Source organism: Palaemon carinicauda, chromosome 2, assembly GCF_036898095.1.
Source record: "Palaemon carinicauda isolate YSFRI2023 chromosome 2, ASM3689809v2, whole genome shotgun sequence".
Taxonomy (NCBI): domain Eukaryota; kingdom Metazoa; phylum Arthropoda; class Malacostraca; order Decapoda; family Palaemonidae; genus Palaemon; species Palaemon carinicauda.
The window spans coordinates 192,532,608-192,676,786 of NC_090726.1; the positions used below are offsets into that span (position 1 = coordinate 192,532,608).

The 144,179-nt window shown below is 41.2% G+C and overlaps 1 protein-coding gene and 2 long non-coding RNA genes across 11 annotated transcripts in view; 1 reads left to right on the forward strand and 2 right to left on the reverse strand.

Moving 5' to 3' along the window:
• The window catches only part of LOC137622676 (uncharacterized), a 60,313-nt gene extending 48,645 nt beyond the window's left edge, over positions 1 to 11,668 (forward strand). For all 3 annotated transcript variants that reach the window (XR_011040458.1, XR_011040457.1, XR_011040459.1), the window contains 2 exons: positions 10,211 to 10,379; positions 11,576 to 11,668. This is a non-coding gene — a long non-coding RNA (uncharacterized lncRNA). The remainder of the gene's footprint in view (positions 1 to 10,210; positions 10,380 to 11,575) is intronic.
• A 24,667-nt stretch (positions 11,669 to 36,335) lies between these two features.
• LOC137622691 (uncharacterized) lies at positions 36,336 to 86,295 on the reverse strand. Of its 3 annotated transcripts, none has more exons than XR_011040462.1 (4): positions 86,130 to 86,295; positions 43,901 to 43,966; positions 38,152 to 38,301; positions 36,336 to 36,536 (listed from the first exon to the last, which is right to left on the reverse strand). It is a non-coding gene; the product is annotated as an uncharacterized lncRNA (long non-coding RNA). The 3 variants fall into 3 exon arrangements; XR_011040461.1 differs by lacking the exon at positions 36,336 to 36,536 and adding an exon at positions 46,900 to 47,109 and having other exon boundaries at positions 37,936 to 38,301; positions 86,130 to 86,293; XR_011040460.1 differs by lacking the exon at positions 36,336 to 36,536 and having other exon boundaries at positions 37,936 to 38,301; positions 86,130 to 86,289.
• Positions 86,296 to 100,748: 14,453 nt separating this feature from the next.
• LOC137629002 (uncharacterized) overlaps positions 100,749 to 144,179 on the reverse strand; it is a 96,473-nt gene continuing 53,042 nt past the window's right edge. For 3 of the 5 annotated variants that reach the window (XM_068360282.1, XM_068360258.1, XM_068360290.1), the window contains 7 exons: positions 136,829 to 136,891; positions 135,311 to 135,387; positions 128,065 to 128,220; positions 124,444 to 124,577; positions 111,659 to 111,842; positions 103,069 to 103,280; positions 100,749 to 101,961 (listed from right to left, as the gene is read on the reverse strand). In XM_068360282.1, coding sequence (XP_068216383.1) covers positions 101,781 to 101,961; positions 103,069 to 103,280; positions 111,659 to 111,842; positions 124,444 to 124,577; positions 128,065 to 128,220; positions 135,311 to 135,387; positions 136,829 to 136,891 — 1,007 coding nt within the window. In that variant the 3' untranslated portion in view covers positions 100,749 to 101,780. The remainder of the gene's footprint in view (positions 101,962 to 103,068; positions 103,281 to 111,658; positions 111,843 to 124,443; positions 124,578 to 128,064; positions 128,221 to 135,310; positions 135,388 to 136,828; positions 136,892 to 144,179) is intronic. The other 2 variants (XM_068360266.1, XM_068360274.1) reach the window with 2 other exon arrangements.

Below are 144,179 nucleotides of genomic sequence, written 5' to 3' on the forward strand. Positions count from 1 at the left end.
TGGTTTCGGGTGTAACCAACTCACGTAGCCGACGTGATCACCCCACCCACACAAAGACGAGAGAGCCCTTTTATTCCTCGTCTGCGGAAGAGGTTTCTCGCAGAAACCATGGACCAAATCTTGCAGCTTTTAAGTGCAAGTCGGTCCCTTCCGCGCAAGTCCAACTCCTAGGTGGTGCCATTAGCACTGGGTCAGTTCGGACTTGCTGCAGTACGACAACTGCACACCTCCCAGAGAGGCAAGGTGGTATCGCAACAGGCAGTAACTCCGTCTGTTGCCGCACCAGCTGTTTTAGACCCTCAGTCTCAACGGACAGTAGCTCCGTTTGTTGTTGTCTTTCTTAAACTCTAGTGGTCTATGCTGCAGACAATGCAGTCTCAGCTTGCGGTGTTGATGCAGGAGTTTCAGGCAGAGAAGGTTAGCACACCACCTCCTGCGAGCGCTCCTCCACCTCTGCGCAGTCCACCCTGCCAGACGTATGATGTTGAGGCTCCTCCTGCCTCCATGCGTGAGCTGCCGCATTGGGAGTTGCCAGGTACCAGCGCTATGCAGCAACCTCCACTTTCCTTGAGGCAGGAGCCTCATGCTATGCGGCAACCGCCTCAACTCTTGAGGCAAGAGCCTCAACTCTTGAGGCAAGAACCTCAACTCTTGAGGCAAGAGCCTCAACTCTTGAGGCAAGAACCTCAACTCTTGAGGCAAGAGCCTCAACTCTTGAGGCAAGAGCCTCAACTCTTGAGGCAAGAACCTCAACTCTTGAGGCAAGAGCCTCAACTCTTGAGGCAAGAACCTCAACTCTTGAGGCAAGAACCTCAACTCTTGAGGCAAGAACCTCAACTCTTGAGGCAAGAACCTCAACTCTTGAGGCAAGAACCTCAACTCTTGAGGCAAGAACCTCAACTCTTGAGGCAAGAACCTCAACTCTTGAGGCAAGAGCCTCAATTCTTGAGGCAAGAACCTCAACTCTTGAGGCAAGAACCTCAACTCTTGAGGCAAGAGCCTCAACTCTTGAGGCAAGAACCTCAACTCTTGAGGCAAGAACCTCAACTCTTGAGGCAAGAGCCTCAACTCTTGAGGCAAGAGCCTCTCTCTGCGCAGCCACCTCCTCAACCCTTGAGGCAGACGCAACTCTTGAGGCAGACGCAACTCTTGAGGCAGGAACCTCATGCTATGAGGCAGCCGCCTCAACGCATGCAGCAACCGCATTCTTCACAGCATGAGCCTCTCTCTGCGCAGCTACCTCCTCAACCCTTGAGGCAGACGCAACTCTTGAGGCAGGAACCTCACAGGAGCCTCATGCTATGCGGCATCCTCCTCAAACCATGAGGCTGGAGCCTCATGCTATGCGGCATCCTCCTCAACCCATGAGGCATGAGCCTCATGCTATGCGGCAACCTCCTCTACCCATGAGGCAGCCTCATGCTATGCGGCATCCTCTTCAACCCATGAGGCAGGAGCCTCATGCTATGCGGCATCCTCCTCAACCCATGAGGCAGGAGTCTCATGCTATGAGGAGCCTCATGCTATGCGGCATCCTCCTCAAACCATGAGGCAGGAGCCTCATGCTATGCGGCAACCGACTCAACCCATGAGGCAGGAGCCTCATACTATGCGGCATCCTCCTCAACGCATGCGGCATGAGCCTCATACCATGCAGCATGAGCCTCATCCCATGCAGCATAAGCCGCACGCCATGCAACATGCTCTGCTTACCTTACAGCATGCTCTGCATACCTTACCGCATGCTCCTCAGTCACACATCTTTGGTTGTTGCCAACTCACTAGACTGTCAAGCAGTTTCATAACGTTGCCTTCTAGTCTGCTGCTTTTGCACCAGTGAAACCCTCACTGAGAGAACTTAGCTTTTCTCGGATATGGTTCCTGTAGATGAGAAAGTGCTATTCTCCCTCCTTCTGATATTCCCTTGAGGACTCTGTCATTTGGAGAGGAGCCTTTAGCTGCTTAGCCTCCTATGGACTTTTATTTAAGCATAACATGCTTCCAGGGAGGGTAATGGTTCCACTTCAGTCGCTAACCCCGTCTGTTACCACACCTGCTCCCATAGACCTTGAGCTTTGTTGCAAGACATGCAGTCCAAGCTTAGTCCTTGTTAGAGGATTTTTTGTTTACGGAGTCAGTGTGTCACTGGGAAGACGTTCAACAACCAGCAGAAGTGACTTGTTGTGACGCAGTGCGGCAACCTCAGCAACCCGATAAGGAGTTGTCTGTACGACCCAGACAGTCTAGACAGCTTCGGGTTGTCGCTGTACTTCCTCGCTTCCCCATGGTTGACAGTTCACAGACTGTGCAGCAGTACCATGATCTTGTGTCCGGCTCCGTCAGACGACTAGCTTTTAAGAGCTCCCACAAGTCGTCGCTGTCTGGAGATTCTCAGATGGACTATGGATCTGACCAAGGAACTGGGCCTCCTGGTCAATTTTGAGGAGTCCCAGCTCGTCCCATCCCAGACCATTGTCTACCTGGGTATGGATCTTCAGAGTCGAGCTTTTCGGGCTTTTCCGTCGGCCCCAAGGATCTACTAAGCCCTAGATTGCATCCAGAGCATGCTGAGAAGGAACCGATGCTCAGTCAGGTAGTGGATGAGTCTAACAGGGACACTTTCATCGCTGGCCCTGTTCATCGAGTTAGGGAGACGCCACCTCCGCCCCCTTCAGTATCATCTAGCGGCTCACTGGACATGACGCTAGAGACGATCTCAGTTCCTGTTTCCGAAGAGAGGAGGTCTACTCTCACGTGGTGAAAGAACAGCTTTCTTCTCAAGGAAGTCTACCTTTGGCTGTTCAGAAACCCGACCACCGTCTCTTCTCTGACGCATCAGGCACGGGCTGGGGTGCGACTTTGGACGGACAGGAATGCTCGGGAACATGGAATCAGGAGCTAAGGACACTTCACATCTATTGCAAGGAGCTGTTGGCGGTTCATCTGGCCTTGATAAACTTCAAGTCCCTCCAGCTTAACAAGGTGGTGGAGGTGGACTCTGACAACACCACAGCCTTGGCTTACATCTCCAAGCAGGGAGGGACTCATTCGTGGAAGTTGTTCTAGATCGCAAGGGACCTCCTCATCTGGTTAAAAGATCGAAAACTCACGCTGGTAACGAGGTTCATTCAGGGCGATATGAATGTCATGGCAGATCGCCTTAGCCGGAAGGGTCAGGTCATCCCCACAGAGTGGACCCTTCACAAGAATGTTTGCAGCAGACTTTGGGCCCTGTGGGGTCAGCCAACCATAGATCTGTTCGCTACCTCGATAACCTAGAGGCTCCCGTTGTATTGTTCTCCGATTCCAGACCCAGCAGCAGTTCACGTGGATGCTTTTCTGCTGGATTGGTCCCATCTCGACCTGTATGCATTCCCGCCGTTCAAGATTGTCAACAGGGTACTTCAGAAGTTCGCCTCTCGCAAAGGGACACGGCTGACGTTGGTTGGCTCCGCTCTGGCCCGCGAGAGAATGGTTCATAGAGGTACTGCAATGGCTGGTCGACATTCCCAGGACTCTTCCTCTAGGAGTGGACCTTCTACGTCTATCTCACGTAAAGAAGGTACATCCAAACCTCCACGCTCTTCGTCTGACTGCCTTCAGACTTTCGAAAGACTCTCAAGAGCTAGGGGCTTTTCGAAGGAGGCAGCCAGAGCGATTGCCAGAGCAAGGAGGACATCCACTCTCAGAGTCTATCAGTCTAAAGGGAAAGTCTTCCGAAGCTGGTACAAGGCCAATGCAGTTTCCTCATCCAGTACCACTGTAACCCAGATTGCTGACTTCCTGTTACATCTAAGGAACGTAAGATCCCTTTCAGCTCCTACGATTAAGGGTTACAGAAGTATGTTGGCAGCGGTTTTCCGCCACAGAGGCTTGGATCTTTCCACCAACAAAGATCTACAGGACCTCCTTAGGTCTTTTGAGACCTCAAAGGAACGTCGGTTGTCCACTCCAGGCTGGAATCTAGACGTGGTCCTAAGGTTCCTTATGTCATCAAGATTTGAACCTCTCCAATCAGCCTCTTTTAAGGACCTCACATTAAAAACTCTTTTCCTCGTGTGCTTGACAACAGCTAAAAGAGTAAGTGAGATCCACGCCTTCAGCAGGAACATAGTTTTCACATCTGAAACGGCTACATGTTCCTTGCAGCTCGGTTTTTTGCTAAAACGAGCTTCCTTCACGTCCTTGGCCTAAGTCGTTCGAGATCCCAAGCCTATCCAACTTGGTGGGGGACGAACTGGAGAGAGTACTTTGCCCAGTTAGAGCTCTTAGGTACTATCTAAAAAGGTCATAACCTTTACGAGGACAATCAGAAGCCTTATGGTGTGCTATCAAGAAGCCTTCTCTTCCAAGGTCTAAGAACTCAGTTTCTTACCTATTCAGGCTCCTGATTAGGGAAGCACATTCTCATCTGAAGGAAGAAGACCTTGCTTTGCTGAAGGTAAGGACACATGAAGTGAGACCTGTGGCTACTTCAGTGGCCCTCAAACAGAACCGTTCTCTGCAGAGTGTTATGGATGCAACCTATTGGAGAAGCAAGTCAGTGTTCGCATCATTCTATCTCAAAGATGTCCAGTCTCTTTACGAGAACTGCTACACCCTGGGACCATTCGTAGCAACGAATGCAGTAGTAGGCGGGGGTTCAGCCACTACATTCCCATAATCCCATAACCTTTTTAACCTTTCTCTTGAATACTTTTTATGGGTTGTACGGTCGGCTAAGAAGCCTTCCACATCCTTGTTGATTTGGCGGGTGGTCAATTCTTTCTTGAGAAGCGCCGAGGTTAAAGGTTGTGATGAGGTCCTTTAGTATGGGTTGCAGCCCTTTATACTTCAGCACCTAAGAGTCGTTCAGCATCCTAAGAGGACCGCTACGCTCAGTAAGGAAGACGTACTTAATAAAGGCAGAGTAATGGTTCAAGTCGTCTTCCTTACCAGGTACTTATTTATTTTATGTTATTTTTGAATAACTAATAAAATAAAATACGGGATACTTAGCTTCTTTGTTAACATGTATGCTGGTCTCCACCCACCACCCTGGGTGTGAATCAGCTACATGATTATCGGGTAAGATTAATATTGAAAAATGTTATTTTCATTAGTAAAATAAATTTTTGAATATACTTACCCGATAATCATGATTTAATTGACCCACCCTTCCTCCCCATAGAGAACCAGTGGACCGAGGAAAAAATTGAGGTGGTGTTGACAAGAAGTACTGGAGTACCTGACCACAGATGGCGCTGTGGTGTTCACCCCCACCTGTATAGCGATCGCTGGCGTATCCCGACCGTAGATTTCTGTCGGCAACAGAGTTGACAGCTACATGATTATCGGGTAAGTATATTCAAAAATTTATTTTACTAATGAAAATAACATTTTTCGCAACAAGTTGCGATTAGGATGTCTGGACATATGCAAAAATCATCCGCATCTGTTTACCAGGAAAAGTGGAAAGTCTTCTGTGGTTGGTGTCGTGGAAGGGGTATCTCTCCACTCGATGCCACTATTCCGGCAATAGCGGAGTTCCTCGTGTATTTGCGGGAAGAAAATGTGCCTTTCAGTCTCGGCGGTGAAAGGCTATCGCTTAGCCTTAAGTCTAGCCTTCAGGCTCGAAGGAATGATCTTTTCTTCCTCGCTGGAACTTTCCCTACTCATACGAGGTTATGAACTTACCTGCCCTCAGTCGGATGTGAGACCTCCTCCATGGAACGTGGTTCGAGTTCTCAGGTCTCTTTAAGAGACCTCACTATGAACCATTACGCAGGCTTCAGTTCTCCACCTAACTTGGAAGACGGTGTTCTTACTAGCTTTGGCTTCGGCCAAGCGAGTCAATGAACTTCATGGTCTCTCATATGACATCGCCCATGCAAGGGTAATGGGGAGGAGGTAACGTTCAAGTTCATCCCTGAGTTTGGTGCTAAGACTCAAAATCAGGGGGTGCCGGACGCTCGGTTCGACTCCTTCCGGATTCGAGTCTCCGTTCTGTAACAGATGTCCCAGACCTTCTCCTACTGTGCCCAGTAAGGAGTCTGAGGCTATATCTCAGAAGAACGGCTTCAGTCCGTCCCCTGGTGCAAGCATTGTTAGCACTGGGAGGATTAAGAGAAGGGTCACCAAGAACACCATCTCGGCATGGATTCGTAGGGTGATCCATCTGTCCCTGAATCCAGACCCTCCTCTGTCACGTCGCCCTAGAGCACATGATGTCAGGGGCATAGCTACGTCCCTGGCCTTCAAGAGAAATTTCTGTGAAGCAGGTCCTTCAAGCTGGGGTGTGGAAACGTCAGATTACCGGCACGACGTGACCCACAGGAGGCTCGATACGTTTTCTATCGGCCCTGTGATGGCTGCACAACAGCTGGTTTAAAACCTCAGGCTCCTTAGTGGACAAGTAGCAGAAGGTTGAGGGCATTGTTACTCAGTCTTAGTCTGCATGAATGCAAAGGTTTGTCTGGCCCTTACTCTTTTCTTCACCCTCCCCTCTCTTGGGGAAAGCAGCATCCTGGGTTCTCTGCACAGCTGACCTCAAACCACTGCAGGTAAACCATGTTTCCTTGTGTTCAGAGTATTAAGATAATACTGTCACGTCCCCATACCCTGACGAGGTGGTATTGGGAGAGTCCTAGCCTAAAGTTTCCTTCTAAGGGACTACAGGTCAACTTCCTAGGACGAGTCACACTTTATTTTACCTTCACACACAGCTTGCGTAGGCCGCAGTCCTTGCGTAGCAAGGTTCTAGCAAGGTGCAGGGACTCCTTATTGCTGAGTGCGAACACACTCAAATATTGAGTCCCCGGGCAAAGCCAAAAGCCAATACTGGCAGGGACTTTCCACCGTTCCTAATGGGTGATTCACCCCTGTTAAATAGCGTGGTTTGTGTGTCAGTTACGGAACAAATGACAAAGTCGTAGGTAATTTGTATTTTCCTAACTATACAAACCTTAGCTATTTAATCAAACTTGCCCGCCAACCCTATCCCCCTTGAAGTCCTACCTCCAAGCAAAGTGAGCTCAAGCACAGCTGTGTGTGAGGGTGGTTAGCAGGCTACCCTCCCTACCCCCCCCCCCCCCCCCCCCGCTAACTAGCGGTGGGGTAGTAAACCCTCTTTAAAATTTTAATGGCTCGTCATTTCAGCTACGCCGAAAGTAATAACCCCTACTAAATAGCTAAGGTTTGTATAGTTAGGAAAAATACAAATTACCTACGAATTTGTCATGTTTAGCCCATGTTCAGCCGCTTACATGATACATATATTTTTCCAACTGGTTATCTTGTTCTTATTTTGCATTTCTGACCATTATTATTGCTGTAAATTACTCGTTTATGACATTTCCCCACCCAAAAAACTCCGGTTTCCCACTGGGTTCCCCCATAATTGTCTTGACATAAGTGGGTCCAAAAACTCATGAACGGGTGGTTTGCCCCAATAATCAAGGTCAGAAATGTCTAGAACACAAGATAACGAGTAGGAAAAATATATGGTTCATGTATTTGTCTAGAATTAGAGTATCATATATTTACCAAATGTGGTTCCACAGTGAGAAATTTAGTGTTTTGGGTGAGAAAATGCCAACAATGATTGGTTGGATGAATAATTATTTGATATATGAAACAACCCATGGATAAAATGTGTGTGACAACGCAATTGTATCTTGCCATCACAGTTTTATAGTTTGGTTTGTCATTAAAGTACAATACATAGTTGTAAGAGTTATGCAGTCATTGTAAAGTATCTTGTAGGATAGTAGTTGCGAGCTGTTTTCTGCATAATCTTGTAATGTGTAGAGATCTTGTCAACTTGTAGCTAAAAGCAGTTTTTATGCTATGAACAGCAAGTGAAACTTAAACTTTCTCAAAGTACATATACTTTACTGTAACGTGGTTTGTGTAAGGTCTTCTAAGGTTTCTTTGCTATCTAAATTAGGGTGGATCTGTCAAGACTGTGAGTTTAGGCCCTTAACTAAGCCTTCATTATCTCGCTAAAGATTTTGCTGTGCAAAATTGCTCATTTGTGGTAAATTAGATATTGTCATTGCTACACTGGGCTGACTTGAGCGTGTTAGTTATCATAATTCTTAATAGTAAAATCCACACTTAGTTTTACTACAGCTTTCAAAGCCATTCTAATGGTCCATAGTAGATTTGGTACTGTAATGCCTCGCATGAAATTCATTCATTCTGGAGTGGCTTTCGTTTCTTGAAGATTTTGTGGTAAGAGTTGCATTTTACATGTAATTGCCTCAGTCATTCCAAACCCTACAAAAACACCACATTAAATCTTGATAGTAAAGCTGCTTTATAACCACAATGAAGTACTGTACAGTCAAATACATTTGAACTGTTCAATATACCCAAATTAAATGTTAATACCTGTAAGTTAAGTATTTATGAGAACATAATGCAATAATAAATAGAAAATAATATAATACACACAGTAAAATACTGTACATATACAAAATATAGAGCATCTTGTGATATACTATTATAGTTACCCTTATTATAGAGAGATAGATTTTCTATTGTGCAAATAACCCATTTTCTTCACATTTTTATTGGGTGACTTTTATTCTCGGCCTGGCTGGAAAAAATCTTTTCATGAAACATTTTTCGCAATGCGAGTCAAAAATCTTCGCATCTCGTTTTGCAGCATGAAAATTTCATAGATTATTTCGTGAAGAGAGGTATGACTGTATAGTATTTGCATTTTAGGTTGAGAAAATTCATTGATTAAAAGTGATACAGGCCTGTAGTAAAAATAAAAAAGTAATATTTGCTGGAGTAATAAATGACAACATTTCATTACCAAAAGAAAATACTTTGAAAAGTCACCTAAAATCAAAACACAGAAATAAGACATTACAGTATGACAGCTGTGCAGGTACTTTGTTCCCATGTATGTATATTGTGTTAGATTTGTAGGTCGAAAGCTATGGGTCCTCTTGGGTGTAGTTAGGGATTTGGGGGCTGGGTGTCAAGATAGTAAAGAAGCCCACTTTCTGCCTTGCCGTGGTACATTGGTGGTAATTATAAAAGTTTACTTATATATTTTTATTTTTCTGACCCTGCTTCACTGTAGGTCCCCCTTTCTTGGAGGCCTGGGGACATTTTCAGAAAGTGTCCCCTCATTCCCTCCATAGCTATAAAACTGGGCCCCTTTTTGGGTTCTGTGCCTCATATCCTCGTATTAATATGTCAAACTTTCGGGTATTAAAAGCAAATTTATCATGTAGTGAGAACAGATAACTGAAGGACCTGTTTTGTAAATGTGCTGGTATGGGAGTTAACCAAATTATACATAATTATACGTAAGTACAGTATTGATTTTTGTTTCGGTTGACTGAATGTATCAGACAATATTGTGTGGGTGAGGTTATAATGTAAGAAGTCTGGTGACTTAAGGAACTAGGAAAGATTTTTCTTATTGGTTACTGTAGTTGTTACATCATGAAAATAAGCAAATTGAAGTATTGATACAAATTTAAACTTACAGTAAAGCCTATTTGTTGGATACTGTATAAGTTGTAACTCTGTTGGTATTGCTAGGATTGTAACATTTTGTTACAGCTTAGCATTATCTTTTTCTCACACGGGTATTGGGTAGATTGCCAGCATCTATGACTTGTAATAATGTCTACATCTTTATCTTGTATTGAATGTATGGTGTTGGAATATGCTGTTCAGTGGTCACGAGTTGGTACCTGTGGTATAATTTGTATGTAGGTTGATAGCATCTTGTCCTACGGTGGTTGGAGGTTGTCTTCAACTTGGTTATTAAGTGATTATGAGGTGATAACACCTTTGCGTTTGATCATTTGTGATGACACGTAGTGTTTTGTATTACATGATGATGATAATTGTCGTGTTCCATTTCTAAGGCTTCTAAGGTTTCTGGAAAGTTGATGACGAGTAAAGGAAACATTTTTTTTTTCTTGTTATCCACTTTGGGACGATTGGGCATCAATAGCATAAAAGTAAGCAAAGTTTTAATCTGGATAGTAATAAGAAATACTGTATAGAAAAAGGGAAAACCAATTATATGGAAAAAAAAGACACCTTTTTCAAAAGATAAAGATTGATATTAGTCTTCTTTTGCAAAGAAGCCATTCATATTAGTTTGCACGAGAGATTTCTATGGTGTGAGGTTTTATGATGAAATTTAAACAGAGGCAATTTATTGTTTAATTGTTCTAATTATCTATAATTTCAGAGGACTTTTCTGAGATGACATTGGGACCCAGAGATCTGCCTTTGACCCCAAAAGCTACAGATTTATGACATTGGGGGTTTTGTTCATTTGCTATGAACTACAGACCTTACTTGGATATATTTATTTTCCCAACTGGAACTAAAGATGTGATATAATGCAGTAAAATAATGTAAGTGTTAGTTTTTTTTTAAATTCAGGTTACAGTACATACAGTACTGTAATTGTTGTTTATACTACTGTACTTTTAAAAAAATTAGTACATGTTTTATTGATTTCAAGGTTTTTTTAATACCAGGAAATTTTTATTTATTCCTTTTGGAATGATTAAATCCAAATGTAAAATATCAAAAATAATCTATCCAAAGTAATGTAATTTTTTGAGACTTTTGTAAAGTTAAAGAAATATTTCGTTATAGTCAGGAATTACAGCACATTTGATAAGGCAAACATTTGTTATTTACTCTTGTATTGGAACAACTCTTAAGTTATAGTTGTGGAATTAAAATTCTAATCTTTTTCTGTGCCATCAGGTTAGGAAAGTGTAGTTTGGTTGAAATATGAAGCTTAAGAAATGAAGATTAGTATATCAAAATCTTGAATCAAAGATGGTGATATCAAAATCTTAAATCAAAGATGGGGATATCAAAATCTTACATGTACCTGTAATGTACCCTCATTTTATTGACATTCATTCTTGGTAATATTTGTATATCTTTGTTGAGTTTAAATATACAAAAATCCATAATTATTTGACTTTAAACTGCAGAATTTGAGAGTAGGATAAAACTACTATGGGGAAAGTGGAGGAAGGTAGGAGTGGGATGTGATAGGAAAAGACCAATCAAGGTAAAAGTCAGGATAATGGCAGGTGTAGTGAGGATTGGAGATGATAAGTGTCATGACTGAGATGGTGTGGGCACATGTTAAGGATGGATGGTGGGGAGGGAGTGTGGAAGTCTTGGGAGGAACCTGTAATGGGGAGAAGATCGAGGAGGAGGCAAAGAATTAGATGGCGAGATAAGGTGAAGGATGATATGGAGAGAAGAGGTTTGTTGGAAGAGAATGCCTTTGATCGAAGGCATTGTAGAGGGTGCATCAGGCAACTGATCCCTTAATGGAGGGATAATGGTGGGGAAGAAGAATATTCTTGATAATATTTGTATAACTTTAGTAGAGTTTAAATACACATAAAAATCCAAAATTATTTGAACTAAGCTGTTTGGTACCAAAACATAAGTAAAGTTAGTTTATGATATGTGTGATTTATAAGTACAGTATTTCAATTTCAATTCTTAACATATAAGAACAGGATATTTTAATTAGTATTTAATTAGATTTAAATAGCTACGTACATTTATATTACAGGATGAGCTGAATTAGCAAGTACAGCAGTGAATGTACCTAATCTCAGAAGAGAATCCTGCGGAGACTCAAGATATCAAGGAGACACAAACTTGATGTGGGGATTTCATGAATATGAACTTAATAATGTCCTGCTAAACTGGCTTTTTTTTTTTTTTTTTTTTTTTTTTTTTTTTTTTTTTTGTGGGGGGGAGATTTTATGTATTGACAAAGAGGTTTAGTATTAATAATATATATTTTTATTTACATTTTTACTGATTTGTACAAAAACATTTAACTTGTTGGTGATAATTTTTATATTTATAGCTTCCATAGCATGTTTAGAAACAGGAATTTTGGTAACCCGGTTTTAAATCATAGACTGTGGTTCAGGTACAGTGTTTTTCATACATTAATTATTTTTTAGCTATTGAAAGAAACTATTACTGATAACCCAAAGATATAGTTATGGTGTATTTAGTTGTAATAAGGTTAAAAGTTTTCTCTCTATATATACACTAGCATTTATTTTTTTATTTTTTCACTATGCTCTTCTTTTTTAATTGTTTAAATTATGTATTTGCAATCTTTGAAGAAGATTTTAGGATACCTTATCTTTATATATTTATTTTCAAAATATCATTGATGTTCTTTAGTTGAAGGGGCAAATATGGAGGATGATTTTCCTTGTCTTTGCATATTTTTTTTTTTCATTCAGTCTATGGCTATCCAAAAGATGCAGTAGATTTGAGAACAAAGCCCTCAGAAGAATATTGGATGCTAGAAGACAGGAAAGAATCAGAAATGAAACTGATAGATTACCGGAGTGCCACATGGGGATGAGATCATGGTGAGGGGTAAATGGAGATGGTTAGGGCATGCTCTTCGCACTCCCCAAGAGATTATTTCTAGCTTTCAACTGGGCTTCACAAGGCAATAGAAGAGTTGGGAGACCCGGCCTACATGGCTGAGTACTATGAAGTGTGAAGTAGGTGATGAATGTAGAAGTACAGATTTATAAAACCTCAAGATAGATATGACTGGCGAAATCTAACCGAGGCCCTTTGCATCAATAGGCGTAGGAGATGATGAGAATATGGATTATCATAATTTTTTTTTTTAATGCAATTACAGTATGTTCATATTGCTATTGTTACCACATTTTATTTTTCTCATAAATGTGATGTAACTTTTTAATAGCTTTAAACTTAAAAAATCATAGTTCAAAGAGTGGCAGTACTGTTGGAGGCACCTCAACATTTGAGGACCTTGCAGTTACCTTCAGGCAGTATATTTGTATTCTTAAAAACATTACTCTTCGAAGCTCCATTTTCTGGGATTTAAGAAATGAAGTCTTCATTAAGATTTGTGCCAACAGACAAAGATAAAGGAAGAGGATGAAAGTCTTGTTGAGATTTCAATTCTCATGGTATTTGTGTTATTTGGTTTCTTCTGGTAATCTTGGTTTAAGAACTATGACTTTGCCTCTTGATTGAGATGTTAGCTTATCATTAATGAAGCCACTCATCGGATGATTGCATGAATCTTTTTTTTACCCATTCTGAAATTGGGACGTACAATCATGCTTCAGTTCCTTTATATTCTCTTGTAATATAGTCTCAAGGAGATTTGATTTGCATTTTTTTATTTGACATTTATATCAAGAAAATAACCTTATTTTAAAGCTTTGTCCCCTATGTTAATAGGCTTGTTCCTTCTTAGGAAGTGAACAACTGTATTGATACCAAAGCCGTGGTTATTCTAGGTTTTCTGATTTAAAAAAAAAAAAAAAAAAAAATTATAAATCCTTGAAAAAAGTAGTAGATCAACTACGATCTTTCATCCAGGAAGTTTTGCTTTGGCTAATAATTAATTTAATATGACCTAGAAGAAACCTTCTCATTCAATTCGGACCAAAATGGTGGGTTACCTTTAAATCTGTTCTAGATTTAGACATTTTCCTCCTTTGCGCAAATCTGATGGGTCTGTCACTTGATGACCCAAGGAAAAGACTGCTTTTGGCTGATGTCTTTGGCAATAAGCAAAGCAGGGAGCTAAAACATTCTCATTCCTGTATTGTCATGATGGCACTAAATGGCATCTCCGGTCTCATTGATTGGTCATTTTATGTCCGACTCTATCTCTGTTTCTTTCTCCTTTCTGCCATCTGGCTGTCAAACTTCTTAGTTTTTATCTCATTGTTATTTGGTTTCTATCCAGTTGCACTTGGTTGCTAAATGGCCTTACAGATCTCGGTGCTAGGCTATATAGCAAAAATTCCCATAAATTAAGAATTATATTTATACTTGACCTTGGGTTTTGTTAAGGGTGCTGATTTGCTAACTCCAAAGTTCTATTGTTTTACAAGTTAGCTTAGCTGGAAGAGGTTCCTTTTGTTCATGTCGGAAAATTGGTAGTGTTGATGTGTATCAATACCAGCTAATTACTCTCAACTCCCTTAGTAGCTAAAGAGCCAATGCTTGTTTTCTGTTGACCATTTTGTCTTTCATAAGGCTATTGGTACTTGTGATGCTCTTACAATTTTCAATATCACAGGAATCCATACATCTGGTCATGAGGTTCTAGAATAATGAATCTTCTCGTTTCAGATATTTTTTTCATTATAGCTCCTCATTTTATTAAATAACAGATTCCTATGCTAGAAACAACCAGTTGACCTTTTCTTCAGTTACAAATAAAAGTTCGTTACTGAAGAAGTGCTAAGATTTTTGGAGACTTGGCTCTCCAGAGGAAATGTGATTCTTAAGTTCTACCATTTTTTTTTACAACTGGTCTCTTAACTATCTTCAACAACTGCCTCCTTTTACATTGTTAGACAAAGATTTTACTATTACAATAGATACTTTACCCATGGTTTGTTCCCATACTAACAAACCTTACGTTATTTGATGAACAGTGAGTGGATATAGGTGGCAGGGTACCCCCTACCTACCCACTATAAGTAGTTAGGTAGGGTTGCCACCTCGCACTTTAAATCTAATGGTCTACTTCCAGCTCTGCTGAAAGTATATCAACAATAGATAAATATATGTTTGTATTAGTTAGGGAAAAAAACTATCTCTGAATTTATCATATTTATAATTAGCTCGCCGTTTTTTTTTTTTTTTTTTTTTTTTTTTTTTTTTTTTTTTTTTGCGAGTTCTTTAGTTTCTGTTTCTCTTGAGTTTTAGATTCACTCTAGTTAAATTTTGAATCATGTTGCTAATATATATATATATATATATATATATATATATATATATATATATATATATATATATATATATATATATATATATTATATATATATGTATATATATATACACATATTGTATTTGAATTACTAGAACTTCAGAAATTCAAACTGCTAAGTTTTTGTTGAGTAAGCTGACTTATGTCATTTCATAGTTTACCTGTTATTTAGTATAAATTTCATTAATAATTTGTTTGGTTTTAGTTATTCTCTTTTTATAGATGATGATTCTTAGTTTCATTACCGAATTGGGATGCATTCTTTATTTGTGCCCTTGGGCATATAGTATTCAGTTTTTCCAGCTAGGGTTGCACCTTGTCATAATGAGGATTATTTTGAAATTGCAGTGCCCTAACCATAGCAATTTTAGGAGAGTTTAGATCAGTTTGCTAATGTTTTAGGAAGGTCTGTAGAAAGTTGTGATATGTTTAGATAAACCAAAGGAATTAAGAAGTGAAAGGTTTATATAATATAAACTTTTATATCATTCCAAACTCTCGAATTCTGTGTTTTTACGCACATTCTTTTGCTCCTAATCATCAAAATTAACACCAACAAGTTTTATGAATATTCGGAAGTATTACTGTAACAGGATAGTAACAAGAAATAGAAAACTATAAAGATAAAAGATTGTTGAACTGGCATCTGTAATGTACCAAGCTTGTCAATGATTGATTACTGTATAGGTATCATTTATGATGCTGCTGCTAGCATACTTGCAAATTGAAATTAGAAATTCAGACAGCCTCTACACTGTGACTGGCTTGCTTTCCCTAACCTACTTAATATATATGAAGCCTTGCAATGTAAATGTTGAAAAACTTTTTGTAAATTCTTCTATTTACTACATCTGTGATGATAATTGTTGTATTATGATGTTTAGTAACCCTGAAAAAAAGTTATGAATCATAAGTAATAAATCATTAGCTATAAATCATGAAGTTCAGTATACAGTATTAGCATTGCAAGGCCAGTAAATGTTGGAGAAGAAAATGGCTAACCTTCAATTCAAAGAAGACATACTACGAAGTTTGTTTGGCCATTTATATACTGTACAGTATCTGCATTTACTGCATCACTTTCCCCTGATATTGTTTTGAGGTTGATCTGTCTGTTTTTGTTTCCTTGTGACTTGATTTTAGTAGGGATTATTAATGATTAATTCCAAGTACTCTATTTTCACTCATGCTTGATAAATTTAAAAAAAAAAATAAAGACCATTTTAGTTCATATATTTTAATGAAATTTTTATTATAGTGATAAGAAATGGCTATGAAGTAAATTTTGAGGTAATAACAAGATTTACTTTTTCAAATGTAGATTCTTTTAGAAATCTTTCACATTTTTTTTATGGTGCCTTCCGAAGTATACAATTTACAATTGCTTGTGCTTTCACTTATTTAAATTAGTCTCTTCCAGCTACAGTATTAAGCATAACGTATTATTCATATTTTTTTTTTTTTCACATAGAATTTTACTTGTAAATACATTGTAAATACAGTATAAACGCAAGTACTGGATATCGGTTTTCAGATTTCAATTAGTTTAGTTTTGTATCAATAGCTTTGCATAGAGAACGCTTTCATTAACATTTGAAATTATCATGAATTCTGTCAATTGTAGGCAGTTAGTGCTGTTAGGGAACCTCTTGCGATACACTTTAGGCATTACTTAGTGTCTTTGCAATGCTCGTTGAAGAAAGGAAATAAATAAACAATGAAAAGAAAACAAAACAATAAAATATTTTAAGAACTGTAACAACATTAAAACATCTTTCATGTATAGACTATAAAGGGTAACTTATGTCAGTCTGTTCAACATAATAACATTTGCTGCAAGTTTGAGTATTTAAAATTCTACTGATTCAGCTACCTGATTAGGAGATCATTCCCCAGCTTGGTTACAGCTGTAATAAAACTTGTAGAATACTGTGTAGTATTGAACCTCATGATTGAGAAGGCCTAAATATTAGAATAACTGCAAACCTAGATGCTTCAATTCTTTCGTCTTGCTGTCCAACCTTATCTAAATTTTACCCGTGTAAATATTTAAGATTTTAACCTTGATGGGCTTGGTTGCTGAATGGCCTTACTAGGCTATATACAGTACAGTAATCCAAATCTATAAATTCAATCCAATCCTAAAGGTAATATACTGTAATTTGAAAAATTTTTATTCCATTTTCTTTACATTCTAATCTGAGCTTGGTAAATTACAGATAAATGCCACTTTACTTTAATGAACTTTGTTAGTGCTCTAAAATTGAGTAGAAAGAGTGGATATGTACCTACAGTTTTATAATTTTATTTCTTGTATGTCTTTATTTATATAGGAAATTTTCAGGTATTTCTTGCAGTGTTTTCAAAATTGCATTTCTCATTTAACCCTCAAGTAATTCACCAGTAATGTGTATTGAAGTTATTTATTCTCTCTTGTGGAAATGATTGCGCAACAGTACAGTTGTACCTCACGTTATGCTGCTTTTTATCAATTAAGGTTTGCCTTTGTTTCTTTTAGTTAAAAAATAAGAAAATTAAATGTTCTCTTTATCAATTGCTACAGTATTACATTGTTTTGTACTGTATGTTGATTAGAATCATTACAAAATTTAATTTCCAATCTACTTATTGCATTATCAGCAATTTGAGTTGAGCTTGCACATTAGGGTTTGTAAGGTGTCAAGTTCTTTTTATTTAAGGGTTTGAGTGATTATTTTGGTTAACATGAGTCTTTGAAGCAATTAACCATTTAACATGAGGTATGATTGTATTGTAAAAGGTTTATGCCATTTTTGAAATCGTGTTTTTAAGGCTAGCCATATTTTGAATTAGGTTTGATATGTTTACAAAAGACTTTCAAGTTGTAAAACTTTACCGTATGCAAATTTTTCATTCTTTGATGAAGAATAGTGATTAGAAAGCACAATGTTAAATGACATCAGATACCATTTATATCTCTGGTACCATACAGCTATAGATTATTTTATGGTCTTTTCTAAGTTTAAGAAAACTATTGTTAGCAGTAATTTCTTAGCCATACATATACTGTGAAGATTATTTAAGTTTTAGATGGCAGAGAGTTTACATTAGCAAAAGATTGTTTTATTCCAAATTAACAAAATGCTAATTTTAATGAATACTTTAGAACATGGTTCTCACAGTGGGACATAGAGGTTTTTGTAAAGTTAATTATGAAACATACTGCATATTTCTTACAACAAGCCTATTACTGTACTTATAATTTCCCCATTTTGTGGTTTCAAATGTGTCACAGATGTATCAAACCCTACTTGAAAAAAAACGTCTGTTGTGATGGATGATCTTTTAATATGTTTTTTGTGCATAGTGATTTTTTCCTGAATGCTAATTGGAAACTTAATTCATTTTTTTAATGCAGAATTTTTGTTTTGAGGGTTAAATAAGAAGATAAATATCATTTAAAGATAATCTATACTTCAGAACTTGCTAAAATTTAATTCATTGCATAAAAATTTATGTTCATTTTCATACTTGTGTTTTGTGTATTGTAGATAGATAAAATTGGAAGGACTTAATAAAGAGAACTCTTCAAAACCAGCATTGCTTTGGCTGAAGGAGGGCGAGTGAGTGTTCTCAGTAGAAGGCAGCTGAGCAGATGCCATCATTAGAGTAAAGGCTTCAGTTCATGATGATTGTAGCTGAGGATTTTCTGTGGACATCAGTTGTTCAATGGGAGAGATCTCCGTTTTCATGTTTGTTCCATTTGATGTATTCTTGTTCACTTGACAATGCAAAAGCTCTCTTGTGTTTTCTGTGACAGATTTGTTAGTGGAATGATATTTGTAATCTTCTGGAACAGAGTAGGCACGTCAGGAATCACGTGAATACCTAATGTAACATTTCGTTTCCATGACTAGTTTCACTAGACAGGTAACACAGTACATTGTATTGATTCTACAGTTTTCATACTACCATAATTAGTTAATCATGAATGTAAATTGTGTACTGTAATACAATTGAATCAGCATAAAACAGGTAAGGATGATTATTTGGTGGTCATGTGTGGACTACAGATTAAGTATACAGAATCTGGATCGTACCTGAGCTTCAGTTAGTTTACCATAAATAAGTAACTTTCATTTATTGTTGAGACTGTCAGCTGTATAAGAAACATTTAATTGCAGTAAATATAATAGAAGAAAATGTCATGTCCATGATATTGTATTTCAACTATTTAAGTAATATAGTAATTTTTGAGGAAAAGGTAACAAAGTCAACTTAGGAATCAATCTTAGTTCTTAAATGTCACTCTTGGTCTTGCATTGCGATATTCTTTTATTACATCAAAGGATCCTTGTGCCTCTTTAAAGGGGGGTACCAGCTTGTTTCGCAAACGTCCAATTGGTCTTTGGCTTTCAGTCATACTTTGTATCTGAAATAGTAGAAGGGCTAAACCATTACAATGATCACTTGAGACATTCTTTCTATGATAAAGCAAACAATCGTGTGACATGGGAAGTCGACAAGTAAGGGAGAAAGGATTTATTGGAAGAGAATATTGTAGAAAGTTTACCTCTGGTTAGATAAAATATAAAATAATTGACAGGCTTGAGAATGTAATCTTTTGGTGTGGATTTTAAAGAAAAAAGTTCCTTATTCAGATAAGAACTTAACCCCTACTTATCTTTTATCTATACTGTAAAGTGTAAAATGTGCCTGCAATATACCATGTAAGAATTTAGAGTTTTAAGATTATGCTAACTAACTGATATAGTTAGATGTAGATTGAGTTAATACATAAAATTTTACCCTTAATAACTTAAGTATTCTATAATGTTGATATGCAGTGTTACTGACAGTTAAATTCCATTAGATAACAAGAAGAAATGTAAACATGTTATTAGACAGTGAAGTTGGTCTCTCTCTCTCTCTCTCTCTCTCTCTCTCTCTCTCTCTCTCTCTCTCTCTCATATAATTATGTATTTTATATTGCAAGGTCTATTTGAAACTTATACAGTAGGTTTTATCGACTTATCTCAAGTAAATACGCTAGAATGACTTCAGTGACATATTGCGTTTTTTAAATACAATGGGGAATAAAAAAATTTTCAGCCAAAGTTTTGCCAAGAGTTGTATTAATGACAGAATTCCGGGAATATTTTTTGTATATCCAGGATCAAAGAAAAACTTCTTAATAATTGTTGTATATTTTGAAGTTTTGATGAGAGATGGAGAAGGAAGATGTTATTAGGGTTTCAGAATTTATTCTTATGGCCAGAAACCTACATAAAGCATTTGAAATAAAGTATATAGACCGTACTAAGTTGAAAGGAAGACATTAATGAAGAAGTAATGCTTGTCAGATTTGCATTCCCACCAGAGAAACTTAACCATGATTACAGAAATGCTTAAAGACTACTGTACAATGATTTCAATATACTAAACTGTAAAACTAATTATTTAAATTTACAACAATTGAATTCGTTAAGTTATTGGCATAATTATGAAGCAGAACTAATAATAAATATACAGGTACTATTAAGTGGGTGACTCCTTAATAGGTTGACTTCTTGATAGTTAAATTGGATTATATTATTAAAGGAAGGTGTCAGTTGTACATAGCAAAAGATTTGAGCATAACTTTAAAAGTCTTACATCTCTGACATAAGATTTAGCTACTTGCAGGGACGTGGGTTTACATTGGAACAGAATTGATTTACTAAGATATTTTATTTCTTATGTTACCCTAAAACTAGAAAACAAATTTTAAGACTTTTTGGAAAAAGCTGGTGTAAACATCTATTTAAGAAATGTGACTGCAATTAATTGAGAAAAAAATTTAAATTAATCTCTCTCTCTCTCTCTCTCTCTCTCTCTCTCTCTCTCTGGTTTCAAAATTGTCATTTGGGAAGTTCTAGAAACTCTCTCTCTCTCTCTCTCTCTCTCTCTCTCTCTTCTGTGTGTGTGTGTGTGTGTGTGTGTGTGTGTGGTTTCAAAATTGTCATTTGGGAAGTTATAGAAACTATCGTAGTCTGATGGGGGCAAAAGCTGAGGTTTCAAAGCCACCGATGAAGCTCATATGTAAAATCAGGAAATGTAGGATAAACTTGACTCTATAAAGAAGAAACAATTAAGTAGAATTGTGCCATCTTTATATAGAAGGCTAGATTATAATGAGCAAGTAGACCAGTTGGCACCCCTAAAATTAAGCCTAGAAAGACCATTTTTATTCCTAATATTCCTTGATAAAATAGTGGCAATTCATGCCAGAACTAACTTATCTAGAATTTATAAAAGGCAATTACATATTGTCAATTGACGTATTAGTAGTACTTTATATTTTATGAAACGACAAACTACTTATAACCTCTTGATTCCTTTCATGGTGTATTGCATGCACAGTTTGGGTATTATAATTTGGATATTCTTTATTGGTTCGGAATACCTTAGGTAAGAATTATGTTAAAAAGGTTAGTATCAGAATCGATAAAATGTTTTTTGTTTTAGTTTTGTATTTCAGTATAGACATTTAGACACTTCCAAGGACAGTCAGATTTTGTGTAGATTATTTTTCTCTGCCATTTTAAAGCAATTTCTATCTATATGAGGTCTCCTTTTATTGTTCTCTCTTAACTTGACTGGCTCTTATTTGCCCTTAACCTAATTTCTCCCTCTCTCTTTCTGCCATACTTAGTTTTTCTATTTCTCTCTCTCTCTCTCTCTCTCTCTCTCTCTCTGCCATATTTAGTTTTGCTCTCTCTCTCTCTCTGCCATATTTAGTTTTGCTCTCTCTCTCTCTCTCTCTCTCTCTCTCTCTCTCTACCATACTTAGTTTTGCTATCTCATTCTCTCTCTGCCATACTTAGTTTTGCTATCTCATTCTCTCTCTGCCATACTTAGTTTTGCCATCTCATTCTCTCTCTGCCATACTTAGCTTTGCTCTCTCTCTCTCTCTCTCTCTCTCTCTCTCCCATACTTAGTTTTGCTATCTCATTCTCTCTCTGCCATACTTAGCTTTGCTCTCTCTCTCTCTCTCTCTCTCTCTCTCTCTCTCTCTCTCATACTTAGTTTTGCTATCTCATTCTCTCTCTGCCATACTTAGCTTTGCTCTCTCTCTCTCTCTCTCTCTCTCTCTCTCTCTCTCTCATATATATGTCACTTTGGTTGTGTCCTCCCTCTTATGGCTCTCTCCTTGGCTGTCTCTTTCCTCTCGCTTTGGTTGTCTCCTCCCTCTTATCATGACTCTATCCTTGGCGGTCTCCTCCCTCTTATCACCTCTCTCTCCTTGGCTGTCTTACCTCTCTCATCTTAGTGTCTCTTTCCTCTCATTTTGGTTGTCTCCTCCCTATCATGACTCTATCCTTGGCTGTCTCCTCCCTCTTATCACCTCTCTCTCCTTAGCTTTCTTACCTCTCTCATCTTAGTGTCTTTCCTCTCATTTTGGTTGTCTCCTCCCTATCATGACTCTATCCTTGGCGGTCTCCTCCCTCTTATCATGGCGCGCTCTCTCTCTCTCTCTCTCTCTCTCTCTCTCTCTCTCTCTCCAACCATGGCTATCTATCTCTATGTACCTTTGACATTCTCCCTAACTTAATTTGTTTATCTACCTTTAACCTTCTCCCTAACTTCATTTGGCTGTTTTCTATTTGCCGTTAAGACCCCCCCCCCCAGCTTGTCTCCTAGCTACCCACAATGCTTTTGTTGCCTATCTAACCTTAACTCGCCCTTTCCCATTGTCTGATTATCTCTTGCTCGTATATAGTATTTCCCCCTTCCCTTTCTCCATATCAAATTTCTTTGAGAACTAATCTATTTAGTCAAGGTTATATATAAACAGGTAATAAATAAATTTGATAGGTAGGTTGATGTCGGCTTCTCAGATTTTTCTAAACATTCACTTTTTAACAGACGAGATAGTGGTCTCATGATTAGTTTTTCATATAAACCGTATGTAATGTTTAAGTGATTTTTCATTTAGATTTCTATAGGTAAAGTATGCTGAAAAATTACCACCTTTTATATTGTTTATAGTTTATCTGCATACAGTATTATCCTTGCATTAGTCACACGTATTGGATGATTTATTATGTCAAAGAGAAGTCTAGGTGATCTGGTGATCCACGTGCAGTAGAAGGCGACCTTGGTCCGATTTGGCTGTTCCGTTGGGGGAAGAAATAGGGATAGTCAGAACATTCGCTGTATGTCTCTTTCCTTTTACCCGACTCAATCACCTACATGGGATGGCTAGCACGCCCTTGAGACCCATTGGCATTTGCGTTGTCTTGTCTGCCTTTGAGGGGGCGTATTGGTTCTGTGTAATAAATCATGTCATGAATGCGTATAAGATTCAAGAGTGACGAAGGTTTGGCCCTTTCTTAAATTCATTGAATAGAATTGGCGAATATTTGCTTATTGTACAATTTATTTTTGATTCCTTAATATTTTAGATGAATGTTATAATGAAGCGGTTGTAAGATTCAGATACTGTGTTAAAATCCAAGGCTACCAATGAAATCTTCTTTACTATATCTAGCTGTTTCTTTTGATTTACTTCATATGGTATTCCAATGAGTTAAATAATTACTGTAGTATGAAATCTGATTAGAATTTCAAACACTGAAATCAGTCCAGTTTCTATAAGCATGGGAAATGAACCAAAAACATTACAAGTTTTCTTGTGATTCCTGAAAACTCCTTAGTGTTTCACTTTATTACAAATTCTTCCCACTAAAACAGTCATAGAAAATGGATAAGGAGCCGCCTATGGTTGACAAGGGAAAATGGGAACATCATGTGGAGGAAACAGAAAACGGATGTTTCCTCTTTGACCAACTACAGGAAACTCCTTGGTTACTAACACATCATGAAATAAAGCCTTATAATGATGGCATTTGCTCAGCTACCTTGAGTTGAGAACACGCATTTGTTCTCCTTCAGACATAGCAATGCTGGTTTTCAAGGGGGACAAAAGTGTAAAAAAAAAATTAATAAAACTTCAATTACTTTCTAGCTTCTTTATTTACTTCCTTGAATATTTACAAATTATATTACATCTAGTGAAAACTCGTCAACAACTTCCTGATAATTTAAATTGCCAATAGTCATGCATAGATGTGCTCATGTTAAAATTGTTCAGTTTAAATTATTACTTTGAAATGGCATGGACACAAAAAGAGTTGATCCCAATGCCTTGTTAGAATTATCAAAATCATGAGTCCATCAAGGAGAGTTTTTCCTGTACTAATAATTTTAAAGAATCAGGTATAAAATTTTGATACTTTTTTCATAAAATGGATTTTCGGATTTTGAAGCAAAGCGAAAAATCTATTTTTGGGCTCAAGACATGTCGTCCTGATGGAAGGTTCCTTTAGGCAGCTTTCCAAGGGATATAAATATCCCTTAGAAAACTGCCTAAAGGAACCTTCCATCAGGACGACATGGCTTGAGCCCAAAAATATGGTATTTGAAGCATAACCTATTGCATGTGGTCATTTAGATATGAGGTTTGCAGTAGATGCTTAACCAAACCCCTTAGTCAACCCTCCCTGTCCAGGATGAATACAGTATTGTGTAATGCAATAAGGGATGTATAGAATTGGTGCCTATCAGTTGCTGGGGCAGTGGGACCCTTTAACACGGGTATAAATTAGAATAGGTTAGACAGAAGTGGAAGAAACGAGGCGTCGAGGTGGTGAAATAGTAAAAGTATATGCCACCCAAGGCCAAAGGGAGGCATTTGAAGGCCTTTGGCAAAGAAAGAGCCTAAGGGTCGTCGCAACATCCCTTTTGGCACAAGTGGTCCATACTTTCAATCCTTATATTTTACTACCCCTACTCTTTCGTCCATTTTTCTGTCTACCCCATTCCCACTTATACCTGTGTTGAAGGGTTCCCTCGTCTCCCGCAACAGGCAGTTAAGCTCCAATTCTATGCATCCGTTACGTTACACCACTCGAGGTGCACTTGTGACACTATCAACCTTGAGAAGGGACGGTTGGCCAAGGGATTTGGTCAAGCATCTACTGCAAACCTCAAAATCTACTACTTGCAATAGAATATGCATCAAATACTATATTACATACATACATATACCAAGGCACTTCCCCAATTTTGGGGGGGTAGCCGACATCAAACAAAATACAGGACCTCTCCTATCTCCGTTCCTCCCAGCCCGACAAGGGACTCAATCGAGTTCGGCTGGTACTGCTAGGGTGCCACAGCCCACCCTCCCCCGTTATCCACCACAGATGAAGCTTTATAACGCTGAATCCCCTACTGCTGCTACCTCCGCGGTCATCCAAGGCACCAAAGGAAGCAGCAGGGCCTACTGAAACTGCGTCACAATCGCTCGCCATTCATTCCCATTTCTAGCACGCTCTCTTGCCCCTCTCACATCTATCCTACTATCACCCAGAGCTTCCTTCACTCCATCCATCCACCCAAGCCTTGGCCTTCCTCTTGTACTTCTCCCATCATCTCTTGCATTCATCACCACCTTTCTCAACACATTCATATCCACTCTAGCTGCTAACTCATTCCTTACACCCGTTCTAACCCTCACTACTTCGTTCCTAACCATATCTACTGGAGATACACCAGCCATACTCCTTAGACACTTCATCTCAAACACATTCAATTTCTGTCTCTCCGTCACTTTCATTCCCCACAACTCCGATCCATACATACAATCACTTTTTCATACAGAACTCTCTCTACATTCATGACCAACCCTCTATTTTTTACTACTCCCTTAACTGGCCCCAACAATTTGCAACAACAGACCCCAAGTACTTTAACTGATCCACCACCTCAAGTAACTCTCCATTCAACATGACATACAACCTCGCACCACCTTCCCTTCTCGTACATCTCATAACCTTACTCTTACCAACATTAACTCTCACCTTCCTTCTCTCACACACCCTTCCAAATTCTGTCACTAATCGGTCAAGCTTCTCTTCCGCGTCTGCAACCAGTACAGTATCAACCGCAAAAAACTGATTTACCTCCCATTTATGGTCATTCTCGTCTACCAGTTTCAATCCTCGTCCAAGCACTTGAACATTCACCTCTCTCACCATTCCATCAACATACAAGTTAACCAACCACGGCGACAACACACATCCCTGTCTCAGCCCCTCTCTCACCGGAAACCAATCGTTCACTTCATTTCTTATCGTAACACATGCTTTACTACCTATGTAGAAACTTTTCACTGCTTGCAACAACCTTCCACCAACTCCATATAACCTTATCACATTCCACATTGCTTCCCTATCAACTCTATCATACGCTTTCTCCAGATCCATAAACGCAACATACACCTTACCTTTTGCTAAATATTTCTCACATATCTGCCTAACTGTAAAAATCTGATTCATACAACCCTTACCTCTTTAAAACCACTCTATACTTCTAAGATTGCATTCTCTGTTTCATCCTTAATCCTATTAATCAGTACTCTACCATACACTTTTCTAACTACTGTACACAACAAACTAATACCCCTTGAATTACAACTCTCATGCACATCTCCCTTATCATTATATAGTGGTACAATACATGCACAAACCCAATCTACTAGTACCATCAACACAAAACACATTAAACAATCTCACCAACCATTCAAGTACAGTCACACCCCCTTCCTTCAACTAGATATCTAAGCTCTCGCACCATCCATACCAGATGCTTTTCCTACTTTCGTTTCATCTAGTGCTCTCCTCACTTCCTCTATTGTAATCTCTTTTATTCTCATCTCCCATCACTGGCACCTCAACACCTGCAACAGCAATTATATCTGCCTCCCTATTATCCTCCACATTCAGTAAACTTTCAAAATATTCCGCCCACCTTTTCCTTGCCTCCTCTCCTTTTAACAAAATTCCATTTCCATCTTTCACTGTCTTTTCAATTCTTGAACCAGCCTTCCTTACTCTCTTCACTTCTTTCCAAAACTACCACTAATTCTCTTCATATGAATGACCCAATCCCTGACCCCACCTCAGGACAGCTGCCCTCTTTGCCTCACTTACCTTGCGCTTCACTTCCACATTTTTCTCTCTATCTTTCATACTTCTCTACACTATTACTCTGCAGCCATTCTTCAAAAGCCCTCTTTTTCTCTTCCACTTTTACCTTCACTCCTTCACTTCACCATCCACTGCCCTTCCTCATGCTGCCTCCAACAAACTTCTTGCCACACACATCACTTGCAATCCCAACAAAATTTTCTTTAAGTAACTTCCACTCCTCCCCTAATTTACCAGTTTCTCTTTACCTTCACTTCGTCATATGCCATTTTCAATCTGTCTTGATATTTAAATTTTACTCCAGTTTTATTAATTCAACCCTCACTAGCTCCCTTTTACATCCACCAACTCTATAACCCCACTCTTTTGCTACAACTAATTTTCCTTCCACAAAAAAACATACATACATACATACATACCGTTAGCCATACCCCCAAACACGTGCAAGTCTTTCAATCTTCCAAACATTCTTTTAGTAATCAACACACAATCCATCAACGCCCTTTCTATCACACTTCCACTTGCCACTCTTACCCATGTATAATTTTTTTTATCTTTCTTTTTGAAAAAGCTAGAACTCATCACCATCTCTTGCTCAACACATCTACTAGTCTCTCACCGCTCTCATTATCACCTGGAACGCCATACTTCCCAATGACACCTACCTCTCCATCACCCACTCTAGCATTCAAGTCACCCATGACAACTACATAATTCCTTCTACCCAGTCCTACACACCTAGTTAATTCATTCCAGAACTCATTCCACTCTTCACTTTTCTCACAACCTGGCCCATACATACTGACAAAAGCCCAACATTCCCTACCCAACCTAACCCTTACCCACATTAGATATCTCCTTCCATTCCACTACTTTACCTGTCATCCATTCACTCAGCAATAAAGCCACACCTTCTCTTGCCCTTCCCCTTTCAATCCCAGACATCTCAACAAATATCACTTCACCTTTCCCTTTTATCTTTGTCTCACACAAAGCCAAATACCATAGTTTTCATAAAATATCAATTTTATACCCGATGCTTCTAAATTATTAGTACGGGAAAACAACACTTGCAGGTCTTTGATTTTGATAATTTTAACAAGGCGCTGTCATCTATTAAAATCTAGTGACCATATTTCAGTAATAAAAAAAAAACTTCACCACTGACCAAATACTTAAATATACTTAAAAGGGATTTTGACGAAGGAAAAATCTATTTCTGGGGAGAGACCTGTGACGCCCGGCGAAAAAGTCCTTCTTTGTACTTTTTCTGATATAAATCTTCCAAATATACCAGAGAAAATTAAAAGCATGGAATGCAGAGGTTACAACCCTCGCGCGAGCACCTTGTTGGTGTCGTATATCTAACAAGGGCGTTTGTAAAACACTATTCACAGGCTGTCTTCCATTTAGATAATCCCTTCATCAAAAGGGGGAGGGCCGTGACAGGCCCTAGAGAATACAGTTGGGTTACCCTACCGACACCCACCACTCGCGCTCACTAGGTCATCCTTCTGCAAGAACATATGGCTTGGCAAGGAAAGGGTGGGTCCGTACAAAAATAATCGGGAAGGGTTTCGCCGGGCGTCACAGGTCTCTCCCCAGAAATAGATTTTTCCTTCGTCAAAATCCCTTTTCTGGGTCGAACCTGTGACGGCCGGCGAAAAAGTACCAGAGAATGCCTTCCAAGCCCAATAAATTAATAACATAATGAGGAGAATACAATCACCATGTACGACAATACTATGATATAATAAAGTAATCGTCCAATTACCAACCAGCCAAATGACATAGGGAACGTAAGGTTAAATAATAATGACGACAAGGAACCAACTGAGTGTCGAATCGCAAAAGGCATCAAACCTTACATGTCTAAGTATATCTAAACATTAAAGGAACGGTAACTACAATAACAGTTAAACCATAGGAATTAAACATGGCAAATATCATAGGGCTAACGAACTACCAAGGAGAGCGGCGACGTGGTGTGAGTGGCGGGTAGGAGGGAGAAGAGAAGAGATGGAAGAAAGGAAGAGGAGGAGATTAATGGGGAGAGATAAGGCTCCCCTCTGCCATCGTTGGGTATTTACGGGCCTGTAAGATCTTTAGATATTGGCGTTTGACAACCATAGGGGATTTCCAACCCGTATATTTTTTAAAATCATCAAAGTCCCTGTTCTGGAAATCATTTTTGGAGGCATCTACTGTCCGTATATCATGAGCCTGGGGAAATGATTCCGGATTAGTATGTTTAATGAAGTAGAGGATTTGTTGCCTGATACCGTGAATGGAAATAGTACCTCCTTGTTCCCTGATAACCAAGGAGCCAGACGAGCGGGTGGCAGTTCTAGCTAAAAAGGGGCTTGAGAGTGTGACTGTACACGGAGAAAAATCCTGGGGATGAAGAATAATCTTCCGAGAGGAGCACCTATTTTGCGGATCCTTATTTTTTAGCTAGGGAAGCTTTGTCTGGAAAGGAGTACTTCGGCTGAAGGGAGGAAATCTATGTTTTCCGGGTTTCGTGAGAGCTGCTAGTTCTGATGTTCCATCACCTGAGGCCATAGCCGTTAGAAATAAAGTCTTCCTAAGAAGAGTGATATAAGAGCAGGATTCATTGTCCGTGTCCATCGCAAGTTTGAGAACACCGTTCATAGACCAAGAGTCCTTTTGTGGCCGAACCGAAGGTCGAAGCCTAGCACATGTTTTTGGGGTTGATGAGAAATAGGAATCAGCTAGGTTAATGTTGAACCCAACAAGGTAGATCTTCTTCAAAGCTGACTTGATGGTGGTTAAAGTGCTAACTGTTAGGCCTTTGTCAAATAGGAACCTCAAGAAAGAGATGGCTAAATGCGGGGACATACGAGTATGGTCTGCACTCTTAGGGGACCTACTAGTTGTTAACGGCCGAATCATATTGGCGAATTGTCGAGTCCCTTTTTTGTCCCATTCGATGAAGAGATCGTTTCCGGTTCAATGTTCGCATCTCTACGAGCTGCCAACTTCCTGTAGTCCACAAAGTTAGAGTTTTGGCTATCCTTGAGTAATCTGACACAGTGAGTTTGGATACTCGGGTCAGTTTGAGGAACGGGATCCGGATGGGACTGAGTTTCAACTCGAGGAGGAGAGGAAACCAACTGTTCTTGGCCAGTGAGGTGGTACTAAAGCCACTGCGCCCGGGAAGGAGCGTAGTTTGTGTAAAAGTTTTTAGAAGATTCCCTGGGGGAGATAGGGAAATCTTCTTCTAATGGTTCCAATCACGGGGTAATGCGTCCATGGCATAAGCCCGAGGGTCCAGGGTTGGGGTCACATAACAAGGAAGTTAGTGATTCATCTGAGTTGCGAATAGATCTACCTGGAGGCCTGGAACGAGCCTGAGTATCCACCGGAATGAAATTATGTCTAGAGACCATTCTGACTCCAGTGGATCCGTCCTGGATAGTGAGTCCGCTCTCACATTCTGGCCTCCCGCTAGGTGAGGTGCTGACAGGAACCAGTTCTCTTCTGTTGCCCAGGCGAAGATAGTGACCAGGATCTGATTCAGGTTGGGTGACTTGGATCCTCCCCTGTTGACGTAGTGTACTGCGTCTGTGCTGTCTGACACTACTCTGATGTGGGTCGAACTCGGAGGAGAGTCTCTCTTCAGGGTCAAGAACACTGCCATGGCTTTGAGAACAATGATATGGGACTGTTTCATGGAGAGTGACCAAGAACCTGAAACATCTGATGTTCGGAGTAATCCCCCCCATCCACTTAGAGACGCGGCTGTATGGAATGTCACTTGTGGAGGTGGGAATTGTAGAGGAACCGATTTGGAGAGGTCCTTCGGTTCGGACCATGGGCGTAGTCTCATTTTCAAGACAGAGGGGATCTTCGAGACCATGTCTCTTATAGGTACTGTAGCTCTCTTTCTCCAAACTCGATTGATGTCTGAGTTTGGCTTTTATTAGATCTGTTACTGAAGTGAATTGGAAAAGTCCGAGGATACTTTCTAAGGCTCTTCGGACACCTATTTGTGTTTGAGAAAATTTTTTGATCTTGGAAACTATTCCTCTTACCTTTTGGAAGGGAGAGACAACGTGTGCTTCGAAAGGTCCCACTGAATGGCTAACCATTCTAAGCGGACTGATGGTTGCAGGCGAGATTTTTTGGAGATTGACCCGAAATCACAGGTTGTCGAGAAATTGGAATAATTCCTTCGTAGCTCTGTTGCCTTCTATGACCGGCCGGGCCCAAATGAGCCAACCGGCCAGATAAGCAATGATCTGTATCTCTTGGTTCCTGAGTTGTTCTAACACTCTCTCTCCTAGTTTTGTGAATATCCTGGGATCAATGTTGAGGCCAAAGGGCATGTCTTGAACACAAAGGCTTTCCTGCTTAGGCGGAAACCCAGATAAGAAGAGAAGTTTCGAGCTAAAGGCGCAAGATAATAGTCGTCGGTAAGATCGACAGAGGTGGTGACGGTCCTACGGGGAAGTAAGGTCCGTACCTGAGAGATAGTCAACATCCGGAACTTGTCGCAGAGAATGTAAGAGTTTAGCTTGACAAGTCCAGGTCCACTCTCAATGCCGACAAGCCTTTCTTTGGAATTGTGAACAGGTGGCTTTGGAACTTCAGTGATCGATCCCGTTTGATTGCTTCTTCTTGAGTAACCCTGCGGTGTACTCTTCCAGGATGGGAGTGGATTTCTGGGAGAAGGTCACTGGTGGAGGAGGAGGACCTTGTGGCCATTTTCACCTCAAACCTTTAGAGATTATGCTATGAGCCCACAGACCGAAGGTCCAATGGTCTCGTAAGTGGTAAAGTCTACCCCCTACCGGGACCACCGCGTTGTGAGGGGGTGAATCTAGGTACTTTCCTTCTCCGAGCCCCCTTTTTTCTAGGTCCGTCTCGATGGCGAGACTGTCTTCTACTCCTGTAGCTTCCTCTCTGGTGTCCACGAGAGGAGCGTGAGGGTTCGGATCTAGGGCTGTATGCAGGTAAAACATCCCAACGGGGTTGGGCTGTGTACCTGGGGAATCAGTGAGGTAGACCACCTGATGAGGGGGATTTGGATGCATAGACGTCGAATCGGAGGGAGGCTGTGATGACGAGTGGGTAACCGACTATCGATTCCTGTCTGATAGAGGCCTCAGACAGAACGTATTTCCCACAACTAACCCGATCAGACCATCAAACGTGTAGGTCGAATTGGAAGGGCAGATCTTGGAATTATCGTAACCCCCAGACTGACAACATCCTGGTCCAGACAGATCGGGCCTGCCCTTTAGGAAATAATACTGTTACCTTCGGTACCTTGTCTAACCTAACCAAGGCAATCTCTTTCAATCGAATGAATCCGTTGAACGGGAATTCTAGTACCTGGGAGTAAATTCTAGGTCCCCCAGAGGGAGGATGTCTATGCCATCCAGATTTATGGTACCATCTATATATGGAACATGTAAGGCAAATCTCTATGCGTTGTTTTTATCGAAGGAGGTTACTTCGATATGCCTGGGGCTGTAGGGGGAAACTTCTGAGTTCCTGAACGGATCTGACTCACTACCATACTTTTGAGCTCCGTCATAGCCCCTTGGTTTTCCCTAGAATGTGTTGCTTTTAGCAGTCACGGTTTATGCAGGGTAACATGAACATCAGGATCCATTAAGGGTCCTAGGTCGGTGACGTAGGTAATTGCAAAGCTGAAGGCTCAAAATTCATCCCCACCTACCTGCCCGTCCATGGGGTCGTCGTCCAACCTTAGAGAGGACACTCTGAGGAGATAGGGACCTCTAGATGGAGCATTTCTTCCCAACCTTGATAACCAAGGGCGGAGAGCCTCTCTTGCAGGCCAGAGAGATTCATCATCATCCTGACGGGAACCATGTAGGCGAACCTTCTGTAAAAGAAAGGGGACATAAGTCTGGATGTTCCTTGAACTTTGGTTAGTGATCCTATTCACAGGCTGGGATCAGCTGTATAACTCATAAAAATCAATTTTAAAGAAAAATCATTTAATGTACTATCTTTTGGGGTATAGTTCGACACTTGTATTCATGAAATGTGACACTGTTGGCGCATCCGCCACAGGTTGGCCACCCCTGACTCAGACGTTCAGAACCGGGTCTAACATTATTTACTGGCTATTAGTATTCTATTGATTCATCTGTTCACTGACCAGAGTTTCAAGGAACAGTAGATAGCCTCTCATGGCATGGTTAGTCTCGACCCGGCCCTTCACTAGAAGGGGCCAACGTTTGGTTCCCAGTACTGAGTGGAAACTTATTTCTATTTGAACACTATGTTGTATGGATATTTATTCATATTTAGGCATAGTTAGAATTGAATATGTATAAATATAGGCATAATCAATTTATTTCTATTTGAACACGATGTTGTATGAATATTTATTCATATTTAGGTATAGTTAGAATTGAATATGCACAAATATAGGCACAATCAATTTATTTCTATTTGAACACTATGTTGTATGGATATTTATTCATATTTAGGCATAGAATTGAAAATGCATAAATATAGGCATAATCAATTTATTTCTATTTGAACACGATGTTGTATGGATATTTATCCATATTTATACATAGTTAGAATTAAATATATGCATAAATATAGGCATAGTTATGTTCATTTATTTTTATTTGGACTTTCAAGAATAACTAATGAATATTACCAACGCAAATTCAAAGTGTCATTAAAGTAAGTACAGTTTACTTTGTATTCATGTTAAATCCTTTCCTTTACAGCAAAACAAGAGATTGGCCCCCCGTGGTCTGAGTGAGCTCTGTCTGTACCGGAGCTCCGGTAACAATCCCCGGTACAAAGGTCCGTCATAGTGACAACGTGAACACCAGAGGAAAACTAATATTAACCTCAATGCTGATCGCCTGTACGATATCCGGTTAAGCCGGAGATTCGATGAAAAGGATCGTAATAACGATATTGTGATTATTTATAAAAAAGGGGTTCATACCCTGATTCTGATCGTCTGATTGATCTCTGTTTGTAACGGAGAACTAGTGACAAAGGTCCGTCATCGTGAAAACGTGATCCTCAGCGGTACGATAACATTCTCTAATACTGAATGTTTGTGTTATCTCCAGTGAAGCCGGAGATTCGATGAAAAAGGGACCGTAATAATGAAACTGTGAAGTCTTCATCGGTATCACATTGTTAACTCCGGTTCTGGCCGTCTGCTTGATCTCTGTTTGTACCGGAGATCCGGTAGCAAAGGCCCGTCACCGTGATATCGTGACCGTTCCCGGCACGATAACATTAACCTCAATGAATGATTGTGTTATCTCCCGTGAAGCCGGCCGTAACGGTGTAATTATGATCAAACATGACAAAGGTTCGTGTGTAAAAGGCTTCAGCCGGAGTCCGAGTGCCGGATTTCACCGTTGCACTCCAAAAATCTGCTCCTGAACGTTAACTAGTTCTCACCCAATGAGTATCCATATAGCGGAGCATAACTCAAGGCGGAGCTAAGCATAACTCCGGAGCTAAGGGTGTCGGTATAAAACGACCCCAATTAATGACTCATACACTAACGTACCTATTAATAGTGTTAGCTATATTAACAGTAACCACATCAATAAAAACGTTTATAATATTAAACGTACTATCATCAACTCTGATACTAAGAGGAGGCTTGAATAACTCGTGATCGTATAAAAACGGAGAACGGGAAATTCACCTCTCTTACTCGAGCTAACAAAGAAAACGAGAGAAGGGATAACTCATATCTGTAGAACAGGGAACGAGCAGTCTCTGTTTTCGCTCTCAAGGTTACATAATAAAAAACTAACATAACACAATAAAACAAGAACATTAATAAAATTGATTGCTTTTCTTAGTAATAACCAAGAACGAAGAATAACGTAACAAAAAAAACAAGGATATAGTCTAAATCAAAGCCTCTGAGGCGAGAACAAACTAACAGACTAAATCGCTAAACTTTAATTCGCTATTCTTTAAATCGCTATTCTTCGTAGGTCCAAATTGGACTTGCAAGCAAATAAATACCATAGTAAAAATTAATGATAACACTAAAAGGCCATAAAACGTAAGTGATATAACCAAGATGACAGAGTACCAGATGGGCAAAATTAACTAGAATATTTACCGAAGCGAACATAACCCAAAATGGCTGCCGATACCTCGGCAAGACAATCGCTTCCAAAACTAAAAACCACCATATTGGAAACAGAACAAATGCCCGGTACTGTCAAAAGCTGCCAAAACAAACTATGGTACTTAACATTGGTAAGGGTGAAGTATCAACGTCAGTCATGTTGAATTAACGACAATCACTTCGAAAAACACTGGGCAAAACACTTATCAACTTTGCTGGCAAGTCCAAAACAGAAGGATAACCTAGTGAGCGCGAGTGGTGGGTGTCGGTAGGGTAACCCAACTGTATTCTCTAGGGCCTGTCACGGCCCTCCCCCTTTTGATGAAGGGATTATCTAAATGGAAGACAGCCTGTGAATAGTGTTTTACAAACGCCCTTGTTAGATATACGACACCAACAAGGTGCTCGCGCGAGGGTTGTAACCTCTGCATTCCATGCTTTTAATTTTCTCTGGTATATTTGGAAGATTTATATCAGAAAAAGTACAAAGAAGGACTTTTTCGCCGGCCGTCACAGGTTCGACCCAGAAATCATATTCATAATATAAGCACAGCTATTCAGAACTGCTCTAGTAATCCCAAGTGTGAGAAAAATAAGTAAGCATAACATCAAAATAAACCCTTAAGACTTCAAGTTCCTCAATCTAGGCAAATCCATATTAAAAAAGATTTATATAAATTTCATGACTATTCAAATTTGTTTCAATAGATTGTTTGAATTGTTGCAACATTCAAAAAACAGGAGTGGAAAGCGGTCTACCCAATCTATCTATTGCAATCCGATATTCACAATTAACTTTAAATACTCTAGTATAAACCAGATAAATGCAACTATATCATTCTTACTACTATGAACAAAACTTCATGGAGCTTATGTGCGCTAATACTGCCCTAACCTGCAGCAAAATCTCAAAACCTTCCCTACAAATGACTATCTTGTTATCTTCTAATGAACAAATTTAAAATTTTTCAACAGTAAATGTCTTTACATCCAATACAGATCTGCCATTTAAAATGTCTAGTTAAACCTTATAAGGAGCACCTTTCTAATTTTACAGAAAATTAAATTTCATTCTACCTTCGAAAATCCTCAACTTCAATCATTCTCAATAGTAATTGCTCAACAATAACATATTTACCCTTTAACTTGAGATCTTAAATCCTATTCAAACAGTTAACAATTGCACACTAGTCGTGCCTAAATAGCCCTTCAATCTAAGCATTTTACATTTTTCAGTCTTTAGTATCCCAGTAATGCATATCCCTTGTCTGATTATTTAATCCCCAGAAGCTTTCTTCTTTTTGAAACCACATTTGCCAATGCCTTTAAATTAGTTGCTACTACTGTATTACAGAGTTCTATTAATGACAATTTGTCCAGAATAAAACAAAACTAATATTTACCACTTTATTTATCTTTTACATACTTCATACTGTAGAAAGAAATAGCTCTTACTAGTCAACTCCAAGATCATAAGCTCCATGGTTTTATATTAACAAAACTGTTGAATCTCAACTTTAAGACTTCTCTCACTAGAGTACAAACAGCTTTCCAACACTTGACGAATAAAAATTTTTGGTAGGAGGCATCAGACCTTCAAAAAAAAAAAAAAATTTAGTCTACAGAATTAATTTAAATTTAATCAATTTTGAAATCATTACCTTCTATCTTAAATATCAAATATGGTGTCAATCAATTGATAGTCCCCCTTATTAACAAAATGTTGTTTAACATTAAAATGTTTCCTAATTCTGAACACATTCAATTAAATTTAAATGAATTTTCTTGCTGATGATATTAGGTTTTATCACACAGATTTCAATTAACCAAATTGGTATTCACCTATGCAACCTCAAACATACTTTTAGATGATTCTCTTCCCCACAAACACAAAAATAAAGCTGAAGCTTCATAAATTACAACCTTTACATTACAAAAAGTCAACCTGAAATTGTAGTTCTTAACATAAAACTTTGATGACTAAAATGTTCAGACATTTCCAAGTGTCATTTTATCACTACAGTAGTTAGAATGTAAAAATATCAAAATTCCTAGATGTAAAAAAAGCCCTTCAAACCTGAATACAAATTTATAGAATTATAAATGCTGCATTAAGAAAATTACAGGGAAAAGCTCTTAATTCAATCTATAACTGAAATCTTAGACACTTTAGTGAAATAACTTACTTTTTGGCCAAGTAATTAGTCTTTAGAGATTTCCCATTAAATATTTCAAGAGATTAATAAATGACTATACTGTATAACAATTCACTTGAAATTTTGAAAGTAAGATACTTGAAAATTATGAAAGCAGATATTATACCAGACTGAATATCCCAAGATTAATAAAGAATATATTTCTGCATAAATAGATACTAATTACAAAATTATGATTTGTTGCCTTTTCTGAATGAATTTCTTTTTTTTAATTTGGCTTTTTTATGAGAACTTTAATGAGCTATTTCTACATTACAGTTGCAGATGTAACTTAACATGAAACAAAATTCTTGTGCATTTAATTATAAAATTTAGAATATCTACTGAAAAGATATAAAACTTAGGACAGACATGTGGAAATGCATAAAACATCCATGAATAAAAAAAAAAAAAAAAAATAAAAAAAAAAAAAACTTGCTAAACCATGAAATTACCTTTCTTTCAAACAAAGTAGCCTTATATAGATTTAGAAGAGAGACAGAGAGAGAGAGAGAGAGACAGAGAGAGAGAGAGACAGAGACAGAGAGACAGAGAGACAGAGACAGAGAGACAGAGAGACAGAGAGACAGAGACAGACAGACAGAGACAGACAGAGACAGAGACAGAGAGAGACAGAGACAGAGACAGAGACAGAGACAGAGACAGAGAGAGACAGAGACAGAGAGAGACAGAGACAGAGAGAGACAGAGACAGAGACAGAGAGAGAGAGAGACAGAGAGAGACAGAGACAGAGACAGAGAGAGACAGAGACAGAGAGAGAGACAGAGACAGACAGAGACAGAGACAGAGACAGACAGAGAGAGAGTGTGTACCTTATGAAAAAGATAATTTATTTAAATTAACAAAACCCAAAATTATTCCAAATATTTCAAAAAAGTGATCTCAAAACTTATATTTCAGAGACATGGTTCTGTAAAACACCTTTAGATATAAATAGAAGTAAACTTTTTTTTCAAATTACTATCCTGAAAACCACTTTACCCTAATCTTTACAATTTAATTTCTTGTATTATGGCTGAACCAAAGCAAATAGTTCGCATAACAGGATTAGAAACGAGGCTATGTTCTTTAGTGTAACTCCAAGTAAATCGATCGCTGTAGTATCCCTCGGAGCTCATGACACCAGCTTCTTCAGATAAACTCCTGAAAAAAGAAAAGCACTGTATACCTTTGCATGTTTAATCACTTAACTAAAATTACTATGATAAATTCCTGGTCCCATCCTAAGACTTGGACCCTATATTTCAATCTTCATGAAAACTGTCCTCACTTTAAGAAATACTATTACGATGGACGGGCAACCAAAAAAGGATAACTAGAGGAGAGCACAACTATTAAACGCTTTATATATTCAAACGGCCCTTTATTGAAACTTTCAATTAGAGAAGTACAAAATAAATTTAAAAAAACAGGTGAAAAACAGAATGTGAGGCAAAAGACATGTGGTGGGAAATATGAGGACCCAAACCTAAATATATTAAGAAATTCTAGGGAAAATATGTTGGACTTAAAATGGTATCGGTGGGAAGTGACCACTAATGTTTATTGAGGTACTGATAATCCAATCTTTCATATTCAACAAGCTACATGAAAAATTTATATATACTTAAATATCTATGTACAGAATTTGAATAAGCAGTTTATGTGGAATGTCAAGTAACATTACATATTGTATCATTAAAAAATAGCAATGCTCATAATCACAGGCTATACATGGAATAGCTTTAGGTTATATCTACCCGAAATTCATTCAACTATAACAAAAATGGGAAAAAAATACAGCAATAAAATGAACAAGGAATAAAAAATTGTGAAATGAAATGAACAGGAACCAGAAGCTGCACCAATATGAACAGGGAAGAAAGAGCTGTAACCAAATGAACATTGAAACCAAAGCAACATAAAATGAATGGAATTAAAAGCTGCAACATACTGTAATATGAACAGAGAAAGCTAAAACAAACTGTACGGGGAAATTAAAAACTTAAAAAATGAACACCGATAAAAAAACTTAAATTCAGTAAACCAATATCTACAACCTAAAATGAATGGAGAAGCAAAATCTGTAAACCTAAAATTATCAGGAGACCAAAAGCTGCAATATAAACAGAAAACCATGAGCCGCAAGAAAGATGAAATGAACAGAGTTCCGACCACTGCATCATAAGAAACCTCTTAACGAGATAATGCCTCGAAGTCATTGGGCTTCAGCACAGCATATTCCCATGCTGAAGCCTGGTGATGGGCAAGAGGGCTCTCGAACTGGGAAATTTTTTCCCTTGGTTTGACTACATCTCTCATCTTTCTTTTACCGGTACTTAAATAAAATCATTCTCCTTCATACTTATCAACAGTCTCCAGCCTTTTTGTCAAAACTCCATTTTTCTGTCCAGATTTTTTTTTAGGGGACATCAAGGGTTGGAATTTTCTTCAAAATAAATTGTAAGAGCTGGTGGTGGTCTTGCCAACTACCCGATAATGTTTGGACACCTAGGCATGTCAGTATTCCCATACTTGAACGCATAACTATTCTCAAACAAAAAAACTTGGCCTTTGGATTCCAGGGGTGGCCAGTTTCAAAGAGATAGGACTACATTCCGTCCAGTTTGCCTGCCACTATAATCAAAGTGGGGATGATTGTATTCTTGAAATGCTTAAAAGTCCCATCAAGCAGGTTTGGCATACAGTTTAGCCACTAATTGCAGTACCATCCCTTAGTAGTAGGATTAGGGAGTCTACATTGTGGAAGCAGATAGTTGTGGGTGTCATTTAGAGAAACTACTGTACACTAATTCCATGAAAGGTTAATCATCTTTGGGATTTAAGACTTATTTTCTTTCCCTTATTTTTTTCCATTATTTTTTCTTTATTATTATTATTACCTCTTCCTTCCACCTCTAAAAAAAAAAAATAGAGTACACTTAATGTTCTCCATACCCCTGGATCAGGTGGCAAAGCCCAGACATCGTTGACGACCTCTGCTAATTCAATTACGGAAAATTCTGTGATGCCCTGGGAATAAAAAAAAGGACCCCTCTACCATTTAAAAAATACGGAACCAGAACCTACAATATAAAATGCACACCGCACCGGGGAGAGCCGCACGGAACGAACGGCGCACGGAACAAACGGCGAACGGAACGAACGGCACACCGAGAGGCGGCGGCGCACGGAACGAACGGCGCACCGAGAGGCGGCGGCGCACGGAACGAACGGCGCACCGAGAGGCGGCGGCGCACGGAACGAACGGCGCACCGAGAGGCGGCGGCGCACGGAACGAACGGCGCACCGAGAGGCGGCGGCGCACGGAACGAACGGCGCACCGAGAGGCGGCGGCGCACGGAACGAACACCGCACCGAGAGGCGGCGGCGCACGGAACGAACACCGCACCGAGAGGCGGCGCACGGAACGATCACCGCACCGAGAGGCGGCGCACGGAACGATCACCGCACCGAGAGGCGGCGCACGGAACGATCACCGCACCGAGAGGCGGCGCACGGAACGAACACCGCACCGAGAGGCGGCGCACGGAACGAACACACGCACCGAGAGGCGGCGCACGGAACGAACACACGCACCGAGAGGCGGCGCACGGAACGAACACCTCACCGAGAGGCGCCGCACGGAACGAACACCGCACCGAGAGGCGCCGCACGGAACGAACACCGAACCGAGAGGTGCAAAATGAACACCGAACCAAACGGTGCACCACAATGAACACAACCAAACGGGGCAACAAAATGAGCAACCAAACGGGACAACATAAAAGGAACAGAACCCAAAGGTGCAATATAAAAGGAAACCCCACCAAAGGGTGCAACATAAAAGGAACAGAACCAAAGAGTGCAACATAAAAGGAACAGAACCAAAGGGTGCAACATAAAAGGAACAGAACCAAAGGGTGCAACATAAAAGGAACAGAACCAAAGGGTGCAACATAAAAGGAACAGAACCAAAATGTGCAACATAAAAGGAACAGAACCAAAAGGTGCAACATAAAAGGAACAGAACCAAAAGGTGCAACATAAAAGGAACAGAACCAAAAGGTGCAATATAAAAGAACAGAACCAAAGGGTGCAACATAAAAGGAACAGAACCAAAGGGTGCAACATAAAAGGAACAGAACCAAAGGGTGCAACATAAAAGGAACAGAACCAAAGGGTGCAACATAAAAGGAACAGAACCAAAAGGTGCAACATAAAAGGAACAACCATAAGGTGCAATATAAAAGGAACAGAACCAAAAGGTGCAATATAAAAGGAACAGAACCAAAAGGTGCAATATAAAAGGAACAGAACCAAAGGGTGCAACATAAAAGGAACAGAACCAAAGGGTGCAACATAAAAGGAACAGAACCAAAGGGTGCAATATAAAAGGATCAAAACCCAAAGCTTCAATTTAAAAAGAACAAGAACCCAAAAGCTGTGCACCACACAATGACCAATCAATAAAATTAAAGGGTAACTAGACTGTCATAGGAAAATATAAAAGATAATGAATTGAGCAGGGAATCCAGTATTAAGACCAGACCCATGAAATGGGAAGAGGAATCAATATGATTTAGACTACTAAAGGGAGAAAATTGCTAATGATTTTAAAGTTAATAAGCATAACCATGGGATTGAAAATGGAATGAGCATACCAAAGTGTACACACAAGCTACTGGGGTAGCGTGAGCAGCCAGGGAAGCATAGAGACCCATGTCTGTGGGAGGGGTGCCGGTTGCCCACCTCTCTAGCACGTGGTGGGGGAGTGCGCGCTGATACACAAGACTCGCTAGCATGCCTAGGTAAGATTCGTTCATTAGCTGAAGCTTCGTCAACATAAGAGGTGGAAGAGTTACCTTGCGCACTCCTGCAGGAAGAGTGCCAGCTCAGTAACGAGCTAAGCAGAAAGGGCTTGTCTATGCTGCCTCTGCCCTGCAAGGAGTAGAGGTCTGGGGCAATAAGCAGTAAGGGTACCATACTGCTAGACACGAGCTCTAGGGGGGAGCATTAGTGAGGCTGTAACACAAGCAGCCAGGGGGCCTCGCCATGCGAGCGCTTTTCCCCATTGGAAGTAGAGGACTGAGGCAGTAACTCCAAAGGGTTGTGTGTCACGAGACTTGTTGTGGCCCGGGGGCTTTATTGTGGGAGGCAGTGACCACAAGAGGACAGCAGGAATCACCATGAGGGTACTCCTAAGAGCTCGCCATTCCGTAGGGAGTAGAGATCTGCAGCAATAACCACAAAGGGGTATGGTTTATAAGACTTCTTGTGCCCTGGAAGCCTGATGGCGAGTGGTGGCAACCCTAAGCTCTCAGCAGGCATCACTATGAGGGTGCTCGGAAGAGAACTCTTTCCTGTAAGGAGTAGCGATCTGCGGCAATCTACCCCAAAAGGGTTATGGCTCCAGAAACTGTGTGCCCTAGGGGCAAGATGACGAGAGGCAGCAAACAAGCGGCCACCACATTCTATCACGCCAATGTCAAACTTACACTAAGTGCATAGCCTTGATCTGAGCAATGTAGGCCCAGTGGGAAACTTTGTAGGATGTGTTCCATAGTTTGTGGTGTTGCCCCACATGGGCATTCTGGAGAGAGTCGACAAATGAGGATTATCATTAGTGTTTTCCATCTCCAGTTATGCCCCCTTTTAACCTTGCTCTAGGGTTACCCAGTCCTTCCTAGTGAGGGTTGTTCCGGTGGGCAGACATTCGTTTGGGCTGGGCAGTGACTAATGGCCATCAATCACTTTCCTCCCACTTCTCTAGCCTGTGAGTAGCTGTCCGAATTGGTTCTAGTCCATTAACTGTTGCAAAGCTTTTGCATGATTTCAGTCTCTGCCTTGCTTCCTGATGATTGGGGAGCAGATGCCTAGGGTCATTAATTTTTTTATTCTTTTCAGTTTTTGCTAGCGTTTCTAGTCTGATATGGGGCAGTGGGATACCAGCTAATTTATATAAAGACTATAGGTATTTTTAAGGTACCAGTAATAATCCAACAACTTTTTTAGCTCTGGGTCTACCTGATGTGCATAGCATTACTCTTTCCCACACTGCTACTTATTTACTGCAATAAAGTGCTACGGCTGGCCTTCCTGGACTTCTATTTATCCTCTCATCTTCACTTTAGAATTAGTCAATCTATGACAAAAGAGGAAGAACAGCGTGCACTCTTCCTACACATCCCGATTCACTCCTGGGTTTGCAAGCAGAGTGGTCAGGTCCGAGCGAGGCCACAAGTTACAATGTATGGGGATCATTACAAAAAACCATGCCCTCAAGACCTGAGGAAGAATGAATCTACATCAGGTTTAGCCTTAAACATGGTTCCAGCCAGCAAATACTAACTTCTTGCTTCCTTGCCATCAATTAACTACAATCACCTTCAAGATAAATTTATAAGCTTTATTATATTATGGGACCGATCGTACATCTACACGTCAGTGACCGAATCAAAAGTAAAGGTTCTCTAGTGGGGCTACTAGCTCTGCACCCTCACCAGCTGGATAAACACTTAGTTTTCTAACAAACTACCAACTCCAACTAGTGGTGAATCAATCTGATTAAAGGATGAGTGTTTGTATGCAGCATGGAAACAAATGTGTTTAAAGTTAATTTAGGAATATTTCATCCTCAAAACTACACTATGAACATTTACATAAACTTTCCCTTTTATTTACACCAAATCCTTCTGGAAAAAGGCATTATACCTTTGACAACTACAGTAAAACTTTTCAGAGAATCAAGACAAAACCTTACCTTCCAGCCCAGCCATGCAGGATAGGATACTGTCCATAGTTCCATACCTCTTAACCGGCACGCATTCTGTGTGAGAATAGTGTACTTTAGCCTCTTATACCCTCAAGCACAGTAACCAAAATTTCACACCTTGGCAAAAATTGAAAACTCATCAATAACACAGGACAGGACATTTGGGAACTGTCAATGAACTAGTGTAATATTTATAGTATTTATAGCCATGACAATTGCAGTCAAGTTTGATTTTATTAACAAAATAGACAATGTAGACAAGGGACAACATCTTACTCTACCAGTTGTGGTGTATTTTATGATTAATATTACTGTACGAGAACTTGAATTTGAAATGCAGATAACAGTAATTATTATTTTCAATAAGATAGTGAAAATGATGAGCATTCCCGTACCACAAATTACAATTGTTTCCTAGCAGGATAAACATACAACATAAGGACATATGAAAAGAAATTGGAGAGAGAACTTTCACAATTAGGTATATGGATTTGTGTCATTTTATCTGTTGAGGCATGGCATTTTTAGGAAAATACCACCAGACGACTTCAAATGCCCCTCACTTAAAAAAATTTATCAGCTGGAGATGAAGCCTGTAGAAATTATCCAGTTAGCAGGTCATCCTTCACACACCAATTGGTTTGTTTTCATTTCTCTAATAGTAGATCCAAGAGAGCTGATGGGGGATTGATATCTGACCATTGGCTCTTCAGACCCAATTGAATTTAACAAATGCATCCTCCCAAAGGGTCCAGTTTCTCTAGGAGGCAAGGTAACCAAAGAACTTCTGCTGAAGATGGGACAGAGGGAATTCTCTCTAGATGGGGTGCTGCAATCTGTATGAAACAGATGGAAATATTAGCTTGGACCAAGTATGTCCATGCCCATATACTGTAGATGCTGGGATTCAAGGCTGCTTCCCATAATTCAATTGGATCCCTAGATTGCAGCAAATGTCAACAAGGTCTTATGTGACATAAGCTGTTACTTTGACTCCATCAGGAGGAGCCAGTCTAAATAGCAAAGGAGTCATTCCTGTGCCACTTGCACCTTGAAATGATATTCTTTCCCTAAAAAAGTGAAGGTACTTCCTTGATCTCAAATGAATTGGGATCTGGAAACACACACCTTGCAGGTCTATGGTCAGCAGAAATTCTTTCTGATGACTTATTACTGAACTAGAGATTTCGATCTTTGACCTGGTTTGGAGCACAAACCAGGTTCAAGCAGGACAGGTCTATGACAGGCCTCCAACCTCCTGTCAGCATCTCCAAGAATAAGTTGCTGTAAAAGCCTGGAAACCTGTCAAACATTTTGTTTTTGTTCAGCATCTTTAGGATATCCCTTTCTAGGTGGTGGTCCTGGAATACAATGATTGAATTGTCAGATTCAATTACAGGAAGCCAACAGATCGTGTATGGGAGGCAATACCTTGAACCTAGAGATCTGCCCCAAAGAACCATCAGTGTTGCTGGCATTCCCCTACAGGTGGTAGGTTGGGGAATATGCTGTGCCTAATAAGAACCTCATCGTCCTTTACTAATGGACTGAGGGATGTCCTCAATGGCATAAGGGAACCAAGGGGCATTGTTACCTTGAGCCTTTAGTATTGTCTGGCTCTGGTAACAATGTTGTGATGTTTGCTTCAGAGGGGAAGGTCTGGTATCTTGAGGGGCCAAGAAACTTTATGCCGCATCTCATGAAAGTTTGGCTTCTCTCATTTCTCTACAGCCACTGCTACATATGTGGTGGTTTATCTATTACAATGGAATTCCTCAGGTTGATGGAATCCAGTTGATTTATTTGGCAAACTTTACCATAACTGTATCCCTCTTCAGTATGCAATTGCCCCATATTGAAGTTGTCTGGTGAAATACAAATTCTAGTGTCTATGCCAGACTTTGTACAGTTTTCTAGTTTCTAGGTCACTTAAATTTTCGGAAACAGCAAACTAGAACACACTAACCCTTCATGGTCTAGTCAGCAGCAGGACTGAAAAGATTAATAGTTGCAACCTTGTTTTGCAGCTCTTGCACTGCAAACAGGTATTGTAGGTGTATCAGTTTGCCATTGGACGTACCTGGCATTAAATCTACAACACAGGGGTCTATTAGAAGCAGATTTTGATGTGCAGTAACACATTAAATTCTCTAAAGTCAGGTGGAAAACCTTGCCTGTTGACAATTCTTTGTTTTCTGGTCCTGAAACCTGTTAATTCCAGCTTCAATGTGCTCCCTACATGGTTGGAAAACGGTACAAATTTATGTTTAGTATTTAGTAGCTTCAGGAAAAACCCATGGTTCTTGCAGTCTTCTCAGTACTTGGACACAGGGCAGATGGCCTAGTCTGTCAATGAGCCAATACGGATTTATCTTCAAGAACTACGAAGCTTCCCTTGGGACCTACTACTGGAAGTTTAAGAGCAACGTCTGCAACTTCTGCTGCAGATTCAATTGCTTGCTCCAGACTCATTTATGACTATCAAAGACTAAATAGGGGCTCTACCACTGTCTAGACCCTGATGTTAGTTTCATATTTTGAGGATTACCTGGAATTTTACCTACATTCCAGGATGTTTCCTTTCTAGTCTCGTCCGTGACATGCAACTAGGCCACTAAGGGAGAATTTCTGAAATTCGATGTTATTGTGTGCCTTCAACTTGTGCTCAAAAATGGATGGAGATTGTTATTAAAAGATTATCTGTGAAACAGCATTTCAGTGAGAAATGTACCCTTTCCGGAGTATCACCAAAATTCTATATACTGTATCTACGAGCATAGTAGTATGGCAGGGAATGGGACTACTTTCTCAAAAGGAGGTTAATCCCCTAAAGTAGATGGAGGGGCAACTTGCAATGCTGGAACCACTTGTGGCTCTTTTCCTCATACTGCTGTCTAGTTTAGTCTGAAAAGGAGCAGAGGTCTTCAATGGTCTCAGTAAAGCGATCAGTGAAGTTAATTTACAATTCCCAGCCTCCTTAGATTTACCTTTAAAAGAATAGATTGTCCTGGACGAGGATAAAAATCTTGTCTCTCATGTCTACGCGTTTTGTTGACATTCCTGAAATGCAGCTATGTACTCTGCCTGCGGGCACATATGGTTAGGGGCGCATTCAGCATGCGAATTCCGCTCGACAAACAAAACGTGTGCTTGTAGGGGCACGTTCAAATTTGGTGTGTGATTTTGTTCACTGAAATCTGGAAAAGGAAAATCTTTTTATTAGGGGCACTTTTCCAGCACAAGGACATTCACAAATATACATGGAGTTTACCATGTGGCAATTTCTGTACGAAAATAAAATAGATCAGTCATTAAAAAAGAGAATTCTGAGAAATGTAAGAAGCTATTAGAGGTGCAAATATTGGTAGTGATCAACTCCTCATTGCCACACTGAAATTAAAACAAAGTGTTGAATGTGGGCCATAAGCCCCTCAGTTTGAGGCATAGCCTCCTCAATTATCTCGTAACACTCAAAAATAAACTACGGGAGAAAGGAAACGACCTTCTCCGTTTTCTCTTTATTTCTCTCTCTCTCTACTACAGATTCAAACAAGGGCTTGGGGGGAGCACGCAGGTCCCATGGTTCCTTTTTGTAGAAAACTTCACATAAAAAAAATAGATAACATTGTGATACAGACAAGACAAATCCATTTAACCAGCAAATTCTAAATTTCTTACTTTTATTCTCGTTAAAGCTTCCCCAAAGGTAAAAAAAATACAAATATGTGACGAAAACGGGAGAGGGGAAGTCCCGGCTCCCATCCACTCAGGAAATTAATACAGTTTTCACAATATAATCACAATTCACATGGATTACTCTTTATAATTGTAATGACCCAATCATAATAACATATCAACCTTTCAAATAAACATTTTTCAATAAATCAACTATTTCGATAATGTCAACAAACCTGGGTGCATTCTCATTGGACAAACACTACACTTACCAGCGTAAACGAACGTTGGGTGCGTTTTCATAGGACAAACAAACCAACATTTAACATCCTCCCCACCATAGGAGTGTCTCAACACTCCTATCATCATCAGAGCCTTCCAAGGCTATCTTATTACCTTAATCTACAAGTCAAGTTTAATAGGAACCTTAATAGGTCTTCCCTTTCGGGACTTACCAACATTAGACACTAAGGGTGATTCTACAGGCTCCTGTCTAAGATTCTCAAGTCTCTCCTCCTGGGAATTACTACCCATTTCACCCTTCAAATCTGTTATTTCTAGATTATACAAATTTTGCACAGGTCTGGATATAAATCCACGTTTGGTTTTAACCTCAACACTTCTAACAACCCCATCTTTTCCAGGATACAACTTAGTAATAACTCCAAGAGGCCACCTTAACCTTGGCACCCGTTCATCCTTTACTAGTACAACAGAACCCTCTTTAAGGTTACAATTTGGCTTGAACCCCTTCACCATACAAGGCAGGTTTCTAAGATACTCAGTCTGCCATATTCTCCAAAATTTGTCTAACTGACCCAGACGCACAGCTTCTCTTACACACAAATCCTTTGAGGATACACCACAGTCTGGATCATCTACTAACTAACTGAAAACCTGCAGAACGGCCAATTAGGAAATGGGAAGGGGTAAGAGGATTTGCAATATCAGGTTCCTCACCTACAAATGTCAAGGGTCTAGAATTAATACAAGCTTCCACCTCATGAAGTGTAGTCTCTAATTCACTCTTGGACAAAGAATTAGTGCCCAATGTTTTCCTCAGTGCAACTTTCACAGATCTAATGAGGCGTTCCCACCAGCCTCCCCACCAAGGAGCATTAGGTACAATAAACTTCCATTGGGGCGTCAACGAGCCATAATGTTCTCTTAACAGGTTGGAGACACTCACAAAGGTTCTAGCATTGTCAGAGTAGAACACTGTTGGAACACCCCGTCTAGCTACAAACCGTCTAATGGCCAAATTACAATCAACAACCGAAAGAGACTCGGTGAGCTCTAAATGAACAGCTCGAATGACAGCACAGGTAAAAAGAAGTATATACAATTTCTTGGATGGAAAATCAATACAAAATAAAGGACCAGCAAAATCCAGACCTGTAACCGTGAATGGAGGAGCCGACTTAACTCTCAACTCGGGAAGTGGCCCCACAGGCTGGGAACAAGCAGAGGCATCACAACGCCGACAAGCCACACATTCTAGACAAACCTTCTTTGCAATCTGACGAAGGCGAATGATCCAGTAACTGTTTCGTAAAGTGGATACAAGTGTAGCAACACCAGCATGCTTGAGCAACCTATGCTGGAAACGAACTAACAGTAAAGCAATGTGGGTACCAGGAATTATTATAGGGTGCTTACTCTCAAAACTCAAGTCTGCATTCTCTAAGCGCCCTTTTATTCTCAGTAGCCCATCCTCATCTAGGTAAGGATCAAGTTTAATCAAGGAAGAACCCCTTGGGAGGGGGAGAGATCTACTCAGAGCATTTACTTCCTTTGCAAAGGCCTCTCGTTGCACAAAGTACAGCAGTTGTACCTTAGCCTTCGTCAATTCTCCATAGGTTAAAGGTCCACTTAATTTGCGGGACGAAGGTCTGCAATTCCCAACAAATCTCAGTACCCAACCTACTACATTAAGGGCCTTTGTAAAGGAACTCCATCGGGTGAATTCAAATAAGGGCGGCTCATTTTCAACTGCAACACAAACTGTGTCAGTATCACATATCTCTTCTGAAGGAATGTCCGCCCCCCTGCCTTCCTGATGAGGGAGCGGGGAGGAACAGAGCCAAGGAGGACCCTTCAGCCAAATATCAGACTGCAAAAGCTGCTCAGCAAAAACACCTCGAGATACAAGATCCGCTGGGTTGTCCTTGCCTGGACAATGCTGCCAACATGAAGGAGGTGTCAAATGTTGAATCTCAACAACCCTGTTAGCCACAAAGGTTTTCCATCTATTGGGGTCCCCCTTTATCCAAGCTAGGGCTACTGTGGAATCCGTCCAACATTGAACAGAAACCTCTTTACCCAGCTGCAAGGCAGACGTCACAAACACAACGAGTCTAGCACATAACAGGGCTCCGAGTAATTCAAGCCTAGGAAGGGAAACCCTTTTTATAGGGGCTACCTTGCCTCTTGCAACAACCAGCGATACCTTGAATTTATCCCCCTCAGGCACTCTCACATAAACACAAGCACCATAACCCTTTTCTGAAGCATCACTAAATGCATGGAATTGAACATTAGGAATTTCCTTAAAGGGTGACTCAGAAAACAAGTACCGATCTACTCTAAATGACTCAAGCACAGAAAATCCTACAACCCATAATTTAACTCTGCCTTGCATAGCCTCGGGTAATAGCTCATCCCAATCTAAACCTAATCTCCAGATTTCTTGAAACAGTATTTTTGCATGCATAACAAACGGACATATGAGCCCCAAGGGATCAAAACACCGAGCTATGAGGCTTATCACATTTCTTTTGGTACAAACAATATCTCCAAAGGGGTCCAGGTTCTCAACCTTAAAGGTAAAACAGTCAGGGGAGGATACCCAGTGGAGGCCTAGAACCTTGACACTCTCTTCACTAGAACCTTCAGTTATAGTTAAAGTCTTACAATTAGACGTACACTTTGACAATGACATACCAGCCTCCTGCAGGATACCATAGGCTTCTTCAAATCTTAAACTTGCTTCTGCGGGACTATCAGCCCCAGATAGCCAATCATCTACATAAAGATTCTCATACAGTTCAGAAACCACCTCTGTGAGAGGGTATTTCTTTAAATGAAATTTTAAGGTGGCATTTAATAAAAATGGACTACTCTTATTACCAAAGGGCATTCTTATAAATCTGAAATGTTTAACATTGTTCCCCTCTTTCAACAAAAACCTATGAACATCACGGTCCTCCCTTCTTACCTTTATTTGAAGAAAAGCCTTTGTAATATCAGCTGTTAAGGCCACCCTCCACCTTCTAAATCTTAACAACACCTCAACTAAATCAGGGTTGAGTGAAGGACCACTTTCTAAACAATCATTCAGAGATACTCCATTACTGCCACGTGCAGATCCATCAAAAACAGGCCTCACCTTGGTGGTTAGGCTCCCTTCCCGTACCACAGGCCGATGAGGCAAATAAAATATAGGATACCCACCTTCCCGTTGATGGGAAGGAATTTCTTCAATAATACCCTCCCTTTCATACTCATTAAACACCTTAAAATATTGTTCCTGCAGACAGGGGTTTTTACCTAACCTATTATAGAGACCTTCCAATCTTCTCAAAGCATGATGTTCATTATTAATCAAATCTAATTTCCTATTCTCAGATTTCCATGGTAGGGCCACTTCATAGCGACCATCTTTAAAACTTACCAAATTCTCAAATTGAACCAAGACTGGGTCAGGGTTCATCGCCTCAGAATGTAGTTCGTTGGGTTTTATGCCAACAGACTCTAGATCCCAAAATTGACTCAAACTACACTCTTGTACATTCTCAATTGCTAACAATTGTACACTTACACCAATATTACCTTCAGACCTATTAAAGGATCCGGACAAAATCCAACCAAAAATTGTCTCCTGGGCCACAAGCCCGTCATTATACATAACCTGGTTGGGGATCATCATCTTCCAATATAAATCAAGGCCTATCAACATATCAATATGTAAATTTCGATGGGATCCATACTCATCGATCAACTTAAGGTGAGAAAAAGGTTCTAAACACTTAGGGTCCACTTTGGACCTAGATAACGGAGGACAAATTACATCAATCTCAGCAACCTTAAAACTATATTTGTGATCATTTGCCCCTACACTCATTATTTCATAAATACTACACAAACCTGCCTTAGAGGCTTTCCCTCCACCAAAGGCAGAAAATGATAAATACTCAGAAGTCAGCCACTTAGGCTTGACCCGTTTGACCAGTTCCCTTGAAATGTAAGACCGATCTGACCCTGTATCAAACATTACAGTAGCAAATGTGATACCCTGATGGCCTACTACCCTGACTTGGGCCGTCTGCAATACACAACACCTTGAATTAACCTTGTTTTTCACCTCACAAGGTGCTACCCCCACATGGGTCACAGAATTTGACCCCTCTTGCACTCCCTCTACTACAGGGTTATTTTCACTAGCTGTTACGGAGGGTTTCGTTTCAGATCTCCGACATACAAGGGAGTTGTGATTCCCAGTCTTGCACTTTGAACACTTAGCCCAACAGGCCTTGGCTTAATGGCTTTTAGATAAACACTTAAAACACAAACGCCGATTACGCACGGCTTCTTCTCTTTCTGCAAGGGGGAGCTTAGTTATACCTAAACACCTTTCACTGGGATGCAGCTTTCCACAGAATGCGCAAAACGTCTTCGAACCACTTTCTTCTGATGAAGTTTGAAGGGCAGAGGCTGAACTGGGAGTGTGCTTTTTAGTCCGTCGTTCTACACTGGGTTCCTCGGATTTTCCAAGGCTTAGTCTCTTGATAGCCTCTGCCCTCTCTCTGCCTTCCACTTCTCGTTGCAAGAACTTCAGCAATCCGTCGAGATCTCCTCTTTTCCGTCCACTACGCGACCAGTCCAACCTTATGTCATGAGGTAACAGAGCAAGGATCATAGGCACCAAGATCCGCCCGTACTGTTCACCTCCAACTCCAAGGGCCTCCAAACTGCGCACATGGCCTACTAACTCATCCTGTAATTTCCGCAAAGAGGACGTGTGAATTTCAGTCCTTGCGCTCCTAGATGAGCTAAGTTGCATTAGGGTTTGAAGGTGAGCTGATATAATGTTTTCTGGATCGCCATACCTTTCTTCTAACAACTCACAGGCTATCTTGTAATTAGCTGTTGTTTGGGTGAGGCCCTGTAGTACACCCCTAGCCTCACCCTCTAAAACAGATTGAAGATACATAAATTTGGAAACAAGAGGCATAGGCTGATCGTCCACAAGTGCCAAAATTTGGTCCCAAAATGGCCGCCACTGTTATTTTCCCGCCAAATTTCACTAGCTGGAGTTTAGGCAATTGCACACTAAAACCCTCATTACCGACTTCACTGCCTGAATTAATATCTTCACTGGACCTATTAGCAACCAAGTTTCTGTCCTTGCCCAGCCTCTCTAAGGTAGCTGCTGCTTCAGTACGGATTTTTCTTACCTCTTGAAGAAAATGGTGGTCTTCAAGTATTCTTCTCTGGAGCTCGTCAACATCCTCTATAGAATTCTGGTCTCGCTGAATTATTTCTTCCCAGTCGGCCTTCTTATTATCGTAGTCTTTTACGAGACTTGTAATTTCATGCCAGGTCGGATTACCGGCCATGGCTCTGGTCAAATCTTCTGAGGCACAACGCAGCCATATTGTTGCCTTCTCTCTCTGTAGCACTGCTCTCTTAAGTTGATTTATGTCGTTGGGGAATCCAGTAAATTCAGCCTCGCTCTCATCTGATTCCCGGGTCTGGGCACCATGTTGTTTGTGGGCCATAAGCCCCTCAGTTTGAGGCATAGCCTCCTCAATTATCTCGTAACACTCAAAATTAAACTACGGGAGAAAGGAAACGACCTTCTCCGTTTTCTCTATTTCTCTCTCTCTACTACAGATTCAAACAAGGGCTTGGGGGAGCACGCAGGTCCCATGGTTCCTTTTTGTAGAAAACTTCACATAAAAAAAATAGATAACATTGTGATACAGACAAGACAAATCCATTTAACCAGCAAATTCTAAATTTCTTACTTTTATTTTCGTTAAAGCTTCCCCAAAGGTAAAAAAAATACAAATATGTGACGAAAACGGGAGAGGGGAAGTCCCGGTGTAGCGGTCTGGTTTTCCCCCCGTCCGAAATTCCCCCCGGGGGAAATATGGCCCAGGATATATATCCCCCCGGGGGAACTTTGTCCCAGGATAATATTCCCCCCTCTGGGCCAAAATTCCCCCTCTGCTTGGTGGAAGTAACCATTATTTTTTTTTGTTTGTTTGCCATGGAAATCAAATTCAATGGGATTTCATAGAAAAGCTGCACAAATTGCAAGACAATGAAAGGTTACATTTAGGCTATAAATTGAGGTCACAACATATTGCTTGGATAAAAAAGGACAATGAATTTTAAACATGCTGCTCAGTTTCTTGGTGATTCCGTATCAAACCCTATGCAATATTGCTTAGAAAACAAGCTTGCTGATTTCGAAGGATGTAAGGGAACAATCAAATTCTTTAGTATATATATCCTCAATTCAAGAAATATGTGCAGCCGTAACTTTAAATCTCCAAATGCAACGAAAAAAAAAATGCTTGTTTGTTTAAAGAATTTATGATGAAGGCTGATATTATGATAGTCCAAGAGGTTGTGACCTGGGAAGGTTTGTGACCTGGGAAGGGGGTCCGGCTTGCCCCCGGCTAGGGGCTGTGACCTGGGAAGGGGGTCCGGGGGCTTGCCCCCGGCTAGGGGTTGTGACCTGGGAACTACTAGGTTAGGTTAGGTGTGTTTGTTAGGTTCTGTACCCTTTTACAAATCTCAAATGTGTTTAATGATCATGATTGGCCAATGTTCAGCCACTTACATGATCCATATGTTTTACCAACTGGTTATCTTGTTCTTATTTAGAATTTCTGACCATTATTATTGCTGTAAATCACTCGTTTATGACATTTCCCCAACCTAAAAACCACGGTTTCTCACTCGGTTCCCCCATAATCTCTGGTAACACAACTGAATTGGTATCATCTCCTTTCTCATCCATAGTGCTTCTTAGCATCAAGTGTACTTTTTATTTCGTGCTGGACAGTACGAAAGAAGAGTAAGGTTTTCACAATATATATATATATATATATATATATATATATATATATATATATATATATATATATATATATATATATATATATATATATATATATATATATATATATATATATATATATATATATATATATATATATATATATATATATATATATATATATATATATATATATATATATATATATATATATATATATATATATATATATATATATATATATATATATATATATATATATATATATATATATATATATATATATATCCTAATATTTTGTCAAACTTACCGTTGATTATTTAATTCATCAAAATAGTTTCTCTGTAAGGGAGGGTGGGGGGAGAAATGGCCTAGGGGGGGAAAAATATCCTAGGGCTGAAATTCCCCCCGGGGGAATAACAGCCCGGGCTGCTTTTCCCGGGGGGGAAATCGATCCTAGGCTATTTTTCCCGGGGGGAATTTCAGTCAGGGGGGAAAAATTTCCTGCTACACCGGCTCCCATCCACTCGGGAAATTAATACAGTTTTCACAATATAATCACAATTCACATGGATTACTCTTTATAATTGTAATGACCCAATCATAATAACATATCAACCTTTCAAATAAACATATTTTTCAATAAATCAACTATTTCGATAATGTCAACAAACCTGGGTGCGTTCTCATTGGACAAACACTACACTTACCAGCGTAAACGAACGTTGGGTGCGTTTTCATAGGACAAACAAACCAACATTTAACACAAAGTACTGTACCCAACAGAAATATAGATAGAATACCTACGCTTGATACAACCAATGTATTGCAAGATTAGCACAAACATTTACAATTAAATGTAGGAATCAATTTGCAGTCTAAACTTAGAGAGACGAAGAGCAGACAATGAAGAATGGTGTGACATTAAGAACATCAGTCTGTTGGTTAAGTTTTGGGACAAGTAGTTACAAGGAGAAAACCATGGATAAATGATAATAGGGATAAAGGAGTCTAGTCATAGGTACCAGAAAAGAGAGGAGCGAGTATGAGTAAAGGTTTTCCTACAAATTCCACAAGCTCTGGATTCAAAACTGTATAAATTAAAGTTTGTAGGGATCTGAGATCATAACAGTAAATATTGAGATACCACTTAGCAATAGCAACAGTACTGTAGAACCATTCACTTTAGTACAAATTTATCATTGATAGGTAGGAAGCTGGTTGTCACTCTTAAATTTCCTGTGCTGTAAGACTTGTCATAAGTTTGTGCAGAGCATCTTCAGTTTTCACCTTTTTTCATACTAGATTTATAGTATAACAGTGAAATTAGAATCTAATTACATAAGGAACTAAGCTAACAATACTAACCTAACACTGGTCTAATTTTGTCTTATCCACTCACCTCACACTGAAGAGAAATTCAAAACAAGTTATAGCTTTGTGCTCCAGCCTTCGTTCAAAAATATATTTAGTGATAAAATTATAGAAAAACACGGGACAACATTCCTCCGAGAAAAAAAAAAAAGGTTTATAACAGTAAATACTATGCTTTTAATAAATTTGTCCTTCATAACCACTGCAAATAAGCCATTCTACTGTTATGGACCCACCCCTTCCTGACGGACACAAGTGGGAACCTGGGATTTTGGGTGCGTGAAAACAGGACAGTGATTCAATAGATTTGTAAAGGGGGCACAGAACCTAACAAACCCAACTAACCTAACCTAGTACAATAGTTCCCAGGTCACAACCCTAGCCCAATGGTATAGCCCCACAGGGCCCCCTTCCCAGGTCACAACTCCAAGCTGGGCCCCCTTTCTCAGGTCCAACTAAAAGCAAATCACAATTCCTTACCTTATGATTGATACATATACCTTCTTTTTTGTCTTGGCAATCTTTAAAGAAACATTGCAGTAACAAATGTGCTGGTCTTTCCTGAAAACTAAGACGACACTAACCTTATAGAGCGCACAATGTGCTTTTAAAAATTCACACCTGGAGTACCGTGAAACTTTGCTATAGCATCAAAATAGTCAAAAGAGCAGCCATTACCCAAAAAACCCTAAAATCGGGGAAATTATGTACTTTGAGCTCCGTAAGGGATATCAGGCATGTATCGCTACAAAGGCACTGAAGCATTGTATTAGTATAGTTTGTCCATTTTATTTCCATAATACCAAATTTTGTAAGATAGCACTTCTCTCTTGTCCCTCTTATCAATACAGGCATTCCTGTTGTAGTTTATCCTATAAATATCTCCACAGCACTTGCAACACCACACCTTTCCTCAAGAATTTAATAATGTCTGAGCATATTCAACCACTAGTTCAATACAACCACTAGAAAAATGATATTTTAATTATAAAATAAATTTTTGAATATACTTACCCGGTGAATATATAGCTGCAACTCTGTTGCTCGACAGACAAAAAACTGTACAAAAAAAAACTCGCTAGCAATCGCCACACAGGTTGCGGGTGTGCTCACCAGCGCCAACTGTCGGCCAGATACCAAACTCTATGTAAACAAAGACTCAATTTTCTCCTCATCCCACTGAGTCTCTATTGGGGAGGAAGGGAGGGTCGTTTAATTTATATTCACCGGGTAAGTATATTCAAAAATTTATTTTATAATTAAAATATCATTTTTAAATATTTAACTTAGCCGGTGAATATATAGCTGATTCACACCCAGGGTGGTGGGTAGAGACCAGTTAAATATGTTTACATCTTATGAGCTAAGAGTTTTTATTTCATTTTAGAAGTTATCAAAATAACAAAAACAAAATAAATAGGTACCTGGTAAGGAAGTCGACTTAGACGATTACTCTGCCTTATAAGTACGTCTTCCTTACGGAGCTTCGCGATCCTCTTAGGATGGTGACAGACCCCTAGGAGCTGAAGTATCAAGGGCTGCAACCCATACAACAGGACCTCCTCAAACCCCTAATCTGGGCGCTCTCAAGAAATGACTTTGACCACCCGCCAAATCAACCAGGATGCGAAAGGCTTCTTAGCCTTCCGGTCAACCCATAAAAAACAACATTTCAAGAGACAGATTAAAAGGATATGGAATTAGGGAATTGTAGTGGTTGAGCCCTCACCCACTACTGCACTCGCTGCTACGAATGGTCCCAGTGTGTAGCAGTTCTCGTAAAGAGACTGGACATCTTTCAAGTAAAAAGACGCGAACACTGACTTGCTTCTCCAATAGGTTGCGTCCATTATACTTTGCAGATATATTTTGCTTAAAGGCCACGGAAGTTGTTACAGCTCTAACTTCGTGCGTCTTCACCTTAAGCAAAGTTCGGTCTTCCTCACTTAGATGTGAATGAGCTTCTCGTAATAACAATCTGATAAAGTCTGACCAAGCATTCTTTGACATAGGCAAGGATGGTTTCTTAACTAAACACCATAAAGCTTCAGATTGGCCTCGTAAAGGTTTAGTATGCTTTAAATAGAACTTAAGAGCTCTAACAGGGCATAAGACTCTTTCAAGTTCATTGCCTACGATCTCCGATAAGCTGGGAATATCGAAAGATTTAGGCCAAGGCCGAGAAGGCCGCTCATTTTTGGCTAGAAAACCAAGTTGCAGGGAACAAGTGGCTTTTTCCCGACGAAAATCCGATGTTCTTGCTGAAGGCATGAATCTCACTGACTCTTTTAGCCGAGGCTAAGCATACCAGGAAAAGTGTCTTAAGAGTGAGATCTTTCAGGGAGGCTGAATGTAACGGCTCCAACCTGTCTGACATGAGGAATCTTAGTACCACGTCTAAATTCCATCCAGGGGTAGCCAAACGACGCTCCTTGGTGGTCTCAAAAGACTTAAGGAGGTCTTGCAGATCTTTATGTTGGAAAGATCTAAGCCTCTATGCCGGAAGACCGATGCCAACATGCTTCTGTAGCCCTTGATAGTGGGAGCTGAAAGGGATCGTACTTTTCTCAGGTATAAGAGAAAATCAGCTATTTGAGCTACAGAGGTACTGGTCGAGGATACAGAAACCGACTTGCACCAGTCTCGGAAGACTTCCCACTTCGATTGGTAGACTCTAATGGAAGACGCTCTCCTTGCTCTAGCAATCGCACTGGCTGCCTCCTTCGAAAAGCCTCTAGCTCTCGAGAGTCTTTCGATAGTCTGAAGGCAGTCAGACGAAGAGCGTGGAGGCTTTGGAGTACCTTCTTTACGTGTGGCTGACGTAGAAGGTCTACCCTTAGAGGAAGACTTCTGGGAACGTCTACTAACCATCGAAGTATCTCGGTGAACCATTCTCTCGCGGGCCAGAGGGAAGCAACTAACGTCAACCTTGTCCCTTCGTGAGAGGCGAACTTCTGCAGTACCTTGTTGACAATCTTGAACGGTGGGAATGCGTAGAGATCCAGATGTGACCAATCTAGGAGGAAAGCATCTATATGTATTGCTGCTGGGTCCGGGACTGGAGAGCAATAGATTGGAAGCCTCTTGGTCAGCGAGGTTGCAAAGAGATCTATGGATAGTGTATCCCAAGTGGCCCAAAGTCTCTTGCACACATCCTTGTGGAGGGTCCATTCGGTTGGAATTACTTGACCTTTCCGACTGAGACAATCTGCTATGACGTTCAAGTCGCCTTGGATGAACCTCGTTACTAGGGAGATGTCTTGACCTTTTGACCAGATGAGCAGGTCCCTTGCGATCTCGTACAACGTCAGTGAGTGGGTACCTCCTTGTTTGGAGATGTACGCCAAGGCCGTGGTGTTGTCCGAGTTTACTTCCACCACTTTGCCTCGAAGGAGATACTCGAAGCTTTTCAAGGCCAGATGAACTGCCAACAGCTCCTTGCAGTTGATATGTATGCTCCTCTGACTCGAGTTCCACAGACCTGAGCATTCTCAACCGTCCAGTGTCGCGCCCCAGCCCAAGTCCGATGCGTCCGAGAAGAGAACGTGGTGGGGAGTCTGAACAGCCAGGGGAAGACCCTCTCTTAGGTTGATATTGTCCTTCCACCAAGTCAGACAAGACTTTATCTTTCCGGAAATCGGGATCGAGACCGCTTCTAGCGTCTTGTCCTTTTTCCAGTGAAAAGCCAGATGGTATTGAAGAGGACGGAGGTGTAGTCTTCCTAGTGATACAAACTGTTCCAGGGATGACAGCGTCCCCACCAGACTCATCCACAGCCTGACTGAACAGCGTTCCTTCTTCAGCATCTTCTGGATGGACAGCAGGGCTTGATCTATTTTGGGGGCTGATCGTCTTGTTGTTCAGCAACGTCCTCATCAGATAGTTCCTCATCCGAAAACTGATGAGGAAACGGCAACGGAGTGGGTAACGTCTGGCTCGCTGAGTCCGGTCGCACTGGTGCATGCGTGACGGAGCCGGACGTAACGTCATGGAATTGCTGCACAGTCTGTGAACTGTCAACAACCATGGGTGCGCGAGGAAGCACAGCGTCCACCCGAGACTGTCTAGGCCGTCTGGGTTGTGCAGTCAACACCATACCGGGTTACTGAGGTTGACGCACTGCGTCAAAACAAGTCACCTCTGCTGGTTGTTGAACGTCCTGAACGTCAACAACCACCTCCGAGCGTCGCTTAACGTCAACGTGCGGCTGGCAACCCACACTGGGTTGCATCGGTGGAGGAACCACCTCAACTGGTAGACGCGAGAAGGTTACCTCAGCGTCAACAGGACTCGCAACCGACCGCTTGGAAGGTTGTTGGCCAGAAGGTTCAGCAGCAACCTTCTCCGCATTAAAGTCCTCTATCAAGGACGCAAGCTTGGACTGCATGTCTTGCAGCAAAGCCCATTTAGGGTCTACGGGAGCAGGTGCGGCAACAGACGGGGTTAGCGACTGAGGCGGTACTGCTTTCCATCCCTGAAAGCCTTGTTTATGCATGACAATTGTACAGCAAAACTTCAAAGGCTCGAAAACAGCTGTGAAGTTGACCTGTAAAAAACTTGGAGCGTCTCCTGGCCAGGCGCCAGGGAGAGTCTACGAGATTTGAGAAGTCTATCTGGGCAGAGGCATGAACTCCCAATCCGAGAACTTCTCTCGTGTCATAACGGACTCTCGCTCTATAAGCCAGTTTAAAAGAAGGGAAAGCAAAGGCTGTATCCCCCAAACTCCTCCTGGTGATAAACCAGTCGCCTAGCAAACGTAAAGCTCTCTAGGAGAGCGAGAGAGCACTAGCTTATAAACAACGGCTTCGAAGTAGCTAGGCCTAGTGTAAGCTCTGACGTTTAGGCGAACGAGGAGCAGCAGTTACAAAAAGATCCGGACAAAGATCCTTAAAAAAAATCATCATGATTTAATTAAAGTCCATAGAGGGCTAAGCAGCTTTAGGCTCCTCTCCATCTGACAGAGTCCTCAAGGGAATATCAGTAGGAGGGGGAACAGCAACTTCCTCATCTACAGGAACCTTGTCCAATAAAAGCTGAGTCTCAAGCAAGGGAGAGACCTACCGTGGTGGCAATGCTTTACAAGCAGAGTCCACACGCACTGGTGCATTAGTAGCGGACCAGGACGCAACGTCATGTAACTGCTTGACAGTGTGAACTGTCAACAACTGAACTGTCAACAACAACAGGTGCGTGAGGACGCACAGCGTCCACTCGAGACTGCTTTGACTGCCTAGACTGAGCAGTCAAAACAACTCTAGAATGCAGAGGTTGACGCACAGCGTCAAAACAAGTCAACTCCGATTGTTAGCGAACGTCCTGAACGTCAACAGGAGCATCAGCAAGTGGCCTAACGTCCAAATGTGGCTGAAAATCCACACGAGACCGCATCGAGTGTGGTTCTAAACAACCTGACTGACGTGACTTGGCTACGCCAACGTCAACAGGAAGCACAAAGGAACGTTAGGTTGGCTGAAAGCCAGGATATCGATGAGATAAACGGCTAGACTCAACGGACTAATCGGCAGAATAGTCTTCCATAAGGGAGGCAAGCATATTCTGCATGTCTTGCCGTACAACCCATTAAGGATCAACGGAAATGGTTGTGGTAAGAGACTAGGGTAACGTCTGTGACCGCAACACTTTGCCAACAAAAAGGACTCTCGGAGTCTGTGTTACGCTTTTGTTAGGCGGCGAGCAGTTTTCCGATGACTGCATAGGGTCAGAGCTGTCCTAATGGTTGCAACCAGGACGCTGGACCTGTCCTGAAAGGACTGACTTTCGCTTAAGGGCTTCGAAACCTTGTTACAGGTTTCTTATGCGAAAAGCCTTCGGATGACGAGGAGAAAAAACGTCTCTCTCGCCTTATGGTAGGGGAGATCTTGGTAAGATACACCCGATACCATAGAGGGAAACGTCTGTTCGTTGATCAAGGCCTCTCGAACCCATAAGTCGTTCGACATTACTTCTCCCCTGGGATTGGGAGCTTGCAAGAGGTCCCGGACTAGGTGAACGACAGGCACGAACAGACGAACCCTCGGACACAACACTGTAACACTTTGCCCAATATCACTATCACTTCGATTTTCTGTTTTGCACTTATTTCACTAAAATCGAAACTTTTACTGATTTCTGCCTGAAGCACGCAATTCTACCCTCATCAAAAGGTAGTAATTGCGAAATCAGTCTTATAATGCAAGCTCATTAATACCAGCAAAAAACAGAAAACATATTTTAAGATAAAAAATTCAGTGGCTGGGAAGAGACTAAACACTAGTTCATTCAAAACTACGTTTTCAATCTCTCACCGCACATAGCCTGGGGACGAGAATAAAAAACTAAAAAAATTTTATCCTTTCTCCCCGTACAGAGACTAGGGACGAGAGTAACACGAGAACGTTACCCGCTTGAACGGAACGTTTTCTCTCCTCTCTCTCTCTCTCCCTCCGTCTCTCTCTCTCTCTCTCTCTCTCTCTCTCTCTCTCTCTCTCTCTCTCTCTCTCTCGATTTCGCACCTAAGAGAAGAGCCCAATTACATTTTGTCAAAAAAAAATGTTATTTGACCAAAGGAAAAAACTGAAAGGTTTTTCAATTAAAAAGTTCCTTTAAAATAGAATTTAAAACATTTAAGCTTTGAAAGAATGAACAAAACGTCAGAATCGATTTACTCTTTCTGCAAAGTGAAACCGTGATACTCTCTCTCTATCGTAACGATAGAGCGCAAACTGCGTAGTATAAATAAACTAAACGTTAGTTCATCTTTGAAAACAGTACGAAGACTATTCAAAGAAATTCTTTCATAAAATATTTTAAATCATAAACAGTACGAAGACTATTCAAAGAAATTCTTTCATAAAATATTTTAAATCATTAGCTCTTTAAAAGCTATTTACGATTGCAAAGGGCTCAACGTTGTTTAACTTCGGTTTCCAAGTTAGGACCTCCTACTCTCAGGAAAGGTCGCATATAAACAAAACATTAAAATTTATTTTTATGTTTATAAATGGAAAGTTAATCGAAGAGGCCTAATAAAGGCGGAGAGATATAAAATATATAGAGGAAAATCTATAATTTATAACGTGATAAGATAATTACTAAAAGCCTCAACACACTTCCGTCTCAGGGAAGGGTCGGCCATTTAAAAGTCAAAGAAAGTCCATACTCTCTCTGTCACCAAAATTTAAATCTATCCAAAACGAGTTCAAGATTTAAGATGAAGATAAAACACCTGCACTGCGAAAGCTCAAACCAGAATATAGTACTTCACCAAAGATGATGGGAAAACTCCAGGTTTCAACAGCGAGTAAAGTACGTCTTGTCGACACCTCGACAGAGAGAAAATTGAGTCTTTGTTTACATAGAGTTTGGTATCTGGCCGACAGTTGGCGCTGGTGAGCACACCCGCAACCTGTGTGGCGATCGCTAGCGAGTTTTTTTTTTTGTACAGTTTTTTGTCTGTCGAGCAACAGAGTTGCAGCTATATATTCACCGGCTAAGTTAAATATTTAAAAATACATGTACAGCAATAAAGTTCATAACCAACATTGCACTGCACACAATCCATAGGAATTGGGCATTTATCAAAATTGACTCCAGAAGGGCCAGCCACTGCCTTTGCCATAGCTACAAAACAAAATGCCAGTTTTCCCTTTGATATTTGAAGTATTCGGTCAAACACTGATACCAGTGGACGTTAAGCGGTAACTATATAACACTGCTGAACTCCTTGTCCTTGTAAAACTTGGTTTTCAACCAAAGTCGTTTGTAATTGGTTACGAAACCATTACGTCAATGATGTTACAGCTCAGCAAATAAACTAATTGGAACCGATTGTGATAGTGTACGAGTGAGTTGAAGGGCTCATTAAAAGCAGACATTGTAGAAGAGGAAACCTCTCCCAACTTAAAAAATTAGGTAAAAACTTATCAATCTCATTTAATGCCACTTCTTTCAATCTCAAAAACTACACTTTATATAGCTTTCCACATGCTCTTTCAATGTAGGTGATCCATTTTTCTTTAACATAGTGTGGCATGCTTCTGAAGTTTTACTTAGGATCCCCATATTTTGTACATTTTTTCGTGGATTTATTATGCGTCCGAGAATAATTTATCAAAGATTAGTTTACCATTATCAATTAGCTAGTAAATTCCACCCCCCCCCCCAATCCATGGTTCCCACTAGGTGACCCCTATTACCGTAGGATATATCTAACTACATTGGAGGGAAATTAAGGTTATTTTTTAAGAACAGGAATTTTTCTTTAATTACCCCAATTATTTATTAGCAAAGTCTGTCCCATGTATTTCTATGATAAAACCAGGTCAACGACCATAACTGAAAGGTTATTTCTTTGCGCTAGGTAGGCTATCATCAACTACGTTTGTAACACCTTGTACCAGTCTAATAGTATGGAATTTAAATAAACTTTTACTGTCAGTCATAAGTGTCTTTAATAAAAAAGTTTAATCAAAACTAATAACAATGAAACTGTCAAAACACTGGAGCTTTTGCTTGGTCGAGGTTCCGGAAGCATATAAATTGTAATTTTCCATCCCATTTTCTATTGGGTTTGTAGCAGTTTTCATCATGCTGTATCACAAATATCTCCTTACTAAATTGAGCTAATGCTTTTTACTCTGCCATAGCTTGCTTCGCTCATGATTAAACATATTGCTACTATGCTCTGCCAAGTGGACCATGTTTGGTATGCATGTTAACCCTGTGGGCTAGTATGTTTACAATACAGTAATACCTTGAGGTACGAGTTTAATCCGTTCTGGGACAGAGCTCTTATTTCAATTTTCCTATCTCAGATGGATTTTATCCCATATGAAATCATTAAAAATATCATTCCCACCCTCTGAATAAACCCCTAAACAGTATATTACAGAGGAAAAAAAAATTTTAATGGTTGTAATCAACATCCTACGCTAACAAAATAAAGGCTATGAAATGGTTATGAAATTATTATTATGAGTTCTTACCTTCGAGACAGATGGTAGCGGCTAACAGCAGTGTGTGCGGAGGAGGAGGAGGGAGAGGACGGGGAGGAGATAGACTTGACGGCAACACGTTCGATACGCAACACTTTAGTAACACTACGTAACAACCTTCAACTTTAAATTATACTTATATGAAATTAAACTTTATTTAACTTGAATGAAATTAGCTTACTGTACACTTGAAAAAAAAATGTTAATCTTAGGTTGCACTAAACTTAATTCTACATTGTCTTCATTTTCATTTTTTACTTTTCTAATTCCAGCTTGGCTCTTTTTACCTCTCTTTCGCAGGCACTTTTTAACGGCCTTTTTAAAAGGAATCTATCTAGGGGTGTTTGCTTGTCTCCCCCCTTCAAAGTGTTGCGAAAAGGACGCACGTAAGTGTCGTCACAAGGCTAACGCACGACCATTCGCTAACTTATCCGGGTGACTTTTCCATAAATTAGAAAATTCCTGCTACTTCGCTAACATGACGGACATGTCTGATTTCTGTCGTAGAAAGGCAGCCCTCGTCTTCCACCTCCTCGCTACTGAGCTACTGCAACGCCTCCAAATGTTGCATCTCATTGAGCTCGATCAATTCCTGTGTCGTGAGCTCTTCCCGATGCTCCTCGACAAGGTCGCTCACGTCTTCCTCGTCTACCTCCAGTCCCATGGACTATCCAAGAGACTTTCATCCATCAAAAGGTTTGTGGTCATCAGGGTGTCTTATCGAACCCTTGAAAGTCCTTCTCAGCAACGGAAGCAGGCCACAATTTCTTCCACACTGAATTAAGTCTTGTGACACCCTGCCATGTTTCGTCAATTTTCAAACAATGCATGGTGTAAATTTTCCTTCCAAAATTCCCGATGGGTGAGATTGGTGTTGTCCGATATCAAAGCATTTCTTGAAAAAATGCTTCGTGTACAGTTTGTTAAAGTTGGAAATAACTTGTTGGTCCATGGGCTGGAGGAGTGGTGTGGTGTTGGGCGAGAGATAAGGGACCTTAATGAACCTGAATTCATCAAGAATGTCCTCTTAAAGATCAGGAATGTGACCAGGGGCATTGTTGAGGACCAAGAGATTTCCATGGCAAGTTTTTCTCTGTCAAATGTTTTTTGACTGCAATGACAGGTTTTTCTCGCCCAAATATTTTTTGACTGCCGGACCAAATCACAGATTAACCCATTCTGTGAAGAAATGCCAGGTAACCCAAGCCTTAGCATTAGCGCGCCACATCACTTCAGTTTTTCTTTAAAGATCCTTTGGCTCTTGAAAGCATGTAGGTTTTCAGAGTGGTACACCAGCAGTGGCTTTACCTTAGTCACCACTGGCATTGGGACAAGGCTAGAGTTAACCGGTCCTTCATGGGTTTATGGCCCGGTAGTCTTCTTCTCTGCCATGATGAAAGTCCTCCTGGGCATCTTCCACAAAAGGCCAGTTTCATCGCAGTTGAAGACTTCTTCTGGGATGAAGCCATGTTGAGCGATAACAGAGGCAAAGGTTGTGACAAAGTCCGCCGCGGCTCTAGCGTCAGAACTTGCAGTTTCCCCATGCCTCATAACCGAGTGTATCCCAGTCCTTTTCTTTAAATTATCCAGCCAGCCACGACTGGCTTTGAAGGTTTCTGCTGGCGTCAAAGTCTCCCCTTTCTTGGGTGCTTGCTTCCCTTTCAAGTTATCATGGATTTGACTGGCCTTCCCACATATGTTCGTCTGTCATGCTATCTCCTGCCAACTGTTTCTCCTTTATCCAGATCAAAAGAAGCCTCTCCATCTAGTCGTGAATATCACCATGCAGCTTGGAAAGGATGGTTACTACTTTGGAAGGCTTAGTGCTCTTTATAGCATCCTTCTGCTTGAGGATGGTATATTTAGTCTATGTACTCCTCTCGTAATGGCGCGAGCTCAGTCACTTACACCACTCATGTTTTGCGATTATTTCATGCTTGATCTCCACATTGTCATACGCTTTTTCTTCTCACTACCCTTGTTTGCGCTCTTGCATTGGACCCATTGTTTATTCACTTAATTCTGCATTGATTCACTCAAAAAAAAAGCAAACAATACGGCCGATGCTCGTGGATAACTTTACACGACTGAGATCAGACGGGAAAGAGCGAGTGATGCTGTACTCGTGAGCAGCCTCTCGCACATGTGGCCGCATAGGGAACTACTGAAACTCTTAAATTTTTCCTCGTATCTCAGAATAAAATTTTGCTCGGACTCTCCTCGTATCTTAATTTTCTCGTATGTTGGGTCACTCTTATCTCAAGGTATTACTAACTTTTAAGATGATGCAAACTTAAAGAGGTGCATACACTTATATGGGTGAGGTATGATTACCTGTCTACAGTACTTTATATTCCAATATTGAAAACAGGTTCAAAATATAAAACGTTGGGCCCTATATTCTGCTTGAACAAGTAACTTTCAACAGAACCACCCACAATCATGCTTTTTTTCAGAGTTACTGCGTGGAAGGAGGCTCCTATAGCCTGCAATGACAAATAGAAGTGAAACGGGATTTTAAAATTAAAATCTAACTTGATCAATTGTTTCCACCAATGTGAGATTCAAAATAGTGTTTTTGCAAAGCTCTATTAAATTATGAATAAGATTAGTTACGGATGGGAAAACATTACGAACAGAAAATATATATCTTCCTGTAGTAAACAAGATTAAACCCACCTTGACCCTTATCTCAGCAGCAAACAACCAGTTCGACTACTTCGTTTCATTAACACTATCATTGAAATTAATTCAAATTTGGTGAACTGACATTAAAACAGAAAAACATGTGTTCAAAATCCTTTATCCTAACTAATGGTTTTTGCTCTGCCGTGCCCTCTCTTCGCTCGCGAAAAAATAAAAATCAAGCTCCGTATGTACTAGCAGGAGGTAATGTTGAGCTGCGTGCACATGCTACCATGATTGATTTCTTGGATTTTTTTTTTTTTTAGAAAATTATTTGTTTTTTGCTTCTCGGTGCACTTGCTTCACTTGCGAAAAATTAAAAACTTTTAGCTCCGTATGCATTAGCAAGCGATAATGTTTAGCTGCGCACACTAACATTAATGTAACTTTAAAACAAATGTATTTCTTATCCAGGTAATTAAGCTTTAAAAGAAATAATGACTGATCAGAGCGTCAAATGCTGGGAATTGGGGCCTTCTGGCAATTTTTGCTGTATCAAAGGTGACAGAAGGTACAGGCAACTGGCAGTAGGGAAAAAGTGAAGTACTGTCTCCTTTGGGTAGTACAGAGTAAAAACTACCTTGAAAATCATTGCCCAAAACATTTGGTTTCATTTCCAGGCCTCTCGATACACTCCTTAACTTCCCTCCAAAGAGGTTCTAGATTTTGAGTATGGATGTGGCTCTAGGGGGTCGACAAAATTTGTTTATTTGTTGACAGTTCTATGTTCATAACCAATTTCGAATAGTTTTTTAAGTAGCCTTCTTTTTACTTATAATTATACTACCTACTTAATATATTTTTTAAGTAAAGGAATAAGAGTTGAAGCATATTTAAAAGGTAGTGGATCGACTAACTGGACAAAATTTTTGTTAACACTCAACTTCCCCTAACACTCATATAGAACTCTGTAGTCTTCCTTGGACGTATTTCGCTTCACCAAAATATGATTCATAAATTTCAACCACTATTCAATCACCATCATTCACCTGTTATCAAAGAAATATTCTGTAACCTCAGAACAAACTTCTCCAGTCCATGCTGTTAGGGGATATATTAAGACCTTCGATAGCAGTTTCGTGATCCCATTGCTTGGCTAAAAAACTAAAAATTAACTTCCAGAGTTCATGTCCTTTCTAAGGATGTGCCTAGATACGCACTAGCTGGCGTATTGGGGTTGTGGTGGCCGACGTGGTAACGTCCCTGACTGGTGATCGCCAGACTGAGTTAGAGTCCCACTCAAACATGTGTTTCTTTGGTTGCTACAATCTCACCATCCTTGTGAGCCAAGGATGGGTGTTTGGGGAGCCTATAGGTATCTGCCAGATCATTGTCTTAATTCAAAGCCGGGATACTCACCGGCAAAGAGGGAAGACAAAAAACACTATCCCAGTCAAGCTGGAGTACACTACTCTATGGCAAGACCAAGATAGGGTTGTCGCCAAATAGCGGCACTCTAAGCGAAGGAAGGGTTTACCCATCAATCTCTAAAAGAGACGAGTATCGAATTTAGTTAAAAATTCTAGGATATGCTATCTCCGACTGAATTGATAAAACGATACAAGAGGATAAACAGGGATAGCGTTATTAAAGTATACTAAAATGCATCGGGCTATCCTAACAAGAGTTGGGATCTCTATCGTATACGATTGAAAAGTTTCACAGAAGAGGAAATATTACATGTATATTCTGATCTTCACTAGTATAATTTGCCTAAATAGCTATAGTTCATTAAATCTAGATACCGGGGAAATCATACTACTAACTAGAAGCATTTATGGCGTACAACAGCAGTCCAAAATGGCAGCCTCCAGTGAAGGCTATGCTACGCTAAACATCTAAATTATGCCAATTTAACTGAGAAGGGAGCTAAAAATTGTAAACAGGAAAGATTAAATACTCAACTTTCCAGAGGATGAAGATACTGGAGAATGCATGGTAATAATCCTTGAATAGTAACTAAACTGAGAGCAAGAGGGAGATACACCGTGGTTAATTCGCTACTAATAAAGGAATGAGTTGCGCCAAAGTAGTACGGGAAAGGGGATCCACCGGGTAACCTTGACAGCTCCCCTTCAATTTCGCCACTCTTCCACCTCAGAGCGAAAACTATTCGGGGTTAAGATTGCCATGTGTCGTATCGAGAAATACGTCCCGATATGTGATATCCTTAAGAATCTTAAGGATACACGCACCAGGAGTTGGAATTCTGGGGACCTGTTGTCAATTCTCTGGGAGTATCACTGTAGCCAAATCTCAAAAAGTTACCCAGAAGAACCTTCCATCAGGAAGACATGGCCATATCACCCAAAAATAGATTTTTTGCTTTGCTCAAAATCCGTTTACTAATATTGCATTGTTCTATAGTTATTTTACTGAACTACTGGGAGGGAAGAGGCTCCAGCAAGCAAGTGCCAGGATGACAAAGGAGAAAAACAGGATTTTTTTTTTTTAAATCTAACTTTCTGTCTGTATATAGGTTTCAACAGTTTATTCAATTAGATGGTAATTGTTTATAACACCACGCTCTCCATTTACTCTTAAAGCAATCCTACAGTTATTTTGCACAGTAATTAGGTGGTTATTTAAATTCTGGGAAAGCAATAATTAGCAACATACAGTATGTTGAGGAAGGGGGAAGGGGTTATAAAAAGAAAATAACTTTCCTCACCCAACAACTTGGAACCGACATGTTAATCAACCAAACAGAATTCCTGATGACAGCGTGCATAAAAAAGTTCGTGATGCCACCGTACACTTGATATAATGGGTATTATTGTGTATTACAAGGAAATGTAACCTAGGAAAAACATTATAGAAAAAATTACGCTCTTCGAAAATAACACTTTCCCGTCGTAAATGAATAGTTTCAGAAATATATATCTATATCCTATGATAATGGGGGACCCCAGTGGGAACTCGGGGTTTTGGGTGGGGAAAACATACTGGGGAAAAGATATATAATCGTAAAACAAGCCTTTTCTTCTCTATACATTACTTTCTTGAATGTATAAAAAATGAGAAAAATACAAAACAGTATAGCTGTATAAAATTTGGAGACACCGTTGCAAAGACTCGTGAAAAAATACAGTAACCAGTGCCGCCAACGTATAATAAAGATCAAATGTTAACGTATCATGCTAACAGTTTTTCATTTAAATTTTCTCATTCTACTTGCCCCTTGTAGACACTCTTGTACGTACGTTTGTACATAGCAGGTTTCAACTTTCTGCGCAAAAACCCCGCCTCCCTGCGCCGAGACTTTTCCTTCAATAGGATTTCTTCTTTAATCGTGAAATGTAACTGTCTCTACCAGCTCTGTTCAAGTCTTTTAATTGATTAGTAAAGTAATACCCTCGTATACATTACGTATGACCCCAGTATTACTTTTTATTATCCGATACCTTATAAAATCACCTCATTTTATATACCCATCAAATATATACATTCCATTTTATCTCCATACAGTATATTACTTTTATACATTTTATTTATTCCCCTGTCACTCCCAGATTTCACATAAATACTTGCTCTAGTCAAGTTTCCCATTCTGTTCATTCATGTTTACTCTAGACTCCGTTGCTTATCCGTTAACCAATCACAAACCCATACGTATGTAAAGTTTGCACGGGTGTTAATATTTCCCTACCCCCACCTTCCAACAAGCGCTTTCCGTGGAAACCTTTGCCCAAGTCACGTCTTTGTTAGTTAAAGTGTCGTCTTTTGTGTATTTTACGATCTAGGTACAGTATTAAAAAATTGTAACCGCTTCAGTAATCCATACTTTAAACTATTTTGATGTATTCCAATGTTGATAATTTTCTTAAATCACGTAATGTAATATACCAACTCTTACAGTGTTCTGAGTGCAGTGCTAATCTAAGGCAGAACACTTAAGACACCACAGAGTCAGTCACAACACCCCCGTGACCGCTAAGTTATGACGTCACGGTCATAAAAGCAAGTTATTAATTTCTTTAACTTTAATGTGTTATTTTATTAAAACCTAAGAGTGCGAGCTCAGCATTACCAATTGAGAATGCATACGAGGGTGAAGTTTTATTTTCCTGTGATCGTAAGTGAGACTCGAGAACCATTATACAGTGATGCCTCAGGATACGAAAGTAATCCGTTCAGGATGCGGTTTCGTATCCTGAGTCGCGTTTTACATGTAAATAGCCTAATCCGTTCCAAGCCTTACAGAAAGTCACCTTTTCTTTCATAAACATGCTAAACTGTAGTAATAAACATGCAATGCAGCCATTTCTATCATTCAATAATTAACCCAACCGTTAAAAACAGCCTAATCCATTCCAGAAACCACTATGAGATTATTCAATAATGTAGTTATAGCCAAGTTATCCCCCAAGCCCTAAGAAGACTGTCCGTTTTCTTTACTACTGTATAAAAGTTACGGTACTGTATGTAAAGCATTTAGATCAGTGAAGGTGTATTGTTACCTGTATGTACACCTAAATTAAGGATTGATACCTGTACACACTGAAAAAAAGGTTACAGTTAGTGTAACAAAAAAAGTTGAAACTTATCTTTTGATTGAGACGATGTCCGATAGCGAAGTCGCGGCAGAGGAGGATGGCATAAGGCAGAAAACGTAACAAGTGACAGACTACATACAGTAATTTACACACTTAACACATTAACACTTAAACTTTACGAAATAAAAAAATGGCAGAAATAATTAACACTTAACATTACGTATGAAAAACTATAAAATGAAAGAAAAAATTACTTTAACACTTAACGGTAACAAAACTTAAAATTGAATTGTTTTTTTTGCTTTATAACTTTACGTTTTTCATATTTTCTAAATCTCTTCTACTTTTTCATCACTTTTTTCAGTTTCTTTTCTTTCACCTGATTCTTCATCACTTCCTCTTTTCTGTTTCTTTTCTTCACTTTCACCTTCGTCTTGGCCTACTAATACCGCTGGCCTCTTTAATAAGAAACTATCCATTGAAGCTTGTTTCTGCCTACTTTTCAACACATTTCTAAAACGCGTTAGGCAAACGTCATTGCGTTGAAGCGCACGGTTGGTATAAACTTTTTCTGGATGTTCCTTTTCGACGTAGTCTGCCATTTTATGGAAACATGCAAGAATTTCCTTGATGTCTGCCGTTTTCAAAGGTGTAGCATCCTCCTCATCCCCGCTAGAGAACTGCTCTTGAACATCACTCACTTGCATCGTCTCCAACTCCTTCAGGTCGTCCGTCGTCAACTCCTCGTGGTGCTCCTCGATAAGTTCATCTATATCCTCCGCGCTAACTTCCAGCCCCATGGACGTACCAAGATGTACGATGTCAGCCACCTCAGACTGCTGAATTGGCTCAGGATCGTCAACGATCTCTGCTTCGCCTCCAGGCTTCCCGAACCCCTCGAAGTCTCGTGCAGACAGCATCAGGCCACACCTTCCTCCAAGATGAGTTTAGGGTACGCCTCGAAACTTCCTGCCAAGCGAGATCGATGAGTTTGAGGTATATCACTATGTTAAAGTGATCTATCCAAAATTCCCGCAGAGTGAGGTTTGTACTCTGACTTTGAAACACCTCTGGAAGAGATGCTTCGTGTACAATTTTTTAAAATTTGAAATAACTTGCTGGTCCATGGGCTGGAGGAGAGGGGTGGTGTTAGGCGGTAGATATAGGACCTTTATGAAGGAATACTCGGCCAGAAGATATTCCTCGAGGCCAGGAGGGTGAGCTGGAGCATTGTCCAACACCAGCAGACATTTCATAGGAAGGCGCTTTTCTTCCAAATATTTTCGGACAGTCGGACCAAAGCAGACATTCACCCAATCAATGAACAGTGGCCTCGTTACCCAGGCTTTTGCATTCGCCCTCCACATCACGGGAAGGTTCTCCTTGATGACTTTGTGGGCTTTGAAGGCTCAGGGATTTTCTGAATGGTACACCAGCAGGGGCTTTATCTTGCAGTCCCTACTGGCGTTTGCACAAAAAGCAAGGGTAAGCCTGTCCTTCATAGGCTTATGTCCAGGTAGCCTCTTCTCCTCCGCCGTGATGAACGTCCGACGAGGCATTTTCTTCCAGAAAAGCCCGGTTTCGTCGCAATTGAAAACTTGCTGCGAACTGTAGCCTTCCTGCAGAGTCAATTCTTCGGTAAATGTGTAGGAGAGCTCCGCGGAAGATCTTGAAGAATTTAAACACCTACAATTCACTATTATATCATATAGAACGCTTATATAATAGTCAATATATGAGCAGCTTCTATTTAACGAAGATATTCGTGTGTATAGTTACGTTTCACTTGGATTTTTTCTAAGTGTTTGTTTTTGTTTACTGTGTGATGTCTTGGCTAAAATGAGCTGTTTCACCGCCTTACTGCGTATGGCAGACTAGTTCTCAATGCTATTCTAACCAATAACAGATGTTTTCTTGACGTCACGAAGTTTGAAAACCAATCATGGCGGTTTTTACAAATCTAGCCAATGCTGACACTTATTACTTCACTTATCCCCGCTATTTTTCCACCAGTTACCACAGTTTACGTGAAGTTCCGCGGAGGAATATTTTTGCACGTCTCGGATCTCCCTTCAAACTGAAAAGCTCATTTTGCCGTGAAGTATGGAGCAATTAGCAGGACCTTCATCCCGTTCCGACTGTGTCACTTGTGACAATTGCTTTATTTCTTATGGGGATTTGTGTACATTATTCAGGGAAAGTTGATTTGCTAATTGCATTTGCTCAACGTCATGGTTTGATTTTGGCAGAGAAAAAGTGCCCTAATTGTGAAAATGTGTGCCGTATAGATTACAACAAATTAGCATTCCGGTGTGATCGTAGTGTGGTTACTCGTGGGAAAAGGAAGAGGTGCAATTTTTTCGTGTCTTGTTTCAAAGGTACATGGTTTGGAAACGCAAAGTTAGATTACTGTGGCCTTAAGGGGGGGTCGCAGGGGGGGGGGGGGGGAGCCCCCCTCCCGGTAGGCCTAGGTAGGGGTACAGGGCCCCATAGGCTAGGTTAGGTGGGTGTCTTAGGTTTGGTGGTGCCCTGAAAATTACTGTGGCCTTAAGGGGGGGTCGCAGGGGGGGGCAGAGCCCCCCCCGGTAGGCCTAGGTAGGGGTACATGGCCCCCAGGGTAGGGTAGGTAGTTGTATTAGGTTCGGTAGTGCCCCGAAAAATCACTTTTCTCCTCCTCCCCCCACCCAAAAACCCCGCTTCCCACTGGGGTCCCCCATAATTGTAGTAGTAGGTTTATGCTTACATTTTCTGTGTAAGAGTTAGGTGGTTGTAGGAGGATTATCTCACAGTTTCAAGGTAACTGTAGCTCTAATTTACTGTTTTCTTTCGTTTTCTACTTTTAGAAACTTTTAAATAGAGCGTGGAGGTCTCCTACACAATTACCAACTCTTCAAACATTTTAACAAAGGCTTCGGCGGCCTTCGTGTCTGAGCTGGCTGCCTCCCCATGCCGTACCACTGAATGGATGCCAGTCCTTTACTTGTACTTCTCGAACCACCCACGAGAAGCCTAGAACTCTTGGGGTTCCTGCTGGGATGTTCCTTCTCCTGCCCCTTCTTCGGCCTGAGCACGCACGAGATCACCGAAAATGGCGGAGGCCTTCTGGCAAATTTTAGTGTCAGTGATGGTGTCTCCTGAGATCTCTGTCCTTGATACACACAAGAAGCAGCCTCTCCATCTCGTCATGCACGTAGGTTCTCTTGGAGAAAATAGTGACGCCCTTAGAAGGTGTCGCTGCTTTTATGGCCGCCTTCTGCTTCAGGATGGTGCCTATCATAAATGGATTCCGGCCATACTCCTTGGCGATCGCACTTAAACGCATGCCAGACTCGTACTTTTTAACGATTTCAAGTTTCGTCTCCATCGAGAGCATCGTCTTCTTTCCTTCGGCAACATTCTTGGGACCCATGGCTACAGTAATACGTAATATAATACACTACGTACGTTATATACAGTACTATGTATAGTAAACACTAATACAGTACAGTGCACAGTAACGAATGTTTAATAACTATAATACATGGCATACGAATGTGCTGTATATTAACAGAGTCAAACAAGCGAAAGCACCGATACCGCGGTCGGAACGAAAAGAGAGATGAACGCCCGTGCGTAAGCAAGCTGGGATAGTTGCCGACCAATAGGAAAGCAGGATCTTATGGCGTCAGCTAGCGTCTGAGTAGGGAGATAACCAATGGGTGAGCGGGAGGCTGTGAGTGAGAGTACCCAAGTTCAAAGTCTGGCGGCGCACGCTTTTTAAAATTACTCTCGGCGAAGAGTTGGGATCTCTTAAGGTTTTCGTATCCTGAAATTTTATTCGTATCCTGGGGCATAAAAATCTTCGAATCACTTTTCGCATCCTGAATTTTTCGTAAGCAGAAACTTTCGTATTCAGCGGTATCACTGTATTTAACGTTGGTAATGTTAGCGTAACAACACTTGTGTTAGTGTGCGCAGCTCAACATTACCGCTTGCCAGTACATACGAGCTTGATGTTTTATTTTCATGCGAGCAAAGTGAGCTAAAGACGAAACTAAGAACCATTACATATAAATGTTATTGTAACAGTACTAACGTTACCGTATCGTGAGTGAAATGATATAACAAAGGGCATTATATTGGGTTTGTGACCTGGGAACTTCCAGGTTAGGTTAGGAGTGTTTGTTAGGTTCTGTACCCTTTTTTTACTTTAATATATATTGTGTAAAGGGTATATGGAAAAATTCTTTAATATTCACGCAATACCAATAATGTATCATTGCTAATGCTAGTAATTCCAACATATCGTTGGTAACGCTGTGTATCACCATAATGTTGGTAACGTTGCTTATGTTACCATTCGCAGTACATGCGTGAGTTGAGTGACACCGAATTTGAACAATTAATTATAATTAAGTATTTTAACAAAGTATATATAATAAACATATTTAACCATTAACAGAAAATATAGGTTTTCCTGTAAAATATAACGTGATTTAACCGGTTTTCACCTTCATTTTAACCGTAATGACCAATTTAGTGACTAAGTTCATCGAATTGGTTTATCTGTTTGCGGTTGAAATGAAGGTCAAATTTGGTTAAATAAAGTTATTTACTATAGGAAAACATGTATTTTTGGGCTCAAGCCATGGCGTCCTGATGGAAGGTTCCTGTTTGGTAGCTTCCTTGGGTATAAGACTACTAAGATATTCCCAGAGAATTTAACCACAGGTTATCACAGAATTCTAACTTCTGGAGCGAGTATCTCAAAGGTTTCCCTTTAAGACATCGTAATACAACAGGGGACACGCATGTCTGGTCGTGCCACATAGCTATCTCCACCCCGAACAGAGTTAACGCTTCGGTGTGTAAGGGCTGAGAATAGCTGGGAGCCGTTCCACAGCTAATCTCACTCGTGGCTACTACTGATACTCGAGACGTAAACAAACGGACGCCATTGCTCTAATGACGTCACGCGCGTCTCCATCCTTTGTTTAGTAGCTGCCCTACTGAGACGGATTTTCCCTTGTGTGAACTTTATCGCTTTGCATCTTCGCTATGTCGTTACCTTCAGCCTCGCCTTCTTCTGGAAAGTTGAGTACAAGGTTCCAGTATTGTTTAATTAAGCTCTGGCCGTAAAGTAAATATTATTTCGCGAAATAATTGATGTTTTGTGGCAGAGCTGTGCCTCTACCGGACCCGCCATTTTATGGCGTCGTTGTTGTTTTGCATGTTCTATTTAGTTAGCCACAACAACGCTTCCGGCCTTATATACTAATCGAATACATTAGTTTATTTAGTCTTCATAGCTAGGAACTTTTATATCGTGTTTAGACGCTTTTTATCGGTCATCGATTGACCTCATACCAGTCGGCTACTATAGCCCCCAGGCCAGGAGCCTATATACAAGTGTTCATGCATGATTTATCAGTGATCCTAGACTAAGTTATGAAGATAGTGGCATTATTATTTTACAATACTTTTGACTAGTGATGCAAATGTTTTCGCCTTCAGGGACCATATAGGGGATAGGCTAGTCAGTGATTCTTACTAGCCTAACCTAACCTTAGGACCCCTATATGCTTCCTTCATCCCCTGCCTTGGCATTCCCTCTAATTAGCCTTGATCCCTTTTCTGAGTAAAGGGATTTATTGTCTAATAGAGTATTATATCGCCTCTCAGTCCTCCCTAAAGGAATGAACCCCCTTTAGGATTGCGTCTGAGAGTGAGGTTAGGCTAGCCTACCTCTATGGCTAGGATAGTCTACGACTTTCCTGCGATAGCGATACGTCTTCTTCCTTGCCTAGTTCAGGACTTTTAGCCCTGATCTAGGTCGGGTTAGGAAGGTTTCTCTGTTCCATGCTGAAACTGTACTCTTGCACCGTTTTAGCCGATCAGCCTAATCTTAGGTTAGGGAGTGTCCTCCCTTCCCTTTGTGGCCGCTCTGGTACAGAAACCCTTCCTGGGAAGACCCCTCTCTTCTCCCTCCCCACCTATCTCTTGTATAGCCTAGCCTATGCTTAGGTTAGTTTATACTCATCTGTCCCCTGTCCTACAACTCCTCCTTAGGGTGGAAGAGTAGGGCTACCCGAGCTTCCTTGTGCAGTCCGCTCTGGTACATATACCTTCATAGTGTCCTATAAGGTTAGTTACTAGTGTAGCTCTGCATAGGGGAGTCTCCCCCCCCCCCTCTTGGGTGTTCCCTAGTCCTCCCTTGGGCTACCTGCTCCCGGTCCCTAGTGACCCCTGCTTATGGATGATAGAGCCTGTCTCTATCATGGGTACACCCCCTCAGGGAGGGGGAGGGATGTCTGGAACCCTGAAGGTACTTCCTGCATCCTTCCCCCCCTCCCCCTGTCTCTCTATCTATCCGGGTGCCGGTCTCTTGCTGCCTCTTCTGCCGGCAATACCTGCCTCCCTCTTGGTGACTTCCCTACCCTTGCCGCCAGCCCCCCGTGTACCGAGGGACTGCCGGCTGCCGCCGGCTACTACCGGCAGCTCTCCTACTCCTATCTAATCGTCCGCTCGCCGGTCGATCTCCGGAGTGCCGGCATATACTGCCGGCAACCCGATACTACCTGTACCATCCTTACCCCAGTCACCAATCCGGCATCCTCCGGCTGCCGGAGCCGCCGCTCCCTGCCGGCGTGCCGCCGTTGTGCCGGCGGCCGCCATCCTGGTATCTAACTGACTTTGAAAATTGTCTGTTCTAGTGCCAGAATCTATGCTGGAGCGAGCTCCGGCGTGCCGGCGGCTTGCCGGATGCCCCGGAGGCGTCAAGAATACTTGCACCCCCTCTCTGTAGCTATCATAAGACTAAGATAGCCCTACCTTGCAAATAGATAAGCTGCTTTGCTTCTAAGATCAGTACCTAGTACTGCTCTATTAGTGATCATGCTGTCTCTTTGCATTCTTCTATTTCCAGCATGCTATGTGCATCTTAGCACGGCTGGTTGCCAGAAGCAGTTTCCCTTAATGAGACCTTCTGGCTCTTATCTGGGAACCGAATGAATTCGATCCCAACCTTGTCCTTGGCTTTCCATGGAGTTCCAATATAATGGGAATCCTAGGAAACTATATCCAATGATCTCGGTCATTTGGATTATCCCAGGACCAAGCCTATGGTAACCAGCCGGGCGAGATGCATGGAGCGTGTTCTCCTTTACTGTTTCATTCTCTATGCATCACACCTTCTTTAAGTTAAAATTAATGATTAATATTAACTTAATTTAAGAGCCATTCCTATGACTCCCCCATACTCATTTTCTCTTTCTTCCACAGGAGGAGCAGATGAAGTGCGATTTCGCATACTGTGCTGTGAAACGCTCCCAGTTTTACGGACATACGGCGTGCAGGACTCACGCCCCTTGCTCAGACAAGAAAGGGGATTGGAAGTTCTGGAATCCACTGGAATGTACGGTCTGCCAGGCCTACCTAGTTGAGGCCTTCCATAACCCTCCCTCAGCGGAGGTTAGAGACATTGCTCGTGAGAAACTGCGCAAGTGGGTGCGTGGTTTTCAGAGAAATGCTACTGGACCGTACCTGGCCACCGAAGAACTGAGGTCCCTGTTGTTCCCTAAGGCCTCCCCTGACTCAGTGGTTCCAAAGGAAGCAATCCCCACTGTCCAAATTACGGTGGAACCTGATGTGGTCATGGCTCAGTCCATGCACGAGTGTCGTTTAGATTCCGAGGATGATGAACAGATCTCTGACGTCTCGGAAGACACGGAGAAGACGCTTATGGCTCAAGGAGCCGAAGAGGACGAAGACAAGGTGGAATACACCGAGTCGGAGATTGGAGCTACTCCCTCGTCCATCCCTCCGCCTACTCCTACACCGACGGATGTGTCCATCCCGTCTACCTCCTCGACCCCGGATCCTTCCTCTTCTACCCAAGAACTGATCCGACTGATTAGAGCTGTCATGGACGACAGACTGAAGGAGAACCAGGAGTCCATCAGGTCTATGATTGGATCCAGAGAACCGAAGAAGATCTCGGTCAAGGATCTCCCAGCTTGCTCTCATGCCAACCCGTGGAGGTATGCAGAGCATATGGTTATTGCGACCGGCAGGATCTTTGTTAGTGACAAAATCGGCACGGTCCCGTTGGAAGATGTGGAATTCTTCCCAAGCTTCGAGGCCTACCCGGACTGTTACGTCCGGCTTCGTTCCGAACCTGCCTCGAAGGAGGAGACCGAACCTAAAGAAGAGATAGTGTTCGATCTCGCAAAGGCCCAGGCTATGCTAGCCTCCGCATTTAAGAGCAGGGGCTTTACCTGCTCTAAGCTTCCTGCCTTGAGCAAGAAGCATCCTACATATGTCGCACCTGACACTGCGATTCTTCCATTTTTGGAAAAGGCCTTGGCTGCATGCCTTAAAGCGGCGGAAGAAGGAAAACCCTGCCCTGCACTGGAGGAGTGCAGACCCTTCTCCATCGTGACACCCCCTGACACTAGACAATGGAAAGATGTCCAACATACTTTCGTTGTGGGTAGGCTCGATCCTGACGTCGCCGGACGTCAGTTTAATGAAGACCTCCCTAAGCTCAATGATCACCTCCTTCGCCGGGAACAAGACACGAAGGAGAGGCTTGCAGCGTCTCTTTCTCATCAAGTCCAACTTGAAGTTATGGCCTGTGACACAGCAGTACCCGATCACTACATGGTACTGGCCAAATCCCACTTACTCACGGTAATGAAGGACTTGTACCATTTCATAAAGGCTCGTAGAGCCTGTCGTGAATTCGTGTTTGTCGGTGCCACCGTGAAACACGAACCCCGGAGGCTGATTTCCTCCAACATCTGGGGAAAGCACCTGTTTCCTTCTGACCTTGTCAAGGAAATAACGGACAGAGCCGCCACGGAGAATAGGAACCTTCTCCACAAGTGGGGCATGTCCAGAAAAAGGAAAACCTCTCAGGACGATGGACCTCAGCCTAAGAGGAAACCTCAGACGCCGAAACCCCAGCAACGTCAACAAAGACGTCAGTTTCCGGGACCCGCTACCTCCCAAGTGGTTGCCCAACCACAACAGACCTTTCAATTGGTCCCCCAACCGGTGTTGTCACAGTCACCGGTCTTCACCCCTGCCTTTGAGCAGCCATCCACTACCTTTCATGCCAGAGGTAGAGGCTCGTCCAGGGGTGCAAGCAGAGACGCCTCTCGTCGTCCCTCCAGAGGTAGAGGAGGAAAGGGAGCTAGCGGCCGAGGCAACAAGTCCTCGGGACACCAGAAGCAATGAAGTGCTTCCGGTGGGAGGAAGACTCCGCCAATTCCAGGATCGTTGGACCTTCGATCCTTGGGCACACAGCATCATCAAGAACGGTCTAGGCTGGAGTTGGGTGCAACCACCCCCAATCTTCCAGCGGTTCTTCCAACAATCGACCCCCATTCTGGAAGAATATGTTCTAGACCTCTTGAACAAGAAGGTGATAAGGAAGGTAAAGTCCACCAGGTTCCAAGGGAGACTGTTTTGCGTTCCCAAGAAGGACTCAGACAAGCTCAGAGTCATTCTGGACTTATCCCCCCTCAACAAGTTCATAGAGAACAACAAATTCAAGATGCTGACGCTTCAACAAATAAGGACCCTTCTGCCTCAAGGTTCCTACACGGTCTCTATAGACCTGGCGGATGCCTATTGGCACATTCCAATGAACCATCACGCTTCCTCCTACCTAGGATTTCGACTCCAAAGGAAAAGCTACGCCTTCCGGGCCATGCCATTCGGCCTCAATGTGGCCCCTCGGATCTTCACAAAGCTGGCGGATGCCATAGTACAACAGCTCCGCCTAAGAAACGTCCAGGTGATGGCCTACCTCGACGACTGGCTAGTCTGGGCTCCATCGCCCGAAGAGTGTACAAAGTCTTGCGACGAAGTTACCCAGTACCTAGAACACCTGGGATTCAAGATCAACGAGAAGAAATCTCGCCTCTCTCCGGCTCAGAAGTTTCAGTGGCTGGGAATCCACTGGAATCTTCAGTCACACCGCCTTTCCATCCCCCAGAAGAAAAGGAAGGAAATAGCAGGGTCTGTCAAGCGACTACTGAAATCCAAACGCATTTCAAGACGACAGCAGGAACGAGTTCTAGGCTCTCTACAATTCGCCTCAGTGACAAACCCAGTGCTTCGTGCACAGCTAAAGGATGCCGCGGGAGTCTGGAGACGATCGGCATCCATCGCTCGAAGAGACCTCAAGAGACGGCTTCCAAACAGACTTCGACGCCTCCTAAAGCCGTGGTCGGAAGCAATGGCCCTGAAAAGGTCCATTCCTCTCCAACACCCTCCTCCATCACTCAACATCCACACGGATGCCTCACTGGAGGGCTGGGGAGGTCACTCCCACCTGAAACAAGCTCAAGGGACCTGGTCTCCACTATTCAAGACGTTCCACATAAACATCTTGGAGGCCATGGCGGTCCTTCTTACTCTGAAGAAGCTATCCCCGCCGCCCTCGATCCACATCCGTCTAACCCTAGACAACTCGGTGGTAGTTCGTTGTCTCAATCGCCAGGGCTCAAGATCGCCCCAGATAAATCAGGTGCTTCTCCCAATCTTCCGTCTGGCGGAGAAGAAGAAGTGGCACCTGTCTGCAGTTCACCTACAAGGATTCCGCAACGTGACAGCGGATGCTCTATCTCGGACAAACCCGATAGAGTCGGAATGGTCTCTAGACGCAAGATCATTCTCCTTCATCTCTCATCAAGTCCCAGAACTTCAGATAGATCTCTTTGCAACGAGCGACAACAATCAACTTCCTCTGTACGTAGCCCCGTACGAGGACCCCAAAGCAGAAGCGGTGGACGCCATGTCACTGGACTGGAACAGATGGTCGAAGATATACCTGTTCCCTCCCACCAACCTTCTGTTGAAAGTCCTCTCCAAACTGAGAACCTTCAAAGGGACAGCGGCCCTAGTGGCTCCCAAGTGGCCCCGGAGCAACTGGTACCCCCTGGTCCTGGAGCTGCAGCCCAAGCTGATCCCTCTCCCGGGCCCAGTTCTCTCTCAACAAGTACAGAAGTCGACTGTCTTCGCTTCATCATCGAAAATCAAGGACCTTCATCTCATGATTTTCTCTCCCTTGCCGCAAAGAAGAGGTTTGGGATCTCGAAGAAAAGTCTAGACTTCCTAGAGGAATACAAGACCGAATCCACGAGACGGCAATATGAATCATCCTGGAGGAAATGGGTCTCCTTTGTTAAAGCAAAAAATCCTAAAGAAATCACCATTGATTTCTGTATGTCCTTCTTCATTCACCTTCATGGACAAGGATTAGCAGCCAATACGATTTCAACCTGCAAATCGGCTTTGACTAGACCAATTCTATATGCTTTCCAAATTGATCTGTCCAACGACATCTTTAACAAACTGCCGAAAGCATGTGCTCGCCTACGCCCAGCACCCCCTCCGAAACCGATCTCCTGGTCACTAGACAAGGTGCTCCATTTCGCCTCCCACTTGGACAATGATTCATGCCCCCTCAAGGATCTGACTCAGAAAGTTATATTTTTATTTGCTCTCGCCTCGGGAGCTCGAGTCAGCGAAATAGTGGCATTATCAAGAGAAGAGGGACACATCCTGTTTGCTGATTCAGGAGAAGTGACCCTCTCCCCTGATCCGACGTTTCTCGCCAAAAATGAATTACCCACCAAAAGATGGGGCCCTTGGAGAATATGCCCCCTGAAGGAGGATGTCTCTCTATGTCCAGTAGAGAGCCTCAAGGTCTATCTTCGCAGAACTTCAAACTTTGGTGGAGGCCAACTCTTCAAAGGAGAAACATCGGGCAGCGACCTGTCACTGAAACAATTAAGAGCGAAAATCACCTACTTCATTCGCAGAGCGGATCCGAACAGTACACCCGCTGGTCATGATCCTAGAAAAGTGGCATCTTCTCTGAACTTCTTTCAGAGCATGGACTTTGAGAGCCTTAAAAACTTTACGGGCTGGAAGTCCTCGCGAGTTTTCTTTAAACATTATGCGAAACAAGTGCACGAAATCAAACATTTTGTGGTAGCCGCAGGTAGTGTTATGAAACCTGCACCTAACTCTGCGTAGAACAGTGAGTTACTTGGGACTCTAACTCTTCGGGTGCCTATGTTGACCCTCGAGTGATTCATAGTGATGTCTAAAAACACTTAGTGCTTTTATAACTGTTCTTATCCCAGGTGAAATGTCATAGTGTTACACAAGTGCCGCATGCCTTGAGCATGATGTGTTATTTAAAGACTTGCGTTCCTCGAGAACGAGTACCTACTAATCCTGAAATTCCCTTTCAGATTCAAGAGCAAGCCTTTATTTCTATGTACATTATTATTACTGTAAATGAACTTTACTTTTGCTGTAAATTATTTAATTTCTGCATTGTGAAATAAAATTTCTATTTTATTACTTATGCGTCTCTTTCAGCTCCTACTTACTATGAAATACATACTGTCATAGTTTTATTTATTCCTCCTTCTTATGGTCATGAAGAATTTAAGATGTCTATTCCTAAATTATATTCACCTTGCCTCAGTAAGGTTCCTACACGAATACTTACTTCTGATAATCAGGAGATGAACTCTACACACAGTGCCCAACCACCACTGGCCTACTTCAGAATGTTCCTATACAAATATCAAACATTCTGCTTCATCTCTAAGCTCTTAAAAGTTCTTCTGTCAAGATGAATAGCCCTTCAATACCACTTTGACGTCGGCATAGCCCATGGGAACTTCCTACCAATGGGGGGCAGGATATTTCGTTCCTATGGTTCTTACCTAAGATTACTTTGCTGTTTTGTCAATGCCTAGGCACTTAACTCTGGGGGAAAATCTACCACGATACATTGATTCTCTGGTACTCTTCCATCAGGACGCCATGGCTTGAGCCCAAAAAACGGATTTTGAGCGAAGCGAAAAATCTATTTTTGGGTGAGATAGCCATGGCGTCCTGATGGACCCTCCCTACTACTTCGTTCAGTTTGCTCCCACCCTACACAATTGTATCATGGTGATGGGCAGCAACTGGCGCCAGGATAAAGACGCGCGTGACGTCATTAGAGCAATGGCGTCCGTTTGTTTACGTCTCGAGTATCAGTAGTAGCCACGAGTGAGATTAGCTGTGGAACGGCTCCCAGCTATTCTCAGCCCTTACACACCGAAGCGTTAACTCTGTTCGGGGTGGAGATAGCTATGTGGCACGACCAGACATGCGTGTCCCCTGTTGTATTACGATGTCTTAAAGGGAAACCTTTGAGATACTCGCTCCAGAAGTTAGAATTCTGTGATAACCTGTGGTTAAATTCTCTGGGAATATCTTAGTAGTCTTATACCCAAGGAAGCTACCAAACAGGAACCTTCCATCAGGACGCCATGGCTATCTCACCCAAAAATAGATTTTTCGCTTCGCTCAAAATCCGTTTTTCCGTTCGAAATCACACCCTGTAATACAATACAACTCTACCCTCCATTCAATATATCTTGCTAATTATAGCTTTCCCAGAATTTAAATAACCACCTAATTATTGTGCAAGAAAATGAGAGCTGCTGGAATGCATTATTTTGAAGTAAATGGAGAGCATGGTGCTGTAAGCAATTACCAAATAGGTTAGCAAATTATGCTTGATCTAATTAACCTCTTGATACCGTAAGTAACGTGTTTGCCTAGGCCTAGCATTCGCATGGCAACAGATTGACCAAAACTTGGGAGCCTGAGTTTAAGCTGTTTACTGGGGTAGCCACTATTGTGGTTGAGCACTACAAAAGGGGGGTTGGTTTTGCCCAGTCGACGTTCTGACGATTATCTAATGAAACAGACTTTTACCATTAATGCCATGACAGCTATTCTATTATCAAAATCGCTATATTTATCATCAAACTCGTGATTTTCATGTATTTGGGACTGGTAGTTCACGATCATTCATTTTCCCTAATCTAGAAATGGGTTACCCCTTGGTAAAACCTTACCTTTCAAAGCTTCACAGGGATACAGACCTTATAGTTCCACTTTCGTCAAACCATCCTAGGCACCACAAACCAAAAGGGTTTGATCTGAAAATGGACTCCCAAAGACACCTCGGTTTGCCTGAAAGGACGGTCGTCATGGACAAGGAAGTCCGTGATCGTGAAACTCAATACTTACAAAAGACAATGGTGACGTCACGGTGACGTCAGACGTGGTGACATCTGTTGGTTAGTGTGAAAATCATGAAAAAACAACCGATTGGTGTAAATGAATGTTTATGTACAGAAATTTTAACAAATTTTTATATTTTCTAATCTTGGATGGATATGTAATATTAACTGTGCATTTTCATCTGGTCACGAATTTTCTAAACACTTAGTGCTATTAAAGCACACTCAGATTTTCAGCACATAATTGTAAATGATGTTCACCGAGTTCCAAATGGCTAGTAATAATTTAAAGTTATCAAAAAAAAAAAAAAAAAAAAAACATTCATGACGTAGATTTGACAATAAACTCACAATATGCTTGTGATATGTCAAATCCTTAAGGGTGTATACGATAAATTGGTGTTGTATATCTTGGTTCTTATTAGTTCCTAACCTCTCTCTCTCTCTCTCTCTCTCTCTCTCTCTCTCTCTCTCTCTCTCTCTCTCTCTCTCTCTCTCTCTCTCTCTCTCTCTCTCTCTCTCTCTCTCTCTCTATATATATATATATATATATATATATATATATATATATATATATATATATATATATATATATATATATATACACACACACACACACACACACACACACACACACACACACACACACACAAGTTTGCGGGCACTCTATCACTTAATACATAGGTGCAAGGCTTCTAAGCTTATACTTAATACCAAATACAGTAAAGGGTGTATTGACTTTGCCTATATCTGTACTTAAGCTTTTTTATATGTACCCTAAAGTCGTAAATAACATTTTAGCTGAAAATCTTAATTCTTTTCAATTCTATCCCATTCCGTGGGGCACAGGATTTTCCTTGTGTGATAGGATTAGAATGACAGTCCTTAAAGTAAAGTAACGATAATAACACATATTATTTGAAAAATCTTTGCATCGTCAATTAATTTTGCACGAAGAATATCAATATCGAAATAATTCTTTTATAAATTCACATTTTTACAGCTGTAACCGATACGGTTAACATTTGTATTTATTGACCAAATTTGGGACGACTCTATTATTATTATTATTATTATTATTATTATTATTATTATTATTATTATTATTATCATTTGCTAAGCTACAACCCTAGTTGGAAATCCAGGATGATATAAGCCCAGGAGCTCCAACAGGGAAAATAGCCCAGCGAGGAAAGGAATAAAAGGGAAAATAAAATATTTTAAGAATAGTAACATTAAAATAAATATCTCCTATATAAACAAAACAAGAGGTAGAGAAATTCGATGGAATATTGTGCCCCAGTGTACCCTCAAGCAAGAGAACTCTTACCCTAGACAGTGGAAGGCCATGGTAGAGAGGCTATGGCACTACCTAAGACTAGAGAATAATGGTTTGATTTTGGAGTGTCCTTCTCCATATACAAAGCTCTCTGCATTTCTAAACAATATAACCTAAGGTCGAGATTTTGTTTTGTTGTGTTTGGTTCCTTAATTACCAACTCAATATCCACAAACTTTACCATCACTGAATTTACATTCCTCCTCAATAGACACGATCTTTAATAGTAGATGATAGTTAATACAGTATCTTCTTCTTCCTCCTCTTGTTTTTTTTCTGAAGTTTTTATAGTTAAGATGGGAAATATTTATTATAAAGTTGTTACTGTTTTTAAAATCTGATATTTTTTCTTGTTTCCTTTCCTCACTGTGCTATTTTCCCTGTTGGAGCCCCTGGGCTTCTAGAATCCTGCTTTACCAACTACGGTTGTAGCTTAAGCAAGTAATAATAATCTGTCACGTATTGTATTTCGAATTTTATTTAGGATATCATTGGTATGAAAAGTGCAGCCTTCGGTATGATTCTGAAATAGTAGCCTACGTATCCCTTCATTTACATTGGGAGTTGACTATAAAATATTTCTCAGTTATGTATTATTTATATCTCCATCCTCACTATCACAACTGGTTATAATGGCAAATTTCTCGTTATCAGCTCCGATCCTACGCCGGTCAGGATTTTAGCTCTAGCAATCATTTACTTTTAAACTACTAACCATTTCAATATTTCTTAAACACTTTATCAATCTCATTTGTCTTCTCTGTGGTTTTGGTTGAAGTTTCTGAAGATTCATTTATCAATACCATTTCCCTGCACTTCATCAACATGTTTCAATTTTCGATTTAAGGAATGTCACTTTCATTAATGGCCTGCAGCTTCGTCCGATAATTAAATTGCTTTTCGTAAGATTATCAATTCTTGAGAATTACAAAAATTTCTTCATAACATAAATGTTAAATAATAGTTCAGTCATTGTAGCATCTTCAGCATTAAGGAAGTCTGACGTTCAGCAATAGATTTATCTACCCGAAACACTATTCTCATTTTGGTGATCAGCAGTATTTTCTTACAAGTCTTCTAGTTAACTGCACTCCATTAATATTGTTATAGAATTTGTGCTATGTAGCCAGATGAAGAGGCCTGTGTGAGAAAAAAAACTGCATTTACACTATGAAGTAAAAGCCAGAGAGACTGGACAGAACGATGGTAGAAAGAAAACAGATTGAAAGTTATGCAGAATGGTAAGCTACGGTATAAAGAAAGTGCAGGTAGAGGCCAAGAAATGTTTCATAGACCGCTTAGTAATAATTCAAATTTAAAGCTAGAAGAGCACTAACAGCACTAGAGGGATGGATACAGATGGTTTTAAGTCACTTGTGTCATGATTACGCTGGCAGCTGACCACGGGTTCTTAAACCTTCAATACTGTTCCACTTCATAAGATAACTAAAGATATGAAATCTTGAGCAGAAATTGGTGTGTCTTATTTTCAAAACATCATGAGAGTAATAGTTTATGCATACGATTACTTTAAAGTTTACTTAAGTATGTGGCAAATACATCAGTCCACCCAGGAACCTTTAAATTATCAGGCGTAACGTAGCAGGCTAAAATGAGGTTGCAGCCAAGGCCTGAAAATATGTTCTGAAGACCCTTCAGCAATGCACATGCACTGACTGTTCTACTCTTACAGGATTTATTGATTGATATGAAGATTAAACTTAAGACTTGGTTATCATAATTTCAATCTGTCCACAGAATTCTTATCTAATATAGGAATTCCCTTCTTGCACTTAAACTTAATACAACATACCCTATATTGTGTTCTCCAACCTCCCCCCTGCATCATGTTTCTTGACATTTTATCACTAAATTATAACCGATAACCCATGAATGGTGTAGGCTACTTAAATTTTTCACACTGGCATGCTTAAGCCCCCCCCCCCCAAAAAAAAAAAAAAAAAAAAAAAAAAGAAAAAAGTATTTTTTTTTTATTATTTGTTGTATTTCTTTTAGTTTTCTCTTTATGATCAGAAATAATTTTCGAGTGCAAGAGGGAGCAGCATTGACTAGGATGTATGAATTTAAGCTATATCATATATAGTATATTAAAAGAGCTTCAAGATAATATTTGAAAAATTATGCTATAATATATTAAAAGATATAAGATATTTTCTTAAAATTACGCTATGAAATAAATACTTAACTTTTTCACTTGGCTTCTTTCCAACCAGAGGCTCTCTTTTGCACCAGTTGTGTCTCTATTGGGGTTGTTTTTAACATTTTTAAAATTAAGTACAGTATTCCCATTAATCTTCATGCATTATTCCTATGTTATGTAGCACGAGTGCCAAAGAGATTGCTAATAAATAAAATGGGCATTTTTACACACTACTATCGTCTTGCTTTTCTTTCTATCCATATATTTTTGAACGTTTGATTTTGAAGTCATGCCACAATTGGTGTCATTCACTACATAGGTCCCAACATACCCTACATTATGATCCAGTTGACTTATCTGTAGTGCAAATATGGCTGTTGTACTGCATTGAAATTTATATTTTTATAAGCTTTTTATGGTATATCCTCTATCTTTGTTAAACACATTCTTCTGCAAAATTTCTCATGGAAACTCATTACATGTAAATGTATTAAAGTACACTAAACAAAGTATGTTGTAAATTAGAGCACCTTTTCCCCCGTAAAAACATTTTATTCCATTAGAAATATTGTAGCATGCACATCCAAGTAAATTTTGGTACCATATCACTAAAGTATTTTTCAGGAATTTACTTTGCAGTTCACTGGCAACACGACCTACTATATGGTGAATGCCATGATAAACACATGGACTTTCATGATTTGTTTCACGGTTTTCCTATGGAATACATATCTCTCTCACCTTGCCTAATTTTCTACCCAAATAGGTAGTAGGTTGGTCAGGGCACCAGCCACCCATTGAGATACCATTGCTACAGTTATGGGGTCCTTTGACTGGGTAGACAGTACTACATTGGATTCTTCTCTCTGGTTACTGTTAATTTTCCCTTTGCCTACACATACACTGAATAGTCTGGCCTATTCTTTACAGATTCTCCTCTCTCCTCATACATCTGACAACACTGAGATCACCAAACAATTCTTCTTCAACCAAGGGGTTAACTACTGCAGTGTAATTGTTCACTGGCTACTTGCCTCTTGGTAAGAGCAAAAGAGACTTATCTATGGTAAGCAGCTCTTCTAGGAGATGGCCACTCCAAAATCAAACCATTGTTCTCTAGTCTTAGGTAGTGCCATAGCCTTCGTACCAAAGTCTTCCACTGTCCTGAGTTTTTGTTCTCTTGTTTGAGGGTACACTCGGGCACATTATTCTATCTTATTTCTCTTTCTCTTGTTTTGTTAGTTTTTATAGTTGATACAAGAGATATTTTAATGTTTTTACTATTCCTGAAATATTTAATTTTTCCTTGTTTCCTTTCCTCACTGGGCTATTTTCCCTGTTGAAGGCCCTGGGCTTATAGCATCCTGCTTTTACAACAAGGGTTGTAGCTTAGCAAGTAATGATGATAATAATAATAATAATAATAATAATAATAATAATAATAATAACAACATACTGCAGATATCTATACCTTTTACTGACTCTGGTTATGATGAAAATACACAATAAGAATTAAGAATGTACAATATTTTTGTAAAATCTTAGAAATTTCCCAACAAAAAACCCTGTGAACACACTAGCAGTGGAAGTGTTGAACAACAAGGCAGTAAAAATATACATTTCCTCAATAATTGAGTAAACAAACTAAAATTAATGTAAAGGGTATAGAATGTTCTCAGAAAAAGGGCAAGGCATGGTCAGTGAAGTCTCTTTACGCCAATCTGAATGGAAAAATGAATACAAAAGAAAACATTAACTTTCTGGCATGTTTCCCTATCAAATCACCATGCTGTATACAACAGAATCAGGATTTTGATAATATGGCCTAAATTATCTATTTATAATCAGGGTTACTACCTTGTCTAAGTTATACGTACTGTTCTGCACTTTCGAAATGTCCAGATCTCTTTTACAATCAATCAATTAGTCATATAATAGGAAAGATATCAAACAACTTAACTTTTTATAAGCATTATGAGAGTATTGACGAAACTATAGAAGACCCCTGACAACTCCAAATATTTTTTCTAAGAAAAGTGCTATGGACATGAGATAAACAGTACTGTATCTTCCTTTTCATTCACACAAATCTTTGCCTTGGTGGTTTACCTTTAAACATCTTTTGACCGAATCCCTTTATGGGTGAAGAAACCATCACAATCAAAGATAAGTACAATAACTATTTTCATTTTCTTCATGGTTATGCTGAAAGTTTTTAACCTTAGTTTTATGCAAGCACCTCATCAGTGGAATATGCATAATAAATAGGAATTTTCTACCTCTTAGAGATTAAAATCTATGCACATGCAGACAAGCATATGAACAAACTCCCTTTATGTATGTTTATGCATGGTGACTTGCTGGTGTCCTAAGTTTGGTTGAAAACCCTTCCACTGTGAGAAATGTTTTGCAATGACACAGCAAGTGTGACAGATACATTAAAAATTATTCACGATGGTTTACCTTAGAGCCAAATTCGAATGAACTTCCTTCAAGTACAGTATGTAATAATAGTTGTGATTACAGTGTCATTGTGTGCTATTTCTATTAAGAGGTCATAGTGAGTCACTAAACTTAGTGTCATCTGTATGGGTTTCATTAGTGGAGTATGTATGATAAATATGAAATCTCTGATTTTTATGGTTTAAAAGTTATGGTCAGAATTAAAGTTTTGTCCAAACAGACTAATTCTCTTCCTGCCGATCCATACATACATAATGGTCTCCCTTCCACTTAGTTATGCTGAAAGCTCAAAATCCTGTAAGAAGAATTACAGTATGATGAAAAAGTAATTGTGAAACACACAATCAGGCCATGTGGCTGATCTTCCTTTAAAGTCTTCTATGTTTGTCTGTTCATGGGCGTAGTAATTGCAAAGTTAATGTTAGTGAAGTCCTATCAAATGAATTTCCAGTGAACAGTGGAGTACTCCAAGGGAATGTGTTGTCAACTATGTTGTTTATCTTCCTTCCTCATGGATTTTTTATGCATAGAACAGACAGAGATGGTGGAGAAGGATTGAACTAGATTGGTAATCGGAAATTGGCTGACCTTATAGTATGCTGATGATGCAGTACACCACAAGATTTGCAATCCTTGCTTACCAGAATGCACAAAATATCTCAGGAGGTTGGGCTCAAGATAAATAGAAGAAAGACAGAGATGATGAGAAGGTAATATGCAATGAAACATGAAATATCATTGGAAGGAGAAAGGATTAATGAGGTTAAATCATTTAAATATTTAGGAACTATGATCTCTAATACAGGGTCTTTAGAATTGGAATTTAATGAAAGATTGAAAAAAGCTAATCTGACGATGGCTAGGTAAATAAAATTTGAAAATTAAATCTCCTGAAATTACACATGAAAATCAGGCTATATATCAGTTTAGAGAGATCGGTGTTACTGTATGGGCATGAGTTGTGGTATGACAATGAAACAATATCCAACTGATTTGGTAGATTTGAAAACAAAGCCCTCAGAAAAATGTTGGGAGTTAAATGGCAGGACATGATTAGAAATGAAACTATAAGAGAGATTACTCGAGTGCCATATGTGGATGAGATCATAGTGAGGGGCAGATGGAGATGGTTTGGTCATGCTCTTCGCACTTCCCAAGAGAGATTGGTTCACCAAACTTTCAACTGGTCTCCAGAAGGTACTAAAAGAGTTGGAAGACCCTGACCTACATGGCTGAGGACTATGAAGCGTGAAGTAGGAGAGGACAATTGGAGAAGTAATGATTTAAAAGCTCAAGATAGAGATGACTAGCAAAATCTACAGAGGCCCTTTGCGTCAATAGGCGTAGGAGGAGATGATGATGTTGATGATGATGATGTTTGTTTGTGGTCAGGAACTAAAGCAGTAAAACACTTGATTCATAGGAGGATGACTGCAGGAAGAAATACCACAAACAGCAGAAAGGCACCTGAACACAGCATAGTCTTTATATGCAGAACCAGAGGTGGTATCATAACCTGAAGCAAGAACAGGGCCAGAAGTTGAAGCCAAAGTGAAGTGATTATGGTCAGGAATGTGGGCAGACATGGCAGGTTTTAGAAACAGGACTTGTAAGATTACAGACAGTGGGCTCGTCAGGAGAATGACTACGGGATTGTGCACAGCCTGCATATACAGGTGGTGAGCAAATCTCTACAGGAGAGTAGTTGCTAAAAAGAAGATAAGAAGAATGGAAGTCAGCAGGTGGGAGGTTAGATGCAGAAGTTAAGACAAAGAGAACAATGCACAACATGGACAACAGAGAGTAAGACATGTGATGGATCCTCAGGAAAAACTGAATGCTTCTGACAAGGAAGGGAAAGCAGGTACTGTAGATGATGACGCTTCCAGTTAAGGGTAGGTGGTAGAATACAGGAATTCCTTCAGTAATAACAAAATTCTCCCTCTGAAAGATGACTAGACAAAGGAATGGAAGCAGAGGGAACAATGGCAGAGGCAATACAGAAACAGTCCAATAGAAAAAAAAAAAACCATGAAGTGAAGCAAAGAAGATGTTCAAACAACGATTCCCTTTAACTATAAGTCCATCACCACAGATGATGATCTAGAACATTTACCAGACACTACAGTACTGATGATAGAGGCTGAAGAAACACATCATCAGAAAACTACAGTAAATTTCTTGAACCGGAAGGATGGAGTAGATCAACCAGCAACTTAGGCGGACCACGGCCTCTAGATGTGTTGGCAGCCCGTAATAGGTGCGAAGGTCGCTGCATAACATTTGTATCCACAGTATGCACATGCTGGATCGGCACGGATTTAAACGAACAGACAAGGTGATATTGAGACGAAGCAGCAATGATGGCCGGGAGGAGGTCCGAAGCAGGAGTCAGAGGCGCCCCAAAGCAGGTCACGCTGTCATCATAAACCTGTTCCTTCTCGGACCTGGAGAAATTCCTTTTTTCTTATAACACATCAGAACCATTTCTTGCTTGGATAAAGGACTTAAGAGAAAAACTAACAAAGTCAAATATCACAGGTTAAACTAAGGAACAAAATTAACACCCCCTTACAATACAAAGGTGATTGGGTCCAACAGAACTTAAATGCCACACAAAAATATTTTCTTTAAGGCTTCATAATTATAGCGCTGAAAAATTTGCTTAATGAACAATTCAATCCAGAAAACAAGTCCACAATCATGAAAAAAGTGACTGAAAATACAAAACGGTTATTTGCATATTCAAATAACACACAAAAATACTGTATAATATAAACATAAAAAAAATACCCACTTAAAATTTATTTATAAAACTGTCAATGGCATCCCCTTAACTATCAACAAAAAGCTTGGTCAATAGTGACCTACTGCCTCCATTAATGCTTGCCCCTGGATATCTCGCCTTGCAAAGCACCACCATGAACATCCAAATGAGGTGCCTTCCTTTTAATATATATTAGACAATATTTTTTATAGTTACTATTTCCAACATGAATGTGTTACTCTTTTCAAATTAAAGTTTTAAAGAAATTTAAATTCTACAGGAGAGAACTATATACAGTACTGTTGCCTGAATTCTACCTATACAGTATTATTATTCATGTGAAGGTAATATACTGTACATTTCTCTGTTTGTTAATATATTAATTTAGTTGCTGTTCTCTTCTACCCGAGTTTTTCTCTCACACTTACGATTTTGTTTATTTAGTAGTTTACCTAATATGAATTTAATCCTGTTCAATCTATGCACTATCCTTACTTTAAATAATGTACTGTACTTGAAGTAGGTGGTTGCCTCTGAGGGGGCACTACACAACTGGATTATATTAAGAGGATATTCCACTTTTGTAGCTCACTTATTTACTTACAATGACTCAATGAAAAATTATGAAAGCCTGAAGTACACAAGCAATGAAGAGTGATCATTGCCCTTTCTTCTATATGACAGTAGAGCTGAAAATGAAGCCAAAAAAAACCAAGCAAGACAGGAGACTACCCATGCCAGCAGGTCAGCTCTTATAAGTGTGAATACACGTTCACATAAAATCAACGAAAAGTAACAGTGTAAAGCATTAGCTTCTTATTTAAATCAGTGGCCAACATCAACAGATATCAACTTTACACTCAGAAAAAAAATCTATATTCAGACCCCAACGGACTTTGAGGCTCTGGTTCACCCTGGAAGCTTCGCTTAACACCGAGTTGACCATATCCTCCGGGAACAGGTCCGGGCCCCAAGCGGAGGCTTTAATGAGTTTATTCGGCTCATGGCGGATAGTAGCCTCTGATAGAACATGTCTACGGCAACGTCTTCTGGCTACCAAGAAGTCATAGCAATCCGATAACAAGGATTGTAAGGTGGCCTTTGTCATAACCTTAAAAGCGTGTTCCTCATCATAGTTGAGGGAAAACATCTCCACCATCGTCGAGATGTTTAGGCTCCTGCAAAACCTAGACCGGGACTCAAACTCGAGTCGAATTAAGGTTTCAGGAAGTCTTGGAAGTCGTTCGCTAAATTGCGTCGACGCACAATCAGCAGATAACTTACCAGAGGTAAATGTTGACTGAATGTTAAGCCAACATTCGTTATCTGATGGGAGCAGAAGAGATGTAGGGTCTGTCTCCCGAAGCTGGGGCAAAGGTTTGTCTTCGGCCACTGTCTGAAGAGCTAAGTCCACCATCTTGGTGACGCCAGGAGTAGGGGTCTGCTCGTCCACAAGAAACATAGTGTATGTGCTCTTGTGGGGAGTCAGCATGTTATTCGTGCAACCCCACTCGTTCAGGGTTCTAACCCAAACAGACTGCGCCTGTTCTTTTGGGAAGATAACGATCTCCTTAGGGACCTTATCTAGCCGTGGTCCCTAAGTCTTAACTGGTTTGGTGATTTGGAAGACCTGTGAGTCTTTGATAGGGGCTGGCGGGTAGCTTTAACTTTAGGGACAACAGGACGTGGCCCGACATCAGCCACGTGCTTCCTTGAAAACCCCTAAAAGGAAGAGACACAGGGTCTCTTTGGCCTGACACTCCGGGCAAACCCGCCAACCCAGATCTAAAGAGTCTTCAAGGTAGAAGTCATGGAAGACTGCGAGCTCCAAAAGAGGGTATATCGTTACTAATGAACAAGGTAACTCTGTTGGGAATGTAAAATAAATAGATCGAGAATAAATGTTTAAATCAATCAATCACAAAGGAAATAAAATGAAAATCCCAAAAGATTATATCCGAAGTTAAAATTATAGATAGTAACGACAGGGGCACCTACAGTGTGTCCCATAGTAGGGTAGTAACCCAAAAAGATCCAGGTGCTCCGAATTCTTAAAATAGACCGGTATGAAACCGGGATCAAAGGCTAATGAACAAAATCTCGGACCAGTATAGTAACCGGGGAAAAAACTTTTCATAAATTACCTGACATTGTTAAAATAATTCCGTAAAAGGTGAAGATTATCAATGAAATAATATTGTCATAGCGAGAAATATACTATCCCGTCGGTACTGGGGAAGTATAGAATAACATAAAGATACATAAGTATCCCATAGCAGGTCAGTAACCTAAAGAGATCCGGTTGCTCCGAATTCTTAAATTAGACCAATATGAAACCGGGACAAAGGGCTATGAACAAAATTTCGGACCGGTATAGTAACCGGGGAAAAACTTATCATAAATTAACTGACTTTGTTAAAACAATTCCGTAATAAGTTAAGATTATCAATGAAATAATATTGTCATAGCGAGAAATATACTATCCCGTTGCTACTTGGGAAGTATAGAATGAAATAAAGATACATGAGTATCCCATAATAGGTTAGTAACCTAAAAGGATCCGGGTGTTCCGGATTCTTAAAATAGACCGATATGAAACCGGGACAAAAGGTTATGAACAAACTCTAGGACCGGTTTAGTAACCGGGGAAAAACTTATAAATAAACTGATATTGTTAAAACAATTCCGTAATAAGTTAAGGTTATCAATTAAATAATATTGTCATAGCTTGAAATACACTATCCCGTTGCTACTTGGGAAGTATAGAATAAAATACAGATACATGAGTATCCCATAATAGGTTAATAACCTAAAAAGATCCGGGTGTTCCGGATTCTTTAAATAGACCGATATGAAATTGGGACAAAAGGCTATGAACAAAATTTCGGACCGGTATAGTAACCGGGGAAAAAATTATCAAAAATTAACTGACATTGTTGAAACAATTCCGTAATAAGTTAAGATTATCAAGGAAATAATATTGTCATAGCGAGGAATATACCATACCGTCATTACCAGGGAGGTATAAAAAGGATGTATAAATAAGGGATTAAATAGTAAAAAATAATAGTCCCAGACTGGGAACAGAAATACTTAAAGTAAACTTAAAGTAAACTTAAAGTTACATCCTTAAAATACATATAATAAAAAACTCCTATTATTATCTAAAACATTAACGTCTGTGAAAATATAGGGTTCCCGTAGGGAGAGTAGGAATCATAAACTGTGTCAGTGTCATCAGATCCGGCAGTATTGTAAGCCCGGAGGTCCCAATGTCTGATGACGGGAGGGTACGGTGGGAGAATGCTGGGGGAGCCAAGGGATCCCCCAACGAGACTACCGGACGTATCGGGACGAAGGTAATGATTCGTGTAGAATGCTATGATTGTAGGTTAATAATATGTCCTACTACGAACGATAATGGCAGGAGGTACCGTATGATGGGGACACTCCTAACCTATAGATAAGGTCTCATTCCTAATTCCATTAAGCTAAAAGCAAAAGCCATACTAAGAAGGCGTTAGGTAGACTGCCCGATTACATGGATAGGGCACGTGATATAGTCCCCGGCGGTCCCGACCTTCCCCCTCCCCCGACTGATGGCCAATCAAGACGACGGGAGGGGGGGGTGACGAGAACTGCCCGGGATGAATGAGACTATGTACCACCCCTTGAGATAATCTCGGTCCTCAGTATGTTGGAATGTTGAGGGAAGACTGAGGAACAAGCATGCTTGGCCCGTATTATCATAGCCAACAACCATCGAGTAAGAGGAGAGACATGCTCTGGGAGGGGTGGGGGGGCGTTTACAGGGGAATCACGTGGATAGGTGGTGGTAGGCAGGGCTACCAACTGGAGATCCCCTCAACACAACATGGAAAATCCCAAAAATATGATCATAATGGAGTGTGACAATAAAAACAATATGAACTGTTAAAAATACTTAAAAGTAAATAATGAAAAAAGTGTAATCACGTAAAAATGGCTAGGCATGCAAAGTTAATATGGCAAGAGAGGGACTCGAGCGAGTGGCAAGGGAGGAGGCATGACGTCATCTTGGAAGATGGAAAACAGGGGTACCAACCTTACTACTGAAGCGGGTAGATACCGAACAGTAACACAAATAAAGAGCTACGCGAGAGTCCCACTCGAACCAAAACGTAAAACTATGTGGAGCGAAAATAAAACTAATAGTCATTATAACATCAAAGTGAAATGCTCCTAGAAAAAACAGCAAAACAGTTCCCCGCGGGAACGCTATCCACTATATGCACGAAGTCAGGCATGCCAACATAACTGAGCCTTAATGATACGTAACACTGATACCATAGTATAATAATGATAATGATACGCTAAAGTTGAAAGAATATAATCGGTGTAAAGGTAAAATTCTCCCAAAAAGTTCGAACGAATAACAATGATGAAAAAAAAAAACGAACGAACTAGCGAGAAAGGGCAGGACCGTGGAACCATGAACGGTTAGAACGGGAACGCTATTCACTATAAAACACTTCTGAATTAATAAAACAAAGGTTACACTGCCCATTCACGCTAAAACTCATGGATAAAGTACTTAACTTCGATGGAGTAACTTGAGATTCTGCCATCGATGCGTAGAGAGGGGAAAATAATGCAAAATACACCGAGGAAAACAAAACCAACTAAATCGTAACAGGTGCTATAAAGGAGTGCTGGGCAAGCGTGGGTAGAGTTAGTAGTACTAGTCTGCGCGGCAGGGGAGGTTGAACCACACCTCACTATTGAGAGATTTTGAAGAGGAGATATCTAAATGGTACGAGACCTCTGGTCTGTTACGCCCTAGATTATACTGACACCAACAGGTGAGCGAGCTAGTTCAACCTAGCATTCCTATGCATTTTTTCTCTGGTAATATTTTAGCAGTTATATTCCTTAGAAATGGTGCTATAGGAGCATTTCACTGGCCGGCACAGGTTGAGCCCAGAAATAGAATATAGAAAAGAACAACGGCTGTCAAAAGGAAAATGGGAGTACAGTACTCATAACAGCCAGGAATTTTAAAAAGCCAGACACAGATTTTCATACCAGTGACAGGAAGCACTCAATAAGAAAGTGAAGTATCTTCAATAAAAGAAGAGAAAATACAGTATACACAAAACCGGTTACAATACATAGACAGTTTATGCATGAAAATGACTATGATGAAATCCAGGGCATTGATGGTCCTGGATGTGAACTTTGCCAGGAGAAAAATTCAATTTTTTTTTTGAGAGTATTAAATCTATGAACAAACAAGATGCATTTGTAACTTGGAATTTTTATTAGAAAAAATACCTAACTTAATTTCTTTACAGTCTTTCCAATGAATTTCTGCCATCTTGCAAACTCTAGTGCATGCACCATAAGACATGACATGTAAAAATAGGATTTTTAACTTTATTTCTCTTTAAACACACCAGCTCTCCTTCTTAAAAATATGATTACACTGAACGTGTACTATAGATTTTCTTATAAACAATAACCAATAGATCATATAGGTAAAGTTTTTTTCTAGATGAATACATGATGCTTGCACTATGCAAAGGATCCTCTATACTCTAACATATCACACATCCATATCTTAATTTGCAGATTCTAGCAGACATTCATCAATAACTCCTCTTTTCATGTACAAATGCTTGACAATTTTCCAATAGGCATTCTCAATTTAATTTCCAATGTCACAATTAGCAAATAACAAAATGTATTTCTGAGGTGAGTATTTATTTTGATTCTTCACAAATTAGATAAAATTCATTTAAAATCATGGCAAGCTCTTTCAGTGTTCTACGGTAGCCCTGAGAAAATTCTGGGTTCTATCTCATCATAATCAATTTTACATCAAATTTTCACATTTCACAGTTAACACATTAACCAAGTTCCTCTCCTTTTCCATCTTGAACACTTTTGACATTACAACCCAAACCATTGTTTTCATATACTATATGGCCTTCCTACAGGTCTTCACCATGCTACCTATAAATTAGCTAATTTTCTCGCTAATTACTCCTCTCCCTTTCTCATCACAACCCAACACATTGGTCAGACTTCAGTTTATCTTTCAACCTCCAGACACCCAAGTTCTCGGCAATTTCCACAATTGTAAATTATCTATGTCCTCATCACAATTCAACCATGAACCTTAAAATTTTGTGGTGACACTTGTTCAGAACTGATGCCATTTTCTTTGTATATAGTCTCAGCTGTAAAGTGTAGCCAAGGTTTTGCAATAATTTCTTTTTCTGCCACCCTTAATACATGTAACTACTCCACATTCCAGTATGTCTAGTAACAAATGCTTTTGTTTTTATCAAAACCAGTCCTTGCACCACAGCAGTTTTTCTCCTCTTTCCCATTGTCTCCAATACATTTTGCAATCTTGATCATCTGTAGTGACATTATGTTGAGTTTATCTTGTGGCGTAATCTTTTGATCTTAAACAAAATTGTTCCTTTCACTGCATTTAATTTCTAGTGATAATTTTTCTCAATATTTTCTTCTGATAGCGAAATAAAATCTTCACCCACATTGTAGCCTAATAGATATAAACTGAAAACATACATAAATACACTTCAATACTTTATCATATGCCCAAGCGGATAAGCAGGAACATACAGTAATAAAAAATTAAAGGTTGGTGGACTTCTGGGATAAAAATAGACATACCCTATTGAATGTAAAAGTTGTGGACCTTGTTAGTCCTTGTGTTTTCATAAAATCACAGTTCTTCCACTTTCAAATAGCACTTTCAACTTCTGTGAGAATATTGGTTGTGAATTTCTGATGAATCCTTCTAAAAACATGGAATGCTCTATATTTATCCAGAATTAAAACACCAAAGAGATCATGACTGAAAATTATTACATGTGCTTCAATGTATTCTGATACCCATTTTGGTCTCATGAAACCTTTATACCTGGGGAAAAATATAAAATGGCAATTAGTGAAAAACTTAATATATCACAGTTTCAAGCTTAAAAATCTACTTTAATACTGTATTACCCTTAAAAGTGGAAAAAAAAACTGTCATTTCATTGTAGAACAGCAAGGAAACAGCAAGGAAATATGAATGCATATTGAATTATCATCATAAATTGTTAAAGCCAAGCCCTCATACTACTCAGTGTCAATTTTAATCAAATTTTGAATTTCATATTGGGCAAATGTACTGTATACTGTATAGTAACTTATTAAAAAACACTTTTACCAAGACAGAGTAAAACTTCATCTATCTTTAATCTTTATTATGTTCCAAGCCAGTGAATTTATTGCAGCACTGTAATATAGTAGAATGCATTGGAACCTTATACTGTACCGGCAATATAAATATTCCCGGCTGAATATATTCCATGTTATTCTATATCTATAAAAAGTTTTCTTTAGAAAAGGTGCAATGTTTTTCAACAAATAAGGAAGTTATAGAATATTTCTTGAACAAAGAAAATACTCTTTGTATGAGCTTGGTCAAGTACTGCAGGAGAGCTCAGCTAAATGCACATCTTATTTACATCAATTTATGTCAAGTTTTCAATTCTAATTGGGAGTAAAATTAAATATTTTGATTTTCTAAATAAGTTTGAAACATTATAACTTGTGGTTTCTGGCTTTTTTTTTTCTTATATTTTTTCTATACTGTAGGTCCCATATAACAGAGTATGCTAGAAGCCTATTAGATATTAAAGTAAGATCAAAATATATTAATTTTAAATTTCCTCAGAACAGTAACCTAACCTGAAATGGAAGATTATTATATTACTGAAAATTTATACCATATGTGTTTTACAATTCCACATTTCCTCGCTTTTGTTGCCTGTTAGAAAAGTAAGATTTCACTTTACTCTTACGAAATATGCGCCCACTACAACACCAAAATAAGTTAAGAATCATCCTCATCAATGCTTACTTTTCTGGAATAAACAGTTAAAATTTTAGTGTTAGGAAATGTGATGTGATGAAAGTAAATAATATACCGCTTCAGTTTACATCATAATGTTTCTGCAATTTCCATTTACCCATAACTTACCTAGCATTACAAGTGCTTGGATATGTACTTGGAGCAGTACATCCTTCTGGAACTATGAATGGTTGAGACAGATTTGTACTGAAAACGTCTTGTTCACTATCACAGCCACGTAAGGCTTCGAAAGATTTCTGCTCATCAAGGGAAGGCAACAGTGCCTTTTGCACAAAAATCTTGAGATTGATCCCATTACGGTTGCTGCATCTAGCTGCTACCTGCAGATATAGTTGCTGTTAATGTCTCACTAAAGATATAAATTTTTCGAGTTACTTTTATTTTCCTAGCCATAAAAACCTGAGTCCATTAATTAGGGAGTGATTCTGCATGAGCTGGACCCAGTTGTTAAAGTTGGTTAACAAGGAGTTATCCAGCTGGTGAGGGTGCGGGGTGAGTAGATCCGTCCCTTTTCCAGCCGAAGAGCCTTCAATTTTTATCTTTCGGCTCAGGACTGAGAAGTGTGGTTGAGGAGGGAAGTTGAAAGAAAATTTTGTGATTAGTTCCTACATATCACACAAAAACCTCGTCCTTTAATAAGGGAGACTCACTGCTTGGTGGGTTACAAATCTCCTGCAACCCAAGGAAGGTTTATTTTCTTCCCAGGAAGTGATCACCGTTTAATCTGTGGAGAAGCAAAGCGATGACCCCAGGAGAGACTGATAGGACCCATGCTGTACATGAACACATGTACTTGATCAAAACTGAAGATCCATTTTCACCATAAGGGATGTTACTTGGAAACAAATGCCATGTATAATGAATAATGGGTTGGTATAAGATTCACTATCACCCAACTCATTTAAGGAAGAGGGGAGCGATATTTCTTTACTTACAGAATGGAGCACACTACCAATCATTCCAGACTTGTACACTACTACTGGAGCAGCCACCACTAGTTCAAGCACTAAGGTGACAAGGGACTGGTGGGTTTACTCTTGCAAGTAAAAGGACGTGAATGTGGTTGGCCTTTACCCAGACATTGGCCTTCAATAATTGGCCCACTGACATGTTTCTTCTAAAGGCAAGAGTGGGGCCAATACCCCTGACTTTGTGAGCTCCTAGCTGGTGAATCTACTCTCTCGTCATTATCTATTATTATTATTATTATTATTATATTATATATATTATATTATATATATTATATTATATATTATATATTTTTTGGGCTCAGGCCATGTCGTCCGGATGGAAGTTCCTTTAGGCAGCTTCCTACTGTATAATATTTCTGTGAGTGATATTACAAGAGAATTACCATCAGGTATCACAGGGTTTTAACCCCCAGAACGACTATCCTAAGATATCGTGTATAATCAGGGACGTATCCGTAGATAACCATAGATATCTGCACCCCAAACAGACTTAACCCAGTCTAAGAATCTAAGGAGGAGGATAGGTGAGGAGCCGTTACATATCCTCTCCCTTCATAGTACTACTCGTCCCTGATAAACTCATTCTTTTTTTCGCAGCTTACCTACGCGGTTGTTTCTTTGTCAAGAGCGCCTTTTCTCTACTTTTTGGAGTTGTTTCCTCACATGATGGCCTCCTTTTAGTCGTCAAAGTGGAGTAACCTCCTCTTTCACAGTTTGATTTAGCTGTAACTGCTTTTGATCCATTTGGGGAGTTGTTATTTGACTTTTTTATGGCGATGAGGGAGCGGGGCGCTCCGAGACCAGCTAGCTTTTGGGCGCCATTTTGTGTGCTTTTCTGTCATTGTTAGTTTATGTTCACTTAGTTTTATTTCACTAGTGTTACGTTACCTAGCTTTATTTTGGCATTGCGATGCCTTGAACTCTGATTTGTGTTTGCTTTTACTACGTTTTAATGTGTTTAAGTTTTAGTTTTATGCTTGTTTGTTCTGGCTAACCTAGCATAGAGAGTGGTGGTTTTGTCAGAGACGGGTTCGCCGATAGCGATCAGGCTTTTCTCACTGGTCTCGTTGGCACTGGTCTTTTTACCTTTAAAGGGTTTTCTCCTCAGTTACTGTATACTAGTTTACTGAGGCTATTATGTCTGCTGCCTTTGATTCTCTGGTTTTTTTCGGCCTATTAGGCTTAACCTAGCCCTCGTTGGCGAATCCGTTGGTCCGCCATGCTGCATTTGTTCACGATCTCCCATGCTAGGACTGTGCAGTCTTTTTGAGTTCCCCTTAATGAAGGGTGAGCTCCTCTTGTCTGTGTGTTGACTTTCCTGTACTGCCGTTCTATCATAGCCTCTGGGATTTCTCGATCGACCTGCGGCATTGATCTTTTAGGCTTCACCTAGCCCTTGGTGGCGATTGGATTAGCCCTCATCGGCGAATCCATTGGGCCGTCATGCTACATACATTCTTGATCTCCCATGGTTGGACTTTGCAGTTTTTTGGAGTTCCCCTTTGCGAAGGGTGATTTTTCCTTGTCGGTGTTCCGACTTACCTGTTCTGCCCTTCCTTCATAGCCTCTGGGATTCCTCGATTTACCTGTGTCATCGACCTATTAGGCTTAGCCATTCTGCATTTGCTCGTGATCTCTCGTGCTAGGACTGCGCAGTCTTTTGGAACTCCCCTTTGCGAAGGGTGATGTCTTCACGTAGGTGCGCCGACTTACATGAACTGCCGATATTTCTTAGCCTCTGAAATTTTTTGATCGGATGGCAGTCGCCGTCTCTGATGGTGTGGGGTTTATTTTGATGCATGGGTATAGTTTCTCCATGTTGTCACCTCTCTTTTAATCCTAGTCTTCCCGGGACCGACATTGCATGGAATTTATTATGTGACCTTCCATGGTCGTCGGTATGCTTCTCACTGAGGGGTGAGCTATCAGACTGATTACAGTGCCGGTGTCTGCGGCTTTGCCGCTACCTTTTGGCACACTATCCTATTGTACCTTTATTGGTGATGCATCGCTGGCAGCGCTGCCTTCAGCTACGGCATGGTTTTTTTTCTGCAGGAACCATTGCCGTTTGTCTCTGCTGCTCTAGGCACCTTTGCCCCTAACGGTGTTGCCGTTACTGGCGGGGGGCTATTACTAGTCTATAGGAGGGGTTGACTGTACCAGCACCTTAAGTCACGTAGGAGGCTGACGGCGATGATTTTACCCCCTAGTGATGCCGGTGCTTTCGGCAACGCTGGTATATCTGGCATACATGCCTATGGCAATGCCTGAATAACGGTTATGTCGCCAACTTTCGACACTCAATTATAGATTTTTCCTACGTCAGAATCTGTTTTATAGTACCCGTTCTGACGATATGTTGCTGTTTACGGCTGTGCCCTCACAGGTGACACTGTCTATTTTTTGGCAAGGTGTTTTCTGCGGAATCCCTCGACCGTTATCTCCGCCGTCCTTGGGCACTATTGCCACTAACGGCATTGTTGTTACTGGCGGCGGGGTTAGTACTAGTCTATGGGTGCGGATATCGGTACCAGTGCCTTTGGGCACATAAGATGTTGGCAGCAATGTCGGTACCTTTAGGGCACAGGCCTTTCTGACCTTTTTTATCTCTGAGACCATCTTACATAACTAAGAGGAGTTCTCTACTTACTGTAGGTGATTTCTACTACAGGTTAACATAAAAGCCTTACTCCTTTAACGTTTGAAGTTTCTTTATGTAGGTCGGGCCTGGGAACTCCTAGGCTCCTGCTTTGAATAACCACTACATATAGTTATTGTTTTTCTACCAATTTGTCCATTTCTCTTTGAGGGTGTGGATTGAATAGATGGTTGGTAACTCTATAGGCTAGTTATTTCTCCCGAGTTTCTTCTATTGAGGTTATAACCTAGCTTTTATAACTTACGGGTTGCTTTAGACTCTTGCTCATTAATCGATGTGTTGATTGCTTAATGATTAAGCTTACCTGTACCATTGCCCTCTAATTGGCCATTTTTCTGCGGAGATATTGGGGCAACAGTTCTTTCCATGAGCATTTCTCCACCCCTTTTTGGGACTATAGCAACAGACCTTTAGGGGGCAAATTTTTTCCAATCTCACGTTCTTTATAGGGGAATGGACATTTCGTAAAATCCTTTTTTCTCACCAATGGCATTTACACACAATTTGGGGATTACTATTCCCTCAATTGTTTACATGGAGTGTTAATGACCCCTTTCTTTGGGCATTTGGTGTCTGCTAGAGGATGTAGTACTCATTTGAACCCTTTTCTCCTTACAGGCGGTGCCTATACAAAGATACACTGTTGAGGGCAGATTTGTGTCAGGGCTGTGAGACATCCCTGTGGTCTCGATATTTGCCGCACACATGCGAAGTGTTGGAGGATGAAAGGCCCAGTATTGTACTGGGACCATCAGGTTTGCAGTGTTTGTCAGGATTTACTTCACTCAAGATGGGTCTCGGAGGATACCTCCGTTCACGACTGCTTGTTCTTCCCGTGGTACCTTCGCACCTGGGTAAGGGGATGAGGTAGTCTGATCTCATCAAGGATTCAGTGGTGTCTACCAATTCTGACTCCACTATGACATCGGTCTCCCGATCTATGGTTACGATTGCTTCTTCCGTCACGGGAGATGTTCCTGCCCGTTTCTCCTCCCATCTTCTGCTAAGCTCATGGAGCCCCCCAGTTCCCGAGTACCTTATGTACTACAATACATGTGGTACTTATGGCTAACAGGAAAGCTTTCATGGAGGGGAATTAGTAATACCAGGTGATGGTCTTTAAGGCCTCATGTGAAGAGATCCAGGCCTTAGAGAAGAAAGAAGAGTTGCCTCGATATATGGTTTGGCACTCCTAGCTACCTTTTTGCATGCAGCAATGATGATGGCAATGGGTATCAATTTACAGATTGTCGACTTTGGTAAGAGCTTGGCCTCCTTTGTGGCCCTGGACAAAGTGGTCTTCCACTTTGTTTCGAAGAGCTACATCAGTGGAGTTAGCCTTTTGTAAGGGTAAGCCTCTCCCAGCTTTGGAAGAGTGCAAACCAGTCTCCCCTTTCTTACTACACGAACCCATCCACTAGACCAATGTCAGTTTACTTTTGCTGAGAGTAAACTGGATACGGATGCGGCCGGCCACCAATATTTTGAGAAGCTGCCCAGGATTCCTGAACACCTTCTTAAGTCTGTGTCGTAGACCAGACTATGGTTGTCAATGTTGATGCCTCTGTGGTGCTTTATGGGAATGATGATCGGGCATTTTGCAGGTGCCTTCGTCTTTCCTTGCTGGCGAAAACTCATGTCGACACCTTTATGAAAGACCTTTATGCTTCTTTTCAGGTCTGTCAAGCCTGTAGTGCGCATGTACTTGACACAGCTACCATCCGCCACGAGCTGAAACGTTTCTCACCTCTAGCATCTGGGGAAAAGACCTGTTTCCTTAGAAAAAAAATACGGATAAGGCTGTCGCAGAGCTTAGAGCCTTTTCCTGAAGTGGGGGATCTCATTGAAGAGGTAGTTCACCCCTAAGAAGGCCACAACCAAGAGGTCTCACAAACTGACTTATCATGGTAAGTCGTTTGTTCTTTCTTATGCCGCTATCCCTCAGAATGTCTACGCTGTGCCCTTATAAGTGGTGTCACAGTCCCCGGCCTTCCTATGTATGAGTAAGGGTTGTCTTCCAAGGCCGTCTTGACAGTGGAGGAAAATCCAGAGATCGTAGACTTTGAAACGGCAGTGGAGGTAGCAGTTCATGTCCTCAACACAAAATAATAAAGGCCTCCGGTAGGGGGATGGTTAGCCTTGTTCAAATATGGTGGGTTCTTCAGTCCTTGGACACAGAAAGTCATTTCCAACGGTTTTGCTTGGTAGCAGTAACAATGGCCACCACAGTTTAAGAGATTCTTCCAGGGACATCTCCTTGTCTGGAACAGTATGTATAAGATCTCTAGAAGAGGGGAGTTATCTGCTGCGTGAGATCTATGAGATTTCAAGATCGTCTATTTTGTGTGCCAAAACGGTTTCGAGCTTACCTCAAACTATTCTCGGCTTGTCTGGTCTAAACCTGTTCGTTCCCGGATGTTAGCTATTTCGCAGATATGGACCTTACTACCCTTAGAGGCTTTCACTATCTCTGTGGATTTTACTGACGTCTTAGTATTGTCGGTTAGGTCGACACTTATCCCCCTACCTTGGTTGCAGCCTGTGGAGAAGGGTCTACGTAATCAGTGCTATGCCATTCGGGCTCAGCATAGCTCTGAAGGTTTTCCCGAAGTTTACTGACGTAATCATACAACAACTGCAGTAGACAGGCTTTTAAGTAGAGGCATACCTGGTTGACTGGCTAGTGTAAGTTCCCTTGGCACAGAGTGCTCGGAAGCAGCCAATTGAGCAATTGAGTTTTGGTTTCTCTAGTCCCTTGGACTTCAGACTAACCTTAAGAAATCAGAACTGACTCCAGCTCAGGATTTTCTGCGGTTGGAGATTTGTTGTGACTAAGTCTCACTCCCGTTCTATTCCTCCCTCTAAGGGAGAGGAAATAGAGACGTCAGTCAAGTCCCTGATCTAGTCGGGGATGATCACCAGGCGACGCTCAGAGGAGGTTTGAGGATCATAAGGTTTCACAAATTTTGTCCTCAATGTACAACTCAAAGATGTAAACAGAGTTTGGGGAAGGAGAGCCTCCAAAGCTCTTCTGACCATCAGAAGAAGACCCTGGTTTTACTGCGGCAGCAACTTAGATCGTGGTCCACTGCCATAAGTTTTTCACAGACGCTGCTGTCACGCTTTCCTCTTCCAGTAGTGACACTTTGTTCGGACGCCTCGTTGGGAGGTTGGGTGGATCATAACCTACCCAAGAAAGTGCAAAGCTGTTGGTCTCAGAAATTTTAACAATACCACATCAATATTCTGGAGTCCATGGTAATCTTCTTGCCCCTCATAAACTTATACCTGAAGAACATTCATATCCACTTAATTAAACCTCGTTAACAGAGTTATAGTCTATTGATTCAACAGACAAGAATTGAGGTCTCCTTAATTTAACCACATAATGGTAACCGTCAATACGTTGGATCAGAAGAAAGGTTGGCATTTGTCAACGTCTCTCCTTCAGTGAGATCAAATCTCTGGCCTTCAAGTGGATCTGTTTGCAATGAGCTTCAGCATGATATTTCCCTGCTAGGTAGCACCGAAAGTGGTTCAAGCAGCAGTGGGCATGGACATTAAAGTTCGTCAATGGCCCTGGATGGGAGTCGTTGGACGACAATTTGTCTGTTTCCACTGTTCAACCTCCTCGTGAAGGTTTTGGACAGGCATAGATCTTTCAAGGGATGGCGGCTCTGGTGGCTCCTTGATAGCCAATGAGTAACTGGTTTCCCATGGTCACGGATTTGAATCTCAACTTGTGCCGTGACCAACTCGATTCTGTCTCAGGATGGACAGCAGGGGATTGTTTATGCTTCATCATGGAGATCATGCAATCCTCATCTCATGTTTGATTTCACTCTATCCCTGGGAATACATACATACATATACCAAGGCACTTCTCCCAATTTTGGGGAGGTAGCCAACATCAAACAAATGAAAAAAAAAAGGGGACGTCTCCTCTCTACGTTCCTCTCAGCCTGACAAGGGACTCAGCTGAGTTCGGCTGGTACTGCTAGGGTGGCACAGCCCACCCTCTCACATTATCCACCACACATGAAGCTTCATAATGCTGAATCCCCTACTGCTGCTATCTCAACGGTCATCCAAGGCACCGGAGAAAGCAGCTGGGCCTACCGGAACTGCGTCACAATCGCTCGCCATTCATTCCTATTTCTAGTATGCTCTCTTGCCTCTCTCACATTTATCCTCCTATCACCCGGAGCTTCCTTTACTCCATCCATTCACCCCAACCTTGGCCTTCCTCTTGTACTTCTCCCATCAACTCTTGCATTCATCACCCTCTTTAGCAGACAGCCATTTTCCATTCTCTCAACATATCCACTCTAGCTGCTAACTCATTTCTTACACCCGTTCTCACCCTCACTACTTCGTTCCTAACCCTATCTACTCGAGATACACCAGCCATACTCCTTAGGCACTTCATCTCAAACACATTAAATTTCTGTCTCTCCGTCACTTTCATTCCCCAAAACTCCGATTCATACATCACAGATGGTACAATCACTTTCTCATACAGAACTCTTTACATTCATGCCCAACCCTCTATTTTTTACTACTCCCTTAACTGACATCTTATGCTGTTTTATTCTAGATAAGAAGATAATACCAGATTAATGGAAAAAAAGACCAGGGCGTAGGTTTAAATTGTGACCTTTGGTACAGGCAATTAAAAAGGATTCAACAATATTTCTTTGGGTATAGTCACTAACATGGATTATTTCAACTGTCTCCGACCAGCTGATTCTAAGACTAAATTCTATCTAGTGAGAGGCCAAAGCATTATTATGAAATCCCCTACAGACTTCCATCTTATGCTGTTTTATTCTGAAAGAAATGCCTTTGGATGTTCAGCAGACATGGAATAAGAAAAAGTTACAATCTGAACAAGGAATACTATATACTGTTCTATATCATCATTTCAAGAACTATTCTTAATAAACATATTTCGTGTAGTACAATCACATTTACACAATACCCTAACTGTTCTTCAAAGTATATGGGATACAACCTAATTATTTCTAAAGTCATCTTATTTCATGAGAAAACAAATTTGTATACTAACCTCATGGCCCAAGATCTCATACTCGTTTTTATATCTTAAACATAGGATAACGGGTAGTGGGAAAGATCCCTTGAAGAGTCCAGGTGTGATTAGTTGAGAAGGAATAGAATCATCAGTCATCTTCAGCTCACTGGGAAGACTATCAGGAGAAGGCAAAAGTATGGGCTTGTAAGTCCTGCCAACCCTGTAAGGCACAAAAAAAAAAATTTAATTTCGTATAAAATTATACAAATATTATCAAACTTAAACCCATCACTTCTGTACAGAGGGATAGTAGACTAAGAATTTACCAAAAAGATGAAGATTACATTTTTCCAGGGAGTGAAAGATGTCCATCAAGGGATGTACAATATAATTTTCTATTGCTTATCTGCCTATCCAGTACAGAAAGTTAGTTTTAAGGAACTTTTGGGCATTTTTCTTCAACCGTTGGTAGTATATCTCTTGGAAATTTCTTATAATCATCTTTATATTCTAATATTAATGAAATATACCTGGTAAGTGATGAATGTCTGTCTGTCTGTCTGTCAGTTATAGTCTCCCCTAAACTACCCCCTAATCCTTAGCTCACAAGGATGGTGAGGGTGCAGACACTGCAAGAAACTATCCAGCTTGAGAGGGGCTCGAACCCCAGTCAGGTAAATCGCTGGACAGGGACGTTTCCAATAGGCCATCACAACCCTAAAGATGGCTGCTACTGGTAAAAAAAAAAGTGCTGAAGCTGAAATTCAACCCTTCTAGTAAATTTTACCCAAGGGGTTAACTTCTGCACAGTAATTGTTCAGTGGTCACTCCTCTTGGTAAGGGTAGAAGAGACTCTTTAACTATGGTAAGCAGCTCCTCTAGGAGGACACTCCAAAATCAAACCATTGTTCTCTAATCTTGGGTAGTGCCAAAGCCTCTGTACCATGGTCTTCCACTGTCTTGGGTTAGAGTTCTCTTGCTTGAGGGTACACTCGGGCACACTGTTCTATCTTATATCTTATTTCTCTTCCTCTTGTTTTGTTAAAGTTTTTATAGCTTATAAAGTGATATTTATTTTAGTATAGTTGCTCTTCTTAAAATATTTTATTTTTCCTTGTTCCCTTTCCTCACTGAGCTATTTTCCCTGTTGGCGCCCCTGGGTTTATAGCAACCTGCTTTTCCAACTAAGGTTGTAGCTTAGCAAGTAATAATAATAATAATAATAATAATAATAATAATAATAATAATAATAATAATAATAATAATAATAATAACAGTAAAGTCCTTTGGAATCATGCAGTACCTCATAAATGAAACAGATTTTTCATTAGTCAAAGCTTTTTTTTTTCACATTTCTCAATTCTTCCCAATGGGGTATTTAAACTCAAGAAACCAAGTCTTATCCTTACCACCTGATATCTAAATTTTATAAGCTCTCCTACATTCTTTAATAAGAAAATCATTGAACTTCAACTATTTCATAAGTCTGCAGGTAAGATAGTAATATCACAAATTTTTGAAGTTATAGGGGATTACCTTGCTGCGAACCTGAAAGACGAGCCAAGAACTATTTTAAGCGAGGGGTAACCACCCAACCACTAGTTAGTGGATGGGGGGGGGGGGGGGTAGGCCAGCTACCCCACTCACTCAAACACCTAAGTTGAGTAACAACTTTGCTTTATGACAGGACTTCTTGGGGGATAGGCTGGCAGGTCAATTTCTATTAATAGCTCCAGGTTTGTAGTTTAGGAAAAATACAAATTACTTACAAATTTGTCATTTGTTCCATCAAAAATACAAACCCTCTGCTATTTATAAGGGATGACTTACCTTTTAGGTGGGAAGAAGTCCTCACCAACTGGTAGGAACCCTACCCTTGCTAAAAAAGTGGTGCTACGCACCTTTAGCGACCTGCATAAGCTGTGCGTTCATGATACTAGCAATGTGGCTGGTCTAGTAATAGGATCTCGAGCCATAGGAATCTGAGAGTACTGAGATTTTACCAAATAGCCACCCTCACAGGGGTATTGGGGATGCAACAAGTATTACTTCTATACTTAGGATACACAAGTGAAATCAACCTTACCTGCAGAGAGGTGAGGTCAGCTATGCTGAGGACCATAGTGCTGAGTTTCCCAGTAGGGGAGAAGGTGAAAGGAAGAAAGAGGCCAGTCGTTCTTTACCATTCACCCCAGACTAACCTGGATAACCTCAGCCCTCAACCCTCTGTTACTTGTTCATCAAGGAGCTTGAGGTGTTTTAGACCACTTGTTGTGCAGCCACCACAAGACCAATGGAGAATGTATCCATGTTCCTGTGGGTTACATTTTGCAGGTAGTGGGTGGTGACGTTTCCACACATCCGCTTGCAGTACCTGCGCCACAGAGTAGTTTTTCTTGAACGCCAGGGAAGTTACAATGCCCCCGATATCATGCGCCCGGGGTCGTTTTTGAGGAGGGGGGCCAAAATTCAGTGCCGAGTCAATGACCCTACGGATCCAGGAGGAAATAGTATTCATCATGACCCTACTCTTGACCTTCCCCATGCTAACAAATAAAGCTGTCACACAAGGCCAAGCTGTTGCTGTTCTCTTTAGGTAACACCTTTGACTCCTCACTGGACAAAATACCAATTGGTCTGGATCTTTGGTTACAGAACGTAGACTATCCTGAATGGGACAAACCTAGAATTCAGCTCACCTGGATTTTGAGTCTTGGCAATAAACTCAGGGACGAAGCTGAGAATTACTTCACCCCATCTCCTAGAGTGGGAGACATCAGAAGATAAACCACACAGCTCAATAACTCTTTTGGCCGAAGCCAAAAAGAGTAGGAATACTGTCTTCTATGTCAGGTGGCAATCTGTTGCCTGGTGTAATGGTTCATATGGAGGACCCTTCAGAGACTGAAGGACCCGAACCATGTTCCCAGGAGGAGGTCTAAGTTCCGACTGGGGATAAGTACTGTAATCTCAAAACTCCGTATGAGTAAGGAAAGTTCCAACAGGGAGGATACAGTATATCTACTCTTTTCAGTTTAAAGGCGAGACTCAAGACTGAGCAGTAGCCTTTGATTGCCCAAACCGAGGGAAGCATTTCTTCACAAGAGTGAGACTCAAGACTTTGAGCAGCAGCCTTTGATTGCCGAAACCGAGGGAAGCATTTCTTCACAAGGGTGTTCAAGGAACTACGCTATTGTTGGAACAGAGGCATCGAGGGGAGTGATACCCCCTCCACGACACCAACCAAAGAAAACAAACCATTTTTCCTGGTACAGTAGACTGACACTGAAAAGCATCTGAGGTGTCTAACCATTTGTTTCCTCAACTCGTTGAGAAAAGCCTCTCTGTGTGAGAAGATGCTGGACAGTCTCCAGGCGTGAAGTCGAAGCGAAGCTACGGCTTTGTGGTAGATGTTAGCATATGGCTGTTTTAGCAGATTGTGACAAGGAGAGAGTTCCCTCGGGATCTCTATGAGGGCTGCAGAAGGTCTGGGAATCATTCTGCTTGATGCCATAGCGGAGCTATTAGGATCATTAATAAGTTCTTGCTTATGTACTCCCCCCGTTGTTGGAATGTATCTTGCCTGAAATTCAGGGCCGTTGTGAACAGGTCCACAGTCAGGGAAACCACTTTGTTGGCTACTAGGTGATCCAAAGACTACTCGGTACCCATTATCGGAGTCGCTCTGCTCAGACTGTCCGCAAGAACATCCCGTTTGCCCGGAATGAAGTGAGCTGATAGGGTTACCGAGTTGTCTTCTGCCCATCTGAGTACTGTATTTCTACTGCTAGATGGGACAGCAGCTATAAAAAGGTACCATCTTGTTTTTTCAGGTAAGCTACTACCGTGGTGTTGTCACACATCAATACCATGGAGTGCCCCGCCAGGAACTGGTGGAACTGTTGGAGGGCAAGGAAGGTTACCCTTATCTCTAAGAGATTTATGTGCTGATACCTTTCTAATTCAGACCAATGGCCAGAGGTGGTGTGGTGCAGCATGTGGGGCCCCCACCCTTCTTTTGGCGAATCTAAAAATTGCCTCAATTCCAGGGGAGGAACAAGAAGATCGACCCCTTTGCAGAGGTTCTCATTTGCCAGCCATCATCTGAGGTCCGTCCGTACCTCTTGTCTTATGTGGACTGGGGTATCCCGGAATCGGTGGACTGATTCCACTGGGATTTAAGGCGCCACTGAAAGGTTCTCATCCTGAGGCATCTGTTGGGAACTAGACAGGCCAGAGAAGCTGATGGCCTAGCAAGCGTAACCAGCTCTGGGCTGGGAGCTCTTCTCGCCTGAGGAAGGGCTGTGCTACCACCTCAGGTGGTGAACCTTTGGGCCAACACCATCCTGAAGAGAAGAGACTCGGTTATCGGAATGTTCCATCGACAACTCCCCCAGGCCGAGGTATCCAGGCTGAGGAACTCCCCCTTCGAGGTAAGTTCCTTAATAGAACCAGAGGATGTCAAACGGGTGGCAGAGAGATGGAGGAAGTCTAACTATGACTCCCTCATCCAAAAGGCCTGAACATCAAGGCCTTCCCAACCTCAGCCACAATGGAAACAACCCGCTTCCAAACCGCCGACAATAGGGCTAGGGACCCTAAACAGCAGGGCCCTAAAGAAGTCCTTCCATGGAAGGAAGGGAAAGAGGGGATCAAGCCAAGGCTGATCCCGCTAGGACGGGCAATCCTCCCACATCTCCACCCGTGGGGGGGATACTTGCAAAGCCACTGGCTAAGGTGGGGTTTCCGCGGGGCCGATGCCTGGACGGTCGATGTGATTCGTTCTGCTATTGCGTCCCATTCACGCTATCTCTCCCTCCACTAACTCGGGATCCAGTCGCTCTGCTCAGACTGTCCGCAAGAACATCCCATTTGCCCGGAATGAAGTGAGCTGATAGGGTTACTGAGTTGTCTTCTGCCCATCTGAGTACTGTATCTCTACTGCTAGATGGGACAACAGCTATGAAAAGGTACCATCTTGTTTTTTCAGGTAAGCTACTACCGTGGTGTTGTCGCTCAATACCATGGAGTGCCCCGCCAGGAACTGGTGGAACTGTTGGAGGGCAAGGAAGGTTACCCTTATCTCTAAGAGATTTATGTGCTGATACTTTTCTAATTCAGACCAATGGCTAGAGGTGGTGTGGTGCAGCATGTGGGGCCCCCACCCTTCTTTTGGCAAATCTAAAAATTGCCTCAATTCCAGGGGAGGAACAAGAAGATCGACCCCTTTGCAGAGGTTCTCGTTTGCCAGCCATCATCTGAGGTCGGTCCGTACCTCTTGTCTTATGTGGACTGGGGTATCCCGGAATCGGTGGACTGATTCCACTGGGATTTGAGGCGCCACTGAAAGGTTCTCATCCTGAGGCATCTGTTGGGAACTAGACAGGCCAGAGAAGCTGATGGCCTAGCAAGCGTAACCAGCTCTGGGCTGGGAGCTCTTCTCGCCTGAGGAAGGGCTGTGCTACCACCTCAGTCTTTAAATTCTTTCGTCTGATGGAAAGGGTTTGTGCCGTATAATGTATATTTGTATGCCTAGGTATACCAGGTTTTAAGAGGGTAGCAGTTGAGTCTTTTTGGGATTTACCATGATCCCCAGATCTTGGCAAAACCTCATAAGCTCGTCCCGGTTGCAATGAAGAATCGCTACTGAGTCTGCTAGAATCAACCAGTCGTCCAGTTATCTTAGGAGACAGATGCTGATTCTGAGAGCCCAAAGTGATACAAGGGTGAACACTCTCATGAATACTTGTGGTGATGTGGAAAAACCGAAACACTGCCACCTTGAACTGGTATTGCTTTTTGGTTTAGCAAGAATCTGAGATACTTCCTGGAATACAGATGGACTGGGATCTGGAAGTATCCATCTTTGAGATCCAGTGTGCACAAGAAGTCTTGCGGTCTTACTGCTAGTCCGACCATGTTGGCTGTCTCCATCTTGAACGAGGTCTGCTTGACAAACTTGTTCAAGGCTGAGAGATCGATGACTGGTCTCTAGCTTCCATATGGCTTTCTGACAAGAAAAAGTCGACTGTAGAAGCCTGGGAACCCATCAAGAACCTCCTGGAGAGCACCCTTCTCCAACATGGTCTGAACTTCTGCCTGAAGGGCTAACTCCTTTGCGGATCCTTTCGCATAGGAGTTCATTGGGACTGGATCCCGAGTTAGTGGAGGGAGAGATAGCGTGAATGGGACGCAATAGCAGAACGAATCACATCGACCGTCCAGGCATCGGCCCCGCGGAAACCCCACTTTAGCCAGTGGCTTTTCAAGTATCCCCCCCATCGGTGGAGATGTGGGAGGATTGCCCGTCCTAGCGGGATCAGCATTGGCTTGATCCCCTCTTTCCCTTCCTTCCATGGAAGGACTTCTTTAGGGCCCTGCTGTTTAGGGTCCCTAGCCCTATTGTCGGCGGTTTGGAAGCGGGTTGTTTCCATTGTGGCTGAGGTTGGAAAGGCCTTGATGTTCAGGCCTTTTGGATGAGGGAGTCATAGTTAGACTTCCTCCATTCTCTGCCACCCGCTTGACATCCTCTGGTTCTATTAAGGAACTTACCTCGAAGGGGGAGTTCCTCAGCCTGGGGGAGTTGTCGATGGAACTTTCCGATAACCGAGTCTCTTCTCTTCAGGATGGTGTTGGCCCAAAGGTTCACCACCTGATGGGAGAGTAACTCTAGTGCCATGGTGCCGGATAAAAGGAAAGACCAGTCCTGAGACCAGGTCAGTTGTCCCACTGATCCCAAACAGAAATCAAGCCAAAAGGCTGCTTGCATGGCACACCTCGCGACCTTTTCCTGGTTAAGGATCTCGGAGGCTGAGAATGAGACTGGAAGTCCCATTAGTTTCTCAAAGGGCGTACCCTTTGAGAAAGCCTCAATAGAATGATCCAGAGGAAAGGCTGCTAGAGGTTAACATTTAAGATCTCATAATACCTCCTTTGCTGCACATAAGGCATCAGAAGGAGTTTAAAGGTTTAAAGGCTTTAAGGCCACTTACGAATGGCAGAGGCAAGGGACAGTGACATTGCCCTATCAAGTAGGACATTGCCCTTGAGACTCACCATATACACATATGATAAGAGCCCAAGCCCCCTCTCCAGCCTAGCTAGGACCAAGAAGGGCCAGGCAATGGTTGCTGATGATTCAACAGATAAAACCATAGGCTACCCCAAACCCCTCATCCTTAGCTTACAAGGATGGTGAGGTTGCAGTGACCAAAGAAACTAACAAATTTGAACGGGACTCGAACCCCAGTCTGGCATTCACTAGTTAGGGACGTTACCACATCGGCCACCACATCCCTAAGTTTAGCGGGAGCATTGGCGCAAAGAGAAGAGAACAAACTTGTGGCCTGGGCAACCGCCTTCTGTTTGGTACTCCTCAACCCCTTTGCCAGGGCAAAGCTGCACTGGCCCTCGGGGCTTTATAGGTGCCGTATACCTGGTTAAGGACAGTGTCCTTGCTCTCAAGAGTGACTACCAATGGATCTGGCAGCACATTGATGGTACAAATGCAGGCTACGACCTGACAGGTGTGTTCAGTCTCTTTTTTGCTGCGCTTCCGTATGCTTAGGGCTAGCGGCGATTGGCAAAAGATCGTCCTCATGCTCAGTTTGCTCACCCACCTGAGGTCTCAATCATAAGAGCCCGGGGTGGGACGATGTCGCCATCGGGATCGACAAATAACGGGGCAACTACTGTCAGTGTTAGGCGAGATCTCCTTCTGCCACTGCGTATGGGGGGGGGGGGAGCTCTGACCAAGGACTTAGGAATAGTACATAAATCCTTCGGTTGTCTGCGCTGAAGCAGGAGTTCCTCCATTAGAGTAGGCCTTGCGGCTTCCTCTGCCCTGCAAGGGCGCTGTTCCTTTATAGGAGGAACCGTGTCAAACACTGGTGTGGGACGAGACTCCCTAGGAAAGAGTCCATAAAGGAGATTGCCCTGTCCTCATTGGGAGGAGATGGTCTGATCCTTTTCCTCTTACCCTTAGCTTTGGCCTGAGGAACCCTGAACTGCAAGGGACTCCCTTGGGATTCTGAAGTGCTCTCTTCCAGTAGACTTTTAAGATTAGTGATAGGTTAATCCCTTTGAGGAGGTTCTGCAGAAACAGAGTCCTCAGGATTACTCCTGGGATCAGCAGGAGGAGAGGCACTTGGAAGGAGAGCTTGTAACAGAGGAATCCTAGGAATGCTGCCCAAGGAATGAGAACAGGGGGTGGCCCCCTTCACAGCCTAATGCAGTACATTAAATACTGTACTGCAGTCGGCTATGCGGGGCCACGAGCTCCTGATGTTCTGGGAGGGGGATCCTTAGGGGGGCATGGAGCCTTAGTCTTAGAAAACTCTGAGGATTTCTTAGTACCTCCTGCAGGCAGGATTGGTACTGGCCTTTCCCTTGGGGGAGGAACTGGGCACTGGAACCTTTGACGAGTTGGCGAAGGCTGTCTCGGGGCAGGTGGAGGCTCACGAGCAGTAAGGTTTCCCTGTGCAAGGATACCTCTTGCGCCCAAGATAGGTGACTGAATCTCATCCAGGGACGAGGTAGGCGCATTCGGTAAAACCAAACTAAAAGGTAAGTGACGAGGCAAGTCGCATGAAGGTGGAAAACCCCGATCAACTGCTCCGTCATGTGGCGCTGTTCCATCACGCGACGCTGCCATGTCGTATGACGCTGTTCTGCCGCACAACGCAACACTAGAAGAAGCTTGAACTGGATGACCAAACGCGGGGGTGTTCAATCCTAGAGCGTGAGAACTCTAGGTTGCGCAAACTGTAAGGATTGGTGCGACAAGAACCCATGGTTCTACATTGTGGAAGGTAGGAATTTTACCAAAAATCTTGTTGTGCCAGTCAGAAGGGTTTGCGTGACGAGGGCCACGAGGATTACTAGAGCCCAGAGGTTCAACGTAATCAATGAAATCAGAACCCGAAGGCTCAGCACAACGCCAATCACTAGAGTCCAAGGACTCAGCGTGACGAGGGAGAAACTCCAAGTTACGAGAGCTACAAGGCTCTTCATAACCAGGGTTACACGAGCCCAAAAGCTCAGCGTAACGCCAGTCACGAGAGCCCAAAGGCTCAATGTGACAACTCACGAGCCCGAAGGTTCAGCGTGACGCAGATTACGAGGGCCCAAAGGCTCAGCATGACCAAGGTTGCGAGAGCCCAAAGGCTTAGCATGACTAGGGTTGCTAGAGCCCAAAGGCTCAGTGTGGCCTGGGTTGTCCAGGAGGTTCAACGCAACCAGAGACAGAAGACTTCGCGTTACGAGAGCCCGAAGGTTCAACATTATGCACATAACTAAAAGCTGAAGGAACCAAGAGACCAGGGTTGCGAGAGCCCAAAGGTTCAGCGCAACAAGAACCCGAAGGTTCCTGGTTACGAGAATCTGAGTGCTCAACGTAACTAAGGCCCAAAGTCTCTGGTTGCGAGAACCCAAAGGAACACCGAAATCATAACCTAACCCAAAGGAACACCGAAATCATAACCTGTAGGTTCGGTATCTCATAAACCAGAAGGCTTAATGAAACGAGGACCCTTAGGCCCCAGGTTACGAGAACCTGAAGGAACATTGCAACCAGAACCCGAGGGTTCAGTGTCTCGTAAACCCAAAGGCTTAATGGAATGAAGAACAACATAGCAACAGAAGCAAGCAGGCTTCAGATCAAGCAAGCCCGATGCTACATCATCACGAGACCCTGAAGGGAGATTGCGACTTGAACTCGAGGTTCACAAAGGCGTCTACTCACCGCAGGAGGAGGAGCACGACCTGGATGGAGAGGGGTGAAAAACCCATCTACCCGACGAACACCGGAAGGAGAACGTTTAGCAGTAACCACCCGAGTGGGAGAATGCTCAAGCTCAAGAAGCTCGGAAGCTTAGTCTTCCAAGGGAGAACATCGCCTAGGACTGAGCTCTGCCCCGCCCTTGGGGAAGAATCATAAGTGTAAGACTGCTGTAGTGTGATTTTCTCTGGTGAGCGAGAGAGGTGTTCCTTCGAAGGGGAAACAAGCTTTGGACTTTGTTCCTCCACCGCCCCTGGTGAAGTTACATTGTTCTCGGCATCGGGGGACCAAAAGTCCGACCGAAGGACAGCAGCACCTGAGCCCAATGGAGTAGGATCGACTTCCAAAGAAGATGCCGAGAGCCTTCACTCAGCACCCAGCTGAAGGAGTCCTCATAGAACTGAACTGGATGGTTCCTTTTCTTCCCTGGAAGTGACCACCTCTTTGCCATGTATTGGTTCTAAATGGTGATCCCAGCAACCTCCTACTTGTCTTTCATAGGAATGAAAGACTAACTATGCTTGGCCTGTACAAGAGTGCATGTACTTGATCAAAATAAAGAATCCCTTCCCCCAAATGAGGAAATCGGTTTAGAATCATATGCTGTACCTGTATGATGATCAATGGGTTGGTATAGATTTAACCATCCTCCCCATTGTGTTAAGGGATGGGATTGACTTCTTTAAATAAAAGGAAAGGCCCTCTGAAGTGCAACTTACCAGCATTAAGTCTGATTTAGCATGTAACGATTTGACTATTTTGTCCCCGAGGGAGGGTGCGGACAGAAGAATGAAGAAGAGCAACTCATTCTGCTGTGCATTCTGGACTTACATCAACAAGTTACCATAGATGAGATGCATTATGCCCCTTGTGGGAGCTGGGCTGGTTACAGAATTACTTGAGCAGCCACCACTGGACCAAGCTCAAAGATCTCAAGGGGCTTGTGGATATGCTTCCGTTGGTAGAAGGCCATGAAGGTGGTCAGTCTCCACTTCACTCCAGCCTTTACCACATGGCCTACAGATAGGTTTCTTCTAAAGGCCATGGTGGGGGCTGTAGCCCTGACCTTGTGAACCCTGGTCCTAGCTGGTACCTCAACCCTCTCATTAGTCGAGGCATATGTTTTAGTTAGTCTTACTAAGCCAGAAAGAGAGTGTTCCCCGACATCTCTTTCTTGGTCTTGCCAGTGCTAATGAAAAATCGGACACTCAGGCTGGAGGTGTTGGGCCAGTTTCAGATAGCACTGCAGAGCCCTTACAGGACACAAAAGCATCTCTTCATTCCCACTTAACAGTTCACAAAGAGAGGAGATGAAGAAAGTCACAGCCAAGTTCTGGGTTTTGGCCACAGACTATGGCACAAAATTGAAGACGACCTCCTCCTACCCCTCAGCATGGGCGACTAAATAAAAGTGTCCATGCAACTCGTCTAATTCTCTTTGCTAATACTAAGGCTAGCCAAAAGACAGTCTTGAAAGTCATATATCTGTCTACCTCCTCAAAAGCTTGTACGGGGTACACATAAGGGCCTTGAGAACAAGTCAAGTCCCACTCCAGGGGCTGGAAGTCTGCTTGAAGCTCCTCGTGAGCATAGAAAACTCCCACAAAGCGAGAGGTCTATAAACCCTTCAGTCGATAGATCTTACTCATGGCAGAGCAGTAGCCTGTGACAGCTGCAATTAACAGGTGCTTCTCTCGGCAAAGGAGGGAGAAGATATCCACAATCTACACTAGAGCTACTCAAACCGGAGCAATATCTCTTCTACACCAACAATTGCAGAAGATAGCCCACTTTCCCCAAAAGACAGCTGGTGAAGACCATCTCAGGTATCCACACATTTCTGCAGTGACATGCAAAAAGCCTCTCACTCAGAGGAGATGCTGGATAGCCTCCACCGGTGAAGATTTAAGGACTTTAAAGACTATTAGCAACTCTGAAGGTGTAACCGACAGAGATGCATGGGTGACTGGGGTGTGTTGATCTACAGCTGGTCTACTCATAAACCAATTGCAGTGTCCACCCTCCCCCCGGCAAGTACGAATACATTGCCTAACATCCATTCATGCCCTGCAATAGAAAAAGAATGAAAAAGTTTGGCAAGGTGCTGGCAATAGATGTGTACTCGACTGATGCCGAATCAAAAGCTCTCTGGCTGGAAAGGGGGACGACAGAGCTCCTCGCCTGTACCTTTCACCTGCTGAATAACCGCTCGTTATCAAAGTTCTAACGACCGTCTCCAGCTCGCACTGAATCAATCTCCCTAATCAACAAATGATAGTTTGCTTACTGTGTAGGAACAAGTAACATATTGAGTAAACTCTTAGTACTACTGCATAATCCTTCATCCTAGAGTAAGTTGACAGTAAGATGATAAAACGGATGATGTTAACCTGACTTCTTATTCTATCATATTCCCAGGTGAGTATTAATTTGTTTCTTTTATTGAGACAATGGTTGGAACTTTAATAGGAAAATCATTATCTTACACTTCATGTTTTTTAGATGTAAACCATTATTGATCATTGTGGGCCTCTCAATACAGCCCAACTGGATAATAATAATTTGTGAAAACACAATTCCTCCTGAATTAGAGGGCCAGAGATTATGGCAGGAACAATATCTTGATCAATTCTTAAGTCAGTCAGTCCTCTTTTCTTACTGATGTGATAGGATCTAGTATGGCAATGATTTTTTATCTTTGAAAAATTATAATTCACTTCCAGATTAAAATTTCTAAGCATTTTAACTACAATGCCAAGAACTAAGAAATTATTTCAAAATAGTTTTATTTAGAAATTACTTAAATTTCATTATCAGAATACTGTATAGGCATTTAAAACAACTTTATTCTACATAAAAACAATTCATTATCATGAATATTTCATAGAAATATTTATAAAAATATATAAACAGTTTCCTTAAATCATTATCAATGTTTTACGTATGTATGATGAAATAGGAATTTTTCTTTTCTAGTAACACTTAATTATGCTTGAAATTTTCCTCTGAATACTAAACTAGTAACTTGCACCAAATAACTTACATACAGCCATATAGCTGCGGGGTCATTTCAAAATATATATCATCCATTACTGGAGAATCATCGATTGGCGAACCGGGTCTGCAATGACGAAATCGGGGGTCATCCAAACAAGTTTGCTTCAAAGTCCCTTTTACCTGAAAAAAACTTGCTATGTACCAAAAACTAACTTTATAAGATAATACAAAATATATTTTCAACTAAAATTAGTTATTTCAATACTTACTAAACACTTGTAATGTTATTAGTTTTAGTAGCTTAAGCCATTAAAAATAAAAATAAAGCAAAGAAATTAACAATGACACAGCAACCAGGGTCTCCTCATCAGCCCAGGCAAATAAATTTAAAAAAGAAAACGCTGTTTTTGTCGCAACCTATTTACGCATCTGCATGAATCCTAAATACTCTTCCCACCAACCCTTCACAAATCATCATCATCATCATCATCATCATCTCCTCCCACGCCTATTAACGCAAAGGGCCTCGGTAAGATTTAGCCAGTCGACTCTATCTCGAGCTACTTCAATACTTCTCAATTCATCATCTCCTACTTCACACTTCATAGTCCTCAGTCATGTAGGCCTGGGTCTTCCAACTCTAGTGCCTTGTGAAGCCCAGTTGAAAGTTTGGTGAACTAATCTCTCTTGGGGAGTGAAAAGAACATGACCAAACCATCTCCATCTACCCCTCACCTTGATCTCAATCACATATAGCCCTTGAGTAATCTCTTTTAGTTTCATTTCTAATCCTGTTCCGTCATTTAACTCCCAATATTCTTCTGAGGGCTTTGATCTCAAATCTACAGAATCTGATGGATATCGTTTCATTGTCATACCACGACTCATGACCATACAGTAACACCAATCGCACTAAACTGATATATAGCCTGATTTTTATATGTAATTTCAGGTGACTTGATTTCCAAATTTTACTTAACCTAGTCATCGTCTGATTTGCTTTTTTCAATCTTTCATTAGACTCAAATTCTAAAGATCCTGTATTAGAGATCATAGTTCCTAAATATTTAAATGATTCCACCTCATAAATCCTTTCTCCTCCCAATGATATTACATGTTCCATTGCATATTCCATTCTCATCCTCTTTGTCTGTCTTCTATTTATCTTGAGCCCGACCTCGTGGGATATTTTGTGCATTCTAGTAAGCAAGCTTTGTAAGTCCTATGGTGTCCAGCTAATATAGACAGCGTCATTGGCACACTCTAGGTCAGCCAATTTCCTGTTACCAGTCCAATCAAATCAAATCAAATCAAATCCTTCTTCACCATCCCCAACTGCTCTATGCATTACAAAATAGGTGATAACACATTCCCTTGGAGTACTCCACTATTCACTGGAAATTCATTTGATAGGACTCCACTAACATTAACTTTGCACTTGCTATGCTCATGAACAGACTTGATCAAGGTGCACACTATCAAAGGCTTTTTCATAGTCCACAAATGCCATCAAAAGTGGATTTCTATATTCTACAAACTGCTGTACCACATGTCTTAAAATGAAAATTTGGTCAGTAAAAATTTTACCTTTTCCAAATCCTGCTAGTTCATCTCTCAGCTTTTCATCGATCTTTCTCTCTTGTCTCTTTAGAATGAGCATACTATATATTTTCATGACAACTAACTTATGTGTGATGTCTGTAATTATTGCAATCAGTCAGATATTTTTTTGCCATTTTCACCAACACTCCTAGCTCCCATTCATAAGTTGTTGCCTCTCCATACCACATTCTACAAAACAATCTCATAAGTACTCTGGGAGTTACTTAATTTTCAGCCAATATTATCTCAGCAGTTATTCCATCATATCCAGGGGCTTTCCATCTCTCTAGTTTTCTAATAATAGCTTCAAATTCAAACACAAAATTTATTCATGGGCACATCAAGGTATTTCCCAGCTTTAGGTATATGAATCAAATTATTTCATTCCATCCAACATTGCCTTTCTTCATCTTTTGTTGTTATAACAGATCCATCTCTTTTTAATGGGTATATACTTCTTTGTCTTGCCTCAGTAGAGACTTCATTATTAATTCTATGAGCAATTCTTACACCATAGCCATTCACTGAATTCATAACCTTGTCAGCCTCATCTGCTTTCCTGTCTAAATAGTCTCTCCAGTCATTCCTGGCTTTTCTTTTGACTTCACAATCAATACTGGAATACTCAACATGCTCTACCTTGAAATTTTCATTACTTCCTCAAAAACATTCAACAATCAGTTTCTGTCTTTGTCTTCTTTTTATAGTATCCCGTCTTCGTCTTCTTTTTATAGTATCCCGTCTTCGTCTTCTTTTTATAGTATCCCGTCTTCGTCTTCTTTTTATAGTATCCCAAGTATAATTTGATATCCATGGTTTTCTCCTTGTAACTGAATGTCCCAAAACTTCACAACCAACAGACTTGATAGATGTTCTTCATATCACACCATTCTTCATTAATTGTCTGCTCTTCATTTCTTGAAGTCTCTAAGACAGCAAACTGATTCTTACATTCAATTGAAAAGGTTTTTCTGTGCTCATCTTCTAGAAGCTCAGTTGTATCAAACCTAAGTATTCTATCTACAATTCTGTTGGGTGCTTTCCGTTTTAATTTCAGTGAGGCAATGAGGAGTTGTTTATCACTACCAATATCTGCACCTCTATAGTTTCTTGCACTTCTCAGATTCCCCCTATCTTTATTAATGCCTATGTGATCTATTTGAATTTTTAATTGCCACATGGTGAAGTCCATGTATATTTGTGGATGTCCTTGTGCTGGAAAAGAGTACCTCCAATAACAAGATTGTTTGTTGAACAAAACCTATAAATTGTGCCCCGTTTTCATTTGCATCTTTGCCAAGACCCTCAACACCCATCACATTCTCTATATTTTGATTATTCCTTCCAACTTTAGCAATGAAGTTACCAATCACAATTTTCATATCTCTCTCTGGGATCTCATCTATTACACTCTGCAGTTGTTCTTAGTATTCATCTCATCTTCTTCAGGGGAATAATTTGCTAGCATATAAGCAAACTAAAATACTGTACTCATATTGCATTGCTTGATTTAAACTTTGCAAGTAACAATCTATTTACAGCTCTCCATTCTGTTAATGCCTTTTCCTACCCATCATTCCTTCACATGTAGAGTGCAATGAGGCATCTCTTAATTGGTACCAAAATACCATGAGCTATACACATAACTAACTCAATCCACCACAAACTGGAAGTCAACAGAGTATGAACTAATTCTAAATTTCAACTACAAAATAACAGTAAGAATCTAAACAACAAAGAACTGAGGGTGGACTGACTTAAGTATTCAATAAAGCATTGAGAAAATTTAATCTGAATACACTACAAAATGAATATCATGCTTGTAAAGAGAAAGGAATTACAGTACTGTATAGAGAGATGAAACAAACTTAATTGTAGTTGGCACAAAGCAGTGATCCTTAGTATGTCTAGAGAACAACAGTTGCATTCCACTCACCAGATCAGTGGTAGTAAAAATTAAAATTATTTACTATATCAAATGTGAAGCTTGGTAGTCAATATATTATGAAAAGTTCCTATTGATATAATCTTAGAGTTTATAATACAAAAAAATATTATTACAGACCTTGTTGACTGATAGTTGACACATATGAACTCTACGGGAAGCGCGACAATAATACTGAGAGCGATCATCCGAGATCTGGAAAACAACACATTCCACTAGTGGGTCCTCAATAGCTTTACTTATCCATTCAATACACACCACAGCTCCATTCCGATACTGAAAAAAAATGAAAACATTTGGTGCTTGACTAAAACTAGGTTGATATAACGGATTTTGAGCAAAGCGAAAAATCTATTTTTGGGTGAGATAGCCATGTCGTCCTGATGGAAGGTTCCTTTAGGTAGCTTTCTAAGGGATATTTGCTACAGTGATACTCCCAGAGAATTAACCATAGGTCTCTAGAATTCTAACTCCTGGCGTGAGTATCCTTAATATATCTTTAAGGATATCGCATAATATCAGGGGACGTATTTTTTTATACGACTCATAGCAATCTTCACCCCGAATAGATTTAACTCTTTGAGGGGGAAGAGTGGCGAACGAAAGGGGAGCCGTTATCAAGGTAACCGGTGGACCTCCTCTACGTACTACTCCGGCCCATCATTCCTAGTTGCATTTAAGCAGGAATAGCCGCAGATATAGTAGTTTCGGGTGGGGTCATTTAAGAAAAGGTGGGTCCATCAGGACGACATGGCTATCTCACCCAAAAATAGATTTTTCGCTTTGCTCAAAATCCATTTTTTGGGCTCGGCCATGTCGTCCTGATGGAAGCTTACCAGAGATTTAACTTGAAAGTACTATATCTGTGGGTTTGTATAAGTGCCTTTACTTTGAATGAGTTCCTTATATGGTCTCCTAGACCCTTATATGTATGACATTACTGTTATTTGTCATATCCACCAAGCTTGGAACTAGCTTAGGGCTTCCTGCCCCCTGTAGGGAAAATGTCGACTTCGACTATAAGGATTCAAAGTTTGTATTCCCATAAGAATGAAAGGGAAACTTTCTAGAGATTACCTATTCGTACTTTGGAAATCGGTACCATCAAGGTGTCTATTTAAGAAAATAGAAAAACTCTAGATTCTTTTATTGATGTACTGAGGATAAAAGAGGAGGCAGATACATTTTTTCTCTTTATTTTCATAAGCAAAATAAATTAATAATGTATCATAAAAAGGAATCTAACCTTGTACATATAAACATCATGGTTATATATATTTCTGTCCTTTAAAGGAAGAATATACATATATTAATTCCTTTTTTAAAAATGCCACTCAATGAATGTGAAGCTAAACTTGTCTAGTTTCACTCAGATGTTGGATATGCTTCAACACTGTCTTCAAATGTTCACACGGCACTAGTGTTATTGGTTAGATTCTGCACCTGTATAGAACAGTCTTTTAATCACCGTAGTGATTTTCACTAAAAGGTATTAACACTAGAAGGTGTTAACACCTATTCACCCGATACACTGTTGAGTCCCAAAACAGTTCACTCTTCATCGCAGCACTAGACGACAGGTTTTATGACACTACCTGCCGCCACCACAAAGCGTTTTATCTCGTGCACTTGCGTCTCATAATGTTTATAGAAGACTCTGGATGATTTCCACCCTGTATATGAGCGGAGCCTCTTAAAGTCCATGTGTTGAAAGAAAATCAACGAAGAAGCAACTTTCCTTGGATCGTGACCTGCGAGTGTGCTGTCAGGATCCGCTCTGCAAATAAAGTAGGTGAGTTTCGCCCTCAGTTGTCTTAGGGATAAGTTTGATCCTGAGGTTTCACCTTGGAAGAGTTGTCCCTCCTTGAAGTCTGAAGTTCTTCGAAGATAGACCTTGAGACACTCTACTGGGCATAGAGAGACATTTTCCTTCAGAGGGCAGGTTCTCCAAGGACCCCACCTTTTGGTGGGCTGCTCGTTTTTGGCGAGAAAGGTAGGATCAGGGAAGAGATTCAGTTCTCCTGTTTCCAAGAACTGAATATGGCCTTCATTTCTGGATAAGGCTACTATTTCACTAACTCTAGCCACTGAGGCTATAGCAAACAGAAATATCTCTTTCTGTGTTAGATCCTTTAGGGTGCAATCCTCATTGTTCATATTCGAAGCATAGTGCAAGACTTTGTCCAACAACCATGTTATGGGCTTTGGAGGGGTTGCCGGTTTGAGTCTAACGCATGCTTTTGGTATCTTATTGAAGATTTCACCTGAAAAGTCCACCTGAAAGGCGTACAGAAGAGGTCTAGTCAAAGCCGACTTACACGCAGTTATTATGGTGGAAGCAAGGCCTTGTTCATGTAGGTGGATGAAAAAGGAGAGACAGAAGTCTATTGAAAGCTACCTAAAGGAACCTTCCATCAGGACGACATAGCCGAGCCCCAAAAAAATATATAGCCACATCTGATTTCTCCAAATTTCTTCCTACAGCCATTTATTTGTCTGTAATAATGATATAAGCCCAAGGAAGCTGTACTGAATTATATAATAAAACCAAAACTTAATCTAATTTGTTTATTAGAATTCCACAAATTTACTCACTTTTCTCCATATCAAACATGACAAAAAATATAATCAAACTTCTTAGAGACAATAGATATTTTATTCAGATTAAATTGTAACCAGTTAGATCATTTCAAATATTAACACCCAAGCCATACAACAATAAAAATTTCAGATCTAAATACTCAGAAACTTTGCAACTTCATATTCATAAATATCCTTGTGCTCTTTGCACTCACCAAGAGAGATTAGTTCACCAGACTTTCAACTGGGCTTCTCAAGGCACTAGAACAGGTGGAAGACCCAGACCTACATGGCTGAGGACTATGAAGCGTGAAGTAGACAATGACGAATGGAGAGGTATTGATTCAAAAGCTCAAGATAGAGACGACTGACAAAATCTAACTGAGGCTCTTTGTGTCAATAGGCGTGGAAGGAGGAGATGATGATGATAATGATGACAGTACAGTACTTGAAGCTAAAATAAACAAGTCAACTTATCTAATAAAATTCTAAATAAATAAATGGATAAGAAGGGCAAGAGTAACTTAAAAAAATATTCATTTTCTACATAGTTTAACCATGGCTTTACCAGCTGCAGTGGTGAGCCAATTGGATAAAATTTCAAACATTCCTCCAGACCAGGTTAAATTTCTCAACACTTATTCATGAATAAACAAATTAGTTCTTATGAAAAAAAAAAAAAAATTGCAGGAGAGGAGGAAGTGGTAAACACAAAGAAACATTGCCGATGACAATGCGAAGGGAGGATGGATATGAGAATTGGGTTGAGCTCCGAGAGATGGTACAGGAAGGGACATATAGTGCGAGTTCATTGAAGCCCTAAGTATCCCGTGGGTGCCTGAAGATTAAATTTGAAAATAGATTTTCTGATTTTTTTTCTTTTTTTTTTTTTTAAAGACTTAGCATGGATTGATAGATAAAAATTATGCAATCAAATAATATATGTAAACTTTTACAGTTGATATGCATTCTTTGGTAAGGTTTTAAGAGTTAAATCATAATATACATTGAATCAAAACTCTGAACAATTCAAAAGACATGTTCCTTTCGAAGGCCAATGAAGTGCCGATGCCCCTGATGTTGTGAAAAAATTAATCATAAGGCTTGGCGGATTTGGAGGAAGGTTCACCCCTCGCCAAGTATGCCCTTCGCCAAGTACGCCCTACGGATCGCCTCCCAGAGCCAGAAGGAGATCGTGTTCTTCGAGATCGCCCTCTTCACTTTCCCCGTAATCACGAACAGGCTCTTGAGAGCGGAGGTCCTTGAGAGATATTTCAGCACCGCCCTCACCGGGCACAACAGCAGGTCCTTCGGGTCATTTGTCCTGGGGATGGCGGGGATGGAAAACTCGTTGAACCGCGGGTCAGCTACCGCCAGGTTCCGTGTCTTTGTCACAAAGGAGGGGGGTGAACTTGAAAACCCGCTCCTTCCACCCATGTGAGTGGAACACATACACTAAGAGCCCATGGAGCTCACCTACCCTTTTGGACGAGGCCACGGCGAGAAGAGGCATCGTCTTCAGAGTAAGCTCCCTGTCCATAATTTGCGCAGAGGCTCAAATGGAGCTTCTCCAGGGTGCCAAGGACCTTAATGATGTCCCATGTGGGTGCCTTGAGGGTCCTGGGGGGGCATGCCTGCAAAACCCCTTCATCAGCATTGAGAGCTGCTTGGAGGAACCTAGGTTCAACACCTTGAGGAAGAAGACCTGACCCAGGGCCACCTGGAATCCCTTCACTGCCGGAACTGACTTGCCCTAATCGAGGCATAAATGGACGAGGAAGTCCGCGATGAGTGGGATTGAGGCATTGAGGGGCTCTATGCCCTCCTTGGCACACCATTTTCCGAAGGCCATCCACTTTGCCCGATACATGGCTCTCAAGGATTGTCTGAGGTTACCCGTCATCTGAGCGGCTATCCTTCTCTACCCTTCTTAGCAAACGCTGAATAGTCTCCATGCATGAAGGGAGAGGTATGGGAGGCTTTCATGGAATGCGTACTCCAGAGCTTCTGCTGGGTATGGCACTGGAGAACAAAATACTGGCCCATTTGCGTTCAGCCTCTTCGCGAAGAGGTCCAGACAGGGAGAGCCCCCCTTTCCTATCACTGTCTTTGCCAGTTCCGGATGAAGGGACCATTCAGCCGCCAACACCTTTCCCCTTCTGCTGAGCACATCAGCGACAGCCTTCCTCTTCCCCGGAATGTATCTGGCCGTCAGGAAGATGGTTTTGTCCTCAGGCCCTGACAGGATCTCCACCGACAGGTGGTGAATCCGACTGTCACATTGTCACCCATCAGGGCCGCTCTTCTCCCCACTAACTAGTTTACCGGTTTGAGGAGGGCCCTCCGCACTGCCAGAAGTTTGAGCTCATTCATGTGGAGGGCCTTTTCCTCCAGGACCACAGTCCTGCAGCAGTTTGATCAGGAAGATGAACTCCCCATCCCTCCCTTGACACTTCCGTGAAAAGGAGGACCTCCCGAGGAGGATCGAGTAGCGAGACCCCTGCTAGAGTCTTCCTGGGGTCTAACCACCACTGGAGAGCCTCCCCGGTTGACTGGGGTAGAAAATTTCTCACTGACGGATGTCTAGCCCTAGGGCCTGCACTTCCTTCAGGTTTCACTGGGCCAGTCGCAGCATCAGTCTTCCTTTGGGGAAGAATTTCTCCAGGGACACCAGGACCCCCACTAGCCTCTGCCACTCTTTCAGAGATTCCGGTTCTCCCTTGATGAGAGGCCTCGCTTTTTCTTTTAACCTCACGACCCTCTCCATCATCGCGAAGGCTTTGGCCTACCTATGTCCTGAGAGATAGGAAGGGAAAAGGAGGGCCTTGCCTCCCTTAGGGCTCTGAACCAGCGTTCCAGCCCAATGGAGTGGTGCTGCGCTCAAGCAGGAGCGGACTCCGGGAGGTTATTGGAGCTTTCTAATGAGGCTAAGGACCCTTCAGAAGGACGAAACTTTCTCGACCACCTCATCCTCTGGGTGGTCCCTCCACCCCTCCTCCAAAGCCCACTCTGCAGTATTGGGAGCTCCACTAGGTGGTCCCTCCCATGGTGGCAGATGATCTCCCCAGAGATACAGTTCCCCTGATGAAGGGCCCTGTGTCGCTCTTCCTCCTTTCGGCTTTGCTTGGCCGTTGGGGCTAGACCTGGAGTCGTAAGACAGGCCTAGAGAAATGACGTCCCCTCTCAAAGTCCTCTGCCCCCTCTCGATGTGCTCAATACTTGGCGGCAGGAAGCGGAAGCGGGTAAGAGGCGACATCCAGCGGTAGAAACTTCTCCCAAGGGGCTGGGGGAACGGAGTCTGCAGTTTCCCACGTGGTAAGGGATCCCTCAGCGTGGACCTGAACGGGGTCCTTGGGGTGCCCTAATAGGCCTCTTGGGCCCATGAGGTTGGATCAGTACCAAGGAGTCGCTGCCAGGGGGCTAAGGCCGCCACCCTGACGGCGGAAGGTTGATCCTCCACCAGCGGAGGGGCAGAGGAACTGGTCGCAGGTGGTGGAAAGCAGGACGGCAGGCCGCACCAAGCAGCATATAGACGGCAATGTTGGCCGCTCCCCGACAGCTTGAGAGGGTTCTGGCTGGATAGGGCGACGTACCGGCGGTTGAGCGGTTTGGGCCACGTGGAGCCACTAGCCGGACCATAGGACCACCCGCTGAGAGGGATGCACAACCCTGGAGCAGCTGTTCCAGAATAATTGGAGGGATGATATACTGTATCTTGGAAAAAGAACGGTAAATCTTATTCTTCCCGCTCCCTTCAATGTGGGGCAGGTCCCTTGAACCCAGAAGAGACCGGCTTCTGGAAGCCGCTGAGCGGAAGCTGGGACCGTCATCCCATGAGCGGATAGGTGAATGTCTACATGCAGCCGGACAGAGGCGGCACCCGCCGTCAGCATGTAGAATGATGGTTGGCCATCCTGCCCTCAACAACCCCGGTCCTGTTACCTCCTCTGCCACCATAGGAAGCCCTGGAGACAAAGTCACCGAAGAATGGGTGCTGTTGAACACGCCGAAGGACGGGACCAACTACCCTTCCACGAGGGCGACATGTCCCTCTTCGACTTTTTCCGTTTCTTAGTGGCCATTTAGCCACTGAACATCTCTACCCTTCCTCGAGGGTGAGCAAGTGTCTCTCGGGAATACACACGACCCCAGCAAGAAGTACACAAATCATGAGGATTAACCTCCATGTGTGAAAGGAAATTGCACACAACATCCCATTAACACTAGCAGAGTCCACTTAGTGAACATTCATGTTTACACCTGGGCAATGATGTTGCACATGCACAGATCCATATTAGATCATAGTAAACACACAGAACAATTCAAGTAACACATGCTACGAGCACAAAGTAAAACACTAGCCCTCGTAGGAGAGGCAGAAAGTCAACCACGCACGCGTACGACCAGAGGTAGTTGCCTGAGGCGTCCCTCTGTCTAGGGCATGCTGGGAAAACAAGAGGTGTCAGGGTCATGCATGTGAGGTGGGGGTTTGATAGGGTACAGGCCTGTCGGGGGGGAACTGGTCGGTGAACTGTCTCCTTAGAGGTCTCATATACATTGGTCAATGGTAAGAATTAGTGTTGGAACAAATTCATATTTTTGCTATACATGTAAAGGATACTTTAAAATTTAACTAACAATTTCCCAAGAGGTAAATATGGACATTTAATATTTCTTCATACTGTGTCCCTCAAATTTTTTTATAGAAAGAGAACAAAAGAGGTTTCCTTGTACCATATACAGTATATACCCTAACAAAAAAATAAAGGACAAAATAATGACTTACTTTGATTTCTGCCAAACTTCTTACTGGCTCATAGGAAATAATATAAGTACCACACATCCATCCATGTTTATGAAGTACTAGAAAGAGAAAATGAAATATAGTCATAATCAATCTCTGACACCACCATTCAGTTAGCTCTTTATGTGTTGCAGAAAATTTCATAATTCTAACCATCCTTTGCATTTAGATCTTCACATCCTGTATCATCCTGTACATAGTACTAGGTATCCAGTTAATTCTTACTTTACTAGGCAACCAGTCTTACCTTCATCATGAGGCTCAACACTATACAGTATTCTAGAAGTTTTATTCCAGCTGAGACCAGATTAGGGAATGATCTTCCTAATTAGGCAATCGAATTGTTGGAACTTTAGAACTGTCGTGAATGTGTGTTGAACAGGTTGACACGATTATCTTTTCATTGATTATATATGACAGATCTATTTTCACGTTGTTACCGATTCTAAGACAATTTATATTTTCAACTATTACTTCTCATAAGTAGTTTCTTTATTTCCTTACTGAGCTATTTTTCCTATTGGAACCATTGGGCTTGTAGGATCCTGTTTTTTACAAAAAGAGCTGTAGCTTATCTAGTAATAATGATAATGAAAAGTACACACAATCTCATTTTCAGTAATAATTGCTGATTACGTTGCGAGATTTCCTGGAAGTTCATAGTTCTGTACTTTCTACACAATTATCCCTTTTCATGGAAAAATTTGCTAAGTTCAAACAATCTAAGAACACTAACGCATCCCGTTATTACCAGTCTCTCTTTCTTTTACCATTTTTCAGGATTGAAAAAAATATATACAATCATAAATAAACATTTATTAAGCTATATGATAGAATTACTGTAGATGTAAACTCCCATTTTTAATAGGGTTGAGTTAAGATAAATTGAACAAAAATATCCTGAAAAAGGCCTGGTGCTTGAATGCCAAACTTTTGGTTGAAAGGATGTACTCAAAGGGTTAAAATATCAACAAAAATTTCTCCCACTGCCACACTTTCCTCTCTCCAAGGGATAGTTATGCTACAACCTAACCACCATGCACTGAAAAGTGTGTGGAAATAGCTGACCCTGGGAAGGAGGCGGCAAACCCGGTTAATAAGTGCAAAAAGAAAAAAGTACCAGCTGTTGTGAAAATATACTTATAATATTGATGGTGGGGATATGAGAAACAAAAAGTATTCTAAGAATAAACTTGAAAGGTACAATAAAGAGTATTAACCAGGCTGGAGAAATATAGACATGAAAGAAGTTAGCAGTAAGATGGAGGGGAAGAGGGCTTCACCTAGTGGCGGAGTCTCCCCTTGATTACTAAGAAGCCCTTCATTAGTTTTCAATCACCAATCCATCATTCAGTCTATCTTGATAGGTAACAAGCAATTGGTAATATCAACTGGTTTGCATTTACTGAAACAAAATCAGTCACTGAAAAATCAACATTAGATTTTGGTTATTTTTTAAATAATAGTCAACTGAGCTGTTAATAGAACAATTAAACTTACAGTTCTTGTAGAGCATATAATGAGACTCGAATGGTCCAAGATCAGGATCTAAAAGATTGAAATCTGGAAAAACAAAGAGTATTTTAATATTTTACAAAGATTATCATAATATTTAACAAAGATATCCACTCCTAAGATAATCATTCCATATTTTCTACGAGTTGGACAAAGAAAAGATTTTAATGATGGAATAATGAAGGAGAAAATTTTATTAAAAATAATAAGCTTTAATGTTAGTGTACAGGTACACATTGCTACTGTATATTAAATTTCATATCATGCCACAAGACAAATTTCACCTGTACTGTATATTATAAATAGAATTTATCGCAATGCAATCTAAAAATTTAATTTCTTTTTCAAAACTACATTATTTACTATACAGTACAGTACAGAATTTCAATTGGCATAAGGGATTTTGACTCTTTTGACCAATAAAAAAAATAATTCAATTTTTTTTTTTTTATTATAACTTCATTTATTTAACATAATCTTTAGCACATATTCCCAGACACTTATTGCAAGACAAAAATATAAAGGTTATGAATGAACGTGTGACGCTACCTAGAAATCCCAAACAGACAAATATAATACAGTACTCTATTTGGGAGCATGGATCTCCAAAACGCCTGACATATCTTCAAAGCACAAAATAACAAGAGCTACGAAAAACACGTCCGAACGTTCACGGGTGCTAACAAGGAATGATGAGAGAAGGTTAGGTAGTGGTGGTGGTGGTGGGGGGGGCAGTAGCTGTAGTGAACGACACCTCGTAGTAACGGGGGATTTTGAGGAGGGAGAAGTCTAATTGGTAAGGGATCTCTGGTAGTGGTATCACTCGCCCCAGTTTCAGTACCGATACCCTTTAGGGGTGAGCGAGCTGGACATATTCCTAGCATTCCATGCAACTTTTTTCTCTGGTATATTTAGCAACATTTATACCTTTGAAATAGTGCTTTAAGGAACATTTCACTGGGTGACACAGGTTCCTCGCCCAGAAACAGATTTTTCCTTCGTCAAAATCCCTTTTTCAGATCTGAAAAAAGATTTTTAGCAGTTCCATAACTGACACCTGGTGTCCTTGAAATATATTATTATTTTTATAGTCAAAAGAACATTAGCAATTCCAGAACTGACATCTGGTGTTCTTAAAATAGATAACGCGATTATTTTTTAGTCACTTTCAACTAGTATATATGACTTGACCATGTACTGTATAAGTATATATCAAATGTCATGCCTAAAAATTTTACCCATTACTCATGAATTATAATATTGCTGTAACTTTTCAGCACCTAGTGAACCTTGTGATACTCCCCTAGAGACAAAGAATTGAAAGCAATCATGCTTGAGTCCTGCTCAAACTCTAGTTTCTTGTAATGTCTCCAACCTCACCATCTTTATGAGATAAGAATGGGTATTAAGGGGGTTTAAGGGGAGCCTATAGGTCTACCTGCTGAGTCATCAGCAGCCATTACCTGGCCCTCCCTTGTCCTAATTTGGGTGACGAGGGGGGCTTGGGTGCGGATCACATGTATATAGTCAGTCTCTAGGCCAATATCCTCCTAGCTAGGGTAATGTCACTCCTCTTTCTTTCTTTAGCATTCTTGATACATTAAGGCCTCTAGGCAGCCTATAAATTGAGGAGGTAATCTAGAATATTATAGGTCTGGGTGGACTGCCAGGTTAATGGGTCTTGAGAGACAATTACTAATAACCAAACTGCAGTTTATAATTAACCTTGAGATTTTATACATCCTGCTGAAAGTTGTATGTTCTCTTTTCCCAGCTGCTTAATCTCTCTTTTAAGCTTTCCCTGGCTTCTGCATCAGGTTCCTGAAACTTGGCGGTGGTGGTCAGAATATCATCCATTTCCTCCATGTGTTCTTTCCTTTTCCAAGATGACATACAACACTTTAATACTAATAAAAATGGTCAATGTTTCGTAAATATATGCACACTTAACCGTACCAATATTGTACTAATTTGTGATTTTGTAACAGTGGTTTATACACTGACAAAACAGCTTGCATTTCTAAAAAGCCATAATGTTATCTACTATACTAGATAGCAGATGCATTTTGAATTTTATATCTGAATTTCTTATTGCACTTTTCTTTATAATGAAGTGTATTTCCACTGCTCAACTAATGGATAACAACGTATAAATTTAGGCCATATGGCTGGCACTGAAGATCGGGAGACTATTCACCGTCCAAGTGCATCCAAGGGAAAAGGCCGCACCAGCACTTTTAAGTCAAAGTTTAAAAAGGTATGACACCAAGATGGAAGAAAGATTAAGTCAAGTTTAAAAAGAGGATAGACTCCAAGATGGAAGAACGATTAAGTCGTTTTAAAAGAGGTTGGACATCAAGATGGAAGAAAGATTAAGTCAAGTTTAAAAAGAGGTTGGACACCAAGATGGAAGAAAGATTAAGTCAAGTTTAAAAAGCGGAAACTCACCAAGATGGGAGAAAGACTAAGTCAAGTTTTAAAAGAGGTTGGACACCAAGATGGAAAAAGATTAAGTCAAGTTTAAAAAGACTATAGATACCAAAATGGAAGAAAGATCAAGTCAAGTTTAAAAAGAGGTTGAACATCAAGATGGAAGCAAGGTCAAGTCAAGTTTAAAGAGGTTGGAAACCAAGATGGAAGAAAGATTAAGTCAAAGTTAAAAAGAGGTTGGAAACCAAGATAGAAGAAAGCAGATTGGAGCAGACATACTATAGGGGTGGAAGAATAAAAACGACTGCAGCTGGGGACCGTAAGGATTTTGCAAGAAGCATTAAGTAGTGCCTACAGTTAAATCAACTACCTTGATGAAATCCCTAATTGAGAGCTGAAACAGATGTCAGTAAGGTAAATCACTAAACTTCACTTGTTAGGCAGAATAGTTAGGCAGAATACAAATTACTTGAAAAATCTGAAATTTGTTCCAGCACTAATCCAAACCCTCGTCCTTTAATAGAAGACTTATCTTAGGAGGGAAGTTTCTATACAGAATGTGGCTAGTTTATAATTGGGGGAACTTGCACGAGGGTAAGAAGCGAGAGCAAAAAAAACTTCAGTTCGGGGGGCGGACACAAAATCTGAAGAATACCTCTTAGCTACCATCTTCCTCTTCCTGCCGTACTCAGACCATTGGGAAAGTGGCCACGACAGGTACTCGTCACAGGGATAACTGCAAACAATCATACCCCGTGCAAAAAGGGCTCAAAGAATGAGGATTAAGATCCTACCCATTAATAAACCTGACACAACCAAAGACCAGCCCCACATGCCTATGTGTAGATTTCCATCACAAGCACAACTGGTCACCATGAAGAAAAATAGTTATAAAAAAAATATCCAAATTTTTAGTGCAGAGAAAATTAAAAATTCGTAGATAATTTGTATTTTTCCTAACTATACAAACCTTAGCTATTTATTAGGGGTTATACTTTCGGAGGAGCTGGAATGAAGCGCTATTAAAATTTAGTGAGGGTTAACTACCCACACTGCTAGTTAGCGGGGGTAGGGGGGGGGGTAACTTGCTACCACTCCCGGTCCCACACCTGTGATTTAGTCACTTTGCTTGGAGGTAGGACTTCAAGGGGGATAGGGCTGGCGGGCAAGTTTGGTTAAATAGCTAAGGTTTGTATAGTTAGGAAAAATACAAATTATCTACGAATTTGTCATTTGTTCTATAACTGGAATACAAACCATGTTTTTAGGGGTGACTCACCCATTAGGAAGGGTGGACGTCCCTGCCAATCTGGCTTTTGGCTTTGCCTGGGGGCTCCTTATCCGAGTATGATAGTACTAAAAAATAAGGAGTCCCTGCCCTCGCTAAAACCTTGCTACACAAGGTCCGCGGCCTACGCTAGCTGTGTGTTGAGACATGGAGAAGTGTGACTGTCTAGGTAAAGTTATTCCGAGTCGATGTAGGAAAAACCTGACGTAACCAAGACTTTCCCAATACCACCTCGCCAGGGTATGGGGACGCAACAGTGTTAGCTTAACACTAGGTACGCAAGGGAGCATGGTTTACCTGCAGTGGTTTGAGGTCAGCTTATGCAGAGAACCCAGGATGCTGCTTTCCCCACGAGAGGGTAGGATAAAGAAAAAAATAAGAGCCAGTCAAATCTTTTCATTCACGCAGGCTAAAACCAGGTAACAGTGCCCTCAACCTTCTGCTACTTGTCCAATACGGAGCTTGAGGTATACAACCAGCTGTTGTGCAGCCACCACCGGACCGATAGAGATTGTATCGAGTTCCTGTGGGTCACGTCTTGCAGGAGAAAGGTTGTGAAAGTCACCTGGAACATTCACATCCTTTCTTGTAAAACCTGCATCACAGAGTTATCTGCTAAGAAGGACCAGGGGCATAGCTATGCCCCTGACACTGTAAGTCATCATGTCGAGATGATGTTTCGGTGATCCTTCTCTAGTCTCTCCCAGTGCTGATGACAAGAGAAGGGACCCGGGTGGGCTGTTGCCGTTTTCTTCAAGTAAAGTCTCATACGTTACCCTGGGTACAGTAACGGATGATCTCGATCGTCCGTTACCGAGTGGAGACTTGTGTAGGATCTGTCACCTCTGGAGACTGTGTCTGGCGACATACTCAGGGACAAAACTGAACATTGTCTTTCGCCCTTCTCGATAATGGGCGATGTCGAAAGAGAGACCATGAAGTTCCTTGACTCGTATGGTTGCTGTCTGAGTGTGTAGGAACATTGTCTTCTTAAATCAGGAGAAAATTTGTTGCCTGGTGAAGTGGAACATAAGGAGGTCTCTTTAGAGATCAGAGAATTTGAACCATGTTCCGAGAGGAAGGTCTCGATTCCGACTGGAGAAAGGAAAGTTGTAAGTCCGTATGAGTTAGGAAAGGTCTATCGATGAGAGGATGTCCCTTTATTTCAGTTTGAGGGTGAAGGATCAAGGTTGAGTGATCATCTTTACTTGTCGAAACTAAATAGGGGGTCTTTTCCTCTTGTATATACTCAAGGATTCCGCTATTGCTGGAATAGAGGTATCGAGTGGAGAGAGACACTTTCACATGACACCAACCACACAAGACGTCATATTGCCTGGTAGTCTGATGCTGAGGAATTCCTCTGATATCTAGACAATCTTTTCGAAAAAGAGGTACAGTGGAACCTCTACATCCGAACGTATCTACATCCGAATTTTCCAACATCCGAAGTAAAATTCGAGCAAATTTTTGACTCTACACCCGAATTTTATTTCGACACACGAAGTAAGCAATTTTCGTCGTACCGGTTGTATCCGAATTTTTCGACACGCGAAGTACAATTCGAACACGTTCCTACTCTACACCCGAATTTTTTTTTCGACACCCGAAGTAAACAATACTCGTATGCGTAGTCGGTGCTCATAGCGCCTGATGTGTTTTTTATTTCCGCCAATAGAAGGCAGCACTTCAACCTCGGAGGGACCCTCAATTAGCGTGGCTTGGGTCAGTCCTCTGTTCTCGTTGGTTTTCTGTGGTTGTGCCCTGTGCGTTCTGCTATTAATTGTGTTTTAATCGTGATTTTTTACGTTCATCCTTTTACGGTATTTTACGAAAATCATGGGTCCTAAAAGGCTTAGTTTCGCAAGTGGTAGTGGTAGTGGTGAGAAAAGGAATAAGGGAATGCTTTCTTTAGAAGTAAAGCAAGGAATTATTGAAAAGCATGAGCGTGGCGTCCGTATGAGTGAACTTGCAATAAGTTCCGCGCAAATAAAAGAGGTGTTAGGAAAGTATCAAGACGTGGTCGACTTCATCGACAAATACCATCCAAAGAAATTGCAGGTTTGTCGTGTAGTTGCGCAGTTTGATGATGTTTCCCTAACTTATTTTCGAAACATTCTGAAAAGCTGTACCAAGCAACTTTCTATCAATAGCTTCTTTAAAAAAACTACGAAGCGAACTCGTGATGAAGAGGAAGGAAGTGGTTCAAAGAAAACAGCAAAGAGTGAAGAGAAAAAAATTCAATCAATTTTAAGTGTAGAGAGTGAAAGTGATTAAAATTAATCATCAAAAAGAAAAAAAGAAAATGTAAAAAAAAATATAAATTATAAAAAAAAAAAAATAAGCTAAGTTATGTTAAAGTTCACTTGGTGTAAGTTAGAATAAGTTACGGTAGTGTAAGTTCATCGTAGTTAACCTCTCTACCTCCTCGCCGCCCGTCCGTCTCCTCTCTGCGTAGCAAGACTAACAACACCTGCGCTGGAGTTTCTAAGGTAAAGTGACGCTAAAAACCCGTTTCTTATTTATCATTTTTTGCTAATTCTTCTTATTTACATGTCTATTCTTCTTATTTACATGTCTATTATCTAATTTAGTGTTCATTATTCTCATGGGAAAATTATGTGTAGTAGTTTATTAAGAAGTTATCATAGGTTTTTGGGCTCAACCACGGATTAATCCTATTTCAATGTATTTTTATGGGAAAATTCGTTTCGACATCCGAACATTTTCTAACATTTCTACATCCGAAGTTGGTTCTGGAACGGATTAAATTCGTATGTAGAGGTTCCACTGTACTGGGTAGTCTCCAGGCGTACCATCATAGCAAAGCTATAGCTTGTGGTAGGTGTCGAAGTGGGTTGTCTGTGATGTGCAGAGGGTTCTCTTGGAGACTATCAGGGCTGTAAAAGGTTTGGAAACCGTTCTGCATAATGCCATAGCAGAGCTAGGAGAGTCCTTGAGAGGTTGACCGATGTTCTAGCCTTCTTGAGTGTCCTCCAGATAAAACAGGGACGAGACGTAAATGTCATTGTTGTACCCACCGTTGTTGCCAGAAAGGCTTGGGGTCTAGGGCTGGGGAGCAACGGCAGCCTGAGATTCAGGAGCGTTGCGAACAGATCCCTAGTTGGAGGACCCCGTAAAGTCGGGACTTTGTCGGCTACAAGGCGATCCAAAGACCATTCGGTATACCTTGTCTGAGATGCTGTGCACAGATTGTCGGCGAGCACGTTATTCTAGTCTGGAATGAAGCGAGCTGATAGTGGTACCGAACAGACTTTGGCCCATCTTAGTGTTTATACTGTTAGATGGGAAGAGGCTACGAGCAAGTTCCTCCTTGCTTGCCCATGTGAGTCTCTATGTGGTGTGTGGTGTTGTCGCCCATCACATTACTGAGTGGTCTGTTAGGAACCGATGAGGCTTCTGAAGGACCGGAAAGTTGGCCTTCATCTCTTAAGAGATTCAAGTGAACGTACTTTCGGACTCTGTCCAGAGGGCTGAGGTCGTGCGGTGCAGTACTATGGTCCCTCCTCTCTTCTTTTGATGTGATCTAAGCACAACATCAAGTCCGAGGGGTGGGGAAGGATGAGAAGGTTATGCTTCTCTGTAGATTCTCGACCG